This window comes from Schistocerca nitens, chromosome 4 (genome assembly GCF_023898315.1).
Source record: "Schistocerca nitens isolate TAMUIC-IGC-003100 chromosome 4, iqSchNite1.1, whole genome shotgun sequence".
Classification (NCBI taxonomy): domain Eukaryota; kingdom Metazoa; phylum Arthropoda; class Insecta; order Orthoptera; family Acrididae; genus Schistocerca; species Schistocerca nitens.
This window is the reverse complement of record NC_064617.1, coordinates 136,293,349-136,413,136: the sequence shown is the minus strand read 5'-3', so window position 1 is coordinate 136,413,136 and position 119,788 is coordinate 136,293,349. Positions and strand designations below refer to the sequence as shown.

Genomic DNA, 119,788 nt, shown 5'->3' with positions numbered 1-119,788 from the left:
TTTGGCTAAAGAAGGATTGGACATCATCAATGTCCTAATCTGGACCTCAGAGTCAAGTGTTAACTGGAGGATCACATCTCAAATTAGCGAATCCTCATGAGATAGCACACTGGGGAAAACAAATCAATACTCGCATGAGAGACCTCACAGGTCTGCAGTTCACACCACATACAATTGCCCGGGGTGCTTGTGTTGCTGATTAAACTGTAACTATGCCACAACCTCTTGGGTTTGATTACCAAAATACTGTGTGAGAAACTGATATAGATCCTCAAAGTTAAGTTTCTCAGGCTCAGTAGGGAGTTTCAAATACTGCACGATTTCATAAAATCCTGCTCTGCTGGAAATAAAATGGCAGCCTTATGAACTGTATTGATGGTATTCCTTATGTGGCAGTGCAGCAAGAACCAGCGTAGTTAATGCTTCCACCTTCCATCAACTCGTCAATGCCAGTGAATGGCATTGGGGGCTGCAGGGAAAAAGGCTTCTCTGCAGGCTCATCATCAGTGTGGCGTGCATATGGAGTGATTCCACATTTTGTTTGAGCAGTTCCTGTATCTGCTCCTTCTGTAGCTTTTGTTGCTGTTCCTGGAGGTGCCACTACTCATCCTAGCTTTGCAAAAATGCTGGGTCCATGGTGGCCACAATTTAACACAATGAAAAAGAAAAGTATCACACATGTAAGTATGTCCTATGTTGCCACTTCTATATCTGCACATGCATGACAATGCAGCAATATCATTACTGCCAGCACAAAATATTACTATACTGACAGTGGCTTGACTACAAGCTTGGGGAGCTGAACTTGGGGAGAAGGAAGGAAACTCAGTGTGGGAGTAATGTATAGGGAATCAGAGAGTCTAAACACTCTGTTGAGATGAGCACAGAACAAACACAATGCAACCCGCGTGAGTTACAGAGTAACTATCAATATGGAAGAAGATCACTGCGTGAGGCGAAGGTCAGGGCTTAGGTAGTTGATGTCCACATAAGGACTGCCAGGCCAGTCCTATTGCTGCTGGCTTGTAAAAGCCTGGGTCAGTGACTCTGCACCATGCAGTGTCTCATGCAAGCCCTCCATGGCAGTGTTCCAATATATTCCACTACAACATCATGCCAGCTCATTTGGATCCATCTTGATATCCACTGATGGGTTACTAAGGGTTATTTGCCAATTTTATGGAAACCAGGCTGTAATTATATGAGAACAGTAAGTAGGTTCAAATCGATGTAGGCTGCACTTGTTCGGAGATGAAGAGGCTTGCACAGTATAGACTAGTATGGAGAGCTGCATCAAACTAGTCTTCAGACTGAGGACCACATCAGCAACAATGAAAGAAATTTTAACTTAATTGTTGTGAGACACCAACAATGGAAGAATTTTTAACTTATTTGGTGTGAGAGTAAGTTATACATCTCTAATGGACTGGATACAGAAACAACAACAACAACAACAACATGGTGAAATTATTTTCTGGGATATACAGGTAAATGAAATGAAGTATTTATTCAGCAGAAGTAAGCAGGAAGAATATTATGTAAACAGTCCACTCGAAAGATCCAGGTATTCTTACTCTCATTTTCCAGTTCATTGACCTGTTAATAATATTTATTTCTAATGATGAAAAATCAGTTTCACTTGCACTTCAACATTACAACAACACAGGGCACAAAAATAATTTCCACAAAGAAGCAGACCTTTCTTCTTGGGTAGTGCAGAGTGAGTCCTATGCACTAATTAAAGCACTTCAGCAGACTCCTGTCAGGCATAGATAAAGTATTTGTGTATAACCACAAATTCAAAGTTCAAATAATATTAGGAACACTTTTTCAAAATAATGTCGACTGGTAGACTAAAAATTCTGTGAACTCCATCACAGGTAGCAATATTCACTGTAAACAGATCTTTTTACTTACAACACATGTGTAACTGTTGTTCAGTGGCAAATATCAGTGTGGTCAATTCCACCAGTACCTTGTCTCCTACCTTTCAAACTTCACAGAAGCTCTCCTGCAGATCTTGCAGAACTAGCACTCCTGGAAGAAAGGATATTGTGGAGACATGGCTTTGCCACAGCCTAGGGAATGTTTCCAGAATGAAATCTTCACTCTGCAGTGGAGTGTGCACTGATATGAAACTTCCTGGCAGATTAAAACTGTGTGCCAGACCAAGACTCGAACTCCACAATATCCTTTCTTCGAGGAGTGCTAGTTCTGTGAGGTCTGCAGGAGAGCTTCTGTGAAGTTTGGAAGTAGGAGACGAGGTACTGGCGGAATTGGGGCTGTGAGGACAGGTCATGAGTCATACTTGGATAGCTTAGATAATAGAGCACTTGCCTGCGAATGACAAAGGTCCCGAGTTCGAGTCCTGATTTGGCACACAGCTTTAAGGAAGGACATAGGCGGAAATGGACATGTTTACATAATCTAACTGTTTTTGATGTTTGAAAGATAATACAATCAAATTTTGCATGTGAGATAATTATGCTACAGGCTACATTCTTGAATTTTTTCAATTTCTTTTCTAGAAAATTTGATCATGGCATTGTTGGAAATTTTCGCAACACATGCTATTACACAAGGAACATTTTCACAAAAATTACTTTACTTACAACTTTCATATTGTTGCAGGTAATTCTTAGTAATCAGATAAGCAAACATGTGTAACAGTTTTTTAATATCAGGTTTAGAGCTCTAACAATTTATTTTAAAATATTATGCATATGAAACAAAGCAATTTCAATTTCATAGAAAAGTAAATAATTTTGACAGAAATACACTTAGAAAAAATTTGTACCACAGGAAGTTGTGTTATAGTACAGAAAATTTCACTTTTCTATCTCCAATCCTTCAGGGGAAAATGTTCCTTATGCACTGAAAAACGAAAGTTCCGGGAAATGCGCATAAAAGATTTTATAAGCATTTACACCATACATCAGCACCGTAATGTTGGCCATAACCATACATTTGGTCTTCTTGCTCTTCATGTACCTGTTTCCTTTTTATGTTTTTATCTGATGTTTCTGGCATGCCCTTTTGGCTATATCCTTCACAGACAGTTCAGAACGTGCAAGACACACAGTATCTATCTTCTTCAATAGCTTCTTGGTGAAGCAACCTGCAATAAATCCTAGTCCAGTAAGTGTCCTTATTCTTCCAATGTTACCATCATTAAATACCAGACATGCATCACATGTGGCAATTTTAACAACAGTAGATGAGCTAAACGTTGTTTTTGGGCATCTCTTCCATATGAGACTGTTGAAGCTCTCATTCGGGTTTTGTGTTCCACCATGGGTACATTTCTCTAACAAATACAGATGTTGGCTTTATGGTGTTAAGACTGCTTCAGGAAGACTGTGTTTATGTGAATAGGTTTTGTTTTCTGCTTTTGCCTGCTTATATTTGCACCAGGATGTATCACACAATTCATGTATTGGCTTCTCATCAGTTGACAATTTGTGAAAAAATATTGCCCACACTGCCTTCTGCATTGCCTTCAAATCTCCAGTGTTTCACCTTATTGCTTTGCCATAATATATTTGCAAATAGTGGATCTCTTTGTCAGTTAGGCATTGTGGCCCACCCAGTGGCCTTCCATCTTTGAGTTTTACACCTTTTTGTTCTCGTTTCAGTTTCAGAAGTCTCCCACCCATCTTCTTCTGAATGTGACCACCAAACTCTAGCTTTTCAATGTTGCATCCATTTCCATATGGCTTGCTTTCTACTACAGTTTTAAAAGCACTAGAATCTGTCACCAAGATATTTCACATATCTAACTCCATGCCTCATTTCGCAACGATGAAATGTTAATTTCATTCCTGCTGACTCCATGCCATCACTAGAACCATCATAATTCTTGCTAAAAATTATTTTGTGCTTCAATGGCCATTGTCTCTCTTCTTCCTTATAGTCTGAGGTCTTCCTCTGTGCACAAATAGAGCAATATTTGGACATAATCTGCAAATCCAAAACTTTTCCTGTGTGAACATTTATAACTGATGAAACATCATGTAGGGAGGTGTGACTCCTTTTCATCCATGAACTATCACATGAAACACATAGATCTGTAGAAGAGAAAGGGTCATTTACTTCTGTCTGAATGTCTTTGTTAAATAAAACTGCCTCTTTCACTGCTGCTGACAAACTGCTGTAGCATTCTGTTTCCAAGGCATTCAGAAGATGATTGTTTAGTGTTGAGTATGAGTCAGACAGAGAAGGCATTTTCATTATTGCACAAAACAAATTGCTACCCTCCCTTCCAACACCAACACATCTCATTCCATAGCAGAATCTTATGTTGGCTTCATACACCCAATTCTTAGCAGTTGATGTTTTCAATTGAATGTCAGTTTGACAGCTGTCACAAAACAAGTGTATCTTACACACAATACCATCTCTGTCATTGCTGTCATATAACCTTAAAGATTTATTGCCATGGTTACCACATGCACACGAATTTCTAATAATAGAACACATAATCTCTAAATAAATTATCCTAAAACCACTATTCACTTCGTCTTTAGTGGACTGAAACTCTACACCATTTCCAAGTTAACTACTTGTCATCTTAGCTTCACAATTATCTTCCGCTTAATTATGAAACTCACTTGTAGAAACTGTGGTGAGCTATAGCCACTATCTTAAACACTTTACCAGTATATCTTGGCATTTTAAATGGTAAATCATAGAAAGGAAGCTTGAACACAGTCGTAATTCTCACACTAACAGCAGAACTGAAATGTTTATACTTCTGCATCACAGACGACAGCTGCCAAAGATAGACAGCGGAAGGCATAGATAAGACAATGTAAATGGGTCCACAGCGTTCTACACTCTTCCAATGCTTTTATGACAACAGGAAGTAATAAAACATCCCAAACAAGAAGAGTGTCATCTAGAAAAATAGGTGTGGCACTGCACAGTGATTGTAAAAAGACAGCTTTTTTATCATTTGTAGTTTGGATTAATGTGTGAAAACTGGAGATAGTAATACTAACATGCTACTGAACTATCTGGTGGCAATTTTTTTTTTTTTTCAGTTTTGACCAAGTTTGCCTATGTCCCCCCTTAATCTGCCAGGAACTTTCTTATCAGCGCACACTCTGGTGCAGAGTGAAAATTTCATTCTCGCTGTTTCTTCATGCTAAGATGAAAGAACAAATGAGTACATAACACAAAAGTTAAACTTTTTCAAAATATAAAGAATGCAAAGCATAGGCATATATAAACAAATTTTTATTAAATTTTTCTGATTAGATGATACAATATTTCATCACATGATCCAGACAGTGCATACAGTGAAAATATCTCACTTCAAAGAAGTGTGTACCAAATGACCAACCACTCTTTATGACAAAAGTGACTGAAAGAGAATATGTACATAGCTTTATTAATTTCCTTTGGCATTACCTGTTAATGAATTATTTAAATAAATACAACTTACTGGCTGTTGACCAGTTTGAATTTAGATCACGGAGAAGCACAGAATCAGCAACAGTACACCTCGCAAAACACATTCTAGAAGCATTAGATAAAGGGAACTACACAACAGGTATATTTCTTGATTTAACTAAAGTGTTTGATACAGTAGACCACAACGTATTGTTAAATAATTAGATGAGCTGGGAATGAGGGGACTTGTAAAAAAGTGGTTCCTGTTGTATCTAAAAAATAGAAGACAGATAACTGAAATCTCACATATTTCAAGTTGCTCAAACTATATTGTAAAGTATACTTCAGACCCAAATTATGTAAATATAGGTTGGTAGGACATGTTCTGAGGCATCAAGGGATCACCAATTTGGTACTAGAGGGCAGTGTGGAGGGTAAAAATCATAGAGGGAGAAAAAGAGATGAATACACTAAGCAGATTCAGAAGGATGTAGGCTGCAGTAGGTACTGGGAGATGAAGAAGCGTGCACAGGATAGAGTAGCATGGAGAGCTGCATCAAACCAGTCTCAGGACTGAAGACCACAACAACAACAACAACAACAACAACAACAGGTGTCCCACAGGGTAGTGTCTTTGGCCCAATACTATTTCTCATTTACATAAATGACTTCCCACAGAGCATCAAGCATGGACAAACAATATTGTTTGCAGATTACTCAAATGTTCTGATCAGTGACAAATCACCAGATGCACTGAAAGAAAAAGTGTACGTGAGTGGGCATCCAATAATAAACTAACACTAAATTAAAAAAAAAAAAAAAAATACAAAAAACAAATACTATTAACTTCTATGTCTGCAAAAAACCACACTATAACAACTTTAAGTTAAACGATGAAAGTATAGAATGTGTAGACTACACAAAACTTCTTGGTATGCATGTTGACAGTCAGTTAAAGTGGGAAGAACATATTAAAATGCTTAGTAACAGAATTGCTACTGCATGCTATGCTCTTAGAATTCTGACTGCAGTATGTAATACTACTTGTGTCAGATCTGTATATTTTTCTTATATCCACTCTGTTATTACCTATGGAATAGTATTTTGGGGAGTCAACTGTAAAAATATTCAAACAGTTTTCAAATTAAAGAAAAGAGAAATTCGTATAACAACCAAGAGTGGCAGTAGGGCTCACTGCTTTGAACCTTTCAAAAAGATGGAAATCCTAACTGTCCCCTGTGAATACATTTTTCAAAGTATCATGTATGTAAAAAAATATTGACTGCTATATTAAAAATTCTTTAGTACACAGCTATGAAACTAGAAACCAATACAATCTGCACCTAGAGAGGAAAAATAAAGTTAAAACTCAGCAGAGCTTGTTGTACAATGCCATTAAATTATATAATAAATTACCCCAAAATATAAAAGATATTGACACAATTGGAAAGTTCAAAACAAAACTAAAAAAAAATTCTATTAAATAAAAGTTATTATACAGTAATGGACTCTCTGAATTAACACACATAGTGTAATTAAAGTAGCCTGCATTGTAATACACAAGGAAAAAATTATAATATGAAATCCAGAATTGTTCAGTACTATAAGAAAATTACATAAGGATATAAAACTAATGTAAGATACCTTAAAAATGTGTGTAAATATTAATTTTATGTGTATAAATTGTAGGTATATTGTATTGTACATGATTTTGCTGACGAAATCCACGCAATGTAAATTCTTACATGGATTAATAAAGAAATCAATCAATCATAAGCTGCAATTACCATTTGTGGAAACAGGGAGAACTGTAGCAAGGCTGCCACACATTCTGAAATGTGATTGAATCTCACTCTTTTGGAACTTTCAAATAGCTCCATATTCAGCAGAAAACAAAGAGATAAGAAGAAACTGTACAAGTGGTTATGACAGACACAAGTTGTAGTAAGTATTAATGATGTTGCAATTAGCTAACAAGTCTGATTCAGCATACTGGAGATGAATTTTTTTGATTTTACGCTAGTGTAATATTACTAAGAAATTGCCACTGCTGATGGTTTCTGGATTATACATGAAAACTGTCTATTTTCAAGTGACTTTTGATATTAGTTATATAACTTGTATTATTATGGTAACAAGTTTAACTTTTGCTTTCAGTAGTTTAGGTTATTTTCCTGCTTCATTGAAACTAGTTAGTGATCCATTGACCATGTTTATATACAAATATAAGGAATCTTACAGAAACATAATGTTGCATATGGTGAATGAACTGACTTGAACACCAACAAAAAATCTGGACAAGTGCAAGTAAGACTTCCACTCTGAGGTTTCTGTACAAACTTTATTGTGAGGGACAACTGTAGCCATAAGAAGACATCATGAATAATAACCACTTGTTGCTCTTGTAAATAAATTATTTAACAACCAGTTAACTGTAGCCATAAGAAGACATCATGAATAATAACCACTTGTTGCTCTTGTAAGTAAATTATTTAACAACCAGTTTCACAGCCTAGAAGTCACATCATCAGGTTAAATGTGGTGAATCATGACACACAACACGGACATAACCAAACATTACTTGTCTATAACTAAATTATAAATAAGTGGCTAATCACGCCATTTATGCATAGACAACGAGTGTTCTGTCCAGTACACGTTGCAACTTTAATGTCATGATCTACAATGTTTAACCTGATGATGGGGCTTCTAGGTTATGAAACCAGTCATTTTTTCCAAGAGCATCCAAGCAGTTATTATTCAAGAAACTTTATTACATATGTAGATACTTCATCTATAGGTTTCGATAAGCGAGTTTGTGAGTATCAAAATATGTGACATAAATTGCCCTATCTTTTGATTCCACTGACATACAAGCTTGAATTTTTTACATCGCCAAGAGACGGTAGGCCTTAGTATGAGATAAAAATTTCCACTTGATACCTCCATTCATTACTGAGAAGGGTCTTAACAGACACCCATATCTTCTGATTGTATTGACTTACAGAAGCTTAAATGTTTTACAGCACTCCGCCACAGGCCATGCTTTATGAACAGGTGCTAAATCATTTTGAAAGATGTAATCTCCAGCCCTGAATTGCTCTTCAACAGTGGGAAGCAAGAAGGTGGTTAAAACATCAATGTAGGCCTGTGCTGTGATAGTGCCATACAAAACAACAAGGGGTGCAAGCCCCGTGCTTGAAAAACATGACCACAACATAACATCACTGCCTCCAAATTTTATTGTTGGCACTACACACGCTGGCAGATGACGCTCACCGGGCATTTGCCATACCCGCACCCTGCCATTAGATAGCCACATAGTGTACCATGATTCGTCACTCCACACAACGTTTTTCCACTGTTCAATCGCTCCTTAAACCAAGCAAGGCTTTGGTTGGCATTTATCAGTGTGACATGTGGCTTATGAGCACCCTCTTGACCATGAAATCCAAGTTTTCTCACCTCCCGCCTAACTGTCAAAGTACTTGCAGTGGATCCTGATGCAGTCTGGAATTCCTGTGTGATGTTCTGGATAGACATCTGCCTATTACACTTTATGACCCTCTTCAACAGTCGGCGGTCTCTGTCTGTCAACAGACGAGATCAGCCTGTACGCTTTTGTGCAGTATGTGCCCCTTCACATTTCCACTTCACTATCACATCAGAAACAGTGGACCTAGGGATTTTTGGGAGTGTGGAAATCTCACATACAGATGTATGACACAAGTGACACCCAATCACCTGACCACATTCGAAGTCCGTGAGTTCTGCGGAGTGCCACATTCTGCCCTCTCACAATGTCTAATGACTACTGAGGTCGCTGATGTGGAGTACCTGGCAGTAGGTGGTGCCACAACATACCTAATATGAAAAACGTATGGTTTTTGGGGTGTCTGGATACTTTTGATCATGTAGTGTAAGTGAAGGGACATTATTGTAATACCAAACGATGTACATCATACATTTAAATACAGAAACCATCATAAATAGTTATCATCTGTTTGTAATAACCCAAGTGTGCTGCCCAATATGAAGACGAGCATCTAGTCAACCTTCAGTGCTGACAAGCAAGTGCAGATTGATTTTACACTACAGTGATAGTGCAAAGTGAAGCAATTAATATACCCTGATCTTTAATCCTTTGTATAGGAAAGTAGATAGTGGTGATCAAAACTTATTGCCACAGGTTATATAATAGAATTTTGCATTTCAAGTATACAGTTTTCTGATATATACAAGTTACCACATACACATAATACAACTTTTTTTTACTTTTGAGCTTTATTCATGTATAAATATTTCAGGAGCTTTTTCAACTGTGTAAGAAATGAGTATTTTAGGAAATTCAATATTTTGTCGTATTTTCACTACTGACTGTAAGCAGGAATGGACATATAAACATATACATCCATGAATTTTGTATCCCAGTCTTCGTACTTTGTTACTTTAATCTTTGTTTTACATTACATAACTGATTTGGGAAAATTACTGTCTGTTAATGCTCAGTATCCTCATTGACTGTTCAGTATTATTACATTACGATGTTTCATATCTGCCACAATTGAAATGCCACCAAGTAGCTTTCCTCCATTCACACTATCACTGTACCATAAAATCAGTTTGCATTTGCTTGTCGGCACTGAATGTTGACTAGATACTTTTTATCCATATTGGACAGACCCATTTCTGGTGAGTGCTTCATTTCATTGAGTAATGTACATCTGTTGGTGTTACCATGATGTTTCTTCACTGATACCAGTTTATGTATTTTTGTACCACTGGAATTGGCGAAAGCCAAAAGCGTAAGCCATATTGAGGGAATAAATAATGTTGCCAAGACTTATAAAAGTGTTGAGTATTCTACAGGTTTTGATAAATGAGTTTGTGAGTATAAAATATGTGACATAAGTGGCCGTATCTTTTGATTGTATTGACTTAGAAGCTTGGATGTCTTACACCACCAAGGAACCGCAGATCATAGCATTTGACATATATTTCAATTTGATTCCCCATACCCACTCCAGAGAAAAAAGGGTCTTAACAGATGGACAGACAGACAGTGGTCCTTTAAGATTTCTGTTTTTACCAAATGAGGTATGGAAACCTAAAAATCAGGAACAATCTATTTGAAAAGAATACTTCGTCATTTAGATGTCAAGACATGTAGGAGGCCACTATTATCATCTGTTTGTGACCAATGTTGTTCCCTTTGTACACTTTGTAAAAGGGACAACAGTTTCCACCTGCCGATCTTCCTCTCTCCTGCATCATAGTGTCAGTTGTCAAAAATGGAACCTAAATACTAATTCACTGTTCTAAGCCATGAGGGATGTACAGCTGCAACTGTACTGAGCTGTATACACATAATCTGGATAGAATCGTATAGGTAACTATCAGTACCAGCTGCCTTCCCCTATTAAGTGTTGTGGACTGACAAGAGCAGCCAGTCCACAATGAAGTAGCCGACAGGGCACACGTCAACTCACGCCGTCTTGCGTTAAGTCTGAAACAGGATATGTGGTAAAAGCTATAAAGAAAAGAACGGAGCTTCTCATATACTTATCTTTAATTTCTTCTTGTACATCTCTATGGTGAATACAAATGAGACTCTCTCCAGATATGGATAACTGCGCCTTGCTAGGTCGTAGCCAGGGACTAAGCTGAAGGCTATTCTAACTGTCTCTCGGCAAATGAGAGGAAGGCTTCGTACGTCTGGTCGCTAGCAATGTCGTCCGTACAACTGGGCGAGTTCTAGTCAGTGTCTCGAGACCTGCCTTGTGGTGGCGCTCGGTCTGCGATCACACAGTGGCGACACGCGGGTCCGACATGTACTACGGGACCGCGGCCGATTTAAGCTACCACCTAGCAAGTGTGGTGTCTGGCAGTGACACCACATTAAGTGGTTTTAGTTGATTTTCTATTCTGTAATCACTTGTCTCAGTTTCTGTAATTTTGGCTTTTGTGCATGAGTGAAAGAAGAATGTGAAGGGCTAACTTCCTCAGAAAATGAAATTCAGAATTTTGGTCTTCTCTCCCTCAAGCTTCATTTTGGTGACAGTATCATCAGTGAGTGACTGGAGAGATGACTTTGATTTGTTTATCAATCTTACATAAGGCTATAACTATTTGAGACTATTCTTTAGATTATATATAAGAATTTTACTATTGAATTAATTGGAAACTTCTTGTGTCGCTCTCCTCATGTGCACCTTGGCTTTATGCAGCTTTTGTATCTCAACATGAATTTATCTCTGTTTAAACCATTGATAAACCTGTCCTTGTTTCTACTGCAACCGCATCAAAACTCCACTAGCCACATGACAGTCTGTGTCTAAGTGTATTTCTGACACCAGTAGCTCATTGCCCACTTCCCTATTCCATTCGTAAATGGTGCATGGGAAGAATGATTGCCAGTAAGCCTCTGTATATCAAATTTTCTCAGTGTGGTCGTTTCATGGGATGTACATTGGAGGAAGTAATATATTATCTGACTCTTCCCAGAAAGTACTCTCTTAAAATTTTAATAGTAAATCTCTCCATGATGCACAACGCGTCTCTTGTGGCATCTCCCACTGAAGTTTGTTGAGCGTCTCTCTAATGGTCTCGCCCAAGGAAATGATCCTGTGATGAAACAGAGTGCTCTTGGATGGATCTTCTAGATCTCTTCTATCAGTCCTACCTGGTTAAGGTCCCAGACTGATGAGCAGTACACAAGAATCAGTCAAACAAGTGTCCTGTAAGCCACTTCTTTTGTGGATGAGTTACATTTTGCTACAATTCTTCCTATAATCCCAGTTTGGCATCTGTTTTTCCTGTTATTGTTTGATGTTGTCACTCTGCTAAAGATTGATCTGGAAAGTTACTCCAATATAATTAGTGGTAGATACTGTTTCCAGCAATCTGTCATCAATAGATAGTTATACTGTAGTGGATTTCTTTTGCTGCTCATGCACAATATGTTACATTTATTTATGTTCAGGGTGAACTGGGAGACACTGCTCCACTCATCAATTCTCTGTAGGTCATTTTGTAAACTGATAGTGTCTTCTGGTGTTACTACTTCCTTATACACAACTGCATCATCTGAAAACAGTCTTAAAGAGATTTCAATGTTTTCTACTAGATCATTTATATACACTGTAAACTGTTATGTTTCTATCAAACTTCCTTGGGGTTTTCTGGAAATTACCTTTGTATCTGTCTATTTTGTACCATTAAGAGCAATGTGTTAAGTTCTATCTGCGAGGAAGTCCTGAATCCAGTTGCAAATCTGGTTTGATACTGGGTAAGCTTGTATTTTTTTTTCACTAAACAGCAATGCAGGATGGTGTCAAATGCCTTCCTGAAGTCAAGGAACACAACATCAACAAGAGTGCTGATGTCTACAGTGTTACGAATCTCAAGGAGAAACAGAGCGAGCAGAGATTAGCAAGATCTCTGTTGGTGGAGACCATTTAGGAGAGATATTCATTCCCCAAAAATGCCATAATTCTCAAGCGTAAAACATATTCCTCAATTCTGCAGCAGACTGACATCAATGATATATGTCTATAATTAGGTGCATCTGCCCTATGACCCTTCTTGAAAATGGGAATGACCTGCACTTTTTTTTCCAGTCACTAGGTACCCTTTGTTGCTCCAGCAAACTATGATCAACTGTTGCTAGAAGGGGAGCAAGTTCTTCTGCATAATCTTTGTAGAATCTTGGAGGAATCTCATCTGGTCCTGATGCCTTTCCATTGCAAAGTGACTGTAGATGCTTTTCTATTGTACGATCAACTATTTCAGTAACTGTCATTTTGATGTTCATACAATGATTGAAAGGAGAGACTGTATTATGATATTCCAGAGTGAAACAATTTCAGAAAACCAAATTCAGTGTTTCAGTCTTCTCTCTCTTACCTTCCACTTTGGCCCCTGCATGGTCACTGAGTGACTGAATAGATGATTTCAAACCATTAAATGAAAATTTAACTTTCAAAGTCATTGAACACTTCCATCAGTGTTCTCCTTATATTCATTTTCACTTCATTCAGCTTTTATTTGTCTCCTAGGTTTTGACTTCTCTTGAATCTGTGATGACACACTCTTTGTTAATGTATCAGTTTTCTAACAACAAGGCCCATCCCTTAAACCTTGCAAGAAAGTACTTGTTTAGGGCTTACTGAACAATGCTTCTTAATTTTTTCCACTTTTTCTCTACATCTTCACCCTCAGCAATGAATATTTGATGTTGACTACTCAGATACTCTGCAACTTGTATCCTGTTGATCTTTGTAAGGCTAGCTGGTTGATTTAGGGGAGGGGACCAAACTGCGAGGTCATCAGTCCCATCAGATTAGGGAAGAATGGAGAAGGAAGTTGGCCATGCCCTTTCAAAGGAATCATCCTGACATTTGCCTGAAATGATTTAGGGAAATCATGGAGAACTAAATCAGGATGGCTGGACACAGGATTGAACCACTGTCCTCCCGAATGCAAGTTCAGTGTGCTAACCACTGAACCACCTTGCTCAGTCTTGGTAAGGAAAAATATTTTCCTACTTTCCATAGCAGCTTTCAAACATGGCTATTGAACTATGGTAGGCCTTTTCAAAATGACACTGCCTTGCTCAGTATATGCAAGTTAAAATTGTAATCTACACTGAAGCACTGAAGAAAACAGTATAGGCATGCTTACTCAAATACAGAGATATGTAAACAAGCAGAATATCATGCTGCGGTCGGCGATGCCTATATAACACAATAAGTGTCTGGCACAGTTGTTAGCTCCGTTACTGCTGCTACAATGGCAGATTATCAAGATTTAAATGAGTTTGAACATTATGTTATAGTCGGTGCACAAGTGATGGGACATGGCATCTCCAAGATAGCATTGAAGTGGTGATTTTTCCATACAACCATTTCACGAGTGTACCATGAATATCAAGAATCCAGTAAAACAGCAAATCCCCGACATCACTGTGGCCAGAAAAAGATATTGCAAGAATGGGGCCAATGATGACTGAAGAGAATCGTTCAACGTGACAGAAATGCAGCACTTCTGCAAACTGCTGCAGATTTCAATGCTGGGCCATCAACAAGTGTCAATGTGTGAACAACTCAAAGAAACATCACCGACACGGGCATTCGGAGCCGAAGGCTCAGTCATGTGCCCTTGATGCAAAGCTATGCACGTCAACTGGACTCACCAACACCAACATTGGACAGTTGGTGACTGCAAACATGTTGCCTGGTCCAATGAGTCTTGTTTCAAATTGTATCAAATGGATAGATCTTCATGGGTATGGAAACAACCTCATGAATCCATGGACCCTGCACCTCAGCAGGAGACTGTTTGAGCTGGTGGAGGCTCTGTAATGGTGTTGGTTGTGTGCAGCTGGAGTGATGTGGGGCCCCTGATACTTCTACGTGACACATATGTAAGCATCCTGTCTGACCACCTGCATCCATTCACATCCAATGTGCATTCAAATGGACTAAGGCAATTCCAGGAGGATAATGCGACCCCCCCCCCCCCCAGGGGGTCCACAACTCTTTTGTGGATATGTGCGTAGCACGCTCGGGACCCCGAGCTAGTGTGGCCCTCCTTCCTTTCTGGGCTGCATACCTTCCTTTTCCGCATCCTTGCCTATCCCCCATCTTCGTCCCCCCCCCCCCCCTTCCCACATCTCTGGCTCTTTCCTTCCCTTTCTCCCCCTCTGGGAGTATAGTTTGTGCCTACGTCTGGAGACGGATGCTCGTAAATGTAACGCATTATTCGCCTTCTCTGCTTGCATGTCTTCATCCTTCCTTTGTCCTTCTCTTTTCCTTACCTCTTCTCTTTACCCTTTTATCTGCTGCGGCGTTTGAGACCTCTCTTCTTTACTTTCCCTTTCTTTGTTTTTCCCTTTCTCTTTCTTCCTCCCTGTGCGTGTCTGAAGGCCAACCCACGCATTTTCGTGCGTAGCCGGTGACGGGGTAATGCGTAATTCCCCGCCCTGGATAGACAGGTAGGACACGTACGTACCCCCTGGTAACGGCCAGGCCCAGGGAGGGGTGATTACCCAAGCTGATACCTCCCGAAAATGCCGATTGGTCCCTCCGTCTGTTTGTTGGGAGGTGTGAACAATCACCTAAGGCGGGAGTGCCCTCAGAGAGGGCCCCCACAAGGGAGGTGCACGCCATCGGAGACGCTGGTAATCATGGGAGATTCTTCCGCAATGGTTTCCTCAGCTTCCACTATGTCTGCTCACAAGCGTAAGTTCACTGAGTCTCAGCCACAGACAGTTCTTCCATTGTTGCCACAGTTCCTTGTTGTTTCTCGGTCTGACGAAGGTCACGACTTCTCCACGTTCAACTCTTTCATTATTCAGAAAGGTGTCGACGCAATTACAGGTCCTGTAAAGTCTTGTTCCAGATTACGGAATGGCACCTTGTTGTTAGAAACAGTCAGTGCCCACCAGGCTCAAAAATTGCTGTGTACTTCACTGCTCCACACCTTACCTGTCCAGGTTGAAGCGCACCGCACTTTAAATTCCTCACGTGGAGTCGTTTATACACGCTCCCTCGACGGATTGTCTGACGAGGAAATTCAGCACTGCCTGTCTGACCAGGGCGTAACGGCTGTTCATAGAGTTATGAAAAGGGTTGACACGAACATCGTTCCAACCCGTACTGTCTTCTTGACATTTAACAGAGTTCAACTCCCATCGAAAATAAAAGTGGGCTGTGAGATAATTTCCGTTCGCCCCTACGTCCCAAACCCTACGCGTTGCTATCGGTGCCAGCGGTTCAATCATACCAGCCAGTCCTGTTCCAACCTGGCCAAATGTGTTACGTGTGGCAAGGATGCCCATGAGGATGCTTGTCCACCTCCATCCCCTCGTTGCATCAACTGTATGGGTGACCACGCTGCTTCCTCTCGAGATTGCCCCATTTTTAAAGACGAAAAGCTCATTCAGGAAATCAGAGTGAAGGAAAAGGTGTCGACCTTTGCTGCTCGAAAATTATTCGCAAGTTGAAAGCCCACTGTGCCTCAGACAGGAAAATACAGCACTGTCCTTGCCTCTCCTCGGCCAACAAAGGAGGCGGCCATGCAGACTTGTGATCTCACCTTTAGTGACACGATCATCATATTGGCCAGCGCAAAGATCGGTCGTTCAACCTCCCCACTTTCGCCTGCTCAATCTATGGCTCGCCCTTCATCGGGGTCTGCTAAATCTTGAGCCCAAAAGTCAGACACCCGGACTTCCAAAAAAGAGCATACTCGTGAAGATTTTTTACGTACCTCAACTTCACAACCATCGGTTCCTCCTTCATCTAAACATCATGTTTCCAAGAAGGCTAATAAGAAACCCAGTTCCTCTCCTTCTCCGCCACGGCGTGTCTCATCTACAGCACCACCTGGCGGTAACTGCCCTCGGCCGTCTTCTGTGTCGCCGAGGCACACTGCTGGCGGCCGATCAACCCGCCAATCGCTGGTGGCAGGAGCTGCTCCTGAACAACCTGTGGATCAGGATCTTTTGCCTTCGGCTGAGTGCCGTTCCACGCTGTCAGTCGCAAGCTCTGAGCAGTCGTTGAGTTGACGGTAACCTTGGTCACATTCTTCCACTTTCTGTCCACCCTATGTCTATTATCCATTGGAATATCCGCAGCATTCGAGCCAATCGGGATGAACTGACGATCCTCCTACGATCCTACTCGCCGATCATCTTCTGTCTTCAGGAAACAAAGCTGCGTCCCCACGACCGCTTCGTCTTCCCCCATTTTCAGTCAGTCCGATTTGAACTCCCCTCTGTTGAAGGCACTCCAGCACATGGAGGACTCCTGATTCTTCTCCATAATACTCTCCATTATCACCCAATCCCCTTAAACACTTCCCTCCAAACACTTCCCTCCATGTGTCCTCCGTCTTTCCCTTTCTGGATACACCTTCTCTCTTTGTACTGTATACATTCCATCGTCCACATCAATGGCACGAGCTGATCTCCTTCATCTTCTTGGTCAGCTTCCACCCCCCTATTTGCTGGTTGGGGACTTCAATGCCCACCACCTGCTTTGGGGATCTCCACATCCATGTCCGCATGGCTCACTATTGCTAGACGTCTTCCACCAAGCGGATCTTGTTTGCCTCAACACTGGGGACCCAACATTTTTGTCTGCTTCCACGACAAATTTCTCTCATTTGGACCTTTTGGTCGGTACTGTTCCGCTAGCTCGGCACTTCGAATGGTTCACCCTTGCTGATACACACTCGAGTGACCACTTTCCATGTGTCCTTCGACTGCAGCCACAACTGCCATATATGCGCCCGAGACGCTGGAAGTTTGCCCAAGCCAATTGGACACTTTTTTCGTCTCTAGCGACATTTGATGACCGTCACTTTCCTAGCGTCGACAATGAGGTCACTCATATTACAGATGTTATTCTTACAGCTGCGGAACGTTCAATACCTCCCACCTCCGAATTGCCCCGGCGCCCCCCCAAGTTCCTTTGTGGAACGAGGCATGCCGTGATGCAATACGTGAGCGGCGACGTGCTCTTCAAGTTTTCAGAACCATCCTACATTGGCCAACTGTATCCGCTATAAGCAGTTCCGCGCACGGTGTTGTCTCATCATCTGCGAAAGCAAGAAGGCAAGCTGGGACTTCTTTACTAGCTCATTTAACACCTTCACTCCCTCCTCGGAAGTTTGGAGTCAGATTCGACGGTTATCAGGCACGCCTAGTTTCTCCCCGGTCTCTGCGCTCACTGTCGTGCATGATACATTAGTGGACCCCGTCGCAATTTCTAACTCATTGGGTCAACACTTTGCTGAGATTTCGAGCTCTTCAAATTACCTGCCAGAGTTTCTTCCGAAGAAACGTGCAGCGGAAGTGCGACCTCTTGCTTTCTCCTCTCAAAATCGCGAAAGCTACAATACTGTTTTCTCCATGCAGGAACTCCAACATGCACTCTCTTCTTCTCGCTCCTCCGCCCCAGGACCGGATGGTATCCACATCCAAATGCTGCTGCATTTATCATACCATAGTCTGCGTTACCTCCTTTGCCTTTATAATCGAATTTGGACCGACAGTACTTTTCCCAGACGATGGCGGGAAGCTATCATCGTTCCTGTTCCAAAACCCGGAAAGGACAAACATCTCCCCCTCTAGCTATCGCCCCATTTCTCTCACGAGTAATGTATGTAAGGTTTTGGAGCGTATGGTGAATTGCCATTTAGCTTGGTGGCTGGAGTCCTGCAGTCTTTTAACACCTGCCCAATGCGGTTTCCGAAAGCATCGTTCTGCAGCTGACCATCTTGTTGCTCTCTCCACTTATATCATGAACAATGTTCTCCGGAAACGCCAAACAGTAGCAATATTTTTTGATCTGGAGAGAGCATACGATACCAGTTGGAGGACAGGCATCCTCCGCACACTGTTCTCTTGGGGCTTTCGCGGTTGGTTGCCCCTTTTTCTTCGCGAATTTATGACAGAACGCACATTTAAAGCACGGGTGAACACTACTCTCTCCGGTACCTTCTCCCAAGAAAACGGGGTACCCCAGGGCTCCATGCTAAGTGTTGTACTGTTTGCCATTGCCATAAATCCAATTATGGATTGTCTCCTTCCTGATGTCTCGGGCTCCCTCTTTGTGGATGATTTTGCGATCTACTACAGCTCTCCATGGGCCAGCCTTCTTGAACGACGCCTTCAAGGCTGTCTCGATCGCCTCCACTCTTGGAACATAGAATCAGGCTTCCGCTTTTCTCCCAGTAAGACCGTTTGTGTTAATTTTTGGCGTCGTATGGAGTTTCTTCCACCCTTCTTACATCTAGGACCTGTCAACCTTCCATTTTCGGATGACGGTAAATTCTTGGGTCTTATGTTTGACAGAAAACTGTGCTGGTCCTCCCACGTTTCCTATCTTTTGGCTCGTTGCCTGCAATCCCTAAACACCCTCCATGTCCTGAATGGTACCTCCTGGGGAGCGGACCGAGTGGTCCTTCTCTGCCTCTACCACGCCTTAGTGCACTCGAAATTGGACTATGGCAGCATAGTTTACTCCTCTGCTCGGCCATCTATTCTTCGGCGTCTCAACTCTATCCACCACCGTGGATTACGTTTAGTGTCTGGAGCTTTTTTACACCAGCCCTGTGGACAGCCTTTATGCTGAGACTGCTGAACCTCCGCTGTCCATTCGGCAAGCTGTCCTTCTAAGTCGTTATGCTAGCCATCTGTCTTCCACGCCTGCTAATTCGGCCCATGACATTTTTTTCGATGCCTCCTTGGATTTAGGGTATGCAGGCTGCCCTTCCTCCCTACTACCACCGGGAGTCCACTTCCGTTAACTGCTCCATTCTCTTTCCTTCCGCTTTCCTAAAACTTTCTTGACAACTTGGGGTACAGCACCACCTTGGCTCCGTCCCCGGACCTGCCTGCTCCGTGACCTTTGTCAGTTTCCCAAGGATGGCACCCCTTCACTTGTTTATCGTCGGGCATTTTCTGCTCTATGTGCACAAATGAAGGAAGCCACATTTATTTACACTGATGGCTCAAAAACATCGTTTGGTGTAGGGTGTGCCTATATTGTTGGCGACACCCCAAATCGATTTCGGCTTCCCGACAGTGTTCGGTTTATACTGCGGAGCTTTACGCTGTTCTCCAGGCTGTCCAATACATCCGTTGCCATCAGCGGATTGTAATGGTCCGCCTGGTCGTAGATATCGCTAATTGCTGTAAACGCACTATTTCACTCCCATTTACGGAGCTTGTTAGCACTTGATGTTAGGTTGGCGCCATTACAATGTATTGTATTGTAGTAATCGCTGCTGCTTGCTGGATCGCTGCTGTATCTCGATGCTGATGCTGGCTCTAACTCTGGTTGTCTAGGGTAAACACATGAGGTCCCGTGTTTTTCATGTGCTTTTGATGATAAAGAACGAGCGAAACCAATACATATGTAAACATCAAATATTTATTACTTTAGTGGCCATATTAATTCCACTGTCCACCAAAGACCATAACACAACACAAAGTAGTACTTCCTTTACATGTTCTTTGCATTGTTTTGCCATCCCAAACAATAACACAGAAACACACTTCACCAAAGTGACATTCCGACTGCCCCCCGACTGCCTCCGACTGCTTTTTCGCTGCTTGTATTTATAACATTGTCAAAGAACTACTAAAAAGAGATATAGTTTATAAGTCACGTGTACATCTGTTATCATAATTTGTGCAGAAAAGTTATTAATTTGCATCGAGTGACATAATTTAACATGTTATTAAAATGACAGACAGATTTGTTGACTTGACAGAATAATTCTTTGTTACAAAAAGGCCGTTTTTTAGAAGTTTGTCAACTGACTTCTCTAATTTGCATAAATAAGTAAGTAACATGAATTATTAAGAATTACATTGGTTTTCGTCTAAAATAGGATTGATTACGTGAATACTGAGTGAAAACGCTCCTAGTGAACAAATAGGTTTCACTGGGTGATTTTTATTTAAGGAGATCCAAAATACCTAAGTTGGCCACTATTTTTCGTACTTCATATTAATTATTTAAGATAAACTTAGTGTTTTTCATGATGACATTTGCTGTATCATTGATCAAGTGATATAAACTTTTGTGTGGGTCAGTTATTCAGTATAATTTAATGGGTTGACTGTTTATGGAGACATGTTGTGCAATCATTGTTAACATACACAATAACTTTTCTATAATCATAAATACTCATTAAACTGGTTGAATTTGGAGGGTATCGCATACTTCGGGAAAGTAAAGCCTTTAATATGTTCCGTTACAGGATACAGTATGTTTCTGTTCAGATTCTCTCAGCTCTCTCCTCAGTCTCCAAGCTTTCTACCCTGTCCACCCTCTGGTCCAACGGATTCAGGACTCCCTCCACTTGCTCCACTTGGGGGGCGTCACTGTGACGTTCCTCTGGATCCCAGGATACGTTGGTATCTGTGGAAATGAGGCGGCCGATATAGCGGCCAAGGCTGCAGTCTCTCTTCTTCAGCCAGCTATTCGCACGATTCCTTTCGCCGATCTATGGAGTATTTTATGTCGTCGTGTTGTTCTTTTATGGCACGCACATTGGTCGACACTTCCCCATAATGAATTGCGGGACGTGAAAGCTCTTCCCTGTGCTTGGACCTCTTCCTCCCGAACGCGTCATCGGGAGGAGGTAATTTTAACTAGACTCCGGATAGGGCACTGTCTTTTTAGCCATCGACATCTTTTAAGCGGCGATCCTCCCCCGCTTTGTCCCCACTGCTCTCAGCTGTGGACGGTAAGACACCTTTTACTTGAGTGTCCCTATTTTACTCCGTTACACGCCCGTCTACAGCTGTCGCCTGAAATATCATCCATTTTAGCAGATGACACGCGCTCAGCCGATCACGTTCTCGAGTTTATTAGTGTCAGTGAGATGACATCAGTCATTTGAAGCTCTTTCTGGGGACAACCAACCCCTTTCTGTAGTGGTTTTTTAAGCTTTCCTTCTGCTTTTAGTTTCTCCAATTTTTTGAGTTTCGTTCCCATTGCTGCAGGTTTCCATTTTCGTTTTTTACCTTTTCATAAGTCGCAGACTGGGTGCTAATGACCATATCAGTTTTGTGCCCTAAAACCAACATTAAATAAATAAATAAATAAATGCGACGCCCCCACATTCCAGAATTGTTAAAGAGTGGCTCCAAGACCACTCTTCTTGGTTTGAACACTTTTGCTGGCCAGCAAATTCCCCAGACACTAACATTATTGAGCATATCTGGGATGCTCGTCAGAAGAGATCTCTATCCCCTCAATCTCTTACAGATTTATGGACAGCCCTGCAGGATTCATGGTGTCAGTTCCCTCCAGTACTACTTCAGACATTAGTTGAGTCCCTATCACATCATGCTGCAGCACTTCTGCGTACTTGCAGGGGCCATACATGATGTCAGGCAGGTGTACTAGTTTCTTTGGCTCTTCAGTGGACTATACTCAAGAATTTTATCCCACAAAACTTCAAACCTTCATCCTCAGATACTGAAACAGAGTTACTTTTGCAAGTCTTATGTTTACTTTTTACTTGCAGTTACTTAAAAATGAATGAATTCATTTATTTGATAGCCATCTAATGCCATAACATTCAATCCTGTTCAGGAGAATATAATGCTGTACCAGTCCAAGAATACACGCGCTGTTTTCCATCAATTACTTCCAAAATAGTTTACATGCATTATAATGTAAATGTATCAGTAGTTTTCTGGGTTATAAAACCATGTTGAGAATGAATTAAGTTCCATTTGTGTTAGTGAACCTTATTAATTTGTTGTACATTACTTTTTCCTATTCTATGGAGATAGAGGAGGATTATGTGATGCAAAAACAGTTCATCACTTTATCATCAGTTTTATCAATATGTATTATTTTTGCTGCTTTTAACAGCTAAGAAAGGATATCCTGCTATATCAGCAGCAATAAGTAACACAACTTAACAATCAATTAGGTGTATTGACCAACACTTTTACAACTCAACAAAACATGTAAACGAGCACTAGTTTGCTCATTGGAAGTTAACTGGAATTGAACTAGCAACTTATACTTGAGCCATGCACATTGCTGCAGAACTTCATGGTAATAGGTTTAAATATTATTTGGAAAATGGAGAATATCTCAATTCAGGTTGAGCTGGCTAGTCCATATACACTCCTGGAAATTGAAATAAGAACACCGTGAATTCATTGTCCCAGGAAGGGGAAACTTTATTGACACATTCCTGGGGTCAGATACATCACATGATCACACTGACAGAACCACAGGCACATAGACACAGGCAACAGAGCATGCACAATGTCGGCACTAGTACAGTGTATATCCACCTTTCACAGCAATGCAGGCTGCTATTCTCCCATGGAGACGATCGTAGAGATGCTGGATGTAGTCCTGTGGAACGGCTTGCCATGCCATTTCCACCTGGCGCCTCAGTTGGACCAGCGTTCGTGCTGGACGTGCAGACCGCGTGAGACGACGCTTCATCCAGTCCCAAACATGCTCAATGGGGGACAGATCCGGAGACCTTGCTGGCCAGGGTAGTTGACTTACACCTTCTAGAGCACGTTGGGTGGCACGGGATACATGCGGACGTGCATTGTCCTGTTGGAACAGCAAGTTCCCTTGTCGGTCTAGGAATGGTAGAACGATGGGTTCGATGACGGTTTGGATGTACCGTGCACTATTCAGTGTCCCCTCGATGATCACCAGTGGTGTACGGCCAGTGTAGGAGATCGCTCCCCACACCATGATGCCGGGTGTTGGCCCTGTGTGCCTTGGTCGTATGCAGTCCTGATTGTGGCGCTCACCTGCACGGCGCCAAACACGCATACGACCATCATTGGCACCAAGGCAGAAGCGACTCTCATCGCTGAAGACGACACGTCTCCATTCGTCCCTCCATTCACGCCTGTCGCGACACCACTGGAGGCGGGCTGCACGATGTTGGGGCATGAGCGGAAGACGGCCTAACGGTGTGCGGAACCGTAGCCCAGCTTCATGGAGACGGTTGCGAATGGTCCTCGCCGATACCCCAGGAGCAACAGTGTCCCTAATTTGCTGGGAAGTGGCGGTGCGGTCCCCTACGGCACTGCGTAGGATCCTACGGTCTTGGCGTGCATCCGTGCGTCGCTGCGGTCCGGTCCCAGGTCGACGGGCACGTGCACCTTCCGCCGACCACTGGCGACAACATCGATGTACTGTGGAGACCTCACGCCCCACGTGTTGAGCAATTCGGCGGTACGTCCACCCGGCCTCCCGCATGCCCACTATACGCCCTCGCTCAAAGTCCGTCAACTGCACATACGGTTCACGTCCACGCTGTCGCGGCATGCTACCAGTGTTAAAGACCGCGATGGAGCTCCGTATGCCACGGCAAACTGGCTGACACTGACAGCGGCGGTGCACAAATGCTGCGCAGCTAGCGCCATTCAACGGCCAACACCGCGGGTCCTGGTGTGTCCGCTGTGCCGTGCGTGTGATCATTGCTTGTACAGCCCTCTCGCAGTGTCCGGAGCAAGTATGGTGGGTCTGACACACCGGTGTCAATGTGTTCTTTTTTCCATTTCCAGGAGTGTACATTAGCAAAGCATAGTTAACTCTGAAGGATAGTGGAATGATTGTTATTGGGCCTGTGAATGCTTATATCAGCTGTTGTTGGTTCTGCTCATGCTCAAGTAGTGTGAGAGTCCACTGCTGAATTCACCACTGCCTATGGCAAGGCAGTGAAACTCCTCCTATCAACAGTTTCAGCTTCCATAGATGGAAAGGATTCTAAATATCCGATTATGGTGAGCACTTGCATAGGAGAGTAAGATGCCCGATTATATTTTGGATGGAAATCTGTAAGATCCTGCTTGGTATATCATGAATTCCTGCCGACTACATATATTGTATTTGTTATTTAACCTTTACTGTTATTTCCCTCCTTATATTTCTAATAAACACTGGTAAGTTACAGGTGTTGATTTTGTTTCCTATTGGCTACTGATTTGTGTTGAAATTACTTTGTGTGCACTGAAGTTTTAGCTATTCCAGGGAAGTAGCTGTTGAATTTTCTCTCTTGGTGCCTATAAGAGAAATTTTTGTCGAAGTCTCACTCGACTGTTTCTTGAGTTCTTGTCATATACATAGAATTCACATTGAGATGGAACACCTGGCAAGATCAGTGAAGTCCATACTAATAAACTTCTTGAAAGAAACAGTACAATCACAACATAACATATCAATAAATTTTTATTTAATTCCTACGAATCTGATCTGTTGCTGGTTGCCACGTTTGTAAACAATGCTATTTATGTAGTGACTTAAAGTGCAAGTGTGATAATCCTGTACTTAATAAATGTTATTATTTGTTCTTCTCAGCTTGTAAAGAAACCCATATGCTAAGTTAAGGAGTTGTGTTTTTGCATGAATAAAAGAATGTCGTAATATTATCTGTGTGTAATAATTATTTATGAATAATGTTCATACATATAAAATGAACATTTATATATGATTTCAGCATTTTAAGTTTTTTGAAGTGCAACCTTAATTGCTTGAAGAGAAACTATTATACGACAAAGTCTGAAAAAGAGTTAGTGATCAGAAGTAAATAATCATACACAAAATAAAATGAAACCACTAAAATTGCAGATTTCACTAAGAAGCTAATTAAAATAAGTCAGACCCACACAATAGATAAGTTGCTGCTGCGTAGTATGCTGTCATGACCACTGAGTGCAATAAAAAGTGCAGTCAATTTGTAGTGGCATTGAAACAAATTTAAATAGGAATCTCTTCATTTCATTGATAATAATTAAAAGTAGTTGGAGAAAGAAGAGATGTGGACCAAATTCATTTTTATTGAAGTGTATGTAAGAAAACTTAAGGTTAGACTCTGGCTTCAGTGATTATTGGGGGTGTTGAAGTGCACAAAGCAGAAAATAAAACATTTGATTAATGGGTGATGAACAAGTGTGATAGAGAAAAAAGAGAAAGCAAATGTAAATGTACACACACATAAGATACCTGGATGAATACGTACAAAAAAACCAACAATATGAATACACTGCTGCAGTGGTACCGTTAATGTCAGAACAATTGCGTGTCTTTTTGGTCACTGAGCATGGTAGGACAGTGCTAAGTGGGAAGACTATCATTCATGAGTACAGCAGTTCAAAGTTCTAACCTGTTATCAACATTTATGTTGCCGTGATTTCCCTATATAGCTTAGGATAAATTCCAGGATGGTTCCTTTGAAGGAGCACGGCCAATTTAATCTATCTTCCACAATCTGAGCTTGCCCTCTAGCTTTAATGAACTTTTTATCAAAGGGACATATGATTAATCTTCTTTCTTTTTTCACCTTTGTGGTCTTCAAAAAATTTACATTGTCACTTGTTTACAACGGTGTAAGCTTTACTTCAATAAATTTCTTCAAACACACAGTAAACATAACTTATTCATGTGAGAGTTTGTAATTTTAATAATAAAATGTTGTGAAATGGTAATTGTGTCATAGTTATTAAACACATCTATAAACAAATAGTTCAGGTATACAGCTCTTGTTACAAGTATAGAGGATACAAGGCAAGGTTTGGATATAAAAGAAGCAGAAAGGTTGATCATGTATTTTGACAAATCTGGTGCATGTCTATTTTCCCAATATCTCAATTATTGTCCTCTTTCAGGAAGAGAACATCAGAGTTAATGTTTCTTGTCTTGTATCTATCAGACAACTCCTGGTGTCTTATTGTGAGTATATGCATTTTTACATTCACGTAATACTGGAAGGTTTAATATTTTTAGTTCTGGGTTATACTATACAAATGTATCATATGTTTTTAACTGTGGTTTTATTTAATTTTGACTTTTGTGATACAGAATGATTTTTGATAAAAAAATTACATCTTTCTGCTCAAATTTAAGTAGAGCAGGAAGTGACATAAAACATTCATGCGCTGCACTGATTAATGAATTACAAATCTCTATTTCATCTACATGTGACAATTATAACTTAATAAAAAGACAGATGGCCTCAACAGTACTTATTTTCAAGAGGTACAACTCCCAATACACACAACAAAACCACAGAAAAACGAATTGAAGCAGTACTCTTAGTTCTGCATCACGAGTTCCTTCTTCAGCAGAGGAAAGAAGAACTCACTGGGAATTATTGGAAACGGTGGGAGGGTGGCATGTCATTCAGAAAACAGGTTAAGACTGACACTGAGTACATTGTGAAGGTTGGAGAACTTTTTACTTATTTTGTGCAGGTTATACTGAGATGCATCTGCTGAAAGTAAGTACTGGCCATACCACTGTGTCACTGTGAATTTATCTACCTTCAACTTTTCTTTTATACAATTAGTTTTAATTTTCAACATCAACTACAATTTTTCCTCTTTAATCTCTGTGGGCATATATTCATACACATTTAACCTGTACCTACTTTCCTCATGTTTTATAATCTTAGTAGTAGTATGATGAACAGTGTTGATTTTTTGAACCATCACACATATTATTATTTTTTCCATAGGATCCTACTGGACTGAAATCCAACAAAGCCTGAAAGATCAATACTAATGCCGCTAAGAGAGCATATTATCTCATCTCAGAACCACCTGGAGCTACTTCACTCATGCACCCAGCCTGTAATACCGTCTTGAACTGCACATTCTTTGTTATTAGTTTTATTGGTGTTGTTGTCTTTTCTCAGCTTCCTGGCGGTATCGTTCAAGCTCCTAACAAAATATAAAAATGTTTGTAACAGAGACATAACAGATGAAATGAGACATGCATAATAAGCCAAAATGCATTTGGCAAAAAACTTACTTCATCCTTCTGTGCCCTTAACGAATCTATCAATGGTTCACGAAAGTTGAGATCCTTGGCAGGATCATCTGGAATAGCATTAGTTTCTGCCTCCTGTAATAAGAATCATAGCAACAGATGAAAATCTTGAAAGACCATTGCTTTCTCAGAAACTGGAACTAAAATGAAGTACAACACAGATGATATAAAATTATGGAACAGAATTCATGAGCAGTACTTAGCTGCAGGAGGCAAAAAAATTAATACTGCCACACAGAAGTAAATGACACTGTGACGGCCTTTCGCCACATAGCTGTCTTAGCAGTTTTGTACCTCCCTAGCTCATAACAGCATTGCTAAGGTAAAGAGTTTCTTCCTTCTTGTGTTACTTCCATCTCAAGCTCTCAATCCTGCCATGTGACGGATACCAGCACACTATGGTCGCTGGCTACAAGTAGAAAACAATAGTGAGACTTCTGCTGACCTAGCTTCGACCAGTTTCTATCTTCTCCTCAGGGCATCAACATTGCTTCCTGCTCCATGCTCACACTGTTAGGGACATACCATGTGGCGACATGAACAGTGAAGCTTTCAGAGATACCCGTGTCATGCCATCTCTACCCCTGCTACACAGCTGGGTCTGATTTGGTTTTTCATGCTGCATTTTCTGCCGAAGACTGTTAATTTATGCCTCATGTTGGATTTTCATTGTGCTGGTGAAACTTGGGATGAGACTGCCACCTAGCTTGGCATCCAAATTTTCTATTGTGCTGCACCATTTTCCAGCACCAACCATGCTAGCTAGTGACTTTGTTCAGAACTTATGAATTGCAAGACTATTTTGTGTGTTTTTCACTGTAGTTGCATAATCAGTAATTAGATGTGTTCCTCAAACATATGTGAGCATTGTTCTTGTGCTGTGTCTACCATGCTCTGTTCTACTATTCGGTAATCGAGTTATAAGTTGGGTGAGGAAACATTCCATAACACTATCCCAGCATTTGGAACCGCAGGATAAGAGTAACGCATCTGTTGTGAGGATGAAGGAGAGACAGAGATCTCCATTACATACATGTGTTCCTTTGTTAGAATTTCTAGTCTCATGATATTGAAAAAAAAAATAGTATTTGTTGTAGCCTTGGTAGCCTGTAGACAAACAGTTTTTTTTTCCTACCCTTCCATATTATTCTTCCTGGAGGTGAATATTTGTGAGAAGAATTATAAGATGATAAAAACTAGAAAGTCCAAATACAAATCCAACAACGGAAGCACACAGTGATTACATCAACCACTAAAGTGGTTTAGAGTTTGGTATTTCTTTCTTTTGAAGAAACTCTAAAAGCTGGCAGCATACAACAGATGGTAGCATATAACAATGAGCAGGCAGACAGGAATTCACACAAACACTGTCTGGTTTCCAACTGATAACTGGCCCCCACGTTAAGCAATACAGTGGCTTGGCTTCCACTCATGCATAGTCTTCTAAGAGCATTGTCAAAACATGAGCTACATGTTTCTCTGGTGCCCATCGGGACTATCAACAGACGGGGTTTCACTAGGCATGGCCTACAGCTAAACAGGACTGGGAAGGGGAGATAGGTACAGCTGATTCATGAAAGTGTAGGGGGTGGATCTCGGGCCACACATGGTCAAATCCCTGTTGTCATAGGTAGGAAAAGTAGGCATTTTTTAGGATAAATCCAGACAACAGTTTCCCCTGCCTAAAGAGTATCTCCAGCACTTTAAAAAATACTGAAACAATCACTCACAAGACAGATTTTAACACCTCAAATATCACATATATCAGATGTCACAAAGAAAAATAAACCATTGGAAAGAGTAACATGGGGCATTTCAGAGACTTAACAATCCTCCATCAAAACATGCAATCAATAGAAAATGAAATACAACTATTAGAAGTTGAGCTGCAATCTTTGAATTGCACAGTAGTTCGTATTACTGAGCACTGGTGTAGAGACACAGAAATCCAACATGTAGTATTATCACTGTATGAAAAGGCAGACTCTTACTGCAGAACTACTTCAAGGGGTGGAGGATCATGCATTTATATCTGAAAAGGAACACAGTTCAAATCAAGACGTGACCTCAGTACCGTAAGTGAAGACAAACACTTCGAAATATCAGCTATTGAATTAACAGGGCTTGATATCACCAAGAAATTAAAAATTTTGTGTGTGTATAGATCTCCCAGTGGTAGTGTGGACACTTTTTTCAGTAAGTTAACAGAAGTTCTAGATAAAGTCTCAAGTGCAAATGTCAACATAATTCTGTGTGGGGACATTAACATCAACACTAACATCATAAATGAATCCAGCAGCACCTTCATAAATATCCTTCAAAGTTTTGGCATGTCCCTATTGGTCAATAGTGCAACAAGGGTTACCACAATGACTTCATCAATAATTGACCATGTGGTCACAAATATGGACAGGGAAAAATGTGATGTAGCTGTAAAATACCTTGGACTATCAGACCATCTCTGTCAAATAACAGCAGTAACGTCAGGCATCGAATCATTCCCTAAACTACAAGCCTACAAATGACATCTATCAGAAATCAAAATAAAAGATTTTTCAAAAGAACTAGAAAAACAAAGTTGGGATGAAGTGTATTAGGAAACCAACGTGAATATGAAATTCTCTAAATTCTCCACATTTTTTAAATTGAACTTTGAAAAGGCATTTCCAAAAGTATGCATGTCTGTATCAACATCACACAAAAACAGACGGATAACAGCAGGTATTAAGAAGTCCTCCGAAACACTGAAACACCTAAGTTCCATGAAAAAGATTCACAAAGATCCAGAATTCTTAAGATCTATAGGAAGGTGCTGATTGCTGCAAAAAAGTCATTTAATGACAAAATAATATGTATTACAGAGAATAAAAGCAAAGCAGTATGGGACGTAATAAAAAAGGAAACGGGGAGCGGTAAACAAACAAAGAATAACATACTTGTAAGGGAGGGAGATAAAGTAAAAAATGATCCACAACACTTTGCAAACTATGTAAATGAGCATTTTTCAACTATTGCAGAGAAGTTACAGCAAAAATTGCCCCAAACAAATATAACACCTGTAAATAATGTAGCACTAAATACAATGTTGTTACTTCCAACTACAGAGAATGAAGTCAGTAAAACTGTTCAAAAACTAAAAAATAAAAAGTCAGTGGGCTTAGATGAAGTACCAATGTGTGTACTGAAACAATGCATAGGGATTATACAAGGCCCCTTAACAAATATAATAAATGAATCCTTCACTTCAGGAACATTTCCAGAGCAGTTAAAACAGGCAAGAGTTGTACCTGTGCTTAAGAAAGGTAATGCAAAACACATAGAAAATTACCAGCCCACACACAGAAAATTACCGGCCCATTTCCCTGCTGTCACCATTCTCAAAAATAATAGAAGCAATTATGAAGGACAGATTAATGAATTACCTGAATAAATACAATCTTCTAAGCGAATGACAGTTTGGTTTCCAAAGTGTCAAAAATACAGAGTCAGCCATAGTAGAATTCACAAAAGTTGTACTTGATGCTCTTGATAAAGATGAATGTGTCACAAGCATATTTTTGGATCTTTCTAAGGCATTTGATATTGTCGACCACAACATTCTATTAAACAAATTAGAAGCATTAGGAATAAGAGGGGTAGCTAATCACTGGTTTCAATCATACCTAACAGATAGGGTACAAAGAGTAGAGATAACACAAACTTCAAATAGATCTAAACATTTAGTAAAACACTTATCAGAAGCAAAATAGATTAATATAGGGGTTCAGCAAGGTAACATATTAGGACTAATACTGTTCCTGATATACATCAATGACTTTCCCAGTAGTGTCACTCATGGTGAAAAAATCCTCTTCGCTGATGACAGCAATATTATGGAAAACAAGAGAACTCCTTGCCAAGAAAACAAATGAAACTCTCAAGGAAGTTTATGATTGGTCAATAAGTAATAAAGTGACATTGAACATTAAGAAACTAATGCCATGAATTTCAGTTTGAAGAGGAAAAATGACATTGAACATAAAGAAAACTAATGCCATGAATTTCAGTTTGAAGAGGAAAAATGACAATGTTCAATTAAATGTAGATGGCAGCTCTATAGACTGTTTAACAAATGCAAAATTTCTAGGAATGAATATTGATTCTCAGTTGAAGTGGTGTGAACACACAAAGGTACTTGCTTACAGAATGTCATCAGCATGTTATGCCCTTAGACTCCTATAATCAGTGTGTAACATGCAGTGTCTTTTAGTTACATATTATTCATATGTGCACTCAATTCTTAGCTATGGCATTCTTTTTTGGGGAACAAATGCACAAAATATCAACACAATTTTCAAACTCCAGAAAAGAGATATAGGAATATATAAAACTTTGAACATAGCTGCTAAGGTTCAGTGACCGTGTCAGAATTATATTGTAACAAATAAGCCCTCGGTCACAAATATTAAGTCAAAAATTGACCTGGTTTTGACGCTACTATGAGCGTCGTCTTCAGAATTAGACTAACTGTACTAAAACATTAGGTATATAGTACATTAATAAAATTAAAGTTTGTACTGGCTCGAAAAGATGCAGTATTTACAAGTCACATATTAAAAAAGATCTCAGCCAGAAAGGCGACGTCATGAACACTTGTCAGATGGCGAGCAGCCCTTAGCGGCTCGCCATCTGACAAGGTGCTGTATTACATTACTTCCCATAGAACTACGAGTATGAAAGTATATACAATTTTTTCTCTGTACCTAACACAATATAGTTTGGTATCTATTATTTATATTTAACTCTTATTCATGTAACAATATCTAAATATGAGCTAACATGATGCATGCACATACATTCTCATCTATCGCACTGCTCTCTCTCTCTCTCTCTCTCTCTCTCTCTCACTCACACACACACACACACACACACACACACACACACACACAATGTGATCTATACCTGAGGAAAGTGAGTTGTGAAGCTGTGTTTCCATCTCTCCAGAGCAGAACCAGCCCCTTTCTGAGGGAATGAGCCAAACCCTCTTCCTATTTGCTCCATTGAATCCGATCCAGCAGGTATCAATAATGGGTTATTATAATCTTGTGAAATGCCTTTTCTGTAAAATAAGTACATCCAAAGATAATACAATATTAACTTCGGGTTTATAATAGTTGCTACATGATTTTTATATCTGAGGATATATTATCAAATACAAGGGACAAAAATGTAGATTAACTGTGTGTTTGTGACTAAAGCATCTTTTCATAAATATCTGGAATAAAAGTATTGCAGTAAGAAGCGTTAAACCACAGATGGAAAAACTGCTCATCAAATCTAAAGTTTTTGCAACTTATAAAGCATCAGGGAGAAAAGGGAATAGATAAAATCTAAAGAAAACAAGTAAATCCTTGATTGAATGAAAGATCATGCCAATGCTGTATTGGGGGAAACAAAAGCTAAATAATAAGAAAAATAAAGAATAATGAATTCTAAAGGAGTGACTTAGATTAAATAGAACCACCAACAACCTGCGGGTAGTTGACTATTCATCACTGTAAAAAAAAAAGAACACAGAAGAAATCACAGGATTCAGGAGGAGAGGACTCATTTATAATTTGGCTGTATTTAATCAAAAACACTCTGGAATTTTAGATCTGAGCACATTTTCATCGATGGTCTTGTTAAACTGATAAATATCTGTGACTATGGCAATCTTGTGTCTGCTACATCATATGTGATGCACTTGCCTTGAATTTCACATTATTTAGATGTGTCTTACATTTCTAGCATCTTAAGAAATAAACGAGCAAAAATTTATGCTCTAAATGCCATTACCAATTCAGATCCCTGTTTCATGCTTAAAAACTGATAGTACATTTACTTTTCTAGCAATCAGGCCAAATGAACAGATGACATCTAATTCTGTCAGCAGCAGGAAGAGCTTTTAATACCCTTCACTGATGATGCAACTGTCAAGGAAGTAATTAATTTATCAGAGATGCGTATAAAATATTTCACTATCTTCAGAAGTTTAAAAATAATGCCCTCATTACTGGTAAGAGGGTGGTTAAAATAAAATTCTGGGATTATAAAATTGTACTGCACAAAATGATAAACAATCATCAACATATCTTTTACTGTATCATTCAAAAATGTATAAAGTTTTCTATCTATTTTCATACATTTGATGTGAGCACCACTAATAGTTCCAGAAAAGTCCAGAAAACATAGTCAGTGCTGAGTGAAGCAACTTTGGAAAATATTATTTCAGTTGCAGATACGATTTCATATTGTATGTAGTTAACATCAGTAATTTGTTCACTGTAAACATTATATTTGATATATTTCCTAGAAGAAATGTCTAGAAGTGTAAGATTTATGCTTTGTAGAAGTCACAGGAGTGCATCACCTCATCCAATCCGTGAGTTAGAGAGCTTCACACTTGAGACAGACAGACACACACACACACACACACACACACACACACACACTTAGGAAGAAATCCAGAGATGCTCCACCATGTATTAAAACAATTTTATTCCAAATCTTTAATTTATTGGAAAGAAAACTCAGATAAACGTCTTCAGCTATGGTGCTTGTTGCTTAGAAGAGAAACTAAACAACAATAACATGGGGCAGGTCACAACAGACACTCACTTTTTGGGGAAAAATTAGTGTAATGAAGGGGTCTGTTGGTTGGTATGATTACTAAATGCTGCAATTAAGTAAGCTGATACAGAGATGGCTCTGAGCACTATGGGACTCAACTGCTGTGGTCATTAGGCCCCTAGAACTTAGAACTAGTTAAACCTAACTAACCTAAGGACATCACAAACATCCATGCCCGAGGCAGGATTCGAACCTGCGACCGTAGCGGTCTTGCGGTTCCAGACTGCAGCGCCTTTAACCGCACGGCCACTTCGGCCGGCCCGATACAGAGATGTCAAATGCCAAATCATCTGTGAAAAGCATATGGTGCAATTAAGTTTCACCATCATCGCCAAGTTTTTCCAGTATAAGACTTACAAATTCAACTTGCTTACAGACATAAGACTGCCATACACTATGTGATCAAAAGCATCTAGACACCTGGCTGAAAATGACTCACAAGTTCGCAGCGCCCTCCATTGGTAATGCTGGAATTCAATATGGTGTTGGCCCACCCTTAGCCTTGATGACAGCTTCCACTCTTGCAGACATATGTTAAATCAGGTGCTGGAAGGTTTCTTGGGGAATGGCAGCCCATTCTTCATGGAGTTCTGCACTTAAGAGAGGCATCGATGTCAATGTTGGTGAGGTGTGGCATGAAGTTGGCGTTCCAAAGCATTCCAAAGGTGTTCTATAGGCTACAGGTCAGGATTCTGAGCAGGTCGGTCCATTATAGGGATGTTATTGTCATGTACCCACTCCACCATAGCCCATGCATTATGAACAGGTGCTCGATCATATTTAAATTTTCAATTGCCATCCAAGAATTGCTCTTCAACAGTGGGAAGCAAGAAGGTACTTAAAACATCAATGTAGGCCTGTGCCGTGATAGTGCAATGCAAAACAACAAGAGGTGTAAGCCCCCTCCATGAAAAGCATGACCACATCATAACACCACCGCCTTCAAATTTTAGTGTTGGCACTACGCACGTTGGCAGATGATGTTCACCAGGCATTCGCCATACCACACGCTGCCATCGGATTGCCACATTGTGTACTGTGATTTGTCACTCCACACAATGTTTTCCCACTATTCAATCATCCAATGTTTACACTCCTTACTCCAAGCGAGGCATCATTTGGCATTTACCAGTGTTGTGTGTGGCTTATGAGCAGTTGCTCAACCATGAAATCCAAGTTCTCTCACCTCCCGCCTACCTGTCATAGTACTTGCAGTGGATCCTGATGCAATTTGGAATTCCTGTGGGATGGTCTGGATAGATGTCTGCCTATTATACATTACAGCCCTCTTCAACTGTCAGCTGTCTCTGTCAGTCAACAGACGGGGTCGGCCTGTACGCTTTTGTGCTGTACATGTCACTCCACGTTTCCCCTTCACTATCGCATCAGAAAGAGTGGACCTAGGGATGTTAAGGAGTGTGGAAATCTCGCTTACAGATGTATGACACAAGTGACACCGAATCACCAGACCACGTTCGAAGTCCATGAGTTCCACGGAGTGCCCCATTCTGCTCTCTCACGATGTCTAATGACTAGTGAAGTCGCCGATATGGAGTACCTGGCAGTAGGTGGCAGCACAATGCCCCTAATATGAAAAACCTATGTTTTTGGGGGTGTCCAGATACTTTAGATCACACAGTTATGTACCCAGCATTTTTATTAGAAGTACTTGGATGTGATGGTTTGCCGATCACTTCAACCCTTTATCATCTGGAACCTTTTCTCCTGGGTGAGAAGCCCCAATACCTCTGTAACCCCTGTTTAGTATCAAATGTTATTATGAAGGTTGGTAGATATGTTACTTATCAATTGTTGGAATCAATTGTTGGAATTCACATTTACATGTTTTCCCAGTCACAGTGGAGTTTTAATTTATAGCCATGGCAGATGTGAGCACTCACAGATGCACTGCTGAGAAGCACTTAGTGACAACTGTATTTGGTTGGTTGGTTGGTTTGGGGAAGGAGACCAGACAGTGTGGTCATCGGTCTCACCGGATTAGGGAAGGATGGGGAAGGAAGTCTGCCGTGCCCTTTCAGAGGAACCATCCCGGCATTTGCCTGGAGTGATTTAGGGAAATCATGGAAAGCCTAAATCAGGATGGCCGGACGCAGGATTGAACCGTCGTCCTCCCGAATGCGAGTCCAGTGTCTAACCACTGCGCCACCTCGCTCGGTGACAACTGTATTGATGCACGAACAACAACAGTTCTGGATTGGGAAAGATGTGCTTATGTTTTTGGCAGTGTTAAAAAGATGTGATTATGTTTTTGGCAGTGTTAAAGACAGACCACAGAGTGGAAGGAAGAAGACACGAGAAGAAACACGTTCCAGTGTCTCTGCTTCAGTTGAACAATCTCCTATGAAGTCAACACGTAACCACACTTTGCAACTTGGTATACCAATGACAATAATTTGAGATCACATGAAAAAAGACTTTGTGGTTAGACCTTTATGACTGATGTTCATGAACAAGTTATTGGATGCAGATCGGAATGACACATCTAGCATGCCTTATTTTGTCACTGAAACTCAATTTCCAAATGCAGTGAACCATGCCAAAGTTACGTTTGCAGATAAATGTGTCATTTATTGTAGCTCACATGGTAGAAATATTGTTGTCTTGGCCAAAGAGAATCCTCGTTAGCCACTAGAGTTAGAAAGGAATCACCTCACGTGATGATATGGGCAGCAAAGTCACCACAACATCTGCTTGTACCATACATTTTTGATGTGTCTATGAATGGTGTAAATTATTTGCACATGTTACAAACATTAGTGTTTAATGTCCCATTGACAATGAGGTCATTAGAGAAGGAGCACAAGCTCAGTTTAGGCAAAATGGAGAAGAAAATGGATGTGCCCTCTCAAAGGGTTTAGGAAAATCATGGAAATCAGGATGGGAAGACACAGGTTTGAAGTTCGTCCTCCTGAATGCGAGTCCAGTGTGCTAACCACAGTGTTACACTGCTCAGTTCCTTAGCTGAGGTCTCTGTCACATGCTCATATAGGGACACTCATATGAAGCAACACCAATTTGAAGAAAGCATCAATATTAGAATTTGTATGGCAAGGATAGGAATGGAGGTGATGTAAGGTTTCCCATCAATTCATGGTTTAAGTTCGAAGCCTCTCCAAAATCTCATGGAGTGAGGGTATGTGACACTTTCATTAGTGTCACCCTGCATCCAGGCGACTAGTGTGAGTTTTGGTGTTCTCGTAAAGATAAGTCATTTTAGATTATAAAAACATTTAGCTTAGTACTGATTACATGGTAAATAGGTGTATTAGTGTGCTTTTTAAGTGTACCATTAAAGGTTTCATTTTTCTTTATGTAAAATAGCAGAATACGTGAAAACATTGTACAGTAGGGTTACAGTCATATTTTCTGTTTACATTTTGCCACAGTAAACCTATAGAATTTTGTTTAATTGTTCTTTGCTCTCTCCAGCAATTTAACTGTAGTGTACCTCTTCATTATTTAACCAACATTTCTGGAAAGTAGCATAAAGTTTAAGTTGTTGTTTCAGAAACTTTGCACTGTTGTTTTTGCTTACACACAGTGGCATATAGGCCAAATTTGTGGAATCATATTTTAATGTTTATCTGTAATTTAACTGACTTATTCTTAATAAACTATTACATTTATCATGAGTGAAAAGTGCTTGACTTGCCGTAGAATTGTTAGGTCGGGGCTTTGGTGTGACGGGTGCTGTAGTTTTTTCCATGTGAGTGACTGTAGTGTTGTGGGAACAGGGGAAGTAAATGACACTCAGCAGTTGTTTTGTAGGATATGTACTAGAGATAGGAATATGCTAGAACAAGAGGGGAAAATTGCCGCCTTTCAGGCTGAGTTAGACAAGGCCAGGGGAGATCTTGACAGGTTAAGGAGGGAGAAGGGTAAAAAGAGGTGGGAAGTGGCAACAGGCAACAGGAGGAACAGGCCTAGAACTTTGTCTGACAGCTTCGTGGTGAATGTGGAAAATAGGTTTGACCTGTTGCTTCAGTTAGAAGCTGGTGAGGCTCAAGCAGTTGCAGGTGTAGAGACAGGGCACACCAAACTTTCAGCAGCAAATTGAAAAGTAAGAATGTAGGGAAATCAGTAAAGAGAAAGAGAGTGTTGTTGTTGGGTAGTTCCCATGGAAGAGGTGTTGGCCAACTTTCGCAGGATGAACTGGGATCAGAATACCAGGTTACCAATTTTTTTTAAACCTAGTGCTGGTCTGGAGCAGGTGACAGAGGATTTAGGATCACTTTGCAAAGTGATCATTAGCTTATTTGTTTCAGTTGTAAACATTTGTCATGTATTATTGTTTTTCTGACATGTTCTACATCCTGGAGGACCTACTGACTACAGATCAACTGGAATGAAAGTAAATCTAATCTAATCTAATCTCAGATGGGGATGTTACAGACCTCTTTATGTTATGCAGTCCCAGATTTCAACCCCCATCCCAACAATAAATAAACAAAAATATGAAACACAGCATTTAACTGGTCACAAATTTATTAGATTCATTAAGTAAATCCTTTTCAATTTAGGCAGTTGAACACATTGGAGACAGCCCAACTAGCAGTGTCATATGACTATTACAAGACATATTGCACATTCCCTTACATGATGGTATAAAACAAAGGTCACTTACCTATCCAAAGCATACTAGAAAAGCCATCTAGTAAGTGAAGGGAAAATGTACATTATTTAACTCAAATTCAAAACAATAATTATACTTGTAAGTTTCAGATTTCATAATGTAATAACATTAAACTGATATACACCACCACCACCACCATCACCTTAGCCATTTACAACCACAGCAGGCCAAAGAACTCTTCCACATTTATCTGTGCAATATGGTCTTCAATTACAGATAAGCAAGGGGCTCCTAAAACTTTTCTAAGGTAATCTATTCAGCTTTTATTTGGTCATTACCTAGGCCTTTCATTACCTCTTAGAATCCAACAATAAAGTTCCCTGCTCATTTTCACTTTCTTTGCAATCATATATATACGTCTTTCGCTCCAATCTATTCCCTGATTCATAACTTTATTATCTTGTTTCCCCCACGTATTTACCATCAATCAGGTCTCCATTAGTCATTGAATAACCCTTTGTTTTTGAATGGCTTTCACACTGAAAGTTAATGTCTCACTGTCTTAAATCAAAATTGGTGACACAATGAATTTCAATTTCCCAAATTCCTTGACGTCTAGAAAGCCTTTGACCAGCACCATATCTATGTCTACTAAACAATACACATGCATATGGAATAAATGACTGAATTTAAAGCTTCCTCTGAATAGACTAACTAAATACGTCATTCTTAATGGAGAAGCATCTTCAAAAGCAGAGGGTGGTGCACCTGAAGGTAGTGTAACAGGACTACTGCTGTTCACGATATATATAAATTACCTGTTTGATAAAGTCTAAAGACCTATGATGGTGTTCACAAACAATGCAGCTGTGTAAGGAAAGTCACATTGTTACACAATCGCTACAAATGGCAGAGAGACTGAAGCAAAGATGACAGCTGACATCATATAAAAATATACAGACCATAATAGGAACATACAGACTAAGAGCAAATAAATAAACTGAAAAGTGTACCACCATTTATTCAGATATAAAAAAATACAGCCTAAAATTCTACGGGCATATTAAAAGAATGAAACCAATCAGATTAACAAGACATCTTATGAAATTCTAAAATGTCATAGTAAAGCTAAAATTGGATCAATAAAATAGTTCAGTGCAGTAAAACAAGGTTTGAAGAAAGCAGGAATAACACAACTTGATATATCAGACAGAAAAATATTTAGGCAGCAAATTCACAGCTGCGTACATGGCCTGTTAGAAAAATTGATGATGACTTGAACAACTTGGTCTGACAAACAGAAGTAATATGGTCAGAAGGAAAAGCTAAAATTAAAACTATAAACTGCTCTTTGTTTCAGTTATGCTTTATCATATTGTCGCAATAGAAGCTGAGTAGCACAGTAACCATGGTTGCCGGCACGGTAAGCTCAGCGTGTTCGGTCAGAGGGTTACGTACCCTCTGTAATAAAAAAACTGAGTTAATCGATCATCAACGAACTAAATCGGATGTCTTACGATGTCCACCCCGAGCAGATACAACGAACAAATGCGAACAAAATGAGATTAAAAAAAAAAAAAAATATTGTGCAGTGGTTAAGATACTAGACTGTTGCATGGAGGGTCGTGAGTTCAAAACTCACCTGAACTGTAAAATTTTAATTTCTATATTCGGTTTGAGTACATTCTAGAAGTATCCACAAATGTCAAGAATCATTGTACTGGAATGTTCTGTAACTGTATACATACTGTATGTTCCGGCCAGGAAGCAGTTCGCTCCGCACTCTTGTATGTGCAAGTGCTGAATAAATCTTCATTAAGTGAAGTTAGTGTTCATCATTCATCTAATGACACCTTCTTCTATGTGACATTACTCTCGTGGAGGCACTGGGTATTGGAACTTGTGATAGGGCACATTATCGACGACACAGTGACTCCCATCACGCCACGACAAAGCTGCCGTTTATGTGGTGAGAAACCCGAGTTCGAGCCATATTCAACAGATAGCAATCTATCAGAGACAGAAGAAGAAGAGAACGTTACAAAGGCAGCAACTGTGTGTCACCACATGAGACATTCTCCCAGGTTCCTTGGTGATGATGGACAAGATCAAAGAAGTGGCTCTAGGTATAAGAGCGTACACCCACATTTAACAAATGGGATGACACTGTGTGTATGGATAACGTATTTTTCTACTTGCAGGGCATTGCCAAGCAATGGTATGAGAACAACAAGGGGAAGTTCACAAGCTGGGAAGTATTCCGGGTGGAACTGCGCGAGTATATTGGCAACACACAACGACAGAAGCGCAAGGCTGAAAAATTAAGTGCAGGGCACAGCATCCAGGAGAAACTACAGCATCCTACATTCAGAATGTCTTGGAGCTGTGCAAAATAGTGGATCCTAGAATGAAGGAGCAAGATAAGGTTGCACATCTCATGAAAGGTGTTGCTGAGGACATCTATCAAGCCCTACTCCTGAAGGAGGTTTCGACAGCAGACAACTTCATAAAATGGTGCCAGTATATCAAGACAATGCATCAAAAAAGAATTAAATGTAAGAAGTTAGAATGGCTTCCAAATGTCATATCAATGTTTGTGATGGAGGAAGGAACTGATTTCACAAGTGATCTTCATCAGATAGTGGAGAGGAAGTTCAGAAGGCACTTGGATTGGACAGCGATCACAAAACCAAGATGCTTCAAGAGGTCATAAGGGAGGAAGTGGAACAGACATTGAACCCAATCTCTCGTCCTTCATTTCCCTTTAAAACAGAGGAAAAGTCAAGACCCAGGCAAAGTTACATTCCTACAATGCCACACGAAGAACCTGTTTGGGTACCAGGGAAGACTGACATTAGGAGGAACCAGGATAACCAACCAGTATGTTTCCACTGTGGATGACCGGGACATGTGGTGCGCTATTGTCGAGAAAGGTGGCCGATATTTGATGACGCCTGCGCCAGAAGACAGCAGACCAATCTTAGCCAACGCCAACTCCAGGATGACGAAGACAAACAAGATGTGGGTGCAGGACGACATAGGTCACCATTGCCACAAGCTAGCTGCTGGAGAGGACACTCCCCAACACGCCAATCAAGGTCTCCATTGCCTTTGTTTAGTAGCTCCAGTCACTCACCTAGCTGCCGCAACCTGGAAAACTAAAATGTGCGACCTTCGTTGGAGGTGACGCCACTGGAGAGAAATATCCTCCGCCATTGATCACTACAAAAATAATGGGAAACTACGTTGATATCCTCATGGATAGCTGACCAGCCCAAGCTCTTGTGGACTCTGGCAAGTCATATTCAGTCATTTTGGAGAAGTACCATCGCCAGTTGCAGAAAACCACATTCGTCGACAGCAAAACATCTCTGCTGAAGGTGGCTAATGGGAAATATGTAAAACCTACAGGAAGATGGCCATACACAGCCCTCAGATTTCATCGTCTTACAAGAGTGTAGTCAGGACGTCATTCTCGGATGGGACTTTTCAAAAGTTTCTCAGGCAATTATAGACTCTGGTTGCTTGAATATTATGCTAGATGAGATGAGATACTGTGGACAGGAAGATGCGCATCTGAGTGGGTGGAGACTATGTGTGGTGGATGAAGTGACCATTCCTGCAGTCAGTGATAGAAAGGCAACTGTCATGTGTCATGCCATGCATCAACCCATTGATCTTGTAGTGGAATGTAAGAGAAACATACCAGTGAAGAATAACTTTGTCATCCCAGTCTCTGTCGTCTTGTTTACAAATGGATTCAGTGAATTGTGGATAGTTAACTGTCGCTGAGAACCGCAGATCCTTCCAAGATGCATGTACATAGCAGTCGCTGAGCCATTAATTCTTCAAGAGTTCTCTGAATGCTTCAATACACAAGTGAAGAGCAAATTAGACGAACTGATGGTGAAACACCAGATTAGCACTGGAGACCATCAATCAATAAACCAGAGAGCATGCTGTGTGGCAGCAACGGAATGTCGAATAATTCACGACAAGGTAGAGAAAATTATAAAGAATGACATCATTCAGCTTTCGCGGAGCCCATGGTCATCACCAGCGGTTCTTGTCAAGAAAAAGGATGGCAGATGGCGCTTTTGGGTTGATTACAGGAAGCTTGATAAGATAACTAAAAAGAATTTTTACCCCCTTCCATGAAATGACGATACACTAGATTGTCTGAAGTGCGCTAACTTTTTCTCATCCATGGACATGTGCAGGGCATACTGGCAAATCGAAGTAGATGAGGCTGATCATGAGAAAACTGCATTCATCACTCCTGAGGGCCTGTATGAGTTTAAGGGGAGGTTTACTATCTTTTGGTTCAAAAACTCGATTTTTTTTTTTAAATTGCGTTTTTGGATCCATAAAAGTGTTTAGAATCCACCCCTAAAACAGTTTGTCCAAATATGGAAAGGAAATGTTTGTTATTTGCAGTTGAACAAAAAAAAAGCACCTGCCTGAAATCGGCCTTTTTCACGCACCAGTTTTTTTCGGGAATTTCTACTCTGTAGCCGCGAAAAATTATTCTATTTGCTTGCCCATGACTAAAACTGATAAAGTGATCAAGAAGCTTATGATGTACTATGGCTTGGCAATCTGACGGCATTCCAATTTGGTGAAACAGATGAAGAAGGCACTTTGGGCAACGTACTTCCACAAGTGTTCGACAGATGACCACCCACAACACCAAAATTGTCCAGCTGGGGAAAGTAGTTGGTGCAAGTGGCGCATTGCAGAGGCTGAGCTTGGGTACAAAGTATTGGATGATTACACACTACTTAGTTGCTATTGCAGAAAACAGCACTTACGTGGTGGGGTAGCAATATATGCAAAAACACCTCTTGCACCAAACTGTGGCAGGATAGATCTCAATACCCTTTGTGATGAAATGCATTTTGAAATGTCAGGTCTAGTAATTGAGAGCCTTAAGCTAATGGTAGTAGTAGTGTACAGGCCACCTAGTGGTGACCCCCATATCTTTCTGGAGAAACTTGAGGAACTCTTAATGTACATATGTATATCGAAATGGAAAAAATACAATGTTGTCATTGGAGGGGATATCAATTCAAGTTTTGATGTCCTGCAGGACAGAAAAACTGTGACAGAGCTCAAAAATGTGCTTCGACAATTTAACATGTACTATGTTAACTGCAAACCTACCAGAGGCTCATCCTGTCTAGACAATATATTTACAAATATTAAGAGAACTTGTATGTCTACTGATGTAATTAGTTTCCCTTTCTCAGACCATGATGCAGTATATCTTAGTCTTAATAATGTAACTTCAGACTGCACCAAACCAGAATCTAAAACTGTGATTACTAGACCAGTGAGCAGAGAGAGGATGGATAGGTTTAGACATGCCCTCACTTATTTCAGTTGGGACATATGTTTTATTAGGCTTCAACACTGTTCAGCTGATATTGTATTCACAAAGTTTTTCTCCATCTTTTTAAATGTATCTGAAAAAATGTACAGTGAATATTAGTAGTAATTACAAGAAAAGGAAAATGAAGGAATGGTATACTCCACAGTTAGGGCAACTGAAAAATATTGTTATGCTGTATTCTAGTCTGTACAAAACCAGTAAATCAGAACTGTATAAAGACCTGTACGCTAAAGCTAAATGCAAGTACAGGAAGGCAATAAATGAAGCAAAGAAACTGCATAACATAGTAAACATTGAAAAATCTAACAATAAATGCAAGAAGGCCTGGAGTGTAATAAACTCCATTGCACACACTAAACACAAGGAGGAAATTGCCATTACCCCAGAAGAATTTAATAAATATTGCATTCAGTCCATTGAAGAAATTAGTAGTTCAATAATCAAACCACCTGAAAATGCACTTAGTATTATGGACAGCTGCTTTGAAAAGCTTCCCCCAAGCACCTTCACTTTCACAGAAGTGAGCCCAAATAATATCCTAAAAATAGTGAAAAATTTCAAACCTTCAGTTAGTGTTGATTACTATGATATGTCATGTAATTTGTTGAAAGATGTTATTGATTGTGTGATTTATCCTTTAACCTTTTGTGTTAACAAATGCCTAGTTGAAAGTAAGTTCCCCGACGTACTAAAAATTTCTAGAGTTGTGCCCATATACAAAAAAGGGGAAAAGAACTGTCCCGCTAGCTACAGACCTATATCCATGACCCCAGTTTTTTCAAAAATTTTAGAAACGATTATGTATGAGCAAGTTAGTGCCTACTTGGGTAAACTAAATATAATTAGTGATAAACAGTTTGGATTTAGGAAAGGTAAATCCACAACAGATGCAATGGACTCCCTCGTAAAATTAGTCCTAGATGTGTTCGAGGCTAGGGACTATGCCCAGGCTACATTTTGTGACCTGAGCAGAGCCTTTGACTGTGTAGAGCATGACACTGTGCTGAATAAGCTAGTTTACTATGGTTTTGATGACAACAGTATAAATATGTTCAGGTCTTTTCTAGAGAACCGTCAACAAGTTGTGTGCATTGGTAGGGAGAAATCAAATTTGGTTAATGTTAGGTACGGAGTGCCTCAAGGGTCGGTGCTTGGACCTTTACTGTTTATACTAATGATTAATGACCTGCCCTTATTCATAAAATCTCATACAATATTGTATGCTGATGACACAACTTTTCTACATAAAAGCTCTGATCTAGGTACACTGAAAACACTGACCGAAAATACCGTTGCTCAGTCCACATTATGGTTCAAAGCTAATGGCTTCTTGCTAAATGAAAACAAAACCCAGGCACTTTACTTTAGCCTCAGAGAGATTCCTAACTACCAGGAATTAGAAACTGTTAAATTTTTAGGTGTTACTATTGACAATAAATTGACGTGGGAACCACACATTAAAAATATATTGGCTAGGCTTTCAAGAGTGATTTATCTAATTAGAAATTTAAAAAGACATGTTCCCAATGACTATGTGAGATCAGCATATTTTGCCTTCTTCCAAAGCATCATCTCTTATGGAATTTTACTGTGGGGTAGTAGCTGTCATGTAAATGACATTTTACTTTTACAGAAGAAAGTAATAAGAATAATAACGGATTCTGATAAAACAGAACATTGTAAACCTCTGTTTATTAAATTGCAGTGTCTTACAGTAGTAAACATATTCATCTACAATGTTTTAATGTACATTAGAAACAATGTGTCTAATTTTGTGTTGAGAAGTGATATTCATAGCCATAATACTAGAAACAGAACATCTGTAGACGTGCCATATCATAGATTATCAAAATCACATAACTCTTACCTAGTTCTTGGACTAAGGATGTTTAATAGACTAAGTGCTGACTTTAAAGAACCGCCTGTAAATATCTTTAAAGCTAAATTATACAAGCTACTAGTGAAAAATCCGTTTTACTCCATTGACGAATTCTTTGAAGATGAAAATACTGTATTCTAATGTGTACCTATTTTATGTAAACCAATTCACTTCGATATAGTAGTTTATGTAGAAATATATGCTCTTGACTTTGTCTATTGCTGTAATCAGCTGAACGACAATAAAATTATTATTATTATTATTATTATTATTATTATTATTATCAGACATCTGGATGAACACCAACACGACCAGCCACTCTCCAAAGAAGTTCAAAAGGTGATTACTCCGATCTACAAGGCTCTTTCAGAGCACACATTATTGTACCAGTGCTTGGGAGGAAACACACAAAATTCAAATGAAAGTTTGAACACGTGTGTTTGGAACTTAGCCCCCAAGCATTTGAATTCTGGTGTGAAGACTGTGGAGACTGCGACTTTCCTGGCAGTGAGCAGCTTCAACAAAGGGTATTCAGCAAATCTGAAGACTATGACAACCATGGACGTCACCCTGGGACTCTATTCAACACAGTTCGCCAAGCATTCGCCGCTTGTCACTGGCCGTACAAGCGGCTCTGGAGCAGTGCAGGATGGCCCAGATCAAGCAGAACGCCCTCTATGAGGAAGAGGAAGGGCTAGTTTATGGATCCAGAATAGCAGATTGAACGTAAGTTGCATAATATTACATTTATATGTAGTCAAAACTTCAAACGCGTTTTTCTCGAAATGCCTTTTTTTTATCACGCGGTATGGTAACTTCAAATCTACTGACCTAATTGGTATGATTCTTTGTTTCTGATGAAGCTAACTAAATTGTCTAGGAGTTGTACCACTTTTACTCTGCTCCATCAACTACGAATATTTTTACTTGGCTGACGAAGTCGAAAAATAGATTAAAAAGACGCTATTTTTTTTTCAAATGGCTGCCATTTTGTTTCCTATAGTTCAAATAACTTAAACGAGGTACAACTCCTAAAGAATCTTATATACTTCGCTAACGTCAACTCAATTTTGATTTCAGATGAGCCAGTTGACCTGTGACATACCGAGCATGGAGGTCTACATCGATATTTTGTTGCGTTCTGACGGCACTTACGTCTTTGTGCTTCAACATTTCCGGTCGAAAAAAATCCAGTTTGTAGAGGAAATATCAATAAACATTTTGACCAAATTTGACATTGATATCTATAACACATCCCGAGAAAAAAATTCTCAAAGAACATGCTTTTTTCAGGCCAAAGATAGTAAACCTCCCCTTAAGCTAATGCCATTTGGTTTGTGTAATGCTCCAGCAACTTTTGAACAGACGATGGGTAATCTTCTAAGTCACCTGAAGTGGACAATGTGTCTTTGTTATTTAGATGATATCATAGTGTTCTCAGAGACATTTGATGAACATATAAAAAGACTGAGGGCCTTTCTTAAGTGGGTCCAACAAGGCAGACTGAAACTTAATCCAAGAAAGTGTCGCTTTGGAGGAAAAGTAATCAAAATACTTGGACACCTTGTGACAAATGAAGGTGTGTGACCAGACCCAGAAAAGGTGAGATCTATAACGGAATTTCCTATCCCTAAAAGTATTAGACATGTGAGTAGCTTCCTTGGGTTATGTTCTTATTACTGTTGTTTTATCAAAGACTTGTATCAAAGCCAGGCCACTCTAAGAGTTTTTAAAAGCTGATGCTAAAATTATCTAGGGTGGTGCTCAACAAGAGTCTTTCGATGTGATGCAAAAAGCTCTGATGACTGACCCTGTACTTAGTCTGTATGATGAGAGAGCACCTACAGAACTACACACAGATGCCAGTGTGTATGGGATCGGTGCTATCCTGGTGCAAATTTCGAATGGAAAAGAGAAGGTTATAGCCTATGCTTCTAGGACACTTAAAAAATCCGAGAGAAAATACTCAACTACAGAAAGATAATGCGCAAAATATCAACAGTATCGCTATGGAAGGCCATTCACAGTTGTTACAGACCATCATTCACTTTGTTGGTTAACAGGTCTTGAGGATCCAACAGGACGACTCGCCAGGTGGGCACTACGTCTTAAAGAGTATGATATTACCATAGTGTACAAAAGTGGAAGAAAACACCAAGATGCCAACTGTCTCTCAAGAATCCCTATGCAAGACCATCAAGACTTTGATAAAGACAGTGACTGTCTCGCTGCACTCCAGGATCTCTCTGATGAGCAGAAAAAGGAGGCCAAGATATCTCAAATTACGCTTACCTTAAAACAGGCAGAGGATGTGAAAGGACAACGCCTTTCCAGCGTGTTGGGATTGACCTCCTCGGACAGTTTCCAATGTCTGCTACTGGCAAAGATGCATTACTGTATGCAGTGATTATCTGACATGCTATACCATTACTAAAGCTGTGAAAACAGCCGAAGCATTCGAGGTAGCCAAATTCATCAGGGAAGACATTTATTAAAACACGGTGCCCCAAGGTCATTAATTAAGGATCGAGGGAAAGTTTTTTAATCGAATCTTGTGACAGAGATAAACCGTTGGTGCAACATTACTCATCACATGACGACTGCCTACCATCCGCAAACTAACGGGTTTACTGAACGCCTTAATAAGACCTTGGCCGACATGCTATCAATGTTCATCAGTGTTGAGCAGAGCAACTGGGATGAGGTGCTACCTTTCGTGACGTTTGTCTTCAAAACCGCCAAACAAGACACCACTGGATTTATGCCATTTTTCCTGGTGCATGGGCGTGAGGCAACTACGACGGTGGACACTGTGCTTCCTTTACATCCTGATGATGTGGATGACAACTACATTGGCCAGGTGTTAACTGGAGCTAAGGAAGCTTAACAGTTAGCTCGACTCCGCACACTGCATGCTCAAGAAAACGATCAATGAAGGATGACGCGAGTCACCGCCTTGTTGTCTACCAGCCTGGTGACCTCGTCTGGATCTTCACTCCTGTTCAGAAGGTTGGTCTCTGTGAGAAACTCCTCAGGCGCTACTTTGGACCTTATAAGGTTGTAAAACAGTTGTTTGATGTTGCTTATGAAGTTGAAGATTTTGAAACCGACACAAGACGATGAAAGATCAGAGATAAGATACGGTCCACGTCCTTTGAATGAAGCCCTATAAGGATCCTGCAACCCAGGGTAAATTCGAAGCTCCGCGAACAGGCGAAAAGCGGAAAGGTGGTGAAGAGCATAGCAGCAAAGGAAGTTCTAAGAAGATCACCGCCAGGGCGAACATCAGTCATCAGGAGTCGGAGTATGGAGAATCAATGACTCATTCCCAGACTAGGAGGACGTAACACCAAGATGCTGTTCTCTTAAGGAAGGAACAATGTCACAGTAAAACCTGAGTAGCACAGTCGCCGTGGTGCAGTGGTTATGATACTAGACTGTTGCATGGAAGGTTGTGAGTTCAAAACTCATCTGAACTGTAAAATTTTAATTTCTATAATCGGTTCGAGTACAGTCTAGAAGTATCCACAAATGTCAAGAATCATTGTACTGGAATGTTCTGTAACTGTATATATGCGGTATGTGTTATGGCCGGAGGCAGTACGCTCTGCACTTTTGTATGTGCAAGTGCTAAATAAACCTTCATTAAGTGAAGTTAGTGTTCATCATTCATATAATTACACCTCCTTCTACTTGATAATATAGATAAGAAAAATTCCATCTTTTGAACCAAATGCGTTCCACCTATTCATGTTAAGGCATCTCAGTGTTTATTACACACAGATAAATTCAGTTGCAAGTGACAGATTCTTCCTTATTTATACAATAACACATTACTGAAGTTAGCAACTGAGGAGAAATGACTGCAAATGGTAATTATGTTACTGGTCTTTTTTCTTCATAGTGTGGTCCAGTAGAGCCCAAATATTAATAATAATAATAGTAATAGTAATAATAATAATAATAATAATAGTAATAATAATGCATGTAAATAGGCAAAATATCTTACATTTTTGGTTATGCAATTAGTGACCAATCTTTGGAAACTGTCACAATATTCAAATATCTAGGAGTTAACACCCAGAAAGAATTAAAGTGGAATGACCACATGAATTTAACCACGGAGAAGGCAGATGCGACAACCAGATTTATTGGAATAATTCTAAGGAAATCTAATTCACAAACAAAAGATGTTGCTTACAAAATGTTTGTATGACCTGTTCTTGAATATTGTTTCTTGGTCTGGGACCTTTACCAAACTGATTAACAGAAGAGAAAGAAAAGATCGACAGAAAAGTTGCACGAATCATCATGATTTTTTCAATCTGTGTGTGTCACATAAGCACTCAATGAAGTGCAAGGGGAAACATTACATGAAAAATTGTGTGCGTTTTGGAGAGTGCTTACAAAATTCGAACAGATCAGATTACAAAATGGGCTATGAAACATATTACTTTCTCCAACATATATCGTGCTTAATGGCCACAACAATGAAGTTAGAGATATTTGGGTTCATACTAAAGCCCCTGGCAGTCTTTTTACCACATACCACCTGTGTATGAATGGTAATACAGAGATGAGATAATAATACTGGTACACTATGCAACCTTTGCTATTACAGTGGCTTGCAGAGTACAGAAATAGATGTCAACGTTATGTTTCAAACCTATCAGAAGTTTAGTTTTCATGTTGTTGTTGTTGCGATCTTCAGTCTTGAGACTGGTTTGATGCAGCTCTCCATGCTACTCTATCCTGTGCAAGCTTCTTCATCTCCCAGTACTCACTGCAACCTACATCCTTCTGAATCTGCTTAGTGTATTCATCTCTTGGTCTCCCTCTACAATTTTTACCCTCCACGCTGCCCTCCAATACGAAATTTGTGATCCCTTGATGACTCAGAACATATCCTACCAACCGGTCTCTTCTTCTTGTCAAGTTGTGCCACAAACTCCTCTTCTCCCCATTTCTATTCAATACCTCCTCATTAGTTATGTGATCTACCCATCTAATTTTCAGCATTCTTCTGTAGCACCACATTTCGAAAGCTTCTATTCTCTTCTTGTCTAAACCATTTATCATCCACGTTTCACTTCCATAAATGGCTACACTCCATACAAATACTTTCAGAAACGACTTCCTGACATTTATATCTACACTCAATGTTAACAAATTTCTCTTCTTCAGAAACGCTTTCCTTGCCATTGCCAGTCTACATTTTATATCCTCTCTACTTCGACCATCATCAGTTATTTTGCTCCCCAAATAGCAAAACTCCTTTACTACTTTAAGTGTCTCATTTCCTAATCTAATTCCCTCAGCATCACCCGATTTAATTCGACTACATTCCATTATCCTTATTTTGCTTTTGTTGATATTCATCTTGTATCCTTTCAAGACACTGTCCATTCCGTTCAACTGCTCTTCCAAGTCCTTTGCTGTCTCTGACAGAATTACAATGTCATCGGCGAACCTCAAAGTTTTTATTTCTTCTCCATGGATTTTAATATGTACTCCAAATTTTTCTTTTGTTTCCTTTACTGCTTGCTCAATATACAGATGGAATAACATCGGAGAGAGGCTACAACCCTGCCTCACTCCTTTCCCAACCACTGCTTCCCTTTCATGCCCCTCGACTCTTATAACTGCCATCTGGTTTCTGTACAAATTGTAAATAGCCTTTCGCTCCCTGTATTTTACCCCTGCCACCCTTAGAATTTGAAAGAGAGTATTCCAGTCAACATTGTCAAAAGCTTTCCCTAAGTCTACAAATGCTAGAAACGTAAGTTTGCCTTTCCTTAATCTTTCTTCTAAGATAAGTCGTAAGGTCAGTATTGCCTCACGTGTCCCAAAATTTCTACGGAATCCAAACTGATCTTCCCCGAGGTCGGATCATACCAGCTTTTCCATTTGTCTGTAAAGAATTCACGTTAGTATTTTGCAGCTGTGACTTATTAAACTGATAGTTCGGTAATTTTCACATCTGTCAACACCTGCTTTCTTTGGGATTGGAATTATTATATTCTTCTTGAAATCTGAGGGTATTTCGCCTGTCTCATACATCTTGCTCACCAGATGGTAGAGTTTTGTCAGGACTGGCTCTCCCAAGGCTGTCAGTAGTTCTAATGGAATGTTGTCTACTCCTGGGGCCTTGTTTCGACTCAGGTCTTCCACTGCTCTGTCAAACTCTTCACGCAGTATCGTATCTCCCATTTCATCTTCATCTACATCTTCATCCATTTCCATAATATTGTCCTCAAGTACATCGCCCTTGTATAGACCCTCTATATACTCCTTCCACCTTTCTGCTTTCCCTGCTTTGGTTAGAACTGGGTTTCCATCTGAGCTCTTGATATTCATACAAGTGGTTCTCTTTTCTCCAAAGTTCCCTTTAATTTTCCTGTTGGCAGTATCTATCTTACCCCAAGTGAGATAAGCCTCTACATCCTTACATTTGTGCTCTAGCCACCCCTGCTTAGCCATTTTGCACTTCTTGTCGATCTCATTTTTGAGACGTTTGTATTCCTTTTTTCTGCTTCATTTACTGCATTTTTATATTTTCTCCTTTCATCAATTAAATTCAGTATTTCTTCTGTTACCCAAGGATTTCTACTAGCCTTCGTCTTTTTACCTGCTTGATCCCCTGCTGCCTTCACTACTTCATCCCTCAGAACTACCCATTCTTCTTCTACTGTATTTCTTTCCCCCATTCCTGTCAATGTTCCCTTATGCTCTCCCTGAAACTCTGTACAGTCTCTGGCTTAGTCAGTTTATCCAGGTCCCATCTCCTTAAATTCCCACCTTTCTGCAGTTTATTCAGTTTTAATCTACAGTTCATAACCAATAGATTGTGGTCAGAGTCCACATCTGCCCCTGGAAAAGTCTTACAATTTAAAACCTGGTTCCTAAATCTCTGTCTTACCATTATATAATCTATCTGATACGTTCTAGTATCTCCAGGATTCTTCCATGTATACAACCTTCTTTCATGATTCTTGAACCAAGTGTTTGCTCTGTGCAAACCTCTACCAGACGGCTTCCTCTCTCATTTCTTACCCCCAATGCATATTCACCTACTATGTTTCCTTCTCTCCCTTTTCCTACTGTCGAATTCCAGTCACCCATGACTATTAAATTTTCATCTCCTTTCACTACCTGAATAATTTCTTTTATCTCATCATACATTTCATCAATTTCTTCATCATCTGCAGAGCTAGTTGGCATATAAACTTGTACTACTGTAGTAGGCGTGGGCTTCATGTCTATCTTGGCCACTATAATACGTTCACTATGCTGTTTGTAGTAGCTTACCCGCAATCCTATTTTTTAATTCATTATTAAACCTACTCCTGCGTTACCCCTATTTGATTTTGTATTTATAACCCTGTATTCACCTGACCAAAAGTCTTGTTCCTCCTGCCACCGAACTTCACTAATTCCCACTATATCTAACTTCAATCTATCCATTTCCCTTTTTAAATTTTCTAACCTACCTGCCCGATTAAGGGATCTGACATTCCACGCTCCGATCCGTAGAACACCAGTTTTCTTTCTCCTGATAACGATGTCCTCTTGAGTAGTCCCCACCCGGAGATCCGAATGGGGGACTATTTTACCTCCGGAATATTTTACCCAAGAGGATGCCATCATCATTTAACCATACAGTAAAGCTGCATGTCCTCGGGAAAAATTACGGCTGTAGTTTCCCCTTGCTTTCAGCCATTCGCAGTACCAGCACAGCTAGGCCGTTTTGGTTAGTGTTACAAGGCCAGATCAGTCAATCATCCAGACTGTTGCCCCTGCAACTACTGAAAAGGCTGCTGCCCCTCTTCAGGAACCACACATTTGTCTGGCCTCTCAACAGATACCCCTCTGTTGTGGTTGCACCTACGGTACAGCCATCTGTATCGCTGAGGCACGCAAGCCTCCCCAGCAACGGAAAGGTCCATGGTTCATGGGGGGGGTTAGTTTTCATAGCTCTACTTAATTTATCAAAGGTGGCCCAGGACATTTTTTCTCCTTTATTTCTTTCTTTTGCTGTCCATCCACCTGTTGCCATCAACTAACCTAAATACAAAAATCTTATCAGCTGGTTATATGACTTCAGCATTAATTAACACTGTACTCTTCTTTCTGTTTTAATTATACATTTTATGGTTCTTATTATAATGAGTTTGAGTACTACTTTCAAACTTGCTCAGTTATGAGGGTTGGAAATTAGTAGTGGCATCACTGTTGTGGCATCACTGTTGTAGAGATGTAATGCAATAACATCACTTATACTTCACACTAGTTGCACAGCTCTACCTTACCTCAGCACAAATAGACCCACACTTTCCACATCACACACATACACATTTAAGGAATAAACAGAGCCTTGTGTTGCAAACAGTCTAATACAGTATTTCTGAAAGAAGAATAATGGAGCTAGATAGAAACTGAATTGCCAGAAAATGTACTGCAAAACAATGTTAAAAGGTTCTTCAAAAGGCTTGCAGGAAATCTGCATTGCCTTACAGAATAGTGACAACAAACTGGGTATGAGTTTTCAATAACGGACACAAAAACTGTGGCAAACATTCGCTGACCAGGTTGCCGCAGTGTCAGTGAAAAAGTGTCCCCTCTTACCAAGTTACTGGACAAATTGGATGATTGAGCTGGCCCAAGAGGAAGGATTAGTTCATACAACTGTGGTTTCATTCATTCATTCATTCATCCATTGTGTTTTGTAGATCCCATCAGGTAGAAGAACCATCATGGATGTGTAACGAGTGAAAGTACACATTAACATCATTAACAAAGGACAAAGAGAGTATGGAAACTTAGTCTGTATACTGTATTAATAATAAACTACCACTATGCTGTTTAATGATAATCACGCTTATGCCAGCTAAATATAATTGAGTACACTGGTAAGAAAACTGCTACTCTGACAAAAAAAGTGCCTCCTCAATTTTACTATACAGCACCTGTTTATCTGCTATTAGTAGCTCAATACAACTGCATTCTGAATCCTGAGCAAAGAGGCTAAGTCTATAAGAAAATTATTTTTGTGCTGTGAATATCACATTTCAGTTGAAACTGATTTTTATTTTTAGAAACAAAAACCACTGCAGAGTGAACCTTCATATTCTGAAGGAATGCTTGGGCAAGAGACAAATTTAATCATAACTGGTTCAGCATGATTTGATGGAAATAAAGAAATGGCTGTGATATAATACTGCATGATTTGATGTAAATAAAGAAATGGCTGTGATATAATACTGCTTGTACCCATTTGGAATGCTATGCATGAGAAGGAGAGGCTTTCTTACACCGTATCATTATGTTGGATGAGACATGGGCCACATCTTACGAGCCATATCTGAAACACCAATCAGACAAATGGAATCATTACAAAAACCACAACAATTAAAAACTTGTCAAAATCCAAGCGATGTGAAAGTTATGGTGATTCTTGTGCAGGACTGTGATGTGTTATCATAATGTATACTGTTCCTCAATGGTAGATCATCAAGGGTGCAGTTCATTTTTGGACCACGACCTGCAACCAACTTTGAGTTAAAAGTGGCAACTCCTCCCACAGAACCCACCCATCATCTTGTAGGACAACTGTCACATGCATACAGTGCAAGAAGAGACTGATCTGTTAGTCATCAGGGCTGGGAAGTGCTGTATCATCCAACGTACCTGCTGGACTTAAGATGTGGTGACTTCAAATAGATTTGTAAGATGATGGAAGCACTTCATGGCATTCACTTCAGAACTGTTACACAAATTCCTCAGTTAATAGGTTATGTCCATACAAACTATTACCACAAATGACACCACTAAATCTGTCCTACAACTTCCATATGACTGGCAATAGGTTACACGCAATGCTACTGAATACTTAGAAGGACAGTAAAACTCTGAAATATATATCTATTTTGTATCAGTTTTGAATAAATAGTTGCATCTATTAAAGGTCCAACCCTCATTCTAGCATATTTAGCCCTACATCTATATCCCTTCATCTATATACATATTCCACAAGCCACTGTACAGTGCATGGCAGGAGGTACCCTGTGCCACTACTAGTCATTTCCTTTCCTGTTCCACTCTGAAATAGAGCAAGGGAAAATGGCTGTCTATATGCCTTCATAAGAGCCCTAATTTCTCGTATCTTATGTTCGTGGTCCTTACACAAAATGTACATTGGTGGCAGTGAATCAGTCTACAGTCAGCTTCAAATGCCAGTTCTCTAAATTTTCTCAATAACGATCCCAAAAAGAACATTGCCTTCCCTCCATGGATTCCCATTTGTGTTCCTGATGGGTCTCCATAATACCTGCGTGTTGTTCACACCAAACAGAAACAAATCTAGCAGCTCGCCTTTGAACTGCTTCCATGTCTTCCTGACTTAGACCACTGGACTCACATTCGAGAGGATGATGGTTCAAACCCGTGTCCGGCCATCCTGATTTAGGTTTTCAATGATTTCCCTAAATCACTTCAGGCAAATGCCGGGATGATTCCTTTGAAAGGGCATGGCTGACTTCCTTCCTCATCCTTACCAAATCCGATGGGACCGATGACCTCACTGTTTGGTCCCCTCCCCCCAAATCAACCAACCAACTATGTCTTCCTTTAATCCAACCTGGTGCATTTCACAAACACTCAATCAGACTCACAAATTAATCATACTATGTCCTAGATGTGGTCTCCTTTACAGGTGAACCACACTTTGCTAAAATTCTCCTGATAAACCACAGTCAACCATTTGCTTTCCCTACTACAATCCTTAAACACTCATTGCATTTCATATTGCTTTGCAACATTATTCCTAGATATTTAGTCAATGTGACTGTGTCAAGCAGCATCCTAGTAATGCTTCATTTGAATATTATGGGTTCTTTTTTTCCTACTCATCCACATTAACTTACATTTTTCTACATTCAGAGCTGGCTGCTATTCATCACATCAACTAGAAATTTTGTCTAAGTCATCCTGTATCCTCCTACAGTCCCTCAACAATGACCCCTTCCCATACACCATAGCATCATCAGCAAACAGCCACAGATCAATGCTTACCCTGTCCGCCAGATCATTTATGTATATGGAAAATAACAGCAGTCTCATCACACTTTTCTGGGGCACTCCTGACAATACCCTTGTCTCTGATGAACACTTGACATTGAGGACAACCTACTGGGTTCTGTTACTTAAGAAGTCTTTGAGCCTCTCACATATCTAACAATCTGTTCTGAATTCTCATACCTTCATTTCCAGTCTGCAGTAAGGCACCATGTCAAATGCTGTTTGGAAATCTAGGAATATGGACTCTGTCTGTTGCCCTTCATTCATAGTTCACAGGATATCATGTGAGGAAAGGACAAGCTAAGTTTTGCATGAGTGATGCTTTCTAAAACTGTGCTAATTCGTAGACAGAAGCTTTTCCATCTCAAGGAAATTTATTGTATTGGAACTGAAAATATGTTCAAGAATTCTGCAGCAGACCAATGTTAAGGAAACTGGTCTATAATTTTGTGGGTGCGTTCTTTTACTCTTCTTATATACAAGGGCCATCTGTGCTTCTTTCCAGTCACATGGGACTTTGCACCGGTGAGAAATTCACGATAAATGCAAGTTAAAAAGGGACCGATGCTGTGCTATTCATAAAACCGAATTGGGATTCCATCTGGAGCTGGTGACTTATTTGTTTTCAACTCATTCCATTATTTCTATGTGCCAGGGGTGCCTATTACGATGTCCTCCTTACAGGAGTCTGTACAATTGTCAAAAAAACAGTAAATTTCTATGATTCTCCTGTGTGAATAACAGCTTAAATGTGAAATTTAAAACTTCAGCTTCCCTTTTGCTGTCTTCTACTGCTACACCAGACTGGTCAATGAGTGCCTGGATAGAAGCTTTAGACCCACTTAGCAAAATTATATATGTGTCCATAAGTTTCTTGGGTTCTAGGCAAGATCTTTTGCTAAGGCGTGATGGTGGTAGTTGCTGCATGTTTCTTGCAACAATCTTTTTATAGATATATGAATCTCCAGTAATCTTTGCCTGCTGTCATTTGAGCATTCGCCTTTGAACTGAGCATGCAACAGCTGTTACTATGTCAGCACTTTCCGAATTTCATTGTTAAATCATTGTGGGTCTTTTCTGTCCTTAACCCACTTACTCAACACAAACTTCTCCAGAGCATTATTACAATCTGTTTAAATTTTGCCCATAATTCCTCTGCATCCATCATACTGCAACTAAATGATGTAAATTCACTATCTAAGTAGGATGTTAATGTCTATTTATTTGCTCTTTCTAACAGAAATACTCTTCTAGCCTTCTTGATTGATTGATTTAGTAACTGTAGTCACTATGATGACACCACGATCACTAATTCTTGTCCCTATAATGACACCAAAGATAAGGCCATGTCTGTTTGCAGCTACAAGGTCTAAAATATTTCACTGTGTGCGAGCAATTAAACTACCTGCTCAAGACAGTATTCAGAAAACGTGTTCAAAAGTACTTCGCAAGACAGTCAGTCTGTACCCCTCGCAATGAATGTATAGACATTTCAGTCTATGCTCAGTAGATTAAAACTGGCTCCTACTAATATTGCATGACCAGCATATTCCCACACTACTGACTGTAGACTTTCTTTGAATAACTATAAAAATGCCAAGTGGAATTGGGTGGCATGAAAAAACATCTAAAACTTAAATTGATTGCCCATTTGATTAACCTAAAAGCCCATCATGCAGATATTACTAGAAAATACCATAGTAACTGCTTTTGAATTTGTTTATAAATTAGAAAGTATTTCATAGGTTTGTAACACATAAACAACTGAATAATCTACTTACACTGGCAGAGCACCAAATGCATGATGGTTCAGCACATCTTTTGCTTTCTTTACAAGGCCAGTATCACGATGACTGTAGAACAGCAATGTTGCTCCAAGAGTATGAGCCACATATCGAAGAGAACGACACACGATCTTCTTCTTTTCAGGATCAAACTCCTAGTGATGAAAAGATATAGGAAATTATCTTTGTGGACATAAATATCCAGTAAGCAGTATAAACAAACATGACTACACGCAACCACTAAGCTGCAGCTGATTAATGAGTAATGCTCAGACCTGCATAAAAGCAAAGAGATTATGTTAGATTTTAAGCTGCCACTCTTCTTATACTCATCAATGGAAAACCCAGGAAGGGATGTAACAATATTCTGAAAAGAGTAGTTGCTAGCGGAGATGCTGAGTTGCAGGTAGGCACAACATAAAGATTGTGAGAAAATGAGCTTTCGGCCAATAAGGCTTTCATCAGAGAGAGAACACACACACACACACACACACACACACACACACACGCGAGCGCGCGCGCGCGCGCGCGCGCGCACGCACGTGCACACCAACACAACTTACACACACATGACCGCAGTCTCTGGCTGCTGAGACCATACAGTGAGCAGCTGTGCACGATGGGAAACACAACTGGATGATAGGGGTAAGGAGGAGGCTAAGGTGCACCGTGGCCTCAGCATCCAGAGACTGTAGTCATTTGTGTGTGAGTTGCATTGGCGTGTGTGCGTGTGTGTGTGTGTGTGTGTGTTTGTTTTATATTGGGAAAGAAATGCCCCACACTGGCCAGAGCATTAAAATACTAGTTAACTGCCAGAGCATTCGCAGCAGAGTGCCAGAATTTGAAGTGCTGCTAAACAGCAGTGAAACTCACTTAACTTTAAACACAGAAACCTGGTTAAAACCTGAAATTGGTAATACTGAAAGTTCTGGGTAAAATTTAACTGGATATCAAAAGCATATATTAATGGGAAATGAAAGTGGTGTATTTTCACTGTAGACAAGAAACTCAAATCCATACGATATAAATCGATGCTACACAAGTGATTGATTGGTCAAGACTCAGCAACTGCGGTTGGCATATACTTATTATTGGATTCTTCCATCAGCCACCACACTCACTCAATGTTGTAACAGAAAACTTCGAACAAAAATCTCACTTTGTTAGTACATAAGTTCTCCAATTGTACAGTAATCACTGGAGGAGACTTTAATCATCCAACCATCAACTTGGGTAATTACAGTTTTGTTAATGGTGAATTTGATAAAGACATCCCTTGAAGCATTACTAAATGCTTTCTCTGAAAACTACCTAGAACAGATAGCTCACAACTCCACTCATGATGGAAATATATTACATCTAGTAGCTACAGACAGGACTACTCTCTTTGAGGATGTCCCCATTGAAACCAGTATCAATGTCCATGAGGCACTTGTAATAACAATGACTAACAAAGTACAAAGGGCAATTAAAACAAGTAGAAAAGTTACATGTTGAGTAAACTAAATAAGGAGACAGTAGTGTCATGTTTCAATGAGGACCTAGAAACTTTTAGCTCAGGACTGAAGCATGTAGAGGAACTATGGCTTAAATTTAAAAGAATAGTTGATCATGCACCGGAGTACGTATCTAGTAGGACAGTTCATGATGGTAGTGACCCTCAGTGGTATACAGTCACTGCAAAGAAACTTCAAAAGAAACAGAGACTACTGCAAAACATGTAACAAAGCAAAGTGCTATAGAAAGAGAGATGCTGATTGAAACACATTCAGCTGTCAATAGGGCAATGCATGAAGCCTTCAGTAACTGCTGTGTGCCAGAATATTATCAAAAGATCTCTCACAAAGTCCAACGAAATTCTCATCACATGTAAAGGCTGTTAGTGGCACCAGAGTTAGGGTCCAGGCAAGACAGAAAATGAAATTGATGGTCACAAAGCAAAAGCAAAAATGCTTGACTGTTTTCAAATACTTCTTTACTAACCAAAACCCATGAGTACTGTCCCAATTAATACTCATACCACTGTAAAGATGTGTGAAGATAAGTGTCAGCTGCAATGAGAAACAGCTGAAATGATTAAAATTGAACTTATACCCTAGGTTAGCCCCTCCTTTAACTATAATATACCAAGGACACTTCAAACATAAATCTGTGCCCACTGAATGCAAGAAAGCATAGGTCATATCTGTCTGTAAGAAAGGAGCAGAAGTGATCCACAAAGCTATCATCCAATACCCTTGGCATCCGTTTGTTGTAATATCTTAGAGATTATTATGAGCTCAAAGGTAATGAGGTATCTCAAACACAATAACCTCATCCATGCCAAACACCAAGGATTCTGGAAACATAAATCATTTGAAACCAAACCCCTGCTTTTCTCACATGACATTCTGAAAGCCATGGATCACAGCAGTCAGGTAAACACAAAGATTCTTGTCATCCAAAATTGTATTTGACACAGTAACACACTTACACCTATTATTGAAAGTATCATAATATGGGGTATTAAGTGAAATTTGTGACTGGGTTGAGGATTTCTTAGTAGAGTGGACACAGTATGGATGGAGAATCATCGACTGATGTAGAAGTAACCTCAGGTGTGGCACAGGGAAGTGTGCTGAGAGCCTTGCCATTCATATTCTATGCTGTTTATAGTGAAAAGGGTTGACATGGGCTGGCATGTGCCTGCACTCATTACTGGCAACAATGGTGCTCCTTTGGAACAGGAGAACCTGCCCCTCCAACCAGGGAGGAAACAAAAAATGGAAGAATCAGCTGCTATCACAATACCCTCCAAGCACCTAAGGGACCGACAGGGCATACGTGTGGACCAGGGAGCAATAGAGTGCATTGTGGAATATGACAGACAAAAACTAAAGCCATTATAATAGTAGTAGACAAAAATTTGGATAGCTCTGGCAATAAGCATAGTTTTATTTAACAGTAGAAACAGTTATGATGGTAGCAGGTAGTACTGTTTAGATAAAACTAAATATTAGTGTATATCAAATAATTTGGATAAGAATCATGACAGTTTGAGTTTAAATTATAGATAACAGGCTACAATGGAATGAAATGAATAAGTTATTGGGCAAAAATGAGTTATCTGTTCATATTGTGTATTAATGACCTCCAAACAATACAGCGTGTTTATAAATGAATATCGGGGTTTTAATGCTTTATAACATCTATTATTTTAAAATTACAGTTATAAATTATATGTCAAATGAAAGAGCAACTCAAACAATTTTACCAAGAACCTTATAAATGTTATATGTGAGCACAATTTGTCACACGGCACACATCAAGTCTATAGCCGAGTTCTTCCCAAACATTGATAAGTGTGTCTTCAGTGATTGTAGCAACAGCTGCTTCAATCCGTTTTCTTAATTCAGGGAGATCTGCTGGTAGCGGAGGCACATATACATGATCCTTGATGAAACCCAAAAGGAAAAAATCGCATGATGTTAGGTCGGGTAAACGTGGAGGCCACGCAAAGCAAGCCCTGTCATTGGGCCCCAAGCGGCTTGTCCAGCACTCAGCTATAGACATGATGTGTGCCGTGTGACAAATGGTGCTCAAATTGAACATTTATAAGGTTCTTGGAAAAACTTTTTGAGTTGCTCTTTCATTTGACATATCATTTATAACTGTAAGTTTAATGTGATAAATATTATAAAGTGTTAAAACCCCGATATTCATTTATAAACACCCTGTATTAATAATGACGTCAGACTATTTGCAGGTGGTGTAGTTATCTAGAATGAAGTAGTGTCTGACAAAAGCTGCACAAATATTTAGTCAGATCTTGATAGGATTTCAATGTGGTGCAAAAATGGGCAACTTGCTTGAAACGTTCAGAAATATAAAACCATTCACTTCACAAAATGAAAAAAATGTTGTCTTCTATGACTATAATACCAATGAGTCACATTTAGGGTCACCCAACTCATACAAATACTTGGGTGCAACAATTTGTAGGGACATGAAACACACAGACTCACTTGTAGTTAAAGCAAGTGGCAGACTGCTGTTCATCAGCAGAATACAAGGGAAACACAATCACTCTGCAACAGAGATCCATATTCAAATACTACTCACATGTATGGGACCCATAACAAATAGGATTACAATGGGATATTGAATTTATACAAAGGAGAGCAGTACGAATGCTCACAGGTTTCTCTGACCTGTGGGAGATGTGAATCATTATTAACTACTTAACTTGCCCTACAACCATCCACAGGAGATTGGAGAAACAAATATGTATAAGACTTAAGAGGTGTCAAAATAGGTAAGTAACACTAAAAGGCCAAACATATTTACAGCTGAATACTGTGGTAATGCTCCTGTGTCATGATAACTTCTGGTGCCGGTAGCAGCTATCAGGCTGCCATGTGCTGCAGTTGCAGCTTCAGCATGGTGCCCATACACAAGTTCCTGCCCAGTGGACCAACAACTAGACAGCTGGGCCAGCGTAGTGGCAATACGAGCAGAGTTCGACAGTCAACAAACTTTGTCATTCACTGACACTCCGCCTAAAACCCAGGAAGTAGCATTTATTCACAGCAAGCCATGGACTGTTTCCTCCAAACCTTGCTCACAGTGCAGGCCAGTACAAGATGCCATATGATGGCCACTTCCCCCTCACCCAGAGTGTTTTTTGCAGAGTGCCAGGACAATCAGCACTCATATGTGAGCCTTCCATAAATGTCAACAAAAGGGCCACATTGCAAAGTGTTCATTGTGCTAGCTCTCAACATGCCAACTGGCAAAATGACTTAGCAATGGACATCAACTTCATCCAGACAGTCACTATTTCCAACTTAGCAGGGACAAATAAATTGTTTATTTCTTTGCATATTGGCCATCGGCCAATAACATTTCAAGTGGACATGGGGGCAGCTACCTCCCTGATCATGTACCAACTTACCTACAATTAGTTGGTCCAGCACTGACCCCCATGAAAATGAGGTTAGTTACAAAAAACACAGCAACCACATCAAAGGTGAATTTAGAGTAGGAGCCCTTTACAAAAATTTAAGTTGTAACATCACACTCCCGGTGATAAACAGCAATATCATTTCCCTTTTGACGCCTTATGTTCCTTGAGCTTTGTCATTCACAATGCAGTTAATCTCATTACAGAAGAAGTCCCTTTACAAAAATTAGAACAGGTCTGTTGTGACTTCCTTGAAATATTTTCCTTCAGGCTTGGAAAAATGAATAATTTTGAAGCACATACTACCCTAAAGCCACTGGCCAGTCCTCATATTTTTTTGTGTTAGGCCCATAAACAAGGCTCCATGTGAGCAGGACAGGAACTGTACAGGCTCACAACTTTGGCAGTGATTGAACTGATCGCAAACAGTCAATGTGCAATACCTCTCATAATAACTATCAAATAAATTGCATCTCTGTGTGGATTATGATACTGTTAATGCACAGACAATTACAGGTACGTACACTATTCTGTGGATGAATAAATTACTGGCAAAACTCGGGGGGTGGCTGATACTTCTCTCTAAAATAGATCTGGCAGACGTGTACCTCCAGCTTCTGATGGATGAACAGTCCCAACAAATCATGGTACTTTACACACCTTTTGGACTATTCAGATACAAGCGCTTACCTCTTGGTGTAGCCTAAGTCCCTGCGATCTTTCAATGATTCTCGGAGTAACTAACAGAGCAGGTCCCTTCTTCCATAAACTACTTTGGCACCATCACCGTCACAGGAACTACACTCCTGGAAATTGAAATAAGAACACCGTGAATTCATTGTCCCAGGAAGGGGAAACTTTATTGACACATTCCTGGGGTCAGATACATCACATGATCACACTGACAGAACCACAGGCACATAGACACAGGCAACAGAGCATGCACAATGTCGGCACTAGTACGGTGTATATCCACCTTTCGCAGCAATGCAGGCTGCTATTCTCCCATGGAGACGATCGTAGAGATGCTGGATGTAGTCCTGTGGAACGGTTTGCCATGCCATTTCCACCTGGCGCCTCAGTTGGACCAGCGTTCGTGCTGGACGTGCAGACCGCGTGAGACGACGCTTCATCCAGTCCCAAACATGCTCAATGGGGGACAGATCCGGAGATCTTGCTGGCCAGGGTAGTTGACTTACACCTTCTAGAGCACGTTGGGTGGCACGGGATACATGCGGACGTGCATTGTCCTGTTGGAACAGCAAGTTCCCTTGCCGGTCTAGGAATGGTAGAACGATGGGTTCGATGACGGTTTGGATGTACCGTGCACTATTCAGTGTCCCCTCGACGATCACCAGTGGTGTACGGCCAGTGTAGGAGATCGCTCCCCACACCATGATGCCGGGTGTTGGCCCTGTGTGCCTCGGTCGTATGCAGTCCTGATTGTGGCGCTCACCTGCACGGCGCCAAACATGCATACGACCATCATTGGCACCAAGGCAGAAGCGACTCTCATCGCTGAAGACGACACGTCTCCATTCGTCCCTCCATTCACGCCTGTCGCGACACCACTGGAGGCGGGCTGCACGATGTTGGGGCGTGAGCAGAAGACGGCCTAACGGTGTGCGGGACCATAGCCCAGCTTCATGGAGACGGTTGCGAATGGTCCTCGTCGATACCCCAGGAGCAACAGTGTCCCTAATTTGCTGGGAAGTGGCGGTGCGGTCCCCTACGGCACTGCGTAGGATCCTACGGTCTTGGCGTGCATCCGTGCGTCGCTGCGGTCCGGTCCCAGGTCGACGGGCACGTGCACCTTCCGCCGACCACTGGCGACAACATCGATGTACTGTGGAGACCTCATAACCCACGTGTTGAGCAATTCGGCGGTACGTCCACCCGGCCTCCCGCATGCCCACTATACGCCCTCGCTCAAAGTCCGTCAACTGCACATACGGTTCACGTCCACGCTGTCGCGGCATGCTACCAGTGTTAAAGACTGCGATGGAGCTCCGTACGCCACGGCAAACTGGCTGACACTGACGGCGGCGGTGCACAAATGCTGCGCAGCTAGCGCCATTCGACGGCCAACACCGCGGTTCCTGGTGTGTCCGCTGTGCCGTGCGTGTGATCATTGCTTGTACAGCCCTCTCGCAGTGTCCGGAGCAAGTATGGTGGGTCTGACACACCGGTGTCAATGTGTTCTTTTTTCCATTTCCAGGAGTGTATAAGAGAGAGACACTTACACAATCTCTGGATTCTTTTTCAAGTCCTGCAAGATACTGGTCTCAAAAGTAAGTAAGTCAACTTTTTTCAACCATCTATTGAATATCTTGGCCATGTAACACCAAAACATGGCTTTAAGTTGATTAGTCAACATGCTGCTGTTATCAAGAAACTTCTACGAACAGTCAGCATCAAATACTTACAGTCCCTTATGGGAAAGATCAAGTACTACAGTAAATTTATTTCACAAGTAGCTCAAATTTTGAATCCTTGGAAACACACTATGTTGCAAAGGGGTTCCTTTCATTTAGTTAGATGAGTGTGAAGAGTCATTTCGCATTCTTAGAAACAAACTTCACTCTGCCTTAAGCTTGGCTATTTTCCAACCAGGTAAGCCATTGCTCCTGGCCACTGAAACCTCACAAAATAGCATCGGTGCAGTTTCATCACATTGTGATGCCAACTGTTCCGAGCAGCCAATAGATCTTGCATATAAAACATTGAATCCAGTCCAAATTAATTACTCACAGAATGAAAATGCTCTAGCTATAATATATGCAGTTAAGAAACTCCATATGTTCCATTTAGTGACAGACTAGTTTGGACCCTCTTTCCAGTTACCAGATAAGACAGCACAATATCTTCAATGTTGGGCACTTTTTTTTTTTTTTTTTTTTTTTTTTTTTTTTTTTTGAGTCAATGTGGCTATGAAATTCATTTTCACACTATAGCCCAAAACACAAATGCTGACGCATATTCTCATCTACCTATGGGCCAAAGCCCCGTCATTTCACAATACAGAATTGTCATCTTTCATTTGAATGAGGAAGATCACCTCACAATAGACACCTCCCCATCATCAGTTCCTGCATTCCCAACGCCACTGACACTAATGCTATTTTGCAGCGTGTCCATCACCATGTCTTGCACAGGTGGCCAGAATGTCTTTCAACAAAATCATACTATTTTTCATTACGTAATTACTTCATTTTAGCCAACAGCATTATTTTGCTCGGAACCGAATGCAATGCACCAAGGGTGGTTTTACTGGCATCATTCTGCCTGGAAACCCCGAAGTTGCTTTATCTAGGTCACTGGGGGACACCACTTATTAAACTACTAACCCACTGTCATGTCTATGGGTCAGGTGTTGACAAGTACATGAAGCAACTAATGCTTTCCTGTGAGAAGTGCACCGAACAACAAGCTGCTCCACAAGAAGTTTTTTCTTCCTGGTCTACAGTCACCCAACCATAGGAGTGGGTAGAGTCCCTGCAGAATATCATGGCAGGTAGATGTGCAGACGGCAGGAAACACAAGGGAAAAGCGGTAGTGATGGAGGCTGCAGGCAGGCATTGTAGGGGATATGTTGATTGCTGGAGGGGAAATGATCTAAACTGAAACCTACTCTCACATTTTTTTGTAAATATTAGGTGCGACCCCTCCACACCCACACTTGCATGGTGACCATTCAAAAGATCTGTCACCTCCACTTTGGTCAGATCCTAAAATAAGTCCAGCGAAAATGCAGTGATTTTTTCATGGGTCATTCACTGTCTGTAACTTTCAGAGAAGTGTCATGAGTGATGAATTTTTAGTAAAACATTCACATTTCTCTTGTTGTCATGTTAAAATCTACTTCATGTGCCAAAACACAGCGGAGTTTACACACACTCACCTCAATAACATGTTGTGCAGATACAATTGGGAGAGAATTCTGAAACAGTAGTTTATTAAGTGAGGAACTGAGGAAAAATATAGTCAGTATCTTACGAAAAAGCACATCCTTGGTGCAAAATAAATGTGTAATATCTCCATTTATGCTCTTCTGTAGTATTTCTCATTTCACCAACTATTGATGGCCCTTAAAAATTAGAATATTTTATCAAAAAAATCTGTAGTTAGTGTAATAATACAGTAGATAATGAAGTTTTGCATAATAACCATATTGCAAAATGCTCTCCTCTTTCCATGCTGTCATTTGCCAAAATCTCATTTCGATATCTCAAACCGTTCATGAGATATGAGGAATGTTGTGGATATTTCACTCTGGTATTATTGGGTAGATCACATAACTACTGAGGAGGTATTGAATAGGATTGGGAAGAAGAGAAGTTTGTGGCACAACTTGACTAGAAGAAGGGATCAGTTGGTAGGACATGTTTTAAGGCATCAAGGGATCACAAATTTAGCATTGGAGGGCAGCGTGGAGGGTAAAAATCGTAGAGGGAGACCAAGAGATGAATACACTAAGCAGATTCAGAAGGATGTAGGTTGCAGTAGGTACTGGGAGATGAAGAAGCTTGCACAGGATAGAGTAGCATGGAGAGCTGCATCAAACCAGTCTCAGAACTGAAGACCACAACAACAACAACATTATTGGTGGCACTATGTGATTGCAGATGAGTGTGCTACGTCAGATCAATTTTGTCAACATTGGTGACGGATAAAGATCTCCACCGAACTCTAAAGAAAACAACAAAATATTATGTAAAGTGCACCAAACACAAAACCATAGTGACCCCTTTTCTGAACCTTGCGCAATGTGTTACTTCCACACAAATATCACAGTAACTATAATCATTAACAAAATTACGTGCACATCATAATGGACCTGATATACAGGGTGTTACAAAAAGGTACGGCCAAACTTTCAGGAAACATTCCTCACACACAAATAATGAAAAGATGTTATGTGGACATGTGTCTGGAAACGCTTAATTTCCATGTTAGAGCTCATTTTAGTTTCTTCCACCTACGCTCAATGGAGCACGTTTATCATGATTTCATATGGGATACTCTACTTGTGCTGCTAGAACATGTGATTTACAAGTACGACACAACATGTGGTTCATGCATGATGGAGCTCCTGCACATTTCAGTCGAAGTATTCGTACGCTTCTCAACAACAGATTCGGTGACTGATGGATTGGTAGAAGCAGACCAATTCCATGGCCTCCACGCTCTCCTGACCTCAACCCTCTTGACTTTCATTTATGGGGGCATTTGAAAGCTCTTGTCTATGCAACCCTGGTACCAAATGTAGAGACTCCTCGTGCTCGTATTGTGGACGGCTGTGATACAATACGCCATTCTTCTGGGCTGCATCAGTGCATCAGGGATTCCATGCAATGGAGGATGGATGCACGTATCCTCACTAACGAGGACATTATGAACATTTCCTGTAACAAAGTGTTTGAAGTCACGCTGGTACGTTCTATTGCTGTGTGTTTCCATTCCACGATTAATGTGATTTGAAGAGAAGTAATAAAATGAGCTCTAACATGGAAAGTAAGTGTTTCTGGACACATGTCCATATAACATATTTTCTTTCTTTGTGTGTGAGGAATGTTTCCTGAAAGTTTGGCCGTACCTTTTTGTAACACCCTGTATAAAGTTACAAGGAAAGCAAAAAGATTTTTTTTTTTTTTTTTTTTCCGAATAGTTTCTGAAAAGTCAGTTAAGAAAGACTGCAGCAGGGCATGCGCCTCAATTCCATCATCGCTGACCAGCCAAAAGGTAGCAGAGACAGTCAGCCTCCTCTGCTGGACAAACAAATGAACTTGTCCAGTGCTTTGGATGTAAATTGGTCGCTGCTCATCAGCCACCTTATCTTGCACGGACTCTACATCTGGGTATTGTCAGACCCTTTCTGAACACTGTGGGGCTTATCATCATCAACCTACTCACACTACCCATATATTGTGAAATTATACTCCACAACAGTTGATGTAATGGTGCATGCTCTCTCCACAACTTTCACCAATGAGCACTTTCCATGGACTATTACCGCAGATAATGCTCCCAGTTTGTGGCATACGCTTTTGAGATCTTTTGCAAACAAAACGGTACTCAGCTCCTCATGTTCCCCTCCTCCCAGTCCCAATCCAATGGAGAAGAGGAGCATCTGGTCCATACACTCAAGCAACAAATAAAGAAATACAAGGTCTGCTGAAAAATTATGGAACTTTGTCCACAAAATGTTTCTATACTTATCTTTTACTTATTTTCCATAGTCTCCTTCGACATACTCTCCTACACATTTAAACACTGCTCTCAATGCTGCTTCCACTTCCGGAAGAAGTCTTGGTATGCCTCTTGCTGGATTGTGTGAAGTGCCTGCTGCAACTTTTATTTTATCTCATCTATTTTTGCAAACCTTTGTCCCTTCAATATGGTTTACAACTCTGGAAATTAAAAAAACGTAGGGGCCAGGCCTGGAAGTACAGAAGATGAGGCAGCACAGTGATTTCATTTTTTGTGCAATAATCACACACCAAGAGGGATGAATGTGCAGGTGCATTATTGTGATGGAAGAGCCATGATTTGTCTCGCCACATTTCAGGCTGTTTCTTTTCACTTTTTCTCACAGGCGTCACAACACATCCTGATAGCACTGTCAATTAACATTTGTCCCTGTGGCACGAATTCATGATGAACTAATCCTTCAAAGTCAAAGAAAATTATCACCATGGCTTTGACATATGACCTGACCTGACAAACTCTTTTTGGTCTTGGAGAATCTTTCCTGATCCATTGTGAAGACTGAACTTTGGTCTCGACATCGTAACCGTAGGCCCATGTCTTATCGCCAGTTATGATCCTATTAAGGAACATCTTGTTCTCATTTGCATGATCCAAAAGCTCTTCACAGACTGTGAGGCAAAGCTTCTTCTGGTCTTGACGCATGAGCCATTGGACAAACTTGGTGGCAACACTATGCATTCCAAAATGCCGTGTCAGTATTTGCATTCCAAAATGCCATGTCAGTATTTCAGGACATGATCTAATTGAAATGTTACATTATTCTGCAATCTCTCGGACAGTCAGTCTCTTCGACTGGCACACACAATTTCATTGATGTTCCTGACATGAATAACGGTGTTAGATGTCGAAGGGCATCCTGAATGAGGATCATCTTCAACTTCTGTCTGCCCATTTTTAGACCATGTCAACCACTCATGACATCAAGTATGGCTTAAGTATTCATCACCGTGGGCTTCCTATATCATCTGGTGTGTCTCTGTAAAGGTTTTCCTGAATTTAACACAGTCATCTTGAAGTTAGCATGCTGTGTGACACAACATTCTACTCAATACAGCACTGAACAATAACTAACAGACAAACAACAATGAAACTCCTGGAAGCTACACATTAAGCACAGACTTGTGCAGGGATCCCAACTGCATTTCGCTCCAACACAACAGAGTATCGGCATGAAATTGCGAATATTCCGGAATTCTTTGGAGAGACCTTGTATGTAGTCAATACTCCAACAGAAGAGACTCCTTCCTCACTCTTAAGCTCTTATAGAATGCTGGGGAGATGAGTTCAGCAGCACTTTTTCATGGCCACCAGCACCACTCCCTGCTCCATCTGCTAATCCCATCTCCTCACCTGCTGAAAGTGCAACCATCATCAATATTCCAGAAGGGATCCTGAATTTGGACCTCGGCCTGTGACCATCAGATGGCTTGTCACCAGAACAAACTGCATCATTGCTGGTATGAGCACCCACCAGCAGAACTTCACCAGTGATAGCCAGTAGGCCCTACACCCTCCCACCAGCAGCCTCCTTTTGTTGCCGAACCCTCCATCCTGCTGTCTGATGCCTATGCTATCCAGTTCAGAAATGACACCTTTAGATCCAACATGTTTAAGGTTTCTTCCAGACACCTCACAGCCAAAGCCACTGGTGGCATGCCTTGAGCAGCTGCACAGAGGAATGGGATATGGAAATGCAGCCCAAACCTGCAGTAGAGCACCCAGCAATTTTGACTGCCTTACCAGCACCACATCGTCACAAGGGCAGCTCCCGATCAGGCTGCTACTGCCAGTACTCGGTTGTGCCAGCCAACAGGGATCTTTTTTTCACCTCTCCCACATCCAGGCGTCAAATCCATGGTCACATGTGAGGCTGCTGCCACATGGCACTGGCAACACCACCAACACCAATGGACCTTTCGTAGCTCAAACCAAAGTTCATCTGTGAGGTCACCACCCTGCAGGGGGCATTTCCTTCTCTGTTTGCATGGCCAACTCAGGCGCATCAGCTGGCCATCACCTCTGGCATATGGGAAGGACAGTGGTAACATACCTGCATCACTCCAACTTCCGCATTATCCCAGGGTACTGGTAGCAGCTACCATGCCGCAGGGCACCAGAGTTGGTGCATCATCTGAAGGTGGGGCATCATCAGGGGCCACCACAGACACTACCACCAGTATCATAGCGAGCAGCTCACATATCAACTGCAGGCATTTAAAACCACTCTCCTCTTGTCTTGCCATAATTACTGTCTATGTACTACACTTTGCAAACATGTGTTATCCTGCTGGTTATTGGAGTTTTCTCTGGGTTAGTTCTTTGGATCTGCAAAGTTCAATTACTATTGCCCCTACATCGTGCTGGTTGGACACACAATGATGGCACTATGGATGAAGGGCAACAGGCAAATTCCATATTTCTAGATTTCCAGAAAGCATTTGACGTGGTGCCCCATTCCACGTTGTTAAAGAAGGTATGAGCGTATGGAATAGGTTCGCACATATGTGAGTGGCTGAAAGACTCCTTAAGTTATAGAACTCAGAAATTTGTCCTCAACAGCGAGTGTTCACCAAAGACAGGAGTGCCCCCAAATTGTGATGTTGTTGTTGTTGTTGTTGTTGTTGTTGTGGTCTTCAGTCCAGAGACTGGTTTGATGCAGCTCTCCATGCCACCCTATCCTGTGAAAGCTTCTTCATCTCCAAGTACCTACTGCAACCTACATTCCTCTGAATCTGCTTAGCGTATTCATCTCTTGTCTCCCTCTACGATTTTTGCCCTCCACGCTGCCCTCTAATACTAAATTGGTGATCTCTTGATGCCTCAGAACATGTCCAACCAACTGACCCCTTCTTCTAGTCAAGTTGTGCCACAAATTCGTCTTCTCCCCAATTTATTCAGTACCTCCTCATTAGTTATATGATCTACCCACCTCATCTTCAGCATTCCTCTGCAGTACCATATTTTAAAAGCTTCTATTCTCTCTTGTGTGGGCTATTTATTATCCATGTTTCACTTCCATGCATGGCTACACTCCATACAAATACTCGCAGAAAAGACTTCCTAACACTTAAATCTATACTTGATGTTAACAAATTTCTCTTCTTCAGAAACGCTTTTCTTGCCATTGCCAGCCTACATTTTATATCCTCTCTACTTCGACCATTATCAGTTATTTTGCTCCCCAAATAGCAAAACTCATCTACTATTTCAAGCGTCTCATTCCTAATTTAATTCCCTCAGCATCACCTGACATAGTTCGACTACATTCCATTATCCTCATTTTGCTTTAGTTGATGTTTGTCTTATATCCTCCTTTCAAGACACTGTCCATTCCATTCAACTGCTCTTCCAGGTCCTTTACTCTCTCTGACAGAATTACAATGTCATCGGCAAACTTCAAAGTTTTTATTTCTTCCGCACGGATTTTAATTTCTACTCCAAATTTTTCTTTTGTTTCCTTTTCTACTTGCTCAATATACAGACTGAATAACATCACAGATAGGCTACAACCCTGTCTTACTCCCATTCCAACCACTGCTTCCCTTTCATGCCCCTCGACTCTTATGATTTTTTTATTTTTTTTAATTTATTTCTTACACCATGGATCCAACTGTGACAATTTCACATGGATGTAGTGTGTGTGTAAATTTTTACATTGCCAATGACAAGTACTTGTACACTATGTTTACAGGTAAAGAATATAAAGTTACTTAACCACTACAATGATCCATAACACAATATAATGGAATGAGAATCCTTAGACCTACAGATTACAGGTATAAAACAAAGTAAATTAAACCTGAAAAGGTCATATAACCCAGACTGTTAAATATAAGCAGTTAACACTAAAAGAGTTACATATGTGACAAGAATGTTCAGCTTAATGTTCAATTTATATGATAATACATCTTATTTTAAGGCCGTTTCTCACTGTGTTTCATAAACTCTTCCAAACTGTAAAATGACATGGCTAAAAGAAATTGCCTCAGAAGCTCTTTAAATGTAGATTTGTTGGCAATTTCACATTTGATTTCTGGAGGAAGAGCATTAAATATCTTTATACCAGAGGACTATACACCCTTCTGCACAATCTTCAAATTTTTACCTTCAGTGTGGAAATCATGTTTCCTCCTTGTGTTATACTGATGGTATTCACTGTTACATTTGTATAAATCAGTGTTTTTACTTATGAAACACATAAGTGAGTATATATATTGAGAAGTAGTTGTAAGAATTCCCAGATTCCGGAATAGGCTTCTGCAGCTGCATCTAGGATCTACACCAGACATCACTCTTACAACACGCTTCTGAGCAATGAATATTTTCTTTGCAAGAGGTTGATTTCCCCAGAAAATAATTCCATATGCCATCAAAGAATGGAAGTAACCATAGTATGCAGATTTTTTAATGCTTAAGTTTGCACTGACAGAGATGATTCGCATTGCAAAAACTGAAGAGCTGAGTCTCTTGTAAAGATCTAAAATGTGATGGGACCAGTTTACTCTACAGTCAATCTTCACGCCTAGAAACTTTGTTACTTCCACTCTTTCTATGACCTGTGTGGCATATTTAACAGTCATTTCTTCCTCAGTTTTGGCAGTTGGGGTGAACTGAATATAATTAGTCTTACTCAGGTTAAGTGAAAGACCATTTGCAGTAAACCATTTCATTAAATCTATAAGAATAGTATTAACAGACTCTTGAACATTTTCACATTTAAGACCATTAACCATTATGTTACTATCATCTGCAAAGATGGTAAAATTGCACTGAATCATTGAAGAATAAGGTAAATCATTTATAAATAACAGGAACAGTAAAGGACCAAGAATAGAGCCCTGTGGAACTCCACAATTTATGTCTCTCCATTCCGATGAAATCATTCCACCACACAAATTGTCTGACTTATCTAAGACTACTTTCTGTTTCCTCTCTGTCAGGTATGACTGAAGCCAGTTATTTGCTACACCACTTATTCCTAGATGGTCTGCCTTCAGTAACAGTATTTGGTGGTTCACAGTGTCAAAGGCTTTACATAAATCACAAAATAACCCTGTTGTCACCATTTTCTCATTTAGAGATTCCAAAACCTTATCTATAAAAGCATATATTGCTTGTTCAGTTGACAGACCTTTCCGGAAACCAAACTGATGTTTGCTGAGAATATTGAATTTATGTAGGTGTTCTAAAATTCTAGAATACATGAGCTTTTCTAGTACCTTTGAAAACACCGACAGGAGAGATATTGGTCTGAAATTTTTAACATCAGTTTTCTCCCCTTTCTTAAAGAGAGGCTTCACGATAGCATACTTTAGTCTATCAGGAACAATTCCTTGCTGCAAAGAGGCATTGAAAATATGACACAGTATATTGCTTACAGAAGTACAACACTGCTTTAACAATTTGCTAGAAATATTGTCTACTCCACAGGAGTTCTTGGTTTTCATGGAGGCAACTGTTCTTTCAATTTCTGATACTGTAACAGGTCTAATATGCATTTGGATGATTTTGTTAGGGAAAGCATTTCGCAAAAAGGTCAGGGCATCATTCACAGAACCCTTGCAGCCTATTTGCTCAGACACTGACAGGAAGTGTTTATTAAAGATTTCAGCTATGATCTCAGGATTTTGCACAAGATTCCCTTCATGTTTGATTATGAAGTTTTCTACAGCTCTTTTTTTATTGTTCCCTGTCTCCTTGTTAACTATTTGCCAGACAGTCTTCATTTTATTATTGGAGTTATCAATTTCTTTTACATAATACAGTGCTTTTGATGTCTGAATAACTTTCTTTAGGATTTTACAATACATGTTATAATGGCTGATTAATTCTCTGTCCCTTGACCCTCTGGTTGCAACATAAAGTTCTCTCTTATATTTACATGACACTCGAATACCCTTTGTGATCCATGGCTTCTTTAAGGACGAGGAAATATTGTTCCTAACAAACTTTTTAGGAAAAGCTTCTTCAAAGTGGGATAGGAATTCATTTATGAATGCCATCTCGTTTCTGTACAAATTGTAAGTAGCCTTTCGCTTCCTGTATTGACCCCTGTCACCTTCAGAATCTGAAAGAGAATATTCCCGTCAACATTGTCAAAAGCTTTCTCTAAGTCTATAAATGCCAGAAATGTAGGCTTGTGTTTCCTTAATCTTTTAAGATAAGTCGCAGGGTCACTATTGCCTCACGTGTTCCACCATTTCTACAAAATCCAAACTGATCTTCCCCAAGGTCGGCTTCTACCAGTTTTTCCATTCATCTATAAAGAGTTTGTGTTAGTATTTTGCAGCCGTGACTTATTAAAGTGATACTTCGGTAATTTTCACACCTTTCAACACCTGCTTTCTTTGGGATTAGAATTATTATATTCTTCTTGAAGTCTGAGGGTTTTTCACCTGTCTCATACATCTTGCTCACCAGATGGTAGAGTTTTGTCAGCACTGGCTCTCCCAAGGCTGTCAGTAGTTCTAATGGATTGTTGTCTACTCCCAGGGTCTTGTTTCAACTCAGGTCTTTCAGTACTCTGTCAAACTCGTCATGCAGTATCATATCTCCCGTGTCATCTTCATCTAAGTCCTCTTCCATTTCCATAATACTAGCCTCCAGTACATCGGCCTTGTATAGACCCTCTACATACTCCTTCCATCTATCTGCCTTCCCTTCTTTGTTTAGGACTGCTTTCCATCTCAGCTCTTGCTATTCATACAAGTGGTTGTCTTTTCTCCAAAGGTCTCTCTAATTGTGATAGGACCACTATTATCTCTGTATACATAAATGATTCAGCAGACAGGATGGGTGGCAATCTACAGTTTTCTGCTGATTATGCTATGGTGTACAGTAAGGTGTCAAAGTTTAGTGACTATAGGAGTATACAAGATGACTTAGATAAAATTCGTAGTTGCTGTGATGAATTACAGCTAGTTCTAAATGTAGAAAAATGTAAGTTAATGCAGATGAATAGAAAAACCAACTCTTAATGTTTGGTCACATCTTTAGTAGTGCCCTGCTTGAGACAGTCATGTTGTTTAAATATCTGAGCATAACATTGCAAGCGATATGAGCATGTGAGTACTGTGGTAGGAAAGGTGAATAGTCAACTTCAGTTTATTGTGAGAATGCTAGGAAAATGTGGTTCAAGTGTAAGGAGTCCGCTTACCAGGATGCTACTGTTACCTATTCTTGAGTACCATTCAAGTGTATGGGATCCTTACCAGGTTGGATTAAAAGAAAACAATGAAGCAATTCAGAGGGGGGCTGCTAGATCTGTTACTGGTAGTTTCGAAAAAAACAAGCAAGTGTTACGGAGACGCTTTGGGAACTCAAATAGGAATTCCTGGAAAGAAGGCAAAATTCTTTCCAAGGAACACTGTTGAGAAAATTTAGAAAAACGGCATTCAAAACTGACTGCAGAACACTTATGTTGCCTCCAACATACATTGTGTGTAAGGACTACGAAGATAAAATATGAGAAATTAGAGCTCATATGCAGGAATATGACAGTCATTGTTGCCTTGTTCTATTTTGTGAGTGGAACAAGAAAGGAAATGATTAGCATTAGTGCGGGGTACCCTTAGCCACATGCTGTAAGGTGCACTGCAGTGTGTGGATGTAGATGTAGACTTTGTGTCCAGTGAGTACAATGGAGACACACAGGTGTGACTCTGTGTGTGTGTGTGTGTGTGTGTGTGTGTGTGTGTATTGTACTCTATCTTGTCAAAAGATTTATTCCAAAAGCTAGCACATTTTCTTTCTCTCTCGCATGTGCCTGCCAATGACTCAATGCTTCTGCTATTCAGCCCATGGTTTCCTATTCTCCTAGTATTATCAGTTAGGATTAAATTAGATTAATACATTTATTTCTTAATTTCTAGAATTGTAGGAAAGAGTACCTTCATTAAAAATCTCAATAAATTAAGACAGTTTCAAACTCAGTAAGACATAAAATTTCAACAATATTTAGCTTCGCATGTAACTTCTCCCTCTATGTATGTTGTTGCTGTTGTTGTGGTCTTCAGTCCTGAGACTGGTTTGATGTACATGCCATTGAAAACAACTGTCAGTGCCAGTTGAGGACATTTAACCTCTTTCAGCACAGGTACTCACATCAGCTATCACACAAAGAATATTCTTAGAGTGAGTTTATGGTAGTGTGAATGTCATGAAGGTCCCTCATCCTAAGAACTGGACAAAACAACAATAAGACATGCATAAAGTAAATTTTGTTAGTAGAAAATGTTCAGTTTCCCTAAACTTAGTTAATTTCATATGGTTCTCTTTACAAGAGCAACATACCTGGAACAGGTCATATTTCCCACCAAGAATCACAAGCTGCACTGGAAATGGGTCAAGGTATTCCTTGTCCTGCAAATTTGAGCAAATGTTAGTTACTTTTAGTAGTAATATAAAATACAAAATATTGGAAAAATTATTTTTATGTGGATTTATTTATAGTTTTTATCCTCTTCGTGTCTTTTGGATATTAAATGACATAATTTGATACATAAAATAATCCTGGTAGGAGATGAACAAAGAGTGTGTATGGTTTCTGGAAAATCTGCAAGCAAATGTAGTAAAGATAATGGAGGGTATACACATAGTCTCAATCACTCTGTAATTTGTGATCATGTTGTCATGTAGATGAAGATGTAATTAGATGAATGACGTACATTAACTTCACTTAATGAAGGTTTATTTAGCACTTGCACATACAAGAGCGCAGAGCAAATTGCCTCCGGCCAGAACATATACGGTATATATACAGTTACAGAACATTCCAGTACAATAAATCTTGACATTTGTGGATACTTCTAGAATGTACTCAAACCAAATAAAGAAATAAAAATTTTACAGCTCAGGTGAGTTTTGAACTCATGATCCTCCATGCAACAGTTTAGTATCATAACCACTACACCATGGGGACTGTGCTGCTCAGCTTCTACTGCGACATTGCTCCCTCCTTAAGAGAACAGCATCTTGGTGTTATGTCCTCCTAGTCCGGGAATGAGTCATTGATTCTGCATACTCCGACTACCTATGTCTGATGTTCGCCCTGGCGGTGATCTTATAAAAACTTCCTTTGCTGCTACGTTCTTTGCCACCTTTCCGCTTTTTGACTGTTGCTGGAGCTTCGAAATTACCCTGGGCTTCAGGATCCTTATAGGACTTCATTCGAAGGACATGGGCCATATCTCTGATCTTTCATCATCTCGTGTCAGTGTTGAAATCTTCAACTTCATAAGTAACATCAAACAACTGTTTTACAGCTTTATAAGGTCCAAAGTAGCGCCTGAGGAACTTCTCACAGAGACCAACCTTCCGAACAGGAGTGAAGATCCAGACGAGGTCACCACGCTGGTACACAACAGGGTGGTGGCTCACCTCATACCTTCAGCGATAGTTTTCTTGAGCCTGCAGCATGCAGAGTAGAGCTAACTGCTGAGCTCCCTTAGCATTGGTTAACACCTGGCCGATGTAGTCGTCATTCACGTCATCAGGATGTAACGGAAACACAGTGTCCATCGTCGTAGTCGCCTCACGCACATGCACCAAGAAAAATTGTGTAAATCCAGTGGTGTCTTGTTTGACGGTGTTGTAGGCAAACGTCACGAAAGGTAGCACCTCATCCCAGTTGCTCTGCTCAACATTGATGAACAGTGATAGCATGTTGGCCAAGGTCTTATTAAGGCGTTCAGTAAGCCCATTAGTTTGCGGATGATAGGCTGTTGTCATGTGATGAGTAATGTTACAACGACAGTTTATCTCTGTCACAAAATTCGATTGAAAAACTTTCCCTCAATCCATAATTAATGACACTGGGGCACCCTGTTTTAATAAATGTCTTCCATGATGAATTTGGCAACCTCAGATGCTTTGGCTGTTTTCACAGCTTTTGTAATGGCATAGCGTGTCAGATAATCAGTGCAAACAATAATCCATCTATTGCCACTAGCAGATGTTGGAAATCATCTGAGGACGTCAATCCCTACATGCTGGAAAGGCGTTTCAGCTGGTGGAATTGGTATGAGTTGGCCAGGTGGTTTCTGAGGAACTGCCTTTCTCCTCTGGCACTCTCGACAGTGCGAAACGTAGTGACTGTGGCCAGAAAAATCTCTTGTAGATTCTATCATATGTCTCAATAAATCCTAAATGTCTGGTCTCAGGTGTGTCATGGAATTTCTGTAGAACATCTAAGTGCATGTGTTTAGGAATCACTGGTAGCCACCTCTTTCAAAACGGACAAAGTTTTTCTTGCGAAGTAATCCATTAACTACCTTAAATTGTCCTTTCACATCCTCTGACCAATTTGAGGCAAGCATAGTTTGAGATATCTTGGTGTCCTTCTTCTGCTCAGCAGAGAGATCCTGGAGTGCAGGGAGACAGTCACTATCTTCATCAAAGTCTTGATGGTCTTGCACAAGGTTTCTTGAGAGACAGTCGGCATCTTTGTGTTTTCTTCCACATTTGTACACTATGATAATGTCATACTCTTGAAGACGTAGTGCCCATCTGGCGAGTTATCCTGTTGGATCCTTAAGACCTGTCAACCAACAAAATGAATGATGGTATGTAACAACTTCAAATGGCATTCCATAGAGATACTGTCGAAATTTGCAGATGGCCCAGATCACAGCAAGACATTCTCTTTCTGTAGTTGAGTAGTTTCTCTCGGCTTTTGGAAGTGTCCTAGAAGCATAGGCTATAACCTTCTCTTTTCCATCCGAAATTTGCATCACAACAGCACCGATCCCACACCCACTGGCATTTGTGTGCAGTTCTGTAGGTGCTCTCTCATCATACAGACCAAGTACGGGGTCAGTCATCAGAGCTTTTCACTGCACATTGAAAGACTCTTGTTGAGCTCCACCCCAGATAATTTTAGCATCAGATTTTAACAACTCTTGTAGTGGCCTGGCTTTGATACAAAAGTCTTTGATAAAACGGCAGTAATAAGAACATAATCTGAGGAGGCTTTTCACATATCTAATACTTTTAGGAATAGGAAATTCCGTTACAGATCTCACCTTTTCTGGGTCTGGCTGCACACCTTCGTTTGTCACAAGGTGTCCAAGTATTTTGATTACTTTTGCTCCAAAGAGACACTTTCTTGAATTAAGTTTCAGCCCCCTTGTTGGACACACTTAAGAACGGCCCTCAGTCTTTTCATGTGTTCCTCAAATGTCCCTGAGAACACTATTATATCATCTAAATAACAAAGACACATCATCCACTTGAGGTGATGTAGAAGATTATCCAGCATCTGTTCAAAAGTTGCTGGTGCATTAAACAAACCAAACGGCATTACCTTAAACTTATACAGGCCCACAGGAGTGATGAATGCAGTTTTCTCATGACCAGCCTCATCTACTTCAATTCGTCAGTATCCTGAGTACATGTCCATGGTTGAGAAAAATTTATCCTCCTTCAGACAATCTAGTGTATCGTCAATTCGTGGAAGAGGGTACACATCCTTTTTAGTTATGTTATTAAGATTCCTGTAATCAACTCAAAAGCGCCAGCTGCCATCCTTCTTCCTGACAAGAACCACTGGTGATGACCATGGGCTCTGCGAAAGCTGAATGATGTCATTCTTCATCATTTTCTCTATCTCGTCATGAATAATTTGACGTTCTGTTGCTAACACACGGTATGCTCTCTGGCTTATTGGTTGAAGGTCACCAGTGCTAATGCGGTGCTTCACCATCGATTTGTCTACTTGCTCTTCACCTGTATATTGAAGCATTCAGAGAACTCTTGAAGAATGGCAAGTAGCTTCTTCAGTTGTTCCTTAGTGAGATCTGGTGATAGTCAAGCTAGAAGATCTTGTCTCGTAGTAGTAGCACTAACTTTGCCCACAGACTCGGAATGGGAGGTTTCTATGACACTCAGCTGTTCTTCAATTAACGGCTCGGCGTTTGTTATGCACATGTGTCTTGGAAGGATCTGCGGTTCTTGGTGACAATTAACTATCCACAATTCACCGAATCCATTCTTAAACAAGAAGACAGAGACTGGGATGACCAAGTTATTCTACAGTGGTAGATATGCTTCTCTTACATTCCACTACAAGATCAATGGGTTGATGCATGGCATGACATGTGACAGTTACCTTTATATCACTGACTGCCGGAATGATCACTTCATACAGCACACATAGTCTCCACACACTCGGATGCACATCTTCCTGTCCACAGTATCTCATCTCGTCTAGCAGAATCTTCGAGCAACCACAATCTATAATTGCCTGAGAAGCTTTCAAAAGTCCCATCCGAGAATGACGTCCTGACTACACTCTTGTAAGACAACGAATTCTAAGGGCTGTGTATGGCCACTTATACCCACATGAATGGTACATCTTCCTGTAGGTTTTACATATTTCCCATTAGCCACATTCAGCAGAGAGGTTTTGTTGTTGACAAATACGGTTTTCTGCAACTGGCAATGGTACTTCTCCAAAATGATCGAATATGATGGTCCACAGTCCACAAGAGCTTGGGCTGGTCAGCCATCCATAAGGATATCGACGTATTTTCCTACAATTTTTGTAGTGGTCGACGGTGGAGGTATTCTCTCTTTGGCAGCCTCACCTCCAAGGAAGGTCGCACTCTTTAGTTTTCCAGGTTGCTTCAGCTAGGTGATCGGCTCAAGCTTCTAAACAGCAATTGGTGTGTTGGGGAGTGTCCTCTCCAGTGGCTACCTTGCGGTGAAGGTGACCTATGTTGTCCTCCACCCACATCTTCTTGTTCATCTTCGTCATTCCGGAGTTGGCGTCAGGTAAGATCGGTCTGCTGTCTTATGGCGTGGGTATCATCAAATATCTCCCGCCTTTCTTGCCAATAGCGCACAACATGTCCTGGTCATCTACAGTGGAAACATACTGGTTGGTTATCCTGGGTCCTCCAGATGTCAGTCTTCCTTGGTGCCCAAATAGGTTCCTCATACGGCATTGTAGGAATGTAACTCCACCTGGGTCTCGACCGTTTTAAAGGGAAATGAAGGACAAGAGATTGGATTAAATGTCTGTTCTACTTCCTCCCTTATGAACTTTGAAGCATCCCGGTTTTTTGCTCGCAGTGCAATCCAAGTGCCTTTTGAACTTCCTCTCTATCTGATGAAGAACACTTGTGAAATCAGTTGCTTCCTCCATCACAGACAGCGATACGACTTTTGGAAGCTGTTCTAACTTCTTGCATGTAATACTATTTTGATGGATTGTCTTGATATACTGGCAACATTTTATGAAGTCATCTGCTGTCAAAACCTCCTTCAGGAGTAGGGCTTGATACATGTCCTCAGCAACAATCTTCATGAGATGTGAAACCTTATCTTGCTCCTTTATTCTAGGATCCACTATTTTACACAGCTCTAAGACTTCTTGAATGTAAGATGCTGTAGTTTCTCCTGGACGCTGTGCCCTGCACTTTAATTTATCTTCAGCCTAGCACTTCTGTTGTTGTGTGCCACCGAAATACTTGCGCAGTTCCGCCTGGAATACTTCCCAGCTTGTGAATTTCTCCTCATTGTTCTCATACCATTGCTTGGCAGTGCCCTCCAAGTAGAAAAATACGTTAGCCAAACACATGGTGTCACCCCATTTGTTAAATTTGGCTGTTGTTGTTGTTGTGGTCTTCAGTCCTGAGACTGGTTTGATGCAGCTCTCCATGCTAATCTATCCTGTGCAAGCTCCTTCATCTCCCAGTACCTACTGCAACCTACATCCTTCTGAATCTGCTTAATGTATTCATCTCTTGGTCTCCCTCTACGATTTTTACCCTCCACACTGCCCTCCAATGCTAAATTTGTGATCCCTTGATGCCTCAGGACATGTCCTACCAACTGATCCCTTCTTCTAGTCAAGTTGTGCCACAAACTTCTCTTCTCCCCAATCCTATTCAATACCTCCTCATTAGTTATGTGATCTACCCATCGAATCTTCAACATTCTTCTGTAGCACCACATTTCGAAAGCTTCTATTCTCTTCTTGTCCACACTATTTATTGTCCATGTTTCACTTCCATACATGGCTACACTCCATGCAAATACTTTCAGAAACGATTTCCTGACACTTAAATCTATACTCGATGTTAACAAATTTCTCTTCTTCAGAAACGCTTTCCTTGCCATTGCCAGTCTACATTTTATATCCTCTCTACTTCGACCATCATCAGTTATTTTGCTCCCCAAATAGCAAAACTCCTTTACTACTTTAAGTGTCTAATTTCATAATCTAATTCCCTCAGCATCACCCGACTTAATTCGACTACATTCCATTATCCTCATTTTGCTTTTGTTGATGTTCATCTTATATCCTCCTTTCAAGACACTGTCCATTCCATTCAACTGCTCTTCCAAGTCCTTTGCTGTCTGTCATTGGTGAACCTCAAAGTTTTTATTTCTTCTCCCTGGATTTTAATACCTACTCCAAACTTTTCTTTTGCTTCCTTTACTGCTTGCTCAATATACAGATTGAATAACATATGGGAGAGGCTACAACCCTGTCTCAAGATTGAATAACATCGGGGAGAGGCTACAACCCTGTCTCACTCCCTTCCCAACCACTGCTTCCCTTTCATGCCCCTCGACTCTTATAACTGCCATCTGGTTTCTGTACAAATTGTAAATAGCCTTTCGCTCCCTGTATTTTACCCCTGCCACCTTTAGAATTTGAAAGAGAGTATTCCAGTCAACATTGTCAAAAGCTTTCTCTAAGTCTACAAATGCTAGAAACATAGGTTTGCCTTTCCTTAATCTTTCTTCTAAGATAAGTCGTAAGGTCAGTATTGCCTCACGTGTTCCCATATTTCTACAGAACCCAAACTCATCTTCCCTGAGGTCGGCTTCTACCAGTATTTCCATTCGTCTGTAAATAATTCGTGTTAGTATTTTGCAGCTGTGACTTATTAAACTGATAGTTCGGTGATTTTCACATCTGTCAACACCTGCTTTCTTTGGGATTGGAATTATTATATTCTTCTTGAAGACTGAGGGTATTTCACCTGTATCATACATCTTGCTCACCAGATGGTAGAGTTTTGTCAGGACTGGCTCTCCCAAGGCCGTCAGTAGTTCTAATGGAATGTTGTCTACTCCCGGGGCCTTTTTTCGACTCAGGTCTTTCAGTACTCTGTCAAACTCTTCACGCAGTATTGTATCTCCCATTTCATCTTCATCTACATCCTCTTCCATTTCCATAATATTGTCTTCAAGTACATCGCCCTTGTATAGACCCTGTATATACTCCTTCCCTTTCTGATTTCCCCTCTTTGCTTAGAACTGGGTTTCCATCTGAGCTCTTGATATTCACACAAGAGGCTCTCCTTTCTCCAAAGGTCTCTTTAATTTTCCTGTAGGCAGTATCTATCTTACCCTAGTGAGATAATCCTCTACATCCTTACATTTGTGCTCTAGCCATCCCCGCTTAGCCATTTTGCACTTCCTGTCAATCTCATTTTTGTGACGTTTGTATCCCTTTTGCCTGCTTCATTTACTGCATTTTTATATTTTCTCCTTTCATCAATTAAATTCAATATTTCTTCTGTTACCCAAGGTTTCTACTAGCCCTTGTCTTTTTACCTACTTGATCCTCTGCTGCCTTCACTACTTCATCCCTCAAAGCTACCCATTCTTCTTCTACTGGATTTCTTTCCCCCATTCCTGTCAATTGTTCCCATAAGACCTCCCTGAAACTCTTTACAACCTCTGGTTATTTCAGTTTATCCAGGTCCCATCTCCTTAAATTCCCACCTTTTTGCAGTTTCTTCAGTTTTATTCTACAGTTCATAACCGATAGATTGTGGTCAGAGTCCACATCTGCCCCTGGAAATGTCTTACAATTTAAAACCTGGTTCCTAAATCTCTGTCTTACCATTACATAATCTATCTGATACCTTTTAGTATCTCCAGGGTTCTTCCATGTATACAACCTTCTTTCATGATTCTTGAACCAAGTGTTAGCCATGATTAAGTTATGCTCTGCACAAAATTCTACCAGGCGGCTTCCTCTCTCATTTCTTAGCCCCAATCCATATTCACCTACTATGTTTCCTTCTCTCCCTTTCCCTACTGTCGAATTCCAGTCACCCATGACTATTAAATTTTCGTCTCCCTTCACTACCTGAATAATTTCTTTTATCTCATCATACATTTCTTCAATTTCTTCATCATCTGCAGAGCTAGTTGGCATATAAACTTGTACTACTGTAGTAGGCGTGGGCTTCGTGTCTATCTTGGCCACTATAATACGTTCACTATGCTGTTTGTAGTAGCTTACCCGCACTCCTATTTTTTTATTCATTATTAAATCTACTCCTGCATTACCCCTATTTGATTCTGTATTTATAACCCTGTATTCACCTGACCAGAAGTCTTGTTCCTCCTGCCACCGAACTTCACTAATTCCCACTATATCTAACTATAACCTATCCATTTCCCTTTTAAAATTTTCTAACCTACCTGCCCGATTAAGGGATCTGACATTCCACGCTCCGATCCGTAGAATGCCAGTTTTCTTTCTCCTGATAACAATGTCCTCTTGAGTAGTCCCCACCCGGAGATCCGAATGGGGGACTATTTTACCTCCGGAATATTTTACCCAAGAGGACACCATCATCATTTAACCATACAGTAAAGCTGAATGCCCTCGGGAAAAATTACGACTGTAATTTCCCCTTGCTTTCAGCCGTTCGCAGTACCGCAACAGCAAGGCCGTTTTGGTTCATGTTACAAAGCCAGATCAGTCAATCATCCAGACTGTTGCCCCTGCAATTACTGAAAAGGCTGCTGCCCCTCTTCAGGAACCACACGTTTGTCTGGCCTCTCAACAGATACCCCTCTGTTGTGGTTGCACCTACGGTAAGGCTATCTGTATCGTTGAGGCACGCAAGCCTCCCCAGCAATGGCAAGGTCCATGGTTCATGGGGGGAGGAAATTTGGCTATAAGCTCATATACCTTCAGCCACTTGTTTGGAACTTGGCCTTCACCACCACAGAACCCAGAAGGATGTCTCATGTGGTGGCACACAGCTGCTGTCATCATAATGTCCTCTTCTTCTTCTGTCTCCGATAGATTGCGATCTGTTGAATATGGCTTGAACTCTGGTTTCTCACCACGTAAACGGCGGGTCTGTTGTGGCCTGATGGGAGCCACTGTGTCGTTGATAATGTGCGCTATCACAAGTTCCAATACCCAGCGTCTCTACCAGAATAATGTCACGTAGAAGAAGGTGTAATTAGATGAATGACGAACATTAACTTCACTTAACGAATGTATATTCAGCACTTGCACATACAAGAGCATGGAGCGAACTGCCTCTGGCCAGAACACATACAGTATATATACAGCTACAGAACATTCCAGTACAATTATTCTTGACATTTTTGGATACTTCTAGAATGTACTTGAACCAAATTTTGTACAGTACAGGTGAGTTTTCAACTCACAACCCTCCATGCAACAGTTTAGTATCATAACCACTACACCATGGTGCTACTCAGCTTCTTCTGTGACAATATTTAGTCAGTGAAGTGTACCATATGCTATAAAATTGTATTAAATAGATTAAGAATTTGTGCGTTCAATCATAAGTGGTGTCACACACATTGTTTCTCACGATCGGAAGTTTTAAATAAGTGCGACTGTGGTATGGAATGCAGCAGGCAGGACAATGCCAGTGAAATACACAGTGCAGGTTTGCAAGTGAATGTAGAGAATGAACTTAGGAAAGAACTCGATTATATTATAAAATATGCTAAAACGCTTGAAACCTTGGTAAAAAGTGTGAGAAATTCCTCAAAATGTAGTCTTCAAGAGTTCTCAAATACCAGTCAACTAAGCAGCACACGACCAAAAACAAAAACAGCGGAACTTATTTTAAAACTAAGTAATAGGTTTAGTGTGGTTCAAAATAACATAGAGGAGAAATAACAATCAATTTGTACTATGATCCACATGAACAGTTCAATGATCAACGCTAAATTGTGCTTACAAAGCGAAACAAAGAGCCCTACTATTTGTAAACAAAACAAAAACCACGTGTTAGATAATAGACATGAAATCCTTATTCTAGCAGACAGCCATGGAAGAAGTGTAGCCAAAATTATGAGTTCTAACAAATCAGGGTTCAAGGTAAAAGACATAATCAAACCAGAAGTGCCACTATGTGAAGTTTTAAATAGCTGTCAACAATCTATGATGAATGGCAGCATGTGTGTAATAATTGGAGGCACCAACGATATATACCACAGTGAAACTAAATGTGCTACAACAGTTTTAAAGCAAGTAATTTGTAAAATGCCTGAAGTGGAATTTTTTGTTGTCAGTATCCCTCATAGGTATGATCTCATGGAAAACTCTTGCACGAATACTGAGATTATTATCGCCAACTGACTTTTCGCCAAGATATGTCGACATCATCCTAATGCTACATATGTTAGGATAAATAGCAATTGCAGAGAGCATTTTACAGAGCATGGACTTCACAGAAACACGAAAGGGAAAGAAGCCATGAGTGCTGAAATATCGAATGTAATTAAAGAGTCAAAAGTAGTACGAAACATTATCACACTGTCTGAAATCTACCTTATTACAGTATCAACATTAGTGGAAATAGGAAGAGCTAATGTCCACCAATCATTGGTAACAACAGAAGATTCTTTGACATTAGAAGAAATAAAACAATTTGAAGTATCGTCCAGTACAGCAGCCAAATCAGCCAACTCATCAGTGGTGTCAAAATCACCAAAAACAGCTGAACCATTACCATCAGCAGCAGATGTACCACCTTCTCCAGCAGATTCAAAAATAAGCACAGCATCTGTGACTAGTCCAGCAATCAGAAGAACAGAGGCAAGACCAGTGGTACAAAATGCTACTCAGACATCATTAACAGAAGAAAAATCAACACCATCAAAGCAATATTTATCACCTTCAAATGCAGCTTCAACATCCACAGTAACATCAGTGCCAACCGTATTTCCAGTTTTAAATGAAAGTTCAGTCTCAGCAAAAATTCCAGTATCAGTTGGAACATCAGTTACAAAAACAGATTCAACATCAAAACTGGCAGTACCTCCAACATCCACAGAAACATCAGCTTCAGAAACACCTCCAGCATCCATTGAAACAGCAGCTATAATGACAGATACAAGTATGGTGGCACCTCCTGGAGTAAGAAATACAAGGAGCAGGAAACGAATAATTCTTAACGATTTTTGGCACCCAGCCTCAACAAGGAACAGCCAGTAACTTTGGGAAGCATAAGTACGAACTCCTCTCAAGCTAATTTTAATAATTTAAAAAAATGAGCATTAATATACAATGCATTAAAAATAAAATATTAAGAACTTGAGATTGCAGCCAGTGAAGCTGGTGTAGATTGTATTTGTATTCAAGAACATAGGTGCAAGAGTTATGAACTAGAAAATATTTGTGTTTTCCCATACAAATTAGTAAGTCATTATTGCAGGAAGGGCACAAGACATGGTGGTGTTTGCATTTATGTAAAACCTGGAGTAAAGGTTAAAAATATGACTGTAACTGAATACCTGAGCGAAGAAAAACATTTTGAGGCTGCAGCAATACAGTTGAATATGCAAAAGAGTAAATTAATAATAATGTTGGTGTACAGATCACCATGTGGTGATCCTGAAATTTTTAGAAGTAAGTTAGAGGCATTGCTCAATATCTTACACGATAAAAAATCAACAATAATTATAAGTGGAGATTTTAATGTCAACTTATTGACAAAGGTGCATCCAAAGATCAGTTCCTGAATGTTTTACAGAGCTTCAACTTACATCTGCATATAACTTTGAAAAGTCTCATAGATAATATTTTCACAAATATAGATGCCATAGATACAGTTGTAATGAATGTGGACCTAGGAATATCTGATCACAATGCACTCATCCTTAAATTTCCCATAGCCCCTGCGACCAAAAATAGTTCATATCAAATGTACAAAAGAAACTTCACCACAAATAGTTGCAGTCACTTCATAAATACATTGATTAACCTGTCATGGGCAGAAGTACTGTTACAAATTAGCACAAATGCTGCATATAATGTTTTTTCTTCTCTGTTTATGTTGAATTTTGAAATGTGTTTTCCTAAAAAACTTGTCAAAACAAACTCATATGGGCATTTACATGCTAACCCCTGGATCACAACAGGTATTAGAAATTCCTCCAGGACCATGAAAATGCTTAACTATAAACTGAAAAGTTGTACTGACCCCAGTTTAAAGAAAATATAACAAACTACAAAAAACACAAAAAATTCATTACAAAAGCAAAATTATTAAGTAATGATAAATTAATAAGAAAATCGGGTAATAAATCAAGAACTATGTGGGAAATTGTGAAAAGGGAAATAGGTAAGAGCCCCAAGGATCAGGAAATAATACTTAAAAATAGTGAAAATATTGAATTAAAATATGAAACTCTGGCAAATTACATAAATAATTACTTTTTAAGTGTACCTGTGTCATTAAGTAAAAACTTTACTAAATATGAGAAATTAACAGCCCCAAAAGTAGACATCAGTATGTTGTTAACTCTCACAAATGATAATTAAATATCAAAGGTGATAAACAGTCTAAAACCAAAAATGTCTGCAGGTGTGGATGAAGTGCCTGTGTCAATAATAAAAAAAAGTTGCCCAACAAATTATAAAGCACACAGTTTTAATCTGCCAGGAAGTTTCATATCAGCGCACACTCCGCTGCAGAGTGAAAAAATCTCATTCTCCAAATTATAAAGCCCCTGGCACATATTGCCAATTTGTCTTTCAGCGAAGGTGTGTTTCCTCAGAGGTTGAAAATCTCTAAGGTTAGACCTCTGTTTAAAAAAAGGAGATCCTCACAAGGTAGAAAATTATAGACCAATATCCCTTCTCCAATCATTTTCCAAAATTCTAGAGAAATTAATGAAAATCAGACTCATAAATTACTTAGATGCTTACAAACTTCTGAACTGCAATCAACACGGCTTTCACTCAGGCCACGGCACAGAATCAGCTATTCATGCATATACTGAAGAGATTGTCAGGAATCTCGACTCTAAAAAACGTGTAATGGGAATTAACTTAGATCTATCTAAAGCTTTCAATACAGTAAATCACCAATTTCTGTGAAACAAGATGGAGACAACTTGTGTAAGCGGAGTTGTAAGGCAATGGTTTGTATCTTACCTTCAAGATAGAACTCAGGTGGTAGAAATCATCGCAGAACATAAAAATCAGAAAATCAAGTGGGTTTCAGATGCAAAGAAATTGGAAATAGGAGTCCCACAGGGCAGTGTTCTTGGTCCCTTATTATTCTTGATTTATATGGAAATATTTCTACCAAAATAATGTTGTTCGCAGATGACGCGAGCATAATTATAAGTGATGATAAAAAATCATTAAACACCACAACTGACATAGTCCTGAAATATATGCAACAATGGTTTAATGCTAATGAGTTAACACTTAATCTAATTAAAACAAATTATATACAGTATGGCAAAGCAACCCAAGATATGGACCTCCAGTTAAAACTAATTGATAAGAAGATAGAGAGTGTGCAATCCCTGAAGTTTTTGGGCATGCACACTGATCAAAACTTAAGCTGGAAAGACCATCTCAAGTATTTATCACACAGGCTCAATTCGGCATGTTTTGCATTGAGGATATTATCTAGAGTATGCAGCACAAACTGTACTACACTAGTGTATTTTGCTTACTTTCAGTCCATCATGTCTTACAGCATAGTGTTCTGGAGTAAAACTAAATCAAGCTTAATAGATATCTTCAAATTTCAGAAAAGAGCTATACAAATCGTAACACATAATTCTCCAAGAACTCATTGTAGGCCCCTTTTCAAACAACTATAAATACTCACAATATCATCACTATACAGATTTAAAAGCATTCTGTGTACAAGAGCACATGTGAAAAATCTATGTACAAATGAGGACTGCCACAATTATAACACAAGAAGTTGTAAGAATTTGTATGTAGATAGGGTAATGACAACACAAACCCAAAAGCATGTAAGTTATTTTTGAATAAAACTTTACAATGCTCTGCCACTGTACATGAAGGAAAATTTAAGGCTGAGCTTAAAAATTACCTTTTAAGCAAAACTTTCTATGACATATGTCTACATTTGCATTTTCAAAGATGCCTTGAAAGTGGTATTCCATTATTATGTTTGTAGTACTTGTACTTGCATGATAACTTTGTTGTGACAATTCCTACATCATGTAAATGATTTACGGGAAGATAATAAAATGAAATGAAAATGAAATGAAATATTTCAGTTGCTCAGATAGATGTCCTATTATATATACCTCAGTGCTTATGAGGTCTAAAGAACAGTGTGTGAATCAGTGAATTGTGTTTAGTGGTACTCCATTTTTGTCACTATGGTGTGTTTTGCAATTAGGTCTTTGTTCTTTATTTTCCTGTAATTTGGATTCCCACACTGATCAGCTTTTCTCATCACCTGGGAATACTAGTGGCATTTTCAAAACTCACCCACGTAATACAGTGTGTTGTCTCTGTTCTAAAATTTCAATCACAAATCTCCACAGCAACTGGAGACACTTTGAATTCTGACAATGTACTTCTTTGTTACTTCACACATGTCAGGACTGTGATGGGACAGAATTTCTCATAACAAAGTTACAGTACAACTTCTGTGCATGTAAGTCATATAGTATGTCAGAGTAGCTACAGTGCAAATGAGATTTAACTTCAGTTTCCATAATACTGGGTGTGTACGGAAGGTAATGCATCACATAGTGATTGGACCAGTTGGGGAGGAGGGGTCAGGGGGCCACCCTTAGCTTTCCAGCACTAGGTCACTCGCTTATCTCTGTGTTCTTGGAGGGTTATGAAGGCTTCTTCCACGGAACTCTGTATAGTGGTTGTACTGCTGGAAAAAACTTTAGAGCAACAATGTGGGATAAAGTTTCACATGAAGCCCAACAAGATGCTGCTGGAAACTTTCTGAATGCTTAAGGAAGCATTCAGGCATGATTGCCTTTCCAGACTGCCATCGAATGGGTGGCACGAGATGTTTCAAAGAGGTTGGGAGAATCCCGTTCCATCAATACATTTTTTTAAACTGTGACACATTACTTTCCAGACAAACCTATATGTCACTGCTACTTTTGTGGATTGGTACATTTTTTGGAGATTTTGGATGGAGGAGGACAGTAGTATGCAGCTGAATGCAACTGCCAACCTAATATTCAAGTGGGAGGTGGGCTGAATTACTGGACAAAGTCTTCCAGACTCCTGAACTTATAGCAATACTCCTCATTGAATAAATGGAATAAATATGACAAAAGTCTTCTTTGCAAATTACTGTCAAAAGCAAAGAGCTTAAAACATGAGTCTTTCATATACAGTCATAGCTGTTGGTTTGAACTTGATGAATTAACATCTGTCTCATTTATAATAAGTACATATGAAGCTTTTCTCTAAGCAAAACTATCCTACTTATCTGGTGGTCAAAAGAATTCACATATTAGAAATCTGTACTAACCCAGTCTTATGATAATAAGAAACTTAAAGTGTATCCCTATATTGTTCTTCAAGTGAAAAAGTTCACTCTTTCGGTACTGCAGTAAATAATTGTAGCGTGCAGTATAAGGAGCACTCAAATGAAAATTAGACAGATGCAAAAAAGTAAGTAAACCGTTTATTATTTCAAAAGTAATCAGCATAACTGTTAATAAATTTATCATCACCATAAATGTTAATACTTTTATACCACTGAGAGACAATACAGTCAATGCCTTTATGGGAAAATGTTTGTGGCTGCCTACGGAACCATGAGTGTATCCAGGTGTGCACCTCTTCGTCTGAAGGAAATCATTGGCCACAAATATTTTCCCTTCAGCACTACATATGTTGCCAACATTGCTTCATCTATACTAGAAAGCCCTTACACATCCTCCACACAGTCCCATCTCTCCTCATGCAATTTCTAAATTTTTGGAGCTCTGAAGAAAGACACTCATGGCCATTAGGTTCCTTCGGATGAAAAGATGCACACCTGGGTACAATCATCATCCCATAGGCGACTGCAAACATTTTTCCATGAAGCCGTTGACCATCTTGTCGCACAGTGAGATAAATGTACTAACAGTCATGATGATTACTTTTGAAATAATTAACAGTTTACTTACTTTTTTCCATCTGTCTCATTTTCATTTGACTGTCACTTACATAATCATGCTGAAAACTCAGTCTGCCTGCAGTGACACAATGGATATTTCATAAGTGTAGTATTTCCTCTAACTTCAATTATAAATTTGGATTTCTTACCTGTATATTTCAATATGATAATTTACATCAGCTGGAACTGAATAAAGAGAGCATTTTGAACAAATTTCTAAATCTTCAATTGAAAATGACTGAAATAAGAAACTTCATGTTCTATTCTTGACATGGTGTTATAATATTCTGCCGGAATTTATTTACTGATGTACATGAGTGTGGGGAAAACATTTCCTCCACAGCGACTAACCTGGTGGTCTTTCCCGACTCGAAGCCAAGCTTCTTCCTGGAGCTCCTGAAGGTGACTGCCTGTTTGTCTTCTTAAGGCAGACAACAGGCCTTGGATAAGTGTTTCAAGTGTCAGCCAAAGTTGTTTTGGTAATGACAAATCAAGCATGAGCACTACTGTCAAACTTTTTAAGCCATGAGATTGGCATGATGCAAGAGGTGCCTGAAGAAGTCCTGAAAAAAGAGTTCCACCACCCAGTTCCCAGATGTGGCAGACATCCTTTACCTAGGAATGTAATTGTTTTAGAAACACACTGTCAATTTGTAAACATTTAGATATTACATTAAAGGCTTCTGAAACGTACAAATCTAAATGGAAACAAATACCAATTTTTTCTTACCAAGCTTTTCCCCGATTTCCGCCCATAAGCATATTCAAGTGCCAACGTTGGTTTTGCAGTTTCATTTCTGTCAAGAAATCGGTATATTAATGATGTTTTTCCCTTTAAGAGAAAAAAATAAATATTAATACGAAGATATACATTGATCTTTTTCATTTGGAACCAACATACCGAAAGTACTAGCACACCAGTAAGGTACACTATTGATAACATTGTATTATGATCTTTGCATGACAATATACAATTTTGAACAGAATATGTATAATGAAATTAATCACTGCAAACACTCATCTTACAGCAAAGACCTGGTACAGGGATGTAAGAACAGGTTAAACATTGAAACTCAGCTTTCAAAGTTGTGTTTTTCTCCAGAGCGTATACAACAGGCACACACATGTGCACTTGCTGACTGCATACCCCCCACCCCCCCCTCCCCACCCCTCAACCTCTCCAACACACACACACACACTAGTTACATTGTCCCGACACTATGACCTGGCAGGGGTAAATGATTATCTTGGACTGAGAGGGTGAGGTGAAAATATAAGTGATCGGATGGAAGGCTAGGGTCAAGAGAGGTGTGAGGGGAATGGAGAGTAAAGAGAAAAAAGGAAAGGGACAAGAATAAAGTGACAGATAAAGAAACCACTGAATACATTAATCTGGATGGTCAGATGGAGATCTGTGGTGCACTCCTCCAGAACCACACTTCACTGCCTCAACCACTGTGCTATCTCATACCTCACTTGGCTGTTGAGGCAAGAAGTTAATTACCAAAAGTAGAGACAAGTTAGTTGGACATGTAGTAAGGTATGGTGCTGGAAGGGGTCTTGTAATGGTAAACAAATCGTAAATGTAAACCAAGAGTAGCATGAAATATGTTTGGTGTAGATAGCTATGGATTATCACAAGCTCACAAGATAGAAAGTGACGGAAATTTTCAACAAATTTGTTACAAGACTGATAACTGAAAGGAGGGAGGAGGGAGCATTGGGATGGGCCACACTAGGTCACAAGATCGCTGACTTCAAAATGTAAGACTAGAAGAGGACTAAGAAAGAGTATTTTGTTGTGGTGCTTCAAATAATTAATTAAAGCATTTGTTACAAAGCATTTGTGATCCACTACGAATCCTCAAAAGCAAAGGGGACAGTAATATTCAGAAGTAAGAAAATCTTATATCAGGTTATTTTACAAAAAAAAAAAAAAAAAAAATGAATTCCTGCTACCAGCCACTTGGTAGTAGGAACCCTTTTCTGTGTGAGGAATAAACATACGAGGGCTGGAACTTAAATAGTGACAACTATTTATTCACAACTGATAGAAAAGAGATACATGTTTGCACCTGTTACTGTCCTTCAAAGTGGTCACAGCAATTGTGTAGAACCCACCAACAGCAAGGTGGAAGGCATAGTATACTGTTAGCAGAGCTTGTTCTGTTGATGGTGCGAATGGTGTGGTCTAAAGTTATGGTGATTCTCGTGTACGACTGTGATGGTGTTATCCTAATGCATTATGTTCCTACACGGCAGACCATCAATGCACAGTATTACTGTTCGTTTTTGGAGCATCACCTGCGACCAGCTTCGCGAAAGAAGCGGCGACACTTTATGCGCAACCCACCCGTCATTTTGCACAACAATGCGTGGGCGCATACAGCGCAAGCTGTGGCTGCTTTGTTCGGTCGATGGGACTGGGAAGTACTGCTGCATCCACCATACTCCCCGGACTTAAGTCCTTGTGACTTTGATTTGATTCCGAAGATGAAGGAACCCCTTCATGGCATTCGCTTCAGAGCTATTTCTGAGATTCAACAGGCAGTAGACTGCTCCATTTGCACCATCAACAGAACAGGCTCTGCTAATGGTATACTATGCCTTCCACATCGCTGGCAATAGGTTCTACACAACTTTGAAGGACAGTAACAGGTGCAAACATGTAACTCTTTTGTATCAGTTGTGATTAAATAGTTGCCACTATTTAAGTTCCAACCCTCGTATTTATATAGCCACACATGTCCTCATAACCAGTTGTGTAGCGTGGTTGTAAAGATTGGGGAGACTCTACATTTATTATAGGGAGACAAAATAGTACAACAAACAATAATTTAAAGAAATGAAACAAAATGCATCAAATAAAACAACAACAACTACTACTACTACTACCACCACTATCGCCGCCACTAGTAATAATAATAATAATAATAATAATAACTAAATTGTTCTAGAAACGATGACAAATTTGTAGAACTCCAGCAGCAAGAGAAGAAGCACTTATAATTTCTGGTACACAAGTGCAATGCGCCTGTCTTTTCTTTCTACGAATGAGTCTATAACTCGATCTACAAAGATCTGATCACTGGATAGCTCCCCAAGTAGCGTCTTTTCTATTGCTAACGTGTTCAAACACAACAGCCGGGTGTCGTGTTTGCTATATAGCTCTGAGAAATTACTAGATATTGTTGAAACTGCCCTGGAATGAAAGTTCCAGCGAGTGTTGCTTGCATGTGGCAGTTTAAATCCTTTCTCAGTTAGCAATACAGTTCGTTTTCATGATTTGCTGAAAAACGAATGGAATGCAGTAAAATCACTTAAAAACATGCGTACTTGTCGTATGATTTTGGAGGCATGTAACAGTACCAAATCCAATTGGTGTGCATAACAGTGAATAAACAGCACATAGGGACAGAACTGCTTCATCAGTTGTTCTTGTCCTCTTTCTCTGCCCACCATTACTGAAGTGCACATCATATATTTGACTAACCACTTTTCTTTCCACATTCCACTCTTTCGATACTGCATGAATAATATTTGACAAACCTTCAGCAGTTATATCTCCAGAAACATAGTAAAATCCAACGAATCTTTCCTCAATTTTGACTGCAATACAGTATCTGAATATGATACTCATTTGACTCTTGCAAGACACGTCTAATACTTCATCAGCTTGAATCGAAATGAAATTGCAGTTCTGAATTTCAGATCTTATTTTCTCATTACCTGCCAGAGTTATCATTTCTATTACATCATTCTGTATATCTGGAGAAGTTCCTTTAAAGGTTGAAGATTTTGACAGATGGTCTCGGATTAACTGCTCTCCTTGAGCTAGTAAATCCAACAATGCTAGATAGTTACCTTTGTAGCTGGAGGATTCGTCTTCTCGATGACCGCGAAAGTTCTTCTTTACAAAGAAATACAACTGCCTGAATAATACAAGCCAATACTCTCCTATTGGATGCACCTTGTTCGTTGTATTTTATTGTTGTCAGACGAGCGGCTTCAGAAAGGGCATGCTCAATTCTACTTTTGCCCAATAACTGAAATGATTCTTTGTTCTGCAGGTGACGTTTTGATATCTGATGCTTTGGTGCTTTCTGGTCAAATTTCTTTATTGTACAAATGCCCTCATTGCACCACTCCTTTTCACCACTAAACAGAAGACATATATAACAATATAATCTGTTATTAACTGCATTCGCAGTCAGCCAAGTCATTTGTCCTTCAATTCGCACTTTTTTTCTTACAGTACGTTAACGTAGAAAAAGGCGTTTTTAATAAAAATTATATAAGGTGTTCAGTTGCTGGCTCACTCATGTTGGCGACACAATGAAAATATGCACTAAAATCACACAAGAATGACTATTAACACAAACCGCGCGACTGTTCACTTCCGTGAAAAGCCAGCATAGAAGCGGCAGAGACTAGTCTCGATACCTGCTAGCAAGTGCAGCGCACTGGCCTTTGTGGGAGAGGGGCAGTGGAGGGGGCGGAGGCGCACCCAGCCAGCTAAGGGAGGGGAGGCAGAGACTGAGAGCAGTCGAGTCTCAAGCAGGCAGATACACCAATACTCAGGGTGCAGCGCGGGCTACAAGATTGATGTCTTCGCACATTTAGAGCTCTTAGCAGAAAGTTATTTATATTTTTGTCATGAATTACTATTGTATCTTTTTTAAGCATGAATACAGGGGAGACTAAGTCTCAAAGTCTCCCCTCACGCTACACCACTGCTCATAACCAATAAATATTGGATAAAGTGTACATAATATGAGATGCAGCACACAATTAAATTTGCGGCGTTTCATGTTTTCTCATAAAGAAATGAGAGGGAAAAAACTGAAAGAACAGTAAGAAACTTTTGAGCAGTTATGGCATCTGGCAAAACACTATTATGTACTCTGTGAATTGAATCTCTGTTGACAGATAACTGTTACTTCTGATATCTTGATGACTCCTTGTGTCTTATCAATATATTTTTCTTTCACTCTACCTCCTGGAGGTCTCACTTTTTGCGCCATTTTCCTCTTTCTCCCCAATTTTCCTCTTTCTCCTGATGGAGGAACTAAAAAGAAAAAGCTGCCCCCAAGCAGATGGTTGGTTGGAACACTGCACTATTCAGAGTCCTATAGGAGGTGGTACACTTTTGCTTCCTTTGATCTTAGAACTGACTTACCCAGCCAGTTACAGGAATATCTACAGTTTCATGTAAACTTCAAATTGCAGTACAACTTGTCATGTTTAAAATTGGCAAATCTTTTCCCAAGATGAAAGAAGCAATAAATGACAGGAAAAAAGGCCTAGGACTCACTGAGAATTGAACCCTGGACATTTAAATTTGTAGTCTGCCTTTTTCCCACCATTCAAGCAAGACTAACTTTGATTAGCATTTCCTAAAATAAAAAAATATCATCTAATATTCCAAAATCACATGAAAAATGCTTTTTCAATAAAAAGAGAAGCATTTCTTACTCACAGACATAAGCATTTAAAGGAAAGTTTCGTTTATTATAAATAAACATACAAAATAGAACACCAGTAAGGACACTGAAAGAGAGACATAGTAAGAATCACAGTTAGAATTCTAGGTTTTTGAACATGTAGGTCTTTCATAGTGTGGTTTGTTCACTCACTGGATCCCCCTATAACTGACTACATGTGTCAGTTCAGAGGTATCAGGAAAGTAAAGGCACAACTTCTCCAATAAAACTATGAGCAAGTAATGTGAGGTTCAAGACAACTTTCATGTTGAGGATACCTTTACTTTACTTTAGGACTTAAAACTACTCCATTCTTGATTTTCACATAAAATTAAATAGTACTTACATCTAATTTCTGTGATATGTAAAGAGAAAATTAACCATAATTATCATTTTGTTTCATGTAAAACACAAGATGTGAATTGTTTTAACTCTACAACTAAACTAAAACTCATGTACTATATTAGAATGCTCACTACATACACATTTTAAATAAAAGCCAAAACATCTTTCAGCTTTCTTTCAAAGCAGAAAAAACATGCAAATTCACACAACTCACACACATTTCACCACAGTCTCTGGCCACTGGTAGGTTGACCAGAGCAGCCAGAAGCTGTGGTCATATGTGCAAGAGTTGTGTGAATGTGTGTGCGTTTTCTACTTCGAAAGAAAGCCTTTTGGTCAAAGGCTTAAATGCGTAGCTATCTCTTAGTTGTGCCTGTCTGTAACTCAACATCTCCTCTATATGGTGAGTAGCAGTAGCCATCTATGCTTTTCATGATATTGTTGCTGCCAGAGTGTCTTATTTGTGTAGTTTATCTCTTATGTGGAGGGTTGAATTCACAATTCACTAGAAAGAAATTTAATTGGAAGTAAAAAAAATGGGATACTTGCCACTCCTTTATTTCCCATGAACAAAAGGGAGCATTCTTTTGATTCAGTTGCAGCTGGTAACTGCTTTTTCTCTTTGCAGAGTCGTTGTGCTATTTCAAGCAGGCTTTCACTGCTGAAAAACCATAACACAGAATAAATCAAATTAATTAATAACAAATAACGCATATACTTGTGTCAAAATCCACACCCTGGATGTTGCAGTAAGTTGAAAGTGGCTGATACTCTTCCTGTCACTTTTAGAAGTAGATAAAACATTTAATTCATTATGTTCTTCCTACAGTAATTGTGGCAATGATATGGTGTATGTCCCAGAATTATAAAAGAATATTTTTTATTCACTCACTGTGTTCCCTACATCCTTATTGGAGGGAAAGGCTCCACAGATGTTTAATTACTTGTACATCAAAAGGCAGAAGCAGTTACTACAGGTAACTTCTCTAAACTAAAAACAAGTTATGAGTTGTGTTAATCTGCTCACACTAACAATTATAGTAATTGCTTCTGGGTATTACTCTCTCTCTCTCTCTCTCTCTCTCTCTCTCTCTCTCTCTCTCTCTCTGTGTCTTCCAATGCAGCATTTAAAACTTTATGTCCAAACATATATGGGGTAAAAAATTTACGATAACATAAAAGGCAGTAATATACTTAAGATGGAGCTTGGTTCATTGAAAAGATTGCTCTTTACTTTTCTGGTGGAATGTGGAATTGTGTTATTATCCTACTGAAGAATTTCTTGGGGGCAGTTTTACTATTTGAACAAATGAATCAACTTTTGTATTTCTCTTTAAAATGTTTCTTATTGTAAAACTTGGCATCTCCAATGCATCAAATCAAATAATCTGAAAATTGTATGTACCAAGATGAATAAATTGCATTTCACATCATTCAGTTTTGTGACCAATCATTTGAATGTATCAACATTTGTCCAGAGCCATTTTCTCTAAGTTCAATTTCATTTTGACCACTATTTCTGTTTGTTTCTTATTTAATAATATTCCAAATTGTTTCTCTTTATTCTCAGAAACTGTTTCACTATTTTGAATGATATAATGGAGAATTTTACAATACTGGTGGTATCGATAATGGAGTTCCAGCTCTTGACAACAACTAATCCTCTGAATTATGTACAGCTCTCTGTTGCTTACACAAGATACACAAGGTAATCATCCCTTACTCTTGTGTCTGTTCAGTTTTACAATTGCTAGCTATAGGTGTAAACAGACTGAATATGTTCAAGAAAGAGTTAAAATAAATGTCTGCACTGACGTCTTTATAAATTTAACCCAATATTCTTCCTGTAATCTTACTACAAAAACTGTGATCATGTCACTGTTTATGATTATGGAATACTATAATTTTCTTCTATCATCTGTAACTACAGTTGGAGTCACGAACAATGGCAGTCGAGTTTAGGCTCATTCTACACATCTAGTCAAAACATTATGACCACTGCCCACTGTGATGTTGGATGCTACCTTGTGGCGTTGTGAACACATGACATGGTAACGAAATTATACAAGCAGAGCAGACATGGATGGGGGATCACCCAAGCAAAGATATGGGCTGAGATAAGTGACTTTGACAAAGGGCAGATTATTATTTCGCAGAGCTTGTGAATGAGTATTTTGAAAATGGTGAAGCTGGTTGACTGTTCCCGTGCTACCGTTGTGAGCATTTATGGAAAGAGATAGAAGGACTGTGAAGCTACCAATAGGTGCTAGATGGTTGGATGTCCACAACTTTTCACAAAACATAGGGTTCGGAGGATTGTCTTCTCTGTAAAATAGGATAGATGGTGATTTGTGGCACCTCTGCCAAAAGAGCACAATGCTGGGTGCATGCACAAATGTTTCAGAGCACAAATTCATCATACATTGTTGAACATGGAGCTCTGCAGCAGGCCACCCCTACATGTTCATATACTGACCCAATGACAACACCAATTTCGATTGCAGTGGGCATGAGACCTTTGGGATTCGACCATCGATCAATGGAAACGTGTCAGCTCTTTGGATGAATCTCATTTTTGCTACACTAGGTTGCTGGTCGTCTCCATACACTTAGTTATCAAAGTGAACAGCAGCCTGAAACGTGCGGCATGCCACAGACCCAGTCTGGTGGAAGCATTATTGTGCTATGGGGGACATTCTCCTGTGTCTGCCTGAGATCTGAAGTAGTAATCAAAGACATGCTGACAGCTACGAACCACCTACATCCTTTCATGCTTGATGTCTTCCCCAACGATGTCATCTTTCAATAGTATAGCTGTCCGTGTCTCAGAGCCAGCACCATGCTACAGTGGTTTGAGGAGCTTTATAGCAAATTTGTGTTGGTGTCTCAGTGATCAAATTCACCTGATGTAAATCCTATGAAACTCATCTGGGGTCGCTATTGGGCACCATCATGGCATACAAAAAAATTTGTGGACTATTATTTACGCAAATTACACGACCTGTGTGTCAATATCTAATACCACATACCTCTACAAACATACCAACAAACTGTCAACTCCCTGATATGCAGAATCAGTGTTGTATTTCATTCCAAAGATGGACAAACAAGCAATTAAGCTGGTGGTCATAATGTTTTGGCTCATCTGTGTATGACACGCATTCTCCGACAACCAACGAATGTCCAGTAATATTCCAAGTGCTCTACTATGTATTTCATAGCCAATGTGAGCATTAAATATGATTGCAGCAAGTTATTTAGTGAATTTTACTTCCGTATGTTCCCAGTTCTTACATTTCATAGTGGTCGTAAGCAACAAATTCTGCACAGATAGAGACATAATTTATGGTATACACATTTTCTTCAGCACAGAGCATGTTTATGCACTTACCACAACCATTGCTTGGAACTGGCAACAATGCAATCCCCGTCTGTGTCTCGAGCTGCATGAACCACCATGATTCATTGATTAGACTACAGCTGGTCTGATTCCTTTTTTATTGTTAACATTTGATCATCACAGTAAGACTGATCACTTACTATTGGTTTTATGGCTAAATCACTGCAGGTTGTTGGGTCTAAGAACAAACTATCAATGGCTATTGCATTATGCCTTTCAATCCGTGAAGAGAATTTTAATATGGCAAATACTCCAAAGCTTGGCATTATCTCTTCTTTGTGGTATCAATAAGTATTACCTGGCAGTAAATCAGCTATGAGTCTCCTAAAACAATGACTCTCCAATTAAGTCTTCATAACTGGATTAAAATGTCCCCAGCTGTTGCACTGAGCATAAGGTACTGCCTGCTGGTGGCTAATTACCTGTCAGTATTACAAACATGTTTGTTTCCTGATACACATAAGTAAATGATACTGGCCTTTTATACACATGATTTTCATTTTATCAGATTAATATGAACTCCTCTCTAAATTTTAATCATTTTTTTATAGCTCATTGTCGGATAATGACAATGAAACTTTTCTACGGACAACATCAACACTGCCTCACACTAACTGATATAATAATTGTTCGACAAGCCATTTTGACAAGTTATCTGAGCTGTTTTGTATTGCTAGAAGCAGAACTGAATGCTGGTACTGTTCTGTGACATAGGAATTCCTGTCAAGTGATATTTTACAACTTGCTGCTAAAAATGATAAATACAGTTCTTGTTTGTAACATATTTTAATATTAACACGAATGAATGATGTACGGCATACAGTAAAGTGAGCATATCACTCTTTTATATTTACAGTGCTGTGATGCAGGGCACATATGTAAATGAATATTTTCACATTCGTGGTAGAATGAGTTAGGCTAGACAATTTGTTCAAAATCATATGACAAACTTTTAACCACATATGGTATTCACATGACACACAGAGCTTTCATCTGAGATTAAGCCAAAGTCGCTGGCATATTTAAACTATATGATGCCATCAACAGAAAAATTACAATTACTATTTGCAGAGTCTGTAACAGAAAAAAGCACACGCATTATCAAATTTTTGTATTTTAGAATCAATTAGAAATGCTGTCATATCCCAGCCACAAATCTATTGGTAGGATTTTAAAGACTTATATCCAAAAATACACAATTCTACTATTGACTCCAAAGAAGAAAGCAAAATTCAATTGGGAAAATACAGCAGACATCATCATATCATATATTTCATGGTAAGTGGCTTGAAGGTTCTTTTGTCAAACTTTTTATATTACACACAAAGCTTCTGTGCATCACGATGTTTATTAGTAATAATTAATAAACAGTCAGTGTACTTAGATGAGCAAAATGTTATGATCCTTGAAATGGCTTCAGCAAATGACAATTCTTACAACTTGCTTTTCTGCATACAATGCATGTGTCCTACACATTTCCTACAAAACAACTGACACAAAGTATGCAAACTGTGCTATAATTTCCCTCTTTGATTCCATACATAGAGAAATATGTCTAGGTACAAAACATCAATTAAAATGGTTTTCGAAGATCATATTAATTTGTCGATGCTTCAGTTTTCAGTGCCTAGATGAGTTTAATATTAACCGAATTTTCTGTCGGTGATTGGAAGAACATTAAAACTACTTCCATGAATTTATGCGGCAATCATTAGGGAAAAACCAACATTCTTTTAAGGAAAAAAAGCTCTAGGTAACAATAATAATAATAATAATAATTTTATTGTCTTTAAGCCATTACAGCAATAGACAAAGTCATACACATAATACGATACAGTACATCCTACAAAAGAACAGAATTGTTATTAACGTTACAGTTTAATATCACAGGTCATGAAATCCTTTATATTGTAGAATGGGTTTACAACTAACCAGTCATAAAGTGTTTGTATTGTTGCTCTGGTAAATTTTGAATAGCTTGTGGAAGTTTGTTAAATAATTTGTGGCCCATAAGTTCATAACTGTTAACTGATTTTGACATGTGGTACTGTCAATGGAACAACTAGAATGCGTTACTTAATTACGTTGCACATTAGTGTGACGATGAGGGCAACTACTGTGTGTTCTGCCCGAAGGCAGATCTTCCCTTGCTCTCCATATATGTTTTGTGTCTAACGTAAAATGCCGTACACTGTTCAGTTCTCTTCGTCTGTTTCCCACTACTTCGGGATGGCTTATTCAAATTCCATTCTGCCGCTTTACCATTTGCCCTGGTCATTTTCCATTTGCTCAAACATGAGATCTTTCACGATGTACGTAACTAAAAGTATTAGACTACTTTTTTCTGTCAGTTTTCATTGGGCTATGAATTTGTGTGTTATTTATTCAGTTCACTTTCATATTTGAAGATGTATGCCTACAAACTAAACAGTACTTTACATTGCATCTAACATAAAGGTTCACGTTTTGTGTGGTATGTTTTTTTAGTAGATAGGCCATGCCCTACAACCTTATCTTATTGCTATCCAGTCGTATTAATGCTGCAAACTGCCTTAATAAACGACGAAAAACATGTTGTGCAATTGGATTTACAAATTGTAAAAATTTGAAATCCTAGTTTTATTCTTATAGCCTCCCCATATTTGCTACATTTTATCACGCAGGGTACCGTACAATTCCGAATCTCCACTGATAAGTACAATAAAAAAATTTCAACAATCAGTAGGTTACAGTTGCAAAGGGAGTCGAACATTTGCTCTCAACTGAACATGAATGATTTTTTTTTTTTTTTTTAATATCGTGGATACACTAGAAGTCACCTAAGACATTACAAACGTGAACTACAATATAGGTGCAGACACTGACATAACACATTTGCAATATTCCGATTTATATCAATTTTCGTAATTATATAACGCCCACGTAACGTTTAATTTCCAACGGATGAAATTAATTTCGTCCAACCAATAGCTATTAGTATTCAGTTTGTATTTTTGCGTTTTTTGGACCAATCACTTTTATGTTCATTTTAATGGTAAAAAATTTTTGACACCTGCTTCACCTACTATTGGCAAGCTGGGATAGTACTTCTCTGGTTAATTGTAATTTTTCACGCTGATTGTCAAATGAAACTGACAGCAGTAAATATTAATTTAGTGTCAGTACCTTTTCTTCATCGTTGAACATTTTAACAGCAGCGTTAACGACCAGAAACAAACCGCTTCGTTGCTGTGTAGCACGTATAATATTGCTCGTTGCTTAGCAACAAGCAACGCAACTGACCACTGTGTCGACGGAAATTCTTGTGACGTCTGTAACAGTAGACTTTTATTTCAATTGAAAAGCAGCTATAAATGAAAGGAAGCTCAAAACTGTATTTCTACAGGAGAGGAAAATTATTGCCGTAATCATTTGCAAATCCAGCAGTCTGCATAAAATATACCGAAAAGATTTTAACACAAACAATTATTAACATCAATATTAAGCTAAACGCATGTTCATATAATAATTACGATTGCATTGTTTTTCAATTTACTCACTGGTGAACCAATTTTGTAATTTTAGAATTATCTATTGCGTTGTATATGATTTGCTACATGTCAATGTAATTCCAGAAACATTGAATGTGTCACTGATTTAGGATTCACAGAGCGGTGCAAATGAATTATTTACTTATGTTGTAATTCCTCAGGTTTTATCGGAGCGATTGACTGGTGACTGCGTGCTTCCGGGTGTTCTGCCGAGTTGTTTCCTATTTCGACGACCTAACCAGCCGTCTTCTTCTAGAGTACACCTAACACCAAAATTCGCAGAACTTGAAGAAGATGGTTGAGTCGATTTTCGAAATATTGGGCATACAATGGAAGCAAGTCTGCAGAACACCAGGGAGTAAGTTATTTATCTGGGTATATATATTTTTTTTTCGTAGCTCTAAATTACTGTCAATTGTTTATTTGTGTGAAGATCATGGACGTCATTCTGCGGCACGGTTGAATGCCGGGGGTGTTAATAGCAACACAAGAAATTCTCACAATTTTTCACCTTTAACGTTTGCCTTCCTTCAGGCGCGTAGCCTCGTACGCGCTGGGCCAATGAAGGCCAACAAACGATGGGCAATGGATTGTGCCGAACTTTGGCCGCCAACGCATTGGCGTTCAGCCTCTCATCCTCACCAAACAAAGGCACAGGGGCCAAGGGATTCGGTCATGTCGAATCGCAGTTGGCTCTGATAATTTGTCGAGATTACTCCCATTTCGTTATTGTCATAAAGTAATGTTTTAATTAAATTTTCAGTGGTAGATATTATAAGGGAAAAAGAGACTTTTATCAGCCGTTGCACGTGAAGCATTTATTTTACTGCAAGAAGATAACCACTAGAATAACGAGAAGAAACAACGCTGGTAGACGATCTCTCTTTGAAAATGAAGGGAGCAGTGTGGTGGGAGAAAATTAATGTCACCCTAAAGTGGGAGTCCGATATGGGCTATTTCATAGTCTTAAGCAATAAACGCTACAAATTTCGAGTTATTATGGAATTGTGGACGTCTTAAATTATCAAAGATGACATTTGTTTTAGGAGAGTTGTACCTGCAGCAAAAAGGTGTCAATAAAGACTCAATTTGCTTTTTTACATCATGCACATTATTTTCTGACAGTTGACATATTTTCCTCCAAGCGCATAAGCTTCTGAATTTGCTTTTGCAGTTGCAGTACATAGGGTTCCATAAACATTTTAACATTCCCACTGATGACAAAACTCTATCAGTGTTAATGTCTTCTCCATATTCCACTCAATACTCCAACATTTTTAATCACAATAAATACACACCCACTCAGCCGACACTGCAAATTGCTTCTGAGCCAATGAACACTCGACCCAGTGTACACACTAGGAGAGGAGCCCCAAGCTCTTTGATGTTACTGCTGGCAGTCAGAACTGCAGCCTAGGCTAGTCACTTTGTTGGATCTGATTTGCCACTCATACATACTAAGCAAGTCTCAACATACTAAGCAAGTCTCGTCCAACAAAGTGGATGGTTATGTGTACGTGTTGTTTCACAAGAGCTCTGTGTCCACCCATCACAACCTCAAACTGACTATGTACTAGAGGGTATGAGCTATGAACTTGTGTCACATTCACGCCAAATAACGAAACAGTTTCGTCATTTCACAACAAATGACTCTGCACACTTGCTACTAATCATTATCCACTTTGTACTGTGACTGTCTCAAACTGAACTGATACATCTGTCTTTCTTGGATGAGGGTTTGGTTTGGGAAGATTTTATTTAAAATGCGGTTGGTGGTGGTGGTGGTGGGGGGGGGGGTGGTGGTGGTGGGGGGGGGGGGGGACAGGAAGCTACCCTCCTATGCCCCTTGCTGGGGAAGAAGGCAGTATACCAACTATGCTCCCTGAACTGTCATTATTATAGCAGTGAGATTTAACAGATGTCGAAGATGAATGATACACAATCTTTTAGCACTAGTCATCCTAAACTACCTCTAGATATTTGGTGTGATAACCTGCTGCATGGGTATGCACAGTGAATGTTGTTAGATAATATGAATGATCTGTGCTACCAGTAAATATTCAGAATTCTCAGCTCGTACAGACAAGGACATATCATTAATACCGTGTAATAAATTAATTGAAGAAGGAAGGAATAAAAAAGACCAATGTTGAAGAAATGGCACAGATTGGCTGTTCAAATTCACTTTGATGAATAGGGCAAACAGGAAATGTCACTGATGAAGTGATACTGCCAACTTTGACATTAGTAATGCGAGAGGGTTAAAGTCAGATGCAGCCTACATAATGGGGTACTACGTGACGACTGGTATAAGTGGTCTCATTCCCTCCAAATAAAAAGCTGATGGATTGATGGATTCACAGTGGTGCTTCTTCTAGGAACAGTAGAAGCACCTGTTGAAGGAATGTTATTTATACAACTTCATCCAGTTTATTGGGAGGTATTTATGATCCAATCACATAAACATTACAACAATGATTCATACACTCACAGTGAATTTGTGTTGGGATCAACACACAAACACATGTGGGTTTCGGTTATACATAGTTATTCCTACTACTGACCATGCTCTCTCTTGTATACATTACCTTGTCTATAAACAACGCAAAAGCAGGAAAATTTTTATTTTCTGCTCATTGCTGTAAGAACCAATATGCAAACTCTATGTGATGTGATGTCCACTGGCTACAATGAATGCACCTTCTACGGATGATAAGGGTGCAATTGATGTTCATATAAGATTTCCAAAGCAGTTTGTTTGCTTATATTTTGAACTTCTGCAATGTCCAGACTGCTGATGGCACAATTGTGACCAATAGTGTGTAAGACTATCTTCCAGATTGGGTGTTCTGGCATATTGTGCACAGCCAGTCTCTTCCATTTTAACATGAAAGGATCCGGTTCTCATAGGAACCTATGTACAGATGCAACAGTTCTAAGATGTGGTTGCTATTTCTGCGGGAACAGCTCAGTGTAACACTGTTTACTGCTTCTCCATTGCATTCAATGAACCCATACATGAGTGCATATCAGCCAACCATTCTTCAGGAAACCTATCAATACTGCTGTGTATCATTGTTAACATACTATTAAGGTGAGTAGTAAAATGAGCATTACTGTTGTCAACAGCAAGTACAGTGACTGAATGGAACACATTTGTTTTCAAACAAGACACAGAGTTCATACTTGTTGAAATTTGCACTGTTGTGCAGATATTTTCAATGGAATAGAGATACAAAGGTAAATGGGGCTAATATATCAAGCCAAATGCAGTTACTCTTTAAAAAGCCACTTGAAACCACAGACCCCTTACACCAAAGTACTCAGATAATACCCCTGAACAATGTGTGAATTTTTTTCAGTAGGGTTCAGACTCACCCTACATTCATGGTAACTGTTTCACTTTTTGCTATTCCACTGTATTCTACTGTAAAAAATTATCTATGTATATTATTACCAAATAACATTTAGTTGCTTCTAAAGTAGGTGGTGAGCCAGTACATCGGTAAGTTTCAGCATTAAGAATGGATGCAGAAGCTCCAGTATCTGATTGATAAGATTGTTGTTGATGATCAGTGAGCTCATCAACATGTTTGTTGATAGCAAAGCACATAGCATTGCAGTTTGTACACTTGTGCCAGCTGTGATTGCAGGAACACTTGATGCAGGATATCCTTGTTTTCATTATATTTTGTGGTATATCATTATGATAATTACCATTACTACTATAACTAAAAATTTGTTCTATGTAACATCATATTTTTGCGTGAGGAAAGGTTCAGGGGAATTACCATCTAAGTTCTATATCAGTTTATTTGCACCTCTGTGTGCCATCGAATGTACAGAAGATGACGTTGTTTAGGAAATGTCGTTGCCTATGATCCAATTTTGCTAAGCTTGAGTCAATGTCGGATGCATATTATGCAGCTGGTCATTCTAGATCTAATACACGATGTTCAGCTGATGCGTGATTAACCTTGCTTAAATTAAGATCAAACTGCTTAATGCAAGACTACTAGCTCGAATTTCTTGGTTGAGAGCTAAATACGCAATCATATCTAAAATTAAAGAGCCAGCATAAGATGTATTACACTGTGAGTACAGAAAATTACAACCATATAGGTCTGCCAACCAAGATTTATATGACAAATTCACTTTATTCTGACACTGCTTGAATTCTAATCTAGCAGCCACTACCTGCATTTATGGTAAAAGATACTGGACAACAAACTACACAATAGTCCAAAAATGAGGTTCTACAAGTAGTCATAATTGTGAAGCATCCTGTAAATATAATGACAAAGCAAACTAAACATGACTATCACAAATGTTACTAACCCTACAAAATGGCAGAACCCATTGGAGATATGTACTGCAAGTGCCCTTTGAATCCTCAAACACGGAAACATAGGTGCTTACAACACTGAGCTCAAATCAGTACCACAGAACACAGCCCGAGTGTTTAAATAGCACCACACAATCACACAAAGATTCAAGTCAAAATCCTAGTCTAGAAAGCAAGGTAACAGTTGTGTTCAACAATTAGTGCATGAAGTGTTCAGTATTGATATCTGAAATGCCACACCACTTGCCTGGAGAAGTGCTATTTCCTGAACAGAACAGCCAACCTCGTGTGATGTGTTCCATTCAACCCACAGAATTATAAAAGCAACACAAGTAACACTGCTGACACTCTCTGACTCAGTGTGGAGTGATGGTTTATTAGATACATATCCAACATTTTGTATGCAACTAAACTGTTAAAATCTGATTTCAGAAAAGATCAATAAAAAAATGAAATAGTGCAGAAAGTAATTCAAAAAATGGCTTAACTAAAGATGCAAATTATACAAGGGCTGTTCAGAAAGTATCCAACTTATATTTATAAAATCAATCTTTATTCAGATACAATTGTTTGACATTAGTCATCTTCAGCTTTTACACACATCTCCCAACATCACTGGAAAGCCTCTTTTGTTACAGTTTGCAGCTGCTCCATTGAATGATGCATAATGTCTTCCTTGCTCAGAAATGTGGTCCGTTTTAGAGTCCTTTTCAATATAGGGAAAAGCCAGAAGTCACTCAGTGCTAAGTAAGGGGACAGGGAGGCTGACAAACCGCATCTGTGTTTTGTTTGGCCAAAAAATCTCTGAATTGAGAACGATGAGCGAGTGTGTTACCGTGGTGAACATGTCAACCTTTTGGGAGATAGTCCTGATGGACCATACCACTGAACACAAAAAAGACGGCCATAATGACTTTCACATTTCTGCAGACCTGCCTCATGTTTTTGGGTCTTAGGGATGGCGGATGCTTCCATTGCAATGCCTTCAACTTTTTTTCTGGGCCATATCCATAAACTTAGGACTCATAGCCAGTGATTACTCTGTTAAGAAAGGCGAGTTTACTGGTCACAGTATCTAGCACATTCTGTGCAATGTCCAAACACAGTTGCTTCTGCTCTGTTGTTAGCAACTTCGGCACAAAATTTGTCAAGAGATCCTCCTGAGGTCCAAATGACCAATTAAACTGGAATGAATGGACCCAATACTAATTTTAACCTGTCTGTGAGTTTTATGATTGTCATTCATCTATCCTGCGTCAACAGGATCCTTACATGATCAATAACAACCTCATTTGCGGATGTTGAGGACCTACGTCAACATGCTTCACTAGTCACTACTAAGCAGCCATCTTTGAAATGTTTGTACGTCTCCTTTATTTGTGTGGTACCCATTGATTCATTCCTGAAACACTTGCTGAATATTACAGATTGTTTCAACTTGAGAATTGCCAAGCTTAAAACAAAATCTGATGCACTAACATTGCTCCACTTTCTCTGTTGTTTTGCACACAACACAAAACCTGAAGGCTAACACTTACACATGTTCAATTGTCAATGGCTAGCCAGCAACTGATTGTTCCCACAGTAACAGAAAACATCAGGCATACGCACTACATATGCCTACAAACATAAAGAGTGTGCCTGCCCCAATCATTGGTTTCAATAATAAAAAAGTAAAGTTCTATACTTTTTGAGAAGCCCTCATATAAGGAAGAGCATGCTGTGATGACTATTTCTCATGGAAAGTGCTAGCAGAAAAGCATACAGAATTTTATCTAGAAACACGTATTGCCTTCAACAACTTCAAGAGAGCTTTTGACAAAGTCAACAGAAACAGATCATTACAGATTCTAGCAGATGATCATGTTCCCTGGCAACTTATCAATAATATATACAAAATTTGCAAAACAAACTTAATTGTGGCATGAAAGAGGACAGATTGTCAGAGTGGGGGAGAATACAACATATGTGGCCTTTCATCCCTCTTGTTTATCATTTTTGTGAATAAAATCATTCAAGAGTGGAGACAATTGCCACAAAGCTTCATTGAAATCAACAGAAACACAAAAATAGGTTATTTACTTTTTGCAGACGATTTAACTCTTGCAGCATCTTTAGAGGATGACCCGAATCATTCTAAATGCAGTTTATAGATTATACACGAGACAAGCAGCAAGGACATCAACAAAAAAGTAAAAAAATAAAAAATAAATAAAATTTAAAAAATCTACAGCCTTCTCTGGAAAATACTCAGTATAATATAAAATCTTTTGAAAAATAAAATTCTAGAAACAATGAATGCATTCACATAATTAGACTATAAACTATTCTCTTTGGAAGAAACAGACCTAGTTGAAAAAGCCAGCAGGTATACAAACCAATGGGAGTCGTTAATAATGTAATGAAGCCTCCCATAGTCCAGAAGCACACCAGCATATGCCTTAATGAGACCTTAGCATGACCTGTGCTGTGCCATGATTGTGAAGGCTGAACAAAGGCAAAAGATGCATAATGACTATCAGCCCGTGGAATGAAACTCTTTAAAATGAACACCTGATCCACAACAAATGTGACCACAAAAGGAATGAAGATGTGTTGAAGGAACTTAAATGGAATTCGTTATACTCTACACACACCCATAACTACCAAAACTACATTAAGATGGCAGGAGAACTTCTCCACAAGATAACAACAGGTCAAGGGACCTCACACTTGGAAGGAAGATGATTTTTTTCTCCCCCTCGAGTGAAAAAATGCATTTTTTTGTTCTGATTCAGAAAACAAATGGTAAAACGACCAAGCAAAGCAGGTCTAGCATCAGACACACTATGTCGTCTAACGCTTTTCAACAGCCAATGTAGGAAAAAAAGGAATAAAAGAGAAAAATTGATTACTGACCCCCAAAAAGACTTTGATGAGATGAGTATGTCACACGAAGGGATTCAGAACAGAGGAAGATCAGAACAGGAAGGAAACACATTCTGCTTTTTCAAGAAAAGGTAGGGAAAGCAAATAAAGAAGAATCTTCATTGAGAAACAGCACAGACAACAGAGCAAAATAATGACAAGATACTGGGATGAAAAGGACAAAATGTCAACAGAAGGAACAAATTATGGAAGACTGTTTTACATCATCCAGAGTGGGCTAGATTTGAATCAATAATATTTAGGCGTAAATATATTGGAAATGGGAACATAAAGAGTTCAAGGTCTTTGGAGAGAGGCCTGCAAGATATGCAGTTAACATTATTTTACTAATTTTCATAGACTAAATACCATATTTACTTTAGCCGCAGTACCACAAAAAAAAAAACCATAGGATGGGAAATGAAAGGACATTAAATAACACATACTTCTAAATGCAAAACAAGCCTTACTGAATTTTTGTCCCTACCATTTCATTTGGTATCATTGTCCCAAGGATAAAGAGCTCACTGGAAATGGAGCACAAGCTGGGATGAAAGTTGGAAGGAAAGTGGATGTGTTCTTTCCAAAAGCATCAGCCTGGCTCTCACCTTTTAAAGTTGATGAAAACCATGGAAAACCTAAATCTGGATGGCTGTATGAGTATGTGAAGACTGAAATAATACAAAGATGCCTGCACAAGAAGTGACACGAAATAAACTGTGAAACACATTGATACAAAGAAATAAGTAACTCAGTGTTACTCAGAAAACTGGAATTAATTTTCAGCAACAATAATGATGACCTTATCAGTTCATCAGACTTGTTCAATTTTTCTCTATGCAGACCTAATCCTGATTGTGGGCACAATCCCTCTTAACAAGAATACAAAACCAAATTCTGCTGATTTGCTGTGCTTACTTCGTAGTAACTGCATCTGTGGTAACACACCAATGTTACCACTCTTCACTGGCAGGCGCCTCCATCACTGCCATTACATGAGGCGGTTTTCCTCCAGAACAGAATAGGAAGCAATAAAGAAATTATTGCTTGTCTGAGAGTTGCCAGACCAGCTGTGGACACCGCCTCTGCTTCTGCGGGGCACTCATGCAAGGCACCTCTGCTGGTTTGCCCACACCTTCACTAGGATCAGCACAGGCCAGTCACCAGCCAGCAGCACCACTGACCTAGGGGTGGGGCCTCACCAAAGCCTCTGCACACCAGTGCCTACCACCTCTGCTAAGGCTCACTGACAAACCAACCACCAGCATTTAACCTAGGATAGAGACTGCTTAATTCACTCTTCCTTGCCCTGTTAGCAGTACTCTGCCCTTGGAGTTGAGCTTTGCTTTAAACTTGAACTCTGTTCTCGGCTGTGCTATTTCGGACTTATATTTGTAAATGCCAGTGCTGCATCATGGAGTTTTTGTTGTCATTAAACTGTTTAACTGTTGTGCAAACTTTTCTTGTGTGCTTGCTTACAACACAACTGGCAATCAGCGACATTCAGAATTTCACGTGTATCTATGACAAGTGATATGATCGTGATAAGTGCTTAATATTTCAAAAGCTGCTACAACAGCAACTGGAAAGCCAGCAACATCTGGAAAAACAGCAACAAGAAAACATGGTAATGTTGGAAAAGGCACTGACAGGACAATGAAAAGAGGTTATGGCAATACTTCGCAGCATTCAAGGTAAGAATCAATGAAAACATTAAAGCTCTATGAAACTTCCTGGCAGATTAAAACTGTGTGCCGGACCGAGACTCAAACTCGGGACCTTTGCCTTTCGCGGGCAAGTGCTCTACCAACTGAGCTACCCAAGCACGACTCACGCCCCGTCCTCACAGCTTTACTTCTGCCAGTACCTCATCTCCTACCTTCCAAACTTTACAGAAGCTCTCCTGCAGATACCACGATCAGGGATGCAGTAATTTGTTCAGTACCACACAATGAGGCTTACCGACAGGCATTACGATTTGATAGTCCCATTTTAGAAGAGGTTCTAATACTTGCTCAATCATTTGGAGTTTTGCAAGTTGCTAACTGCCAGTTAAGAGTCCAGGGTGAAAATAGCCGCACTAAACTTTGACGAAAGCAAGCACTCTAGCTCTGTCACATCAGTCAAGGCAGAAATAGAAGCAGTGAAGCATAAACATAAACATAAACATAGCTCAGCTTAACTACATGAGCAGTTAACTCAAGTGAAGTCTGCCTTCTGATGACCTCTTCTGTGTTGCCCACCATGTTTCTTAAAATATAATGACACTGACTGAATCATTGGTCTTACTGCAATACACTTAAAGACCAAAGACACATCGTGGCAGTATGTATCTCTATGCCCGTTCATGCCACAACACAATGTGAACAAACACTGGACATAAATGTTATTGTCCCAGTGTGCAGAACCCAAGTAACATTGCCAAACTAACTGTTTATAGCAGTGAACGTTCATAGAAACCCCATAAAAATGCAAATTGACACTAGAGCAGTGCATCTCTCATTAAACACCCACATGTACCTGCACCCTGGTGTCCCAACACTGATGGCAATTACACGTAGACCTGCCAGCTAAAATAAGCAGCAGATCCCCATACTAGGACAATTTACAGTGGAAACTGATTGGAACAAATGCATTCTCAGCTTTTGGATTTACAATTTCAGACGCAGTAAACCTGGTATCAGAATAAGTGTCATCCCAGGAACAAGAAGAATGAACAAAGCATTTCCTGACTTGTTTTCACCTGGTCTAGGCAAAGCCATAAATTTCACTGCTCAAATCACCCTAAAACTGACAGCGCAGCCAAGTTTGTTTCAGGTAGGACCTGTGCATTTAGCACTACCTGAACAAATCAAGCAGCAACTTGACAGATTAACAAAGCTGGGAGCAATAGAACCAATTACATCTAAACAATGAGCATCGCCACTACTGGTAACAAAAAAACCATCTGGTAAACTACATGTCTCCAGCAATTTCAATGTGGCAGTAAATGCTGGAGAACTAGTAGCAAAACTGGCAGGGAGGGGGGTCAGTATTTTTCTAAAGTAGACCTTCCACTCAATGAAGCATCTCAACAGCTACAAAGGCTGCTAGTGTCAAAATTGCTTTGAGACTAAAATACAAATTATTAATTTTGAGTGTAGCACATGTCCTTGAACTTTTCCAGTGTTTTCTCAGAGCAGCTCGTGTAAAATCTTCTCTGTTTCACTGACTACGTGGATGAAAAAGAGGCTCTACCCATAATAAACCCAATAAACCATTTTTTTCTTGAAATTTTACCTCATCACTGACCACAAATGGCTAATCTCCTTATTTAGCCCTCCTGTGTGGTTCCCATATAGAACTGCCCACAAATTACAATGTTAGGCCCCATTTCTAAGCTTCTGCAATTACAAAATTCACTTTCGAACAACAGTACAGCATGTCAACACAGACACCCTTGTCTTGCTTTCTAATGGAGCAATAGATATCTTCCCCATTCCAAGTTTTCCCATTGGCAATGCCATTGATCAGACACTATTTTACAACAGGTGTAGCATCATATCCTGTGTTGGGGGGAGTGGGGGGGGGGGGGGGGCAAACTACCACTAAGACAGAAGTAAAAGCCTATTCATCACTACTTTATGCTGAAACACGGATTAATTCTGGTAGATGGTGTGGTACTGTTAACAACAGAACATAATTTCCCCACAAGTGTTAATCCTAGCATCTCTATGAAACGGCATACTTTGGCTACTGCATCACAGACACTGGGAGACATCAAGAACCAAAATGCTCACCTGTCGCTATGTGTGCTGGCCAGGCATGTACAGGCAAATCAAACAATTAATTTATGCATGTAACAAGAGTGTGGGACAAGAAGCCACACTGCAGCAACATTTTTCGCCAAGGGGAACACCCATGCAACCACAGGAACACGCCAACATGGATTTTGCAGGCCCCTTTCTCAACACAAATTGGTTGATTGTTATTGATGCATTTCATACCACAATGGTAGAGAACACTGTATGAACACTCTTGTAAATGTTTTTGATTGGACCGCCCTGCACTCTAGTGATAAATAAATGGCTGGAGTTGATTTATCTGACTTTTAAAAACTTTTGTGCCAAGAATTAAGTCTACCACATAAGAGCACCATCATTTCACCCTCAATCAAATGGAGATGAAAAATGCCTAAGGCAAGCATTCAAAACACAAATGTGAACACTCATAGTGGACACTCCAGCAGAAGATGCGCTAATGCTTTTTTTTAGCACTTACAGAGCCACACCAATTGTAGAAAAGAGCCCTGGAGAGTTAATGCACGGCCATCTGCTGCATGCCCTACTGCACCTACTGATGACAGTCCACAGCCATCTAAAGAACCATATCAGCACCAAAACAACATGAAGGGAGCTCCATTACCAGGGAATTGCAGGGCAAGGAGGAATTCCAAAACCACCCACCACTGATGCATATGCCCATAACAGGAAAATGTAGTGCCAAAACTATACAACCTGGACTGTGGAGTAATGGAATAATTTTAGTGGGTTGGATGAGTCTCGTTCAACATTTTATCCAGCCTCTGGCTCAGTTTACATCCTGAGTGAAATGCGACAGAAGTTTGGTGATGAGTTGGGTAGTACCATACCATGGGTCCCATGGTTACTCTGCAAGGTCGCACTACTGCCAAGTACTGTTTGACTATTTGGCTGATCACATCCATCCCACAGTACAGTGTTTGTTCACCAATGGCGATGCCGTGTTCCAAGATGAGGGAAACCCTGTTCACACAGCTCACATCATCCAGGACTAGTTTTGTGAGCATGAGGATGAATTCTTTCATCTCCCCTGGCCATCAATGCCACCCAGATCTAAATACAGGGTTTTATAAATTAGTTACACAAAAGTAACCTGTAATTATGGAAAAGGTAAATAATTTACAGAAATGTTTGATACAGCACCGAATGCAGTGTATCTTCCTAGTTTTATTCCCACGTAACACTGTTAGTTCCTAATGTTCCCACTAGGTGGCATGTGTGAATGTGTTATTCCAATAGTCGTCATAGAGTCATATAACAGTGCAGTGTGTGCACATGGCTTCATGAATCTAAACCTGCTAGACACTTCAGGGACAATTCAGGACTAAATGCCACCTGCCACCATCTTAAAGACAAACTGTTATTAGCTGGTACAATAGTTTCACCAAAGCTGGCTGTGTATCACATAAGACACCAGTTAGGGTTGACCAGCAGTACCTTTTTTTTTACAAGTCAACTGTTACTGGCCTATCATACCTGGAAGTGCTTG

The 119,788-nt window shown here is 39.8% G+C and overlaps 1 protein-coding gene across 3 annotated transcripts; it reads right to left on the bottom strand.

Annotated features, from left to right (window-relative positions):
• Positions 1 to 26,779: 26,779 nt before the first annotated feature.
• LOC126251606 (cytoplasmic dynein 2 light intermediate chain 1) lies at positions 26,780 to 106,994 on the bottom strand. Of its 3 annotated transcripts, XM_049952140.1 has the most exons (9): positions 106,883 to 106,994; positions 100,867 to 100,978; positions 95,220 to 95,321; positions 94,841 to 95,104; positions 78,618 to 78,686; positions 59,111 to 59,268; positions 32,679 to 32,835; positions 27,720 to 27,812; positions 26,783 to 27,628 (listed from the first exon to the last, which is right to left on the bottom strand). In XM_049952140.1, the coding sequence occupies exons 1-9, from the start codon at positions 106,891 to 106,893 to the stop codon at positions 27,578 to 27,580; spliced, it is 1,017 nt and encodes a 338-aa protein (XP_049808097.1). In that variant the 5' UTR covers positions 106,894 to 106,994; the 3' UTR covers positions 26,783 to 27,577. The 3 variants fall into 3 exon arrangements, with proteins under 3 accessions (XP_049808098.1, XP_049808097.1, XP_049808099.1); XM_049952141.1 differs by lacking the exon at positions 78,618 to 78,686 and having other exon boundaries at positions 26,780 to 27,628; XM_049952142.1 differs by lacking the exon at positions 100,867 to 100,978 and having other exon boundaries at positions 106,883 to 106,955.
• Positions 106,995 to 119,788: the final 12,794 nt, after the last annotated feature.

Coding starts and splice junctions, on each gene's coding strand:
- LOC126251606 (XM_049952140.1), bottom strand. Junction 95,105..95,219: donor GGAAATCGGGGAAAAGCTTG/GTAAGAAAAAAT, acceptor TTACATTCCTAG/GTAAAGGATGTCTGCCACAT. Junction 78,687..94,840: donor GAGTCGGGAAAGACCACCAG/GTTAGTCGCTGT, acceptor TCAAATTTGCAG/GACAAGGAATACCTTGACCC.